Genomic DNA, 127,598 nt, shown 5'->3' with positions numbered 1-127,598 from the left:
TTTTATTTTGGTAATTGACTGAGGTTCATGTGTAATAAATGTGTAAAAAAAAAGGTATAATAAACAATTGCACATGTATATCTTCTGAAAATATACACTAGACATCAACACTTACCATACAATCCTCAACAGTGGTGACAATAATTATCCATACTATAGTGCATGCTGGGATTTTTTTCAAATTATGATACCCAGCATGCACTGCAGCATGAAACTTTTTGTTTATTGTCACCATTGTTGAGATTTGTATGCTGATTTTAGCTGTATGTGAGTTTGGTAAAAACAGCAGAATAATATCTTGTATGCTCTTAACAGTTTTAAAATCCCACACGATAAATAATGGATGTAGTTTGACAGGGTAGACCAGGCAAACCCCTCAAATGTATTAATGACAAAACACTGATTAGTGATTTTACATTCAATAAGTTCAGGTTCCAATGATGTGCTATCATAGTCTGATTTTACTGCGTTTAAAACATTATATATGTTATTGCAGAATAAAATCTATCTTAGTCACTAATCGGATTAATCTGTTACTCTGACAGGTCAACAGCCCAACTAAAGCAAACACTGATCTCTATAATGGTGGCATTATATTTTTACCAATAAAATATCAACATTTAAACCTCTGTTAATTCTCAAAAATAACTTCTGTAGAAGCATGGCAGAAATCAAATCAATCTGGTTAGTAATCAGTGAAGCTGGTAATGCTGTTTGTGGAGTTTGTAGACATCGAAGGCTGTGGCTGAAGTCAGTTTTAGCAGATGCTTTTATCCAAAGCGACTTACAAATGCGAAACAATAGAAGCAATTAAACTAGCAGTAGGACAACAGTATGTAAGTGCTATGACCCTTCACAGTACAATCCAACGCATTAAAAAAAAAAATAGATAAGAAAGTGTTAGTAGTACTGGCTCAAGTGCTGCCGAAAAAGATACGTCTTCAGCAGTTTCTTAAAGATGGCTACAGACTCAGCAGCTCTGGCTGAGTTAGGCAGATCATTCCACCAGCAGGGAACAGTCATGGTGAACATAGGCGTCGATTTCGGGGGGGACGGGGGGACGCGTACCCACCAGATTTCGTCATGAGTCATTTTGTACCCACCACTTTTTAGGGTTGCTAGTAGGGCTGTAACGATACACCAAACCCACGATTCGGTTCGTATCACAATGGTTGACCCACGACTCAGTTCGTATCACGATTTTTGACCCACGATTCAGTTCGTATCACGATTTTTTGGGGGATTTAAAAATAAAATAAAAAGAAAATCGGTGCTGATGCAGTGGTGACCCGTTCATGTAACATATAGCCTAGGCTAGGCCTAATGGTGCGTTCACACCGGACGCGAATAGCGCGTCAGGCGCGAGTGATTTCAATGTTAAGTCAATGCAAAGACGCGTTACACGCGTTTTACGCGCGTAACGCGTCTTTGCATTGACTTAACATTGGAATCACTCGCGCCTGACGCGCTATTCGCGTCCGGTGTGAACGCACCATAAGGGTGGCGCTGCCAATAAAGCACCTAAAAGCTGCCACAAAGAACTGTTTTCTGTGTTTTCTGTGTCGCTGCAAAGATGAAGTTGACGATGAACGCGGCAGAGAGAAATGCACATTTCATACGGATTACATAGTTTTCTTTCGTTTTGAATTGTTATGTTTAAAAAGTATGATTTAAAGCGTTCTTTAGATAATATATATATATTTCTCAGGTCTATGAGGCAAGTAGGCTGTGCTGAGTTTCGGTTCATTTATGAGACGAGCTCCAGTTCATGCGCAGGCGCCTCCGTGTTGTCGTGATATCTAGGCTATTATCAATCTGCTTTACTTATTATTTATTAAATCCAGGCAATTGGTTGATGAAACATTGATTAAAATTAAGATACAATTAATACAAAACGAAATTCACTTTAAAGAAAGGCTTTGTGCTTTCTGATTGAGGTCTGTGAAAGTTTTAAAGCATAGGCTATTTTAGTGCCGATTTCAGAGCGGTCACGTCCGTAACGTTGTTTTTTCCTCATAAATGCGAACTAAATAAAATTATTAATAAAATTAATATTTAATGTTCTGTGGAGCTCATTTTATTTTTTTTCTCACGTTTATATTAATTTCTGCTTAAATAATGAGTGTATGGAGGAATATAGCCTATTCCGCGCTCAAGCGCATGCATAAATCTTGTCGCAAAGCACCGGCAAAAGCAGGCTAATGATAATATGTCTGAAAAATAATGAGGCATTTTTATTGTTTATTAATAAAATATATATTTCTAAATCAGTGTCGGCTCCAAACATATCTATATACATCTCCACTGTAAAGTGGATGCGCCTTTAGATAGAAATGCACCTTTCATACGGATTAGGCCTACAGCCTAATCAGCCGGTTTTTGCTTTCGATTCAAATTTTTTCGTTTAAAAGTGGATATTTCGAGCTTTATATAGAAATATTCATCACGTTTTTGAGGCTATACACTGCATTTCAGTTCATTATTGAGACGCGCTCTAGTTCACGCCATGGAGATAATTAGGCTATAGCGCGCCCTGTTTGTTTTATTTTATTTTACAAAAGCACAACGTTTTCTTGTAATTGTGAGTTTACCCAAATAAAAGTAGGCTACTTGCGACTGATGCGTTATTCCTTTTGGACCTCAAAAAAGATTGAGTAGGCTATTTAAAGTTGTTTCCTCTGTTGATAGGAAAATGCAAGTGTTCGCGCCGACGCCTGCCATGCAGTGCGCGCACACTCCGCTCACACACTTTGGATATGCACCTAATATCCATATAGGCTAATAGCGAACATTTATCTAGGTTAAAGTTAGAGCGAGCTGCCATGCCAGATGGATAAGTCCTTTTCATGTTTAACAAATCAAATCATGCATTTTCTACCTACCGCGAGTAGCTAAGCGCTGCACCAGTTTGAAAAAGGTAAAAGCAGTAGCGAGGGGCCCCACTGATGTTGCTGCGTCTTTATATTAATATTTCTGATTGTTTAAATGATCAGCCCTCGGGGGGCCCCTTAAAATGCGGGGTCCCAGGCAATTGCCGCCTCTGCCAGACGGAATGCCATACTAGGTTTTTGTGAAACGCCGCCACTGCTAGTAGCTTGCAGAGCTTACATTAGTAAGCTTCAGGACATCGTCTTTCAAAACATGACCTAAGCGAAAGATTAAAAAAAAAATGAATGCGTCATTGTACCCAGCACTTCTGAAAATGCACTTCCGAATGCGTCTCTGTCCCCAGCACATTTCAAACCAAACTGACGCCCATGATGGTGAAAGTCCGAGAGAGAGATTTCGTGCCTCTTTGAGATGGCACCACCAGACGCCGCTCACTTGCAGAGCACAAGTTTCTGGATGGCACATAAGTCTGAAGTAATGAGTTCAGGTACAGGGGAGCAGTGCCAGTGGTTGTTCTGTAGGCAAACGTCAGTGACTTGAATTTGATGCGAGCGGCAACCAGTGCAATTTTCAGTGTGCTCTCTTTGGCTCGTTGAAGACCACTCTAGCTGCAGCATTCTGGATCAGTTGCAGAGGTTTGACAGTGCAAGCTGGGAGACAGCCAGGAGAGCATTACGATAGTCCAGTCTGGATAGAACAAGCGCCTGAACAAGGAGTTGTGTAGCATGCTCTGATAGGAAGGGCCTGATTCTTCTGATGTTGCACAAGGCAAATCTGCATGACCGGGCGGTGCTAGCGATGTGGTCTGTGAAATTCAATTGGTTATCAATTACAACTAAAAGGTTCCTGGCTGATCTTGATGGAGTTATGGATGACGAGCCTAACTGGATGGTGAAGTTGTGATTAAGTGCTGGGTTAGCCGGGATAACAAGTAGCTCTGTCTTCGCAAGGTTGAGTTGAAGGTGGTGGTCCTTCATCCAGCCAGAAATGTCTGTCAGGCAGGCTGAGATGCGAGCGGCTACCGTCGGATCATCCGGTTGGAATGAGAGGTAGAGTTGTGTGTCATCAGCGTAGCAGTGGTAGGAAAAGCCATGTTTCTGAATCACAGATCCTAGTGATGTCATGTAGATTGAGAAGAGAAGTGGTCAAAGCACTGAGCCCTGAGGCACACCAGTGGCTAGATGTTGGGTCTTAGACACCTCACCCCTCCACGACACCCTAAAGGACCTACCCGAGAGATAAGACTTGAACCACTGGTGTGCAGTTCCCGAGATCCCCTTCATCTTTAGGATTGACAGGAGGATCTGGTGGTTAACCCTCTAGGCGCCACGGTCGAGTTTACTCGACAAGATGCGGCACTGAATAAAACGGCCGATTTTGTCAAATAGGGTGTCAAATTTCCTTCGACCTCCCATCCACTAGTTGGCAGACATGTTATACTTCATCCCCGACTCAAAAAAATGTCATGCTTTAATAAAAATCTTCGAGCAACAGCGCATTGAATCAGCACGAACAAAAGCGGAGCTAGTGTGCGAGTGAGCCATTTTATCAGAGCAATATTGTCAACGTCAGCGAGTATTTGCATTAGATTATTATTATATAATTGCATCAATAAAGCTTACCCACAATGAAGCAGAGGTGGTGTGACACGGGGCAACTAAACAGGTCTTGTCTACTTGTGTTTGTGTGTCATATGAATAATATATATATGTAATATATATATATATATATATATATATATATATATATATATACATATACATAATCAGAGTGCCTACTGTATGTAGTAAATGGAAAATCTCTACAGCAAAAGGCCAACCACTACATGCATTCGGTTTGTTTCTACCATTTATTAGTAATGATTACACAGTTTGTTTACTACTTACTATTTACCTGAGCATTCAGTATTGTGCAATATAGCATACAGAAGGTGAGGGACATTTTGGGGGAAAGAAGTGCTGCATTTTATCATTCAAACTTGTGACTTTCATGAAAATTCTATAATCCAAGATGGCCACCACCATATGACGTCATACTATGCAAATTAGATGGGAAAATGTAATCCCTACATAAACTTTGGGTCATCCTTAATATTTCTCTAATTTACAGAAAGTCTCTATCTTTTATCACTTTTAAGATATAGCCTTTTGAAATTAAGATGTCAAAATCGAACGTTTTAGGAAAAAACCTCTGGCGCCTAAAGGGTTAACTGTGTCAAAGGCAGCAGACAGATCCAGCAGGATGAGAACTGAGGACTTGGAAGTTCTGTCTTCGCAAGGTTTAGTTGAAGGTGGTGGTCCTTCATCCAGCCAGAAATGTCTGTCAGGCAGGCTGAGATGCGAGCGGCTACCGTCGGATCATCAGGTTGGAATGAGAGGTAGAGTTGTGTGTCATCAGCGTAGCAGTGGTAGGAAAAGCCATGTTTCTGAATCACAGATCCTAGTGATGTCATGTAGATTGAGAAGAGAAGTGGACCAAGCACAGAGCCCTGAGGCACACCAGTGGCTAGATGCTGGGTCTTAGACACCTCACCCCTCCACGACACCCTAAAGGACCTAACCGAGAGATAAGACTTGAACCACTGGAGTGCAGTTCCCGAGATCCCCTTCATCTTTAGGATTGACAGGAGGATCTGGTGGTTAACTTTGTCAAAGGCAGCAGACAGATCCAGCAGGATGAGAACTGAGGACTTGGAAGCTGCTCTTGCCAGTCTCAGGGCTTCAATTACTGAGAGCAGAGCAGTCTCAGTTGAGTGTCCGCTTTTGAAGCCAGACTGATTGTTGTCCAAGAGGTTGTTCTGCGTAAGAAAGGAGGAGATCTGGTTGAAAACAACTCGTTCAAGTGTTTTTGCGACGAATGGAAGAAGGGATACCGGTCTGTAATTCTCTAGATGTGCTGGATTTAGAGTGGGTTTCTTAGGCAGTGGGGTTACCCGAGCCTGCTTGAATGCTGTGGGAAATGTACCAGTGTGAAGAGATGCATTTATGATGTGTGCGAGTGTGGGTATAACAGAGGAAGAAATAGCTTGAAGTAGGTTAGTGGGAATAGGATCAAGCGGACAGGTAGTAGGGCGATTGGAAAGGAGGAGTTTGGAGACTTCTGTCTCTGAAAGCAAGGAGAAAGAGGGTAGAATGTGTGTGTTAGCTGGTAAAATGTGTGTGTTCATTTTTGGATTAGTAAATCGGCCGCTGATGGTGGTAGTTTTATTTATGAAGAATGTGGCAAAATCATCAGCTGTTTGGGTTGATGGAGGAGGAGGGTTAAGAAGGGAGGAGAAGGTTTTGAAAAGCATGCGAGAGTCAGAAGAATTGTTAATTTTGTTGTGATAGTAAGTCATTTTAGCAGTAGATATGTTAGCGGAGAAGGAAGAGAGGAGGGATTGATAAAGACCAAGGTCAGTATGATCTTTGGATTTGCGCCACTTCCTCTCTGCACCCCTGAGTTTAGCACGATGTTCACGGAGAACATCAGATAACCAGGGGGCAGAGGGAGTGGCGCGGGCTGGCCTGGAGGAAAGGGGGCAGAAGTTGTCCAAGCAGGATGTTCGAGTGGAGAAAAGAGTATCAGTTGCACTGTTAGTATCTAGTGCTGAGAGCTGGTCTGGTGGAGGAAGTGTCGATGAGACCAAAGAAGATAGACGAGAGGGTGAGAGTGAGCGTAGGTTACGCCGAAAGGTGACCTGCGGAGGAGGGCGTGTTGTGTTCTGAGGCAGATTGAGGTTGAGAGTGAGGAGGAAGTGATCTGAGGTGTGCAGTGGAGTGACAAGAGTATGGTCAGTGGAGCAGTAGCGTGTGTAAATAAGGTCCAGTTTGTTACCCGATTTGTGAGTAGCCGCAGTTGATACTCGTTTGAGATCGAATGAGGCAAGCAGAGTGTGGAAATCAGCAGCTTGAGGTTTTTCAAGGTGGATAGTGAAAACTCCAAGAACTATGAGAGGAGTGCCATCCTCTGGGAAGGAAGAGAATAGCACATCGAGCTCTTCTAAGAAACTGCCAAGCTGACCTGGGGGACGATATACAACTGCACAATGGATTTTAATAGGACTAGTGATGGTAATAGAATGTGATTCAAATGAGTTGTTGTTACACGGAGGTAGTAAATGATTAAATTTCCAATCGTTTGAGATGAGCAGACCGTTACCTCCACTCCCTCCAGTCAGACGAGGGGTGTGTGAGAAAGTGAAGTTAGTGGAGAGCGCAGCTGGTGTGGCTGTGTCCTCTGGTCTGATCCAGGTCTCAGTCATGGCCAGAAGGCTGAGACCTAAATGACTAGAAATAGATGTAATGAAATCAGCTTTGTTAACTGCAGACTGGCAATTCCAGAGACCAATAGGAAAAGAGAAGATAGTACTAGAAGACATGGGAAGGGTACGCAGGTTGTTAGGATTGTGCCGCCTCCGACGTGTGACATTGGATTTACGAATGTTAGTAATAGTAGGGATTATAAAACACATGGTGTAAGAGCTCACAAACAGAAAGATCAGTTGACAGTTGAGTAGAAAACAAAATGACAATAAGATAAAACAGAGATAGAGATTACTACTCAAGTGCCTTGTCGGTGGCCTTGCTCGGTGGAGTCGCACAGGTAGAGTCGTTGGTCTTTACACTCTTCGGTCTTCACAAGATGAGGGCTTCACGCGACCGCTGCCGCGGAGCACTAACCTATTTATACACGCCTAACACCTGATTGTTGAATACAGCAGGCCACTCCCCGCAGCGAAACTCAAGTCACAACACAAACAAAGGCCACGTGCGCTCGCGTTTTGCCCGAGTAAAACACAGTAAACAACACAAAGTTTCCTAGCAACAAAGAACCGCGCTAAAATCGACTGAGAAAAGTAAACACTCACACACTGTAGTTCTCTCTTGCTGTTTGAATGCTTCTTTCCATCATTGATTCAGGTGTTCATCACTAATGCTCAATCATCTCTTAATTAATCACTTAATTATCTCATTAACTTTAATACTTTTAACACTCTGTAGAATGGGACAATATGTACTCTAAGCAATGTTGATTTAACATTGGGGATTTTGTTGTGTACCTGTAACGTTGTATTAATCATGAATACCTTGATTAGCTTGTTCAGGTGTGTTTGATTAGGGTTGGAGCTAAACTCTGCAGGAAAGTGGATCTTGCCGTCCAGAGTTGAGGACCCCTGTACTACACAGAGCCGTAGTTAACTGACAAGCTGAGCCATATCGCATTAATTATCGCAGGCGATACGTCCGCGATATTTCTCAGCTTGTCAGTTAACTACGGCTCTGTGTAGTAAATGCCACTACATCTGAAATCAGGTGATGGCGATTTACTACTAATCAAGCAACCGGCTTTACTGAAGAGATGCGCCTAACAATGTCATGCGATATATCGCCCAGCCCTATGTTAAAGTATTGAAATATGAGTGTTAAATTAACACTTAAAGGGCACCTATTATGACATTTAAAATGTTCCTAATGTTGTTTAGGGAGTCCCCAACAACAGTTTTACATGCATGCAATGACAAAAAACACTTTTGTTGTCGTATAATATGCATTTATTTTTATCTGATTTGCTCACCGACTCCCAAATGATTCGTTCAACGACTCGCTTTTCCAAACCCCTCCTTTGCGCGACGCTAATCTGCGTTGATTGGTCAGATGACCCAGCAGTGTTTACATAGATAATACTTATTGTTTAACACAGAGTACAATGATGCTTTTATCAATTAAATTGTGTTATAATAATTATTATAGTCCACTGCTTTGTAGTTTGTAGTAAAAAACTAAAAATAAGATAAAGAATGTAATGTTATGTTAGCGAGCATAGCCCAGAGTTCATATTGTAAAAGCACAATCAGTCTTTGTTTGCGTTAGCCCGATGCATAAACATAACGTTTTTACAAAAATAAAAAAAATAAAATGTAGTTACGTTACTACGAGGTATTACTCTATTCTTTAAGACAACTCCGAAAACAACGACAAACACTTCACATAGGCTATCTCAATACAATTGCCATTGAAGACCTAGAAGCTAAACGGTGCTTACACAACAAACAAAATAATTATTAAGCATGCTACATAAAACATAAAAGCAACAATTATTAATAACACTTACAGGTTGTGATACGGAGGAGGAAGCTGATGCAAATACACTTGGAATTGAACCTTCCTTCAATATCAGCCGGCTCGCGAATCCAAGTTTGAGTGCATTTAAGTTGGTAAAGCAATCGTCTTGAAAATGGCGCGAGCAAAGCACAAGGCTCGGACTATACTTCTGTGGTATAGTTGTATATATGAATTGTAGCCACTTAGTCTTCAAATGCTCCTCCTTGGGCAGATGAAAAAAAGTTAGCTTTTTTTTTCTCGTCGCCATGATATTTTCCCTGACCTTGGAGCGCAATAAGTGGGCGTATCGTATTCAAATAACTTGACAAGTTGACGTCATCTAGTCAGAGAAAAAGCTTCGGTCTTCTAACGATTCATAAAAATGACTCAGAGTCGACTCTTACTTTTGAAAGACAATAACTTTATATACGGTGCACTTTCATATTTCAAACTTTGCAGGATGTTTTTGTTCACTTAGATCTATGTTACACACTACATGAAAGGTAAATTTCAAAATTCCATAATAGGTGCCCTTTAAGAGTGTTAAAGATAATGAGCTAATTAAGTGATTGAGTGATGATTGATCATTATTGAAGACACCTGATGTGAACAAGCAGAATCACTGACTGCTTCTAACTCAGTGACTGTAAGTGGGTTAGGAATAGGATTTCAAGTGATTTTGAAAAAAATGGACAAAAAAGAGAATCACATCCCACCTTTAAGATAAATCAAAATAATCAAAGTAAATTCAATTTTTATTTCTTCAGCAGGCAGAAACCAAGCACTGTGGAACATCAGAAGTCACTACAGAGGAACACCTTCAACAGGAAGTGTTGACTAAAAAAATGAATCTATTTCACAGACTTCATCTTGAAGGCAGACATCACAATAAACTGAGAGCTACAGATGTTCTTCGGTTAACATATGTACATTCATTACAGTCCCAAGAGTCTTGTGCTGAAGAGGAGCTGGTTCAGACTTTCATACAAAAACTACTGATGATGAACTACAAAGCAAGATACATTAAATCTAAAGAGACCAATGAGGAAAGTCACAATGAACAAGGCAGCTATGATTCATTAAGACAAGAGGAAGATTCTGATTATTTTTTTTTTAATGTAAGGTCAGGGGATAATGAAGAAAAAAGTAAATCTGAGCAAATTCACCCGATGGATGTTCAGATGGCTGTGTTTCATTGTGCTGATGGTTTCCTGAAGCAGCTGATGGTCACTAAACTGTCCCAGTGTCAGTACGCTCTGCCTCTGCTTGTTCCTGATCCATTCACACAACAAATTGAGTTTCCTCTCTGGACATTTAGACAAATCAACAAGAGCTGGAAGATGAGAAACCCCAACAATGAGATCATCAGTCAAACCCATCCGGTCTACAAGGCACAAACTCCAATGGTGTCTTTCTTCAGGTTGGGCTCTGTGTCTTCATCCAAGTCTCAGCTGATAAACAGTCTGATCAATGAGAAACACAACACGTTCTTCCACAAGAACTGCCCAGGCAGCAGCAGAACCAGAGTCCTGATGGATGGAGTGGTGGAGATCGCCTGGTTCTGCCCCTCTGGATCATATGATGATAAATACACAGACTGTGTTGCGTTCTGTAATCTACACGGTGATGCAGGAGACCATGAGAAACAGCTGCAGATCCTCACTGAAATGGCCTCAGTCAATGTTGTTCTTCTACCACGACTTCAGAGGAATGACAAAAACATGATAAAACTTCAACCACTCCACAAGGACTCAAAGCCACTCATTTGTCTTTTTACAGAGGATGATTCTGCTGTAACTGTGATGAAGAAAAAATATAGGATTGGTCTGAAAGGCAGAAATCAGTCAGAAGTATCTGAAAAGCTCAGAAAAGCTATAAATGAGTGTCTCTCAGAATCCTCTTCCACTTTCAGACTTGAAGATGTGTCCAAAAAATCAGACATCAGAGTAGATGAGGAAGATGATGAAGACTGCAGGAGAGGAAGAGAAGCAGCACAGCAGATGATGAGTTTACTGGAGAAGAAAGATCTGACAGAAATCAAGGAATCATTTCTGCCTCATCAGGGGAAACTGTGGCGTCAGTGGAGTCAGAAGAACAAAGAGCTACATCGACCACGAGCAAATGAGACAGAAACTGACATCAGTAAAAAACAAACAGAGATGAAGAAAATCCGTGAACAGCAGCATGAATCAGACATCAGTGAGTTTATGAAGTTCTTCATTAAAGAAATGAACACAGATACTGGATATAAGATGTATTTCATTAAATGGCTCGGAATCATCCTGGATGAATATATCTCAGCTGACCTTTTTGATCTACATCACAAATGTAATGAAAAATGGTCAGCAGTCTTAAAAATGAAAGAGAACTATGATGAAACAGAAAAACTGACATCTGAACAAACTGACCTTGAGAGAATATCTGAGAAACTTCAAGCTGCAACCTTTGGTTTGGAGCACATCATGAGGGAGATATGTCAGATCTATGAATCATGTTCATCTGTGGAGAAGAACAAGAAAGACCTGCAGTTTGACTTCTCTTCTCTCCCGAGTCTTGCAGCAGATATGATGATCTCTGGATTTCCACTGGAGCTGATGGATGGAGATGCTGCTCATGTTCCTCTGGTCTGGATCTCTGCTGTTCTAGATAAACTCCTCAAGAAACTGGGAGACCAGAGAGTCTTTGTGCTGTCAGTTTTAGGGATTCAGAGCTCTGGGAAATCAACCATGCTGAATGCCATGTTTGGACTCCAGTTTCCCGTCAGTGCTGGCAGGTGCACCAGAGGAGCTTTCATGCAGCTGGTCAAAGTCTCAGACGAGATGAAAACACAGATAAACTTTGACTATATTCTAGTTGTTGATACTGAGGGTCTTCGTGCTCTGGAACTGACTGGAAGATTCACAAGACATCATGACAATGAATTGGCCACATTTGTTATTGGTCTTGCTAATTTAACCTTGATCAATATCTTTGGTGAAAACCCATCTGAGCTGCAGGACATTCTTCAGATTGTTGTTCAGGCCTTCCTGAGGATGAAGAAGGTCAAACTGAATCCCAGCTGTGTGTTTGTGCATCAAAACGTCTCTGACGTCACAGCTGGAGAGAAAAACATGGAGGGAAGAAGACGACTGCTGGAGAAACTGGATGAGACGACAAAACTTGCTGCAGAAGACGAAGTCTATGATGCAGAACATTTCAGTGATGTCATTGACTTTGATGTTCAGAATGATGTGAAGTATTTTGCTCAGCTCTGGGAGGGAAACCCACCGATGGCACCACCAAACCCAAAGTACTGTGAGAATATTCAAGAACTAAAGAAAACTATTATGTCTCATGCCTCAAAATCACATGGAATAAAGCAAATAGACTTAAAAGATCGTATTAAAGATCTTTGGGAGGCTTTGCTGAAGGAACGATTCGTCTTCAGCTTCAGAAATTCTCTGGAGATTTCAACCTACAGGAAACTGGAGACTGAATACAGCAAGTGGTCCTGGAGGCTTCACAGTGCCATGATGGAAACTGAGAACAAACTACTCATCCAAATAGAAAATGAAGCAATTCATGAGGTTGAGGAAATTTATCTTAAAAGAGAACTGAAGAAGACAAGTGAAGAAGTGGAGAAATCAATGTCAGAATTCTTTGAGAAAGACACAGATGCAGAAATACTGATTCAGTGGAAAAAATCATTTGACATCAAAATCAAAGAGATTCAGGAAAACATTGTGAGAGAAACAAAAACTAAATTAAATGAGATTCTTAAGCAGCGAGACCTGAAGAAAAAGATTGATGCCCAGAGGACACATCATGAAAACACACTCTATGAAAAGAGCAAAGAACTTCCCTTAAAACTCAAAGACAAAGCAAATGATGAAGAAACACGTAAGAATGAGTTTAAATTGTTTTGGGAACAGAGTGTGAATACGATTGTCTCAGACACTCCTCCAATCAAAGACATTGACATAATGAGAGATGTGAGAGAGATCCTCAGTGACGTCTATGAAAGTGCTCCTGTAGGCCACATTAAAGAAAACAGTGAATACACCAAGATTTTCACTGTGTTAAGTTATTGGGACTATGTTACTTTCAAAAATTCAACAAAAAAAGGGGTTAAAGAGGTTGCAAAGGGTGCTTACAGAAAAGTAAAAAAAAAAATTAAATACAATCGAACTCTGTCTACAGAGAAGGAAATTAAAATAAGATCATTAGTCACAGATGTTGCTCTGCAGACAGACAAAATGATTCAGTCATTTAACATTTCAAAGATGGGCTACAACATCAGCTGCATTCAACAACTCACAGCTTACATCAAGAAGAGAGTAACAGAACATCAGGAAGGAGTAAAATATGAGTTCAAGAAAGAATTCTTTATTGATTTGGTTCTTTCCATCTGTAATAAAACAAACAAGATGATCACTGACCAACACAAATTGTTTAAGGAAGCCAATGATCCTGCAATATATGTTGAGAAGAAGAGAGAAGAGTACTATAGTATTTTCCAGAATTACTGTCATATAACAACATCAAGTGCCATTTTTGGAGAGATCATCTGTCAGAAACTTAAACAGCCCATTGAACAGAGTGTCTACAAGAAGACTGCCAGACATCTGACATATGAAATTATGAGAAACTGTGAATCACTGAATGGAAACAGATCAAATATGGAGAAACACATTCTGAAAACACTGGCAGAAGAGGAGGATTTTGTCAAATACATGGATTACATTAATTATCCCAGCTATCACTTCAAGAGTTTCATCAGAGATGAAGTCAGTCGGTACATCACTGATAAGTTCAGTGTCACTGTTTACAAGATGAAGAAGAACATTACACACCTGCAGCAGAAGATCATGAAGGCAGCACATAAATCTACTGTTCAAGTGAACAAAGGAGATGCTGGTTTGTGGTTGCAGAGTTTCACACAGCAGCTCTCAAATGAGCTGATCTTCTCTGAAAAAGATCTCAGTGGAGTGAAACATGATGATGTTGATGATTTCAAACTCCTCGAAGATGTGATAAGAAAAGAGCTTCCTGCTATAATTTCTGACATCATCAGTAGATTCAACACAAAGACATTTCCAGTAAATCTGGACAGTAAGTTCAGGCCAGATGAGCTTCTGATTGAACACTTCTCTCAGTGCTGTTGGGCTCAGTGTCCGTTCTGTGGAGTCACCTGTACCCACACCACAAAAAACCATGATGGAGATCACAGTGCTCCTTTCCATCGTAGTATTGGTCTGAATGAAATATATTACCATAATACATCTAACTTGTCTATTCATACCTGCACATCAGTAGTAGCAAACAGCACTCTATATTTTCATCCCAATGATTCAGATGACACAGTCCTGTATAGAGATTACAGAAGAGCAGGAGATTGTGCAGACTGGTGCATCACCCCTGATCTCTCTGAACTGCCCTACTGGAAGTGGTTTGTGTGCAGATTCCAGAAAGATCTGGAAAAACACTACAATAAAACATTTGAGGGGGAAGGAGAGATTCCAAATGAATGGAGAAAATACTCAAAACAAGAAGTTATTGAGAGTTTGGATATGTAAATTGAACAAGTAAAATAAGTTTCTTATGGTTTTTTGACTCACAGAACACTTTGAAAAGAGTATCTGTTCGTCGCTTCAGTGAGTCTGAAATCATATAAACCTCAGTTCACAGAATACCTACAGTATAAAAGTATATTCCTCACATCAGTAAACGAAGCGATCTCTACTTAAATGCTCTGTTTTTTCAGTATCCTCTTATTTTTGTTAGATTTCATGTTATTTTAGATTTAGGTTAGTATTTTATGTACCAAAGTTAATTGTTAATACGTTTTTTTTTTTTTTTTAATTAGGAGGAACACTACAGTCAATGAAGTCAAGGGTACTTCGGGCTCGTCTCAAAGATTATGTGAACTTGTGATTTAAGTTTATTTAAAGATGTTTAACACTAGGGCACTTTTTAATGCAGCTATCACAATATAGTGGCAATGGAGGGGTGTGTGAAGGTTTCAAACTAAATATACAATATAATGTGTATCTTTAACTAAAATATGTCGTATATATCAATATGTCGTCATTTATATTTTAGATAGATTTGGAGTGATTAAAATGGTTTACTAATTGCTTAAAAGTTAATTTGTTAAACCAGCTTAACATGTATAAAAACACAAATATGATATCCAATACTTTCAGTGCTACCCAATAAACTCCTCCAAATGTGTAACTTTGTGTTTGCTAACTTTCTATGGGATTAAAATTTGTGCAAATTTTAAATCTGTATGCATGCATGAGTTTGTGATTAAGTACAAGAAGAAAACAAAAATAAACTTAATGTAATCATTTGAATTTAGTTATCTCTTTGTGCGTGTGGCTTTTTTTTGGAGGGGGGAGGGGGGAGGGGGGGGGGAGGGGGGAGGGGGGGGGTAATAAATCTCAAAACGAAATTGGACCAATAAGTTGGGAGTATTAAGTGAGTATTGTCTGATACAATAAAGTCACTCGTCCAAATTATCTTGCTTCAAATTAAGGGTCACATCACAGGGAGGGATTCATTTATAGATTAACAGTTGTATAATACACTCCCGACGAGCTGAGTGGCGCCTTGCATGGCTGACACCGCCGTCGGTGTATGAATGTATGAATGAATGGGTGAATGAGAGGCAAATTGTAAAGCGCTTTGGTGGCCATGGGTCTATGAAAGCGCTATATAAATGCAGTCCATTTACCATTTACCATTTACATCTGTGATGAAACCATACACCCATTTCGAATGGATGAAGTCTTGGCCTGGGAGAGAGGTCATCAGGTGGTCCTCAAACTTCACTGGGTGTTTCGACCCTTAACCACAACACCCTCCATTTGGCCCGTGGATCCAACTTCTCCCGTCATCAGCCACGCCGTCCACCCCTTGTCCTGGCAGTCTTGGACAAGTTGCTGGTATTTGGCTTTTTTCCTCTCTGCAGCTTCCTCACAGCCCTCCTCCCATGGCACCTTGAACTCCAGCAGAATGATCTTCCCTCCCTTTGGAGACCACATGATGATGTCAGGCCTTAGAGTTGTGGACAATACCGCCTCGGGGAAGTGAAGTTTCATCCCAAGATCAACCTCCATTTCCCATCCCTGGGCTGACTGCAGGAGATTCTGCCTGGCTTGGCTGTGGATGACAGGTCTTTGGCCCTCTTTCACAAAGGCGATGGTGCTCAGCAGTGGTCTTGCTTTGGCTGGTTGTTTCTTCCTCCTTTCTTGGTCAAGGATGTCTGCGAGCACTGCCAACACCTTGTCATGGCACCATCTGTATCTCCCCTGTGTAAATGCGGTCTTACACCCTGACAGAATGTGCGCCATTGTTCCTTTCCCACCACACAACCTGTACAGTGGGGGATCCCTCATCCCCCACCTGTGCAAATTGACTGGGGTTGGTATGGTGTTGTACACTGTTTGGAGTAGAAAGGATCAAGCCCTGCCCGCTCGAGGTGCGCCGCTTCCCGCTCGCGCTGTTCTGTACCCAGTCAACACGGTGATCTCACAGTGATCTCATCATGTGGTCACAACGTGAGCAATGTGAGTTCACAGTGAGCTAAAAGTGTAACCTCACAGCGCACTCACTGTGTGCTCATGGCCGCAATATGAGCTCATCCCAGCTAGAAATGTTATTGTTCTATGAATGTTTTGAGAGCATTATATTATGTTATGGTTTCTGTAGCTAATTTTATTTTTGTTACCAGAATGTTCTCCTAAAAAGTAGGATAACAGTCTCTAAAAACATTTTAAAAATGTTTAGTGATTACATTGATAGAACATTATCCCCTAACATTATTATAAGGGTTTAGCGGGAAGTTTCCCAGCAGACACAGGACTGATCCTCTTAAAAGAGGTTTAGATGTCGAAGTTGGTTTGAAAGTAGTTGTTTGGTTTGGTCACCATTATGGAGGTCAGTGTTTGCTTTAGTTGGGCTCTTTGGCCTTGACTATTTGATGTTAGATTTTCTCTGGCTGTTGTGTTTGTTATAGAAAGAGAAAATTTGAAGTATATACACAGCAAAAGCTCCGGTGTTCACAGCAAACACTCCAGTGTTAAATTAACACTCCTGGGAGTTTAAATGAGTCCACACTCAAGAGTGTAAAGTGTTAAAATATGAGTGTTAAATGAACACTCAAGAGTGTTAAAGTTAATGAGATAATTAAGTTAATAATTGAGTGATGATTGAGCATTATTGAAGACACCTGATGTTAACAAGCAGAATCACTGAAGGAGAAAATCACAAATTGTAAGCCACCATTATGGAGATCAGTGTTTGCTTTAGTTGGGCTCTTGACCCTTATATTATTAACTTTAGATTTCGTGTGCCTGCTGTTATTATAACAGATGAACAAAGAAAAAAGTGATCTATTGGTTATGTTATGACAATCATAATTTGACCTTGATCACTGAACTCTTATTTCTGATTTAGATTTAAGTTGTTTATTACAGTATAACTGTGATTCTACAAAAATATCCAGAATTTTTGATAAATAAATACGGAATAATTTATTTTAAAGTTGTTTTGAAAAAAAAAATCTTCCTTTTAGGCACACACAGACATGAAGATTCAGTCTATGCATCTCAACAATGGTGATGAGCAAAATATTCAATTAGGAAAAGGAAATTACTTCGACAAATCAGATCATAATTTGTTAATTCCGCAATGCATGATGGGAGCATTAATGAGTTGATTGGTGGCAGCCACTGCAACATGCTTTATTATTGTCACCATTGTTGAGATTCACAGGCTGATTATTGATGTCTGTGTTTCTAAATAAAGTATTTAAAAGTCTCTTGATCAGAACAATGTTTAATAAATATTTTGGATTATATTAAAATACTGAAAATCATATGCTTTAGAATCAGAGAGCTGCTGTTTTAACAAGTCAAGCCAAACTATCTAAATAGGTTTCGTTTATTTCAGATCACAATATGATTATGCCAAAACATAACCGACACCATCAGATCACAATTTCTCTTTGTCCGTCTGACTGTTAATAATCAGTGACAGCAGACAAGCAAAATCTAAAGTTAATAATATAAGGGTCAAGAGCCCAACTAAAGCAAACACTGATCTCCATAATGGTGACTTACAATTTGAGATTTTCTCAAATTTTCTTTTCTTTTTTTTTGTAATAAGTGAAGCTAGTAATGCTATTTGTGGAGTTGTTTAATAAAGTTGGATCCTGACATCAGAAACATGTTTAGACGTCAACCCAATTTTAATTTTCAACCAAAATTTGACATCTGAGTGATGTTGGAGTCCACGTCCAATAACATTTTTAGCTGGGATGAGCTCATATTGTGACCATAATATGAGCACACAGTGAGTGCACAGTGCGGTTACACTTTTAACTCACTGTGACCTCACATTGTGATCATATGGAGAGATCACTGTGAGATCAAAGTGTTGACTGGGTAGTGTACTAAAAGTTTATTAATTCTGAACGTGTCTGAATTCTGAATTAATTCTGAATGTTGCGTCTCGCGTGTCCATTTATATTGCTCCAAATGCGACACTGCACTCCCTTGTGAAGTCGATTGGATGAACGGTTCTCAAAACCTTTTTTTTTTTTTTTTGGAAACCAAAAAACCTCCAAACAACAGCCCCTCTTTTTGGCACAAGTTCTTCTGTGTCATGTTCTACTAGTTCTACAGTATCCATCTTCCCTGTAACGTAACACCAGAGCACTGCTGTGCTTACCCTCACCACGACTCGCAACATTGTAAAGGGTCCGTCTGAAACAGTGCCGCGCAGCGTAACGTTCGTTCCGAACGTTGTGTAATTAAATACATCGGTATGGCGGTATATTAAAAATGTATATCGTAACGAAAATATACACCGGTTTTCGGTATGAACTGGTATACCGCCCACCACTACCCATGGCCTTATTTGTCCAAGTTCATATTTGTTGCAATTTTTCACTTTTAACAAACAGTCTGAGATATTTGATAGTGTTGTGTGTAATAAAACAATACTCTTTGAAATCATAATTGTATTGCATTGTTTTAAACACTAAATATTTTACTTGAAACATTCCTCAGACACTTATTCAGTTATTTATAATATATGTTGTTCAAAAAAATCAAAAGTAGTTTCAATGTAGCTAGCTACTTTTTGATAGTAATTTGTAGTGTAGCTAACTACTTTTCCAAAAGGGTAGCTTGACTGTAGTTTAACTACTTTAACTTACAAGTAGCTTGTAGCTTGTCAAACTACAGTTTCAGAGTAGCTTCCCCAACACTGCTTAAAAGTTCAGATATATAAATAGGGGCTAATCCGTGAAGAGCTTTGAATACGTAAGTTAAGACCTTAAGTGCCTCCACTTACTTAAAGATTATATTAATGGTGCATTTGTCTGAAATTTACATGACCCTGATAGCGCTGAAACACAATCATTTTTCTCTCTGCATGTTTTCTCATTTCTCTTTAAATGTTTTTTTCTCTTCAAAAACTTTTCTCTCTTAGATTTGTTACCTCTTTTTATTATTTTTTTAAAAAAATAAAAATTTCTCTAAAAAAATAAAAAAAGACAGACATTATCCTATTTGGCTCTAAACCTCAAACGGACAAATACAGTGCTTTCTTGGGCAATTTTCATTTAAAAAATCACTCTTCCCAGCAGGCACAGGATATAGACTCCAACATCGGTCAGACGTTGGATTTTGGTTGAAAATGAAAGTTGGGTTTATGTCTAAATCCAATGTTTGTTTGACGTCAAGCTCCAACGTTGGACAGTTGTTGAATTTTGGTTGGAATAAACCAAACCAAAAGGTGAAATGCATGGCCGTACACTTATTACCAGCTTCACTTAAAAGTAACCAGATTTACTTTATTTAATTTCCGTTTTAATGAAATCATTATTTTGTATTTTAAAGTCACCATGATGGTGGTTTGTGTTTGCTTTGGTTGTGGTCTTGACCCTTGATTATGATATAAAACATTTTGTGCTATAACTGTGTATCTATAAAGCATAATTGTTGTAGCTGAAGAAGCCATGAGATCAGGTGATATTGGCTGTTTCTTGATGATGATGGCGACGATGATGTTGATATCATCATGTAATTGCCTGAATCCCTGATCTTTTTAAGTGTCTGATGCTTTGATTATATAGGACTTGTGGTTTTAATTTTGGTTTATTCATAATATAATTTATTTGATTCAACAGCATATCTAGCAGTGTTGTTTATCAAATAATACACTTGCTTTTTAAAAACTTTTTCGTGCACAAAAACTTTAAAAACTATGGCATTACATAGACATCAAGAAACAGTGTATGAATCTCAACAATGGTGAAAATCAAACAAAATATCCTGATAATCAGATCAACTCTGAGCATAAAACAAGCTACAAAAAAATCCAGCTGCATAATTTATCAATGCCGCAATGCATGCTGGGAGATATGGATGAGTTTTGATTGGTGGTACTCAGTATGCACTGCAGCATGAAGCATTTCATTGATTGTCACCATTGTCGAGAGTCATACACTGAATATTGATGGCTAAGTAATAATGTAAAGGAAAAAGATTAATGTACTAAATGTTTTAAAAATCCTTTATATTATTTGATCAACAATATTGTTCTCATGCTGCAAATTCAGATGGCTTCTATAGTAAAAAAAAAAAACAGTAATAGCACAAGTCCAATTAAATTAAACATTTTACACAAATTCAGTGATTCAGACAATTACAAGTTGATGACTTCATCATTATCAATTAACATCACTTGATTTTATTTCCTCTAAGCTTTTTTGCCACAACAAATGTACTGTATAAACACAATTTGAGCAGCCCAAGAAAGTTTAATATAAAAAAGTCAAGGATCAAGAGTCCAACTAAAGCAAACGCTAACCACCATCATGGTGACTTTAAAATACAACTATTGATTTCATTAAAACGGGAATTAAATAAAGTAAATCTGGTTAGTAATAAGTGAAGCTGGTAATGCTGTTTGAGTTGTTGACTCCTCCTCTGCTGAGATCTTCAGAGATTTAATGTGGTGCCATGCATGTCACATTTTTTTGCGGTGCTTATTTCAACCACAATTCAACATCTGTCTGACGTTGGAGCTTGACGTCAAACAAACGTTGGGTTTAGACGTCAACCCGACTTTCATTTTCAACCAAAATATGACGTCTGACTGACGTTGGATTAGTTGGAGTCCAACGTCTTCCTGACGTCACATTGACGTCCTGGGTTTGCTGGGCGAGGAGTGTTTTATGAATAACAAAGATAAAATATTGGAGGGAAATTAATGATTCTGTATATGGTGATGATAGGAAGATGAGTGGGATTCAGAGATACAGTAGAATAGCAGTTCTAAGAAATAAAAATAAATGAGCAGTTACAGATGGGGAAAAGCAGAAGTATTAGCAGAAACTATATGTTAGAGAAAACCCTAAAATCTTAAGAGGGGATGTGAATAGAGGCAGAGTTTACAATGTATGAAATGAAGAGAGCACTATCGAGGGTGAGAAAGACTTCTTCAGGAAAAGTGTTAGTTGTGTTAGGATGATAAAAAAATTATCATCATTAAAGATAATAATAAGATTAGGGAAAGATAAAACCCATTCAAGCAGGTATAGGCTGTTGTGGCCGAGTGGGATGTCGAAGAAAGGTCATGTTTTAAAGTTTTACTGAAGTAACCCTGATAGCAATAGACTCCGGGGCGGATCCGCAAAACGGGTCCGGAACGGAGTCCACTTGCACACCGCAACGGATCCGGAACAGATAAGGATTGTGGATCCAGACCAGATCCGCGGCAGACCCTACCCGTATCCGCTCTGGACCCGTTAATGAAGCACCGCGGATCCGTTCTGGACCCGTTTGATGAAGCAGCGGATGCACCGCGGATCCGATCTGGACCCGTTTATTTAGCGGGTCATTTGGTCTGGTGTCAGTCTAGAGATGGTGATAAGAAAGGCTCAAATTAATAAACATGTAGTAGTCTGGGTGTTTTTCAATATAGAGAAGGCTTATGATATGTTGTGGCTTATGATATTGTACACAGATTACCTTTACGGAAAAGGGGAAGAAATTAAATATGATGTAGTGAAAAGCCTGCAGGGGGCAGTAAATAAGGTCAAAAACTGTAAATGAGTGGGGGTTTCGGTTCTCAATTGCAAAAAGGCAGGTACTTTGTTTCACAAAATGGAGGAAAAAAAACAAAGAATGAGTATAAAAATGGCAGATAATCTGACCTTTTTTTGTTTTTGTTTTAAATGAGTTTAAAAGAGCTTTTAAGTGATAAACAATATTTGCTTCTATAATAATTTATCTGCTATACTTCTACTAGTGTTACTCAGTAAAACCTTAAAACTGTTATAACTCAGTAGCAGCAGCTGACTGAACGAATGCAGGCCAGAGGCTGTAGGTTTTACATATTCAGATATTTTTTTATTTCTTTAAAATTCATATTTTACCTGAATCATGCCCGACTCTCCCACTGTCTTATTTGTTTTTCAAATGATGCATGTGTCATAATTGAGTACATCCTCCACCACTGTGGAATTACAGCAGGTTCAAAGAGAACTGGTGAAAACGGTGCGACGGTATGAAGACCATCGAAGGACAAGTAGAAGAGAGAGGCAACTGGGGCAGTAAAGCAGAGTTTATTTTAACTGTGGCAGGAAATGTGGTCGGACTGGGGAACGTGTGGAGGTTTCCTTACCTCTGCTACAAGTACGGAGGAGGTATGAGGCAGCAATAGTGTATTTCATTCAATTATTTTGAATGTATTGAACAGCACACTGTCTTAGCACTCTGTTTGTGATATTTTAATAATGTTTTATTGTACTGGTGTGTTCTCAGGTGCGTTCCTGATACCCTACCTGGTGTTTGTGGCTGCTTGTGGGCTTCCTCTGTTCCTGCTAGACACAGCAATGGGACAGTTCACACAGGAGGGAGGCATTACGTGTTGGCGTCGTCTGTGTCCTCTGGCTGAGGGTGAGAGTCATAATGCAGCAAAACTGCTTCCTGAAGAGACCGTACAACTTTTAACAACATATGATTTTACTTTATGTCAGGCATCGGCTACGCGGGACAGCTCATTCAGGTGTACAGCTGCATGCATTACATCATCATTCTGGCCTGGGCGCTTTTCTACCTCATCTTCTCTTTCAGATCCCAACTTCCATGGGCCAGTTGTGACAACAAGTGGAACACAGGTGATAATAAATTAAGCAAACAAAACTCATCTGAATAATATGCTGTAATAAGAAGGGTTTTTTTCTCTCTGTCGTAGATGAATGTGTAAATCTTGCTGCAAAGAATCTGACCCTCAAATGGAAAACACAGATTAATTCAACCTCTGCAGCGACTGAGTTCTGGGAGTATAAACACATTATATGACAGTTTTTACTAATAACTACATACAAGTGTTCTTATGTGCACAGAAAACAGTTTTATAGAAATAAGCTAAATAAATTAAATAAATAAAGTAATTTATTACGATAAAAAAGCATATTTATCTTTCTGGCTCCATGTGTCGTGTCACATCATGCAGACGCAGAGTGCTTGCTCTCTCTGGGGGTATTGAGGAGGTCGGTAAGATCAACTGGGAGCTTCTTCTGTGTCTCATTGCAATGTGGATCGTTTCTTATTTCTGCATCTGGAAAGGAGTCAAATCGACAGGCAAGGGAAGTATGGGACTTATGGTGTCTGTTATTGCCCGGAGGTCAAGAAATTAGTTTCAGTTGTGTGCCTGAACGAAAAAAAAAACTCTCATTGGTAATAAAAATGTTTGGGGTTTTTTTTGGCCTCAAATTAATACGAGCTTTTCTGTGTATTGTGTCTGCAGGTGGTGTATTTTACCGCCACGTTTCCTTACGTGATGTTGCTGGTCTTGCTGATTCGTGGTTTGACTCTTCCCGGAGCTCTGCAGGGGGTCGTGTTTTACCTGTACCCTCAACCGGCCCTTCTTGCGGACTCACAGGTTACCCCTTTTCATATTAACACAAACTTATTTTTATTTTTAAAAATAAAAAGTATGATTATTTGCCGTAACTAGTAACACATACTGTAATAAAATTTTCAAAAAATGAAACAATTATTATTTTGAAATTGGAGTGTGTGTGTGTAGGTTTGGATGGAGGCCGGAGCTCAGATTGTTTTCTCCTACAGTTTGTCTGTTGGCACTCTCACTGTATTGGGCAGTTACAATAAATACAACAATAACTGCTACAGGTGAGTGTTGCTGCTTTTAATAAAAAGACAGTACCATAGAGCAGACAAATAAATGAGTGAACAATTAGGAATGAACTACGAATAAAAAATGGGTTATTAGTTGTGTTGTGTACTATGATGGATGTTCTTGTTGCTTGTGATGCTCAGCCAGCAGATGCCAGACAATACATGAGTTTTATATTATCTGTCTATCAGGGACTCCTTTTGGCTTTGCCTTCTGAACAGTGGCACCAGTTTGGTCGCTGGTTTTGCTGTGTTCTCAGTCCTGGGCTTCATGGCCCACAAACAGGGCGTCCCCATTGATGAGGTGGCAGAATCAGGTACTGAAAAAAATCAGTTGAAACTAAGGTGAAAGATTATAAAGTGATGAATTAGTTATGATTGAGCATTATTGAAGACACCTGATGATAACAAGCAGAATCACTGAAGGAGAAAATTAATGTAAAATGGTCACCATTATGTAGATCAGTGTTTAGTTTAGTTGGGCTCTTGACCACTACTTTAATATTTTTAGATTTTATTTGGCTGCTGTAATTCAGTTATAACAGCCAGATGAACAAAGAGAAAATGTGATCTGATGGTGTCGGTTATGTATTAACATAATCAATAGTTGGCCTGAAGCACGGAACTCACTGAGAGCATCATTTCTGAGTTCAGTTTATCTTATGGATTATAGCAGCACTATCCTTGTCAAGTATTCTTTTTTAAACTTTTCAATTAAATCCAAATGATCAAATTAATAAAAAATCTTTTATTAAGGGTATAATGAAAATATTTCAGGTAGGCACACACAGAGATCAAGAATTAGTGTATGACTCTCAACAATGGTGACAAACAGATCACCTCTGAACATAAGCTCATTATTTATTCATGCAGCAATGCATGATGGGAGCCATGAATGAGATTTGATTGGTGGCACCCAGAATGCACTGCAAAATGCTTTATAATTGTCACCATTGTTGAGATTCACAGGCTGATTCTTGTTGTCTATGTAAAAAAAAAAAAAAAAAAAAAAAAAAGGTTTTGATGTGATTAAGTTTTAAGAAATTGTTTGGATTACACTGTAAAAGTAAAAAATATTATGAGTTCCAATGACAGTGCAGTGCTATAATCAATAAAGTAAAAGTAACTCAGTAAATGGGCTCTATATGAGTTCAGTGATTCAGGTCAAATGATTGCGAAATATTGATAATGTTAAAAAACAACCATCATCCTCTTTGTTCATCTGGCTGTTATAACTCACGTACAGCAGACAAACAAAATATAAAGTTAATGATTCAGGGGTCAAGAGCACAACTAAAACACACACTGATCTCCATAATGGTGACATACCAATCACGATTTTCTCCTTCAGTGATTCTGCTTGTTAACATCAGGGGCCTGTTTCAATAAGGAGGTTCAACCAACTCTGAGTTAAAACTTGAACTCTGAGTTGACTTACCCTGAGATGGGAAACTCTGAGTTTTCGGTTACAGATCAGCTGAAATTAGTTAGTTCAATCAGCTCTAAGTTGACTGACTCAGAGTTAAGCGCGTGCACCACAGCTATAGAAAGCCATTATCAATGGAGCGCAGATACTATGAGTAACCATGGCAACAGCGCCAGACAAAGAGAGGAATTACTGTTATATTACTGTTATACAGTGTTGGGTGTAATTAATTACCAAGTAATCTAAATATTGTAATTTAATTAAAGGGATTACTCTTAATTCTACTGTAATTTAAAATAAAATATGATGTAATTACATTAAATGCTGCATAGACTATTGCATATACACAATTCTGTGTAAAACTATAGTGGATTTAACATACAGTTTTAAAAGGTATATTTTTAATGTAACCTTCTCCCTCTACACACTTTGGTCAATTCAAGAATAATTCGTGCAATTGTATTGTTAATTTGAAAGCATTAAAAGTGCAATTTCTTGTCTCTCCTTGTGTTTTTCAAGTGGTTGAGGTTGATATGGGATTTAGTAATTAATAATAAGTAGATCAATACTTTCTAAAGATAGTAATTACATTAATCTAATTACACTGTTGAAGATGTCATTTGCAGCTAGTAATTAATTACTATTTTAGAGTAACTGTTATAATATCAGGTGAAACTGGAAGAACAGTTATTCAACCTAATTTTAATTTTCATATAGGCTATGTGCAATCCTGCAGGCATTAAAAGAATGTGGCAGCAGTTGAAAATAAAAAATATAAAAACATAATTAAATCAGGTAAGGCTTGAGAATATCATGGGTGTAGGCTACCTGACTTTATAAACATTTGACATATTAAATAACTAAATAGCATCCAGTGTCTAGCAGTGCAGCAGCATTTTTGGCTGAGGGAATTCCTTCATCAGAATCAGTCACTCCCGGAGATCCAAGGGCCTTCATAAAATGTAAGACGTCTACATATGTGTTATTTTTTATATAGGGTATTTTAAATATTTCCATTTATTTGACTTTGGGTTGGGTTTTTGCAACGCATTCTCATCCTAGGGCGTCATATACTGACACTTTTGACAAATCGTCTACATCCAACGCACATGGCACCCTTTAGCGTCAATATGACACGCACAGAGATTTGTTCGGTTATGGTTGGGTTTAGGTCTGGGGTAGGGTTAGGGTTAGACCGCTAGGAGGCGCCTTCTGGACCATTTCTATCTGCGTCTCATATTGACGCTAAAGGGTGCCATGTGCGTTGGATGTAGACGATTTTCAAAAGCGTCAGTATATGTCGTTGGTCCCAAAAGATTCTGATGGTAATATCTGTCTTTTGGAGCCTCCTGTCCCAACACAACCCCAGGCAGTTGTAAGTGCCTACTCAATACACCAGAAATTATGACAAATAGTAGGCCTATTATAAAGTGCACTCGACCAAATGCTCATCTTCACCGGACGATGGGGATGAAACAGTTTCTGCTGCCATAGAGAGGCCTACAGAGGTAATGTTAATATTATGTGTCTAGAGATCAGACAATCTACACATTCACATTTGTATGTGGAGTAGCCTATAGAATCTAAGTTTATATCTAAGTATATAGACTTCATCTTATTAATAAAAAATTTAAAAACAGCAGTAAAAACAGCAATAAATAAATGTACAGAATGAATAAATTAAGTGTTAAAACACTGCTTCCTCTTTAAAAAAGAGGAGGAGGCCGCAAGAAACTCTGGGTTTACCGAAGAAAACCTGCTCCCGACCAGGTTAGGTTCACAGAGTAAGTTACCATGGTAACTGACTCTGAGTATAAGTTACCTCTCTTTCAGAAACGGGCTTGACTTACTCTGCTTTCTCAGGTTTGATTTACCTCCCATTCTGAAACGGAAAACCCAGAGTTTCCCTCATTTCAGGGTTAACATACTCCGAGTTTTCGCTTAACCTCCTTTCTGAAACAGGTCCCAGGTGTCTTCAATAATGCTCAATCATAACTCAATTAATCACTTAATTATCTCATTAACTTTAACACTGCTTCAGTGTTCATTTAACACTCTCTGAGTGTGGACTCATATAAACACTGAGCAGTGTTAAGTTAACACTGGGGATTTTGCTGTGTATATTAAAGGTCCTGTTCTTCGTGATCCCAGTTTTTTTTACTTTAGCTAGTGTGTAATGTTGCTGTTAGGGCATAAATAATACCTGTAAAATTATAAAGCTCAAAGTTCAATGCCAAGCGAGATATTTATTTAAAGGAACACTCTGACTTTTTGGGACATTAGCCTCCTTATCCCCCAGAGTTAGATAAGTCCATATAAACCTTTTTCATCTCCGTGCATGCTATAAGTCTGTTTGACGCACCCACCGCTAGCCTAGCTTAGCACAAAGACTGGATGTAAATGGTTGCAGCTAGCATACTAATTTAGAGTTTGGGTAACAGAGTCAGCAATTTATAAATAGTAAAAGCGTTGTCTTTAACAGAAGTCCCCTTTCAAAGCCTACAGCTGTCACATTGTTAATGTGTTTTGTTCTGTGTTGTGATCTTGTTTCCCCCTGTCTTTGTGATTTTTGGTTTAGTCCTGTTAGTTTTTCCCTGTCTGTTTAATTAGAAATTCCCGACACCTGTGTCTTGTTAATTTTCCCATTAACCCCAGTTCTTTTAAGCCCTGTGTTTTCCCTCAGTGTTTGTTGGTCGTCGTCGTTGTAAGGTAGTGTGTTTTGAAGTCCTTGAGTGTTTTCCGTTGTTCCTGAGAGTTCATTTAATTAATAAACTAACTGCATTCAAGTACCCGTGTCCTCGTCTTCGGCATCCTGCACCAAACCTGACAGAACGACCAACCTCAATAAATAACCGAAGATGAGCCAGAGGAGATGTCACCGGAAGAAAACTGTGATACCAGTTAACACACCTATCCTTTTTCAAGGTGAGCTCTCACTCGAGGATTATGCGGGGCGGTATATGGATCTCTACAGTGACATGACGTTGGAAGAGGAAGAGTTGAGGTAGAGTTTCTGGGGTGGATTGAAGGACCCGCTTGCCCAGCTGATTCTGGTGGGAGATCTCAATCTGTCATTTCTGGAGTTCGTTGATCACACGCTATGGGTGTGTGGATCGAACTACGTGGTAGAGGATCTTCCCCTTCAACCTATTTCAAGTCCGGTATGTCCTGAGCCCATTGTCAACCTGACAGAGCCAGAGCCCATCGTCAATCTGTCCGAACCCATAGTCTGCCCATCCGAAGCTGAGCCCGTCACCTGTCCGACAGTGACTGAACACACAGCACGCGAGTACATCCAAGACGACACTGCGCTGATGGTGATGTCTGCAGCGATTCTGTGTGTGTGGGCTACACACGCATCAGTTCTGGTCAATGAGTCCAGCCCCATGTTACCAGAAACGCTGATCCCGTCCAGTTCCGAGTCCCATAATGTGCTGATCTTAACCCGCCCAGAGCCCGCTGATCCTGCGCCAGAGCCCGCTGATCCTGCGGCAGAGCCCGCTGATCCTGCACCAGAGCCCGTCAAGCCGGTCCCGTCCACGTCTGCCGATCCAGAGATGGTTCACGTCGCGGCCGCCCCTGAGCCGATGTCTGTTCCCGTTCCTGAGCCGGTGTACTGTTCCCGTTCCTGGGCCGGTGTCTGTTCCCGTTCCTGAGCCGGTGTCTGTTCCCGTTCCTGAGCCGGTGTCTGTTCCCGTTCCTGAGCCGGTGTCTGTTCCCGTTCCTGAGCCGGTGTCTGTTCCCGTTCCTGAGCCGGTGTCTGTTCCCGTTCCTGAGCCCGTTCCTGAGCCGGTGTCTGTTCCCGTTCCTGAGCCGGTGTCTGTTCCTGAGCACCAAGAACCAATCTTTGTGCCTGTCAAGTTTCCCATTTAAAAATTTTTTTGGGGGGGAGAGGGGGGGGGGGGGGGGGAGGATTGCAGTATACTTGCTAGGGGGACCGCGGTTTGGTTCTGTCACATTGTTAATGTGTTTTGTTCTCTGTTGTGATCTTGTTTCCCCCTGTCTTTGTGATTTTTGGTTTAGTCCTGTTAGTTTTTCCCTGTCTGTTTAATTAGAAATTCCCGAAACCTGTGTCTTGTTAATTTTCCCATTAACCCCAGTTCTTTTAAGCCCTGTGTTTTCCCTCAGTGTTTGTTGGTCGTCGTCGTTGTAAGGTAGTGTGTTTTGAAGTCCTTGAGTGTTTTCCGTTGTTCCTGAGAGTTCATTTAATTAATAAACTAACTGCATTCAAGTACCCGTGTCCTCGTCTTCGGCATCCTGCACCAAACCTGACAGAACGACCAACCTCAATAAATAACCGAAGATGAGCCAGAGGAGATGTCACCGGAAGAAAACTGTGATACCAGTTAACACACCTATCCTTTTTCAAGGTGAGCTCTCACTCGAGGATTATGCGGGGCGGTATATGGATCTCTACAGTGACATGACGTTGGAAGAGGAAGAGTTGAGGTAGAGTTTCTGGGGTGGATTGAAGGACCCGCTTGCCCAGCTGATTCTGGTGGGAGATCTCAATCTGTCATTTCTGGAGTTCGTTGATCACACGCTATGGGTGTGTGGATCGAACTACGTGGTAGAGGATCTTCCCCTTCAACCTATTTCAAGTCCGGTATGTCCTGAGCCCATTGTCAACCTGACAGAGCCAGAGCCCATCGTCAATCTGTCCGAACCCATAGTCTGCCCATCCGAAGCTGAGCCCGTCACCTGTCCGACAGTGACTGAACACACAGCACGCGAGTACATCCAAGACGACACTGCGCTGATGGTGATGTCTGCAGCGATTCTGTGTGTGTGGGCTACACACGCATCAGTTCTGGTCAATGAGTCCAGCCCCATGTTACCAGAAACGCTGATCCCGTCCAGTTCCGAGTCCCATAATGTGCTGATCTTAACCCGCCCAGAGCCCGCTGATCCTGCGCCAGAGCCCGCTGATCCTGCGCCAGAGCCCGCTGATCCTGCACCAGAGCCCGTCAAGCCGGTCCCGTCCACGTCTGCCGATCCAGAGATGGTTCACGTCGCGGCCGCCCCTGAGCCGATGTCTGTTCCCGTTCCTGAGCCGGTGTACTGTTCCCGTTCCTGGGCCGGTGTCTGTTCCCGTTCCTGAGCCGGTGTCTGTTCCCGTTCCTGAGCCGGTGTCTGTTCCCGTTCCTGAGCCGGTGTCTGTTCCCGTTCCTGAGCCCGTTCCTGAGCCGGTGTCTGTTCCCGTTCCTGAGCCGGTGTCTGTTCCTGAGCACCAAGAACCAATCTTTGTGCCTGTCAAGTTTCCCATTTAAAAATTTTTTTGGGGGGGAGAGGGGGGGGGGGAGGATTGCAGTATACTTGCTAGGGGGACCGCGGTTTGGTTCTCTCACATTGTTAATGTGTTTTGTTCTCTGTTGTGATCTTGTTTCCCCCTGTCTTTGTGATTTTTGGTTTAGTCCTGTTAGTTTTTCCCTGTCTGTTTAATTAGAAATTCCCGAAACCTGTGTCTTGTTAATTTTCCCATTAACCCCAGTTCTTTTAAGCCCTGTGTTTTCCCTCAGTGTTTGTTGGTCGTCGTCGTTGTAAGGTAGTGTGTTTTGAAGTCCTTGAGTGTTTTCCTTTGTTCCTGAGAGGTCATTTAATTAATAAACTAACTGCATTCAAGTACCCATGTCCTCGTCTTCGGCATCCTGCACCAAACCTGACAGCAGCGAACGGCCGGTTTGGACTACATCCCTCTAGTTCCTGCTTTAATGACGTCACTAGAACAGTTTTTTGACTAACCTCCGCACACAGGAATACACAAAAAAGGGCGCGTGGTCTTGTTGCGCTCCTACAGAGAAGAGGAAGAATTGCGTTTGTAGAGTGTTTGTCGCCATGTCGTCGAGACGCTGTTATTTTCATCCCGGAGTCAAATCACCTTTGTTTGGCCATTTTTACAATAACACTGAGCGCATGCATCTCTCTGTTATGGTAAGAGGCGTGACCTTTCCGTGCAACGTGCGCTAAGCTGCTGTCGAATCACAACACAGGAACCGCTGACACAATCAGAACTCGTTACGTATTTCTGAAGGAGGGACTTCATAGAACAAGGAAGTCATCAGCTTGTTTTTAGGACAGTGAAAACAGCGGTATACAGATAAGTACATTTTGAGAAAAATACTGTGTTTTTTTACACGCGAAAACATGAACACATGTTATATTGCACACTGTAAACACAATCAAAGCTTCAAAAACACAGAAAAAACGGGACCTTTAAAGCAATGCTCAACATCAGATCTGTCTCTCTTTCAGGTCCAGGACTAGCGTTCATCGCTTTTCCACAGGCAGTAGCCATGATGCCTTTCCCTCAGCTGTGGGCTGTTTGTTTCTTCATCATGATTATATTGCTGGGGCTGGATACACAAGTGAGCATAAACTCACATATACACATACGTCGCAATACTTTCAACTGAAGAAACTGGAAACGAACAAATCCATTTAAAACACATCTAAATAATATACATGTCTAAATGTAGGCAAATTTCTCAGAATTTTAATGCTAACAAATCGCAGGGTTAGCCTTAAGAGTGTAAAGTGTTAAAATATGAGTGTTAAATTAACACTCAAGAGTGTTAAAGTTAATTAGATAATTATCTGATTAATTGAGTTATGATTGTACATTATTGAAGACACCTGATGTTAACAAGCAGAATCACTGAAGGAGAAAATCTAATTTTTGGTTTCACTTTATTTGGATGGTCCCTTTAACACATTCTGTTGTCTATAAGTATCATTGCCCCTTCATGTCTACTAACTATCATTAGAGTGTTAGTAGAGCATTAGTAGACTGGTAGGGTTAGGGTTAGAATAAGTTGGCATGTAGTTGCAAAGTTACTTATAGTCAGTAGAGTGTCTGTTGGAGGAGCATCACAATAAAGAGTTTGCTCTTTATTATAATACTCTAATGAGAGTTAGTTGGCATGTAGTTGCACAGTTAACAGAATGTTCAAAAGGGACCATCAAAATAAAGTGTTACCTATTTTTTTAAGTCACCATTATGGAGATTAGTGTTTGTTTTGGTTGGCCAGTTGACCCTTACATATTTAACATTAGACTTTGTTTTAATGTTGTAACTGAGTTATAATAGACAGATGAACAAAAAGAAAAGGTGATCAGGTGTTGGTGGTCATGTCTTAAAATAATCACCTGAATCACTGAATTTATTTAGAGCCTAATCCCTGATTTAAATTAATATTATTGATTATAGCATCACAGTGAATTTACATCATAAAATTCAGTGATGATATACATTAATCTAAAGGATTTCTTATAAATGGTTCTGATAAATAAGTTAAAAAAAATTATTTTAGGCATACACAGACATCAAGAATCAGTGTATGAATCTCAACAATGGTGACAAAAAGAATATTCAATTAGGAAAAGGAAATTACTAAGACAATTCAGATCATAATTTATTCATACAGCAATGCATGATGGGAGCCATGAATGAGTTTTGATTGGTTGTACCCAGAATGCACATGCTTTATTATTGTCACCATTGTTGAGATGCACAAGCTGATTATTGATGTCAAGTGTGCTTAAATAAATAATAAGGGTCAGTCTTTTTTTTTAATCAAAACAACTATTTGTTAGAATATTTTTGATTATATAGAACACGCTGAAAACCATATGCTATAGAATCAGAGAGCTGCTGTAATCAGCAATGTTAACACAAGTTTAGTGACTCAGATCAAATTATGATTATTTTTAATCCAACATCACCTGATCACGTTATCTCTTTGTTTATCTAGCTGTCATAACTCACACAGTAGCCAAACAAAATCTAAAGTTAATAGATTAAGGGTCAAGAGCCCAACTAAAGCAAACACTGACCTCCATAATGGCGACTTAAAAATGAGATTTTCTCCTTTGGTGATTCTGCTTGTTAACATCAGGTGTCTTCAATAATGCTCATGTATCACTTAATTATCTCATTAACTGTAACACTCTTCAGTATTAATTTAACACTCATATTTTAACACTTTACACTCTTGAGGCTGGAACCAAATACACTCACAGGAGAGTGAATTTAACTCTGGAGTTTTTGCTGTGTACCTTTTAAAACAAAGTTCATCAAGAACACTGGACATTTTCACATTCCCGGAACCAACACTGAACATTTGGAGAACGTTCTTATATCAAAAGTCTGTTAGCTGGGATGCATTTCTTTCTTCTGAAAGTGTTCACAGTGTGTGTGCTTTTGTTGTGTTTCCCTTTGAAGTTTGTTGCAGTGGAAGCTGTCGTTACATCAGTAATCGATCTGTTCCCGGCGGTGCTGCGCAGAGTGGGACGCAGAGAAATCTTCCTCCTGCTCTTCTGTCTCGTTTGCTTCGTCGGGCAGCTCTTCATGGTCACGGAGGTCAGAAAAAAGTGTATTTGTGTGTGTGAGAGAGTAAACATATAAAGGTCAAAGATAACAGTTGTGACTCAACTTTCCAAGTGAAAGATTTTATGAATATGGTTCTTATATGAATATGGATTTGCAAATGACAAATTTAGTTTGTTTGAAATCATGGCAGATCCTATGCATACTATACGACAGGTGTTTTTGTGTAGGGCACACCTGTGTTTTCCTCAGTCCTATTTAACTGCGTTGGGTCTTGCGTCTGCAGGGGGGGATGTATGTATTCCAGTTGTTTGACTACTATGCCTGCAATGGAGCCAATCTTCTGTTTCTGTCTGCGTTTGAGTCTCTGGCCATGGGTTGGATCTTTGGTGAGTCACACACACACACACACACACACACACATACACTACAAAAATTTACCTTAACATAAAAAGCCAACAGAATACAATGGCAGTATTGGAAAGCTTATAATTTTTCTCTCTAACCACAGGAGCTGAGAGAATGTTTGACATCATTGAAGACATGACAAACTCACGACCCAACTACATATTCATGCTGTGCTGGAAATACTTGACTCCTCTCGCGTCCCTGGTTAGTGTCTCTGCACTTCTTCATCTGTTTGGGCTTCACTGATGATTTATTGTTCAGAACAGTCAATCTGTTTTTTTTTTATTCAGACCTGAGGCATTTCATTTCCATAACCACTTAAATTAACCTCAGTTCTTACTGTCTTTTTTTCTTTCCAATCATTTTCCCTAAACTTCTCTTCCTCTTCTGTTTATTCTCAGGCGACTTTTGTGTGTTCTGTGGTGGAGTACCGGCCCCTGACGTTTAACCGTTGGTATGTGTACCCAGACTGGGCATATGCACTTGGTTGGCTCCTAGCTCTGTCCTCCATTCTGCTAGTGCCTGGATGGGCGATGGGACGAATGTTTGCTGGGAAAGGAAGCTTGAAACAGGTGAGGATGAAAGTGCCACTGAGATGTCATCAAAACAGGGATGAAAATGTTTAGCACATCTACACAACTAACCAATTCGATCTATAAACTAAACACTTACCAAAGTGTTGTTTCTCTGTGTTTGTGTGTCTTGACAGCGTTGGCTTCACCTGTGTAATCCAGACACAAACCTTCCTCTCAGCAGTAAGCGACGAGCTGAAATGAAGGAAACTGCTTTCACCACAGAGATGAAAGACTTAGTCAGGATGAATATAGAGGATTGTGAAAATGAACACTGAAAGAAAAAAAAACATTAAAAAAATATATTTTGTGGTCAATCTTTTCATAACTACAGCCATGAATCTCCATAAAAACTGTTTAAACAGGACCCCATTTGTTCATGTCTAGCAACAGGGAGTATCTGTTCAATACCCCGGGCTGAGCGAGATGACTTGATTTTCCTCTTATGACAAATTGCTTGTGATATTCCTCATTTGTAAATTGCTTTAGGATAAAACTGCAAATGAATAAATGTAAATGTTTATCATTCACCGTGGGAATCCTTTTATTATCCCCATGGCAAGCATAAGGTTTACCTTATTCTATGTTTCTAGATCATTATTATATCATAGCACAACTGCCATCATTGCAAACATCTCAGACCTTGTCAGACCATCCACTCCCGAATCAGTGACCTGATTATTTTCTATTTAGTCTCTAAATAATTTAAAAATGTCTAATTAATCAGAACCTTTAAAAGCCAGTAGATGGTGATATAATTTGGAGCTTGTTTCCAATTAAAAAAATTGTCCTGTAAAATACAGGCAAAAAAAGTCTTGTTAATTGTACAGTTCTTTACCGTAATCTACTTTACAGTATGTTACAGTAAAAGTTACAGTATGTTGCAGTTGTTGCCATGCACTAAATTTAATCACAAGTTAACTAAATTAATTTGAGCAGATTGAACAGAAGGTGTCTTGCAGTTTCAGCAGAAGGGTTTGTGCTCGCTCACAAAAACGTCTTCCTATCAAAAGACCAAAAATCTATGTCAGTGTCTCTGCCTTCTGCAACTAGTCAGGTAAAGTCGTCATCCATCCACCCGAGAATGAGAGAGAGAATGTTTACTGTCATGTGTTTAATGTTCAAAGTCAGACATGTTATAGCTGGTTGTCCCTTAAGCGAAAGCAGATGCCATCACAAGTTTCACATTAGAAAAAAAAGTGTGGCCTTGATTAAGAAAGTCCCTTTGTCTCCCAAAAGGAACTGTTCCTGGCTATGAAATAATTCCTGATTCTGTATAGGGTCCATTTATTTTTAAGGGACTAGTATCTGCAACAGGAAGGCCTAAGGATCAGAGGCTGATTTGCATTCTGATGGATACTGGGGCAACCCAGTCGCTTTTGCTTGCAGATGTGTTACCTTTACAGTAATAGATCGAACCTCTTGTGGGGTTAGTGTTTTATATTGATATGGGATTTTTTGTACAACCAATGAATTGTTTCACAACTTGTCTTTCCCAGTTGTGCCATTACGCACAGGCACAGAAATTAGAACGTTGACCTGTCTGATTCTTTTTTTTAGGCCCAATGTTGATGAAGGATCTGGCCCATGACAATTCAAAAGTGTCCTCCTCTTCTGTCTCCGGTTTGAAGAGTTAGCCCGTTTCCTAAAAATTGTCACCAAAGCTTGACCCTCTTCAATTTTGGGTTTCCCATGATCAGTTGATTGCAGCTCAACAATACTACCTTCTATTACCTTGAGAATAAGGTACTAATGAGCAGGTGGACCCATCCTGGTGCCGCAGATTTAGACTGCCCCCTATCAAGTGGTATTTCCTTCAGTTTTACAAAAACAAGTGTTGTGTTTGGCTCATGTCAGTTTATGGTCTGGACATCTAAGTTTCACAAAAACCTATAACAGCATTTTGAAACACTTTTTTGACCAGGTTTGAAATCCGATGTGGCATGGTATTGTAAAACCTGTCATACATGCCAATAGGCTGGTAATCATATAACACCGATCGTATCATCACTACATTGATTACCTATAAAGTTCTGTATTAATTATAAAGTATTGTTACTGACTTATAAAGCCCTAAACGGCTTAGCTCCAGTCTATTTAACGGATCTTCTATCGCCCTATAATCCATCGCGCTCTTTAAGATCACTAAATTCGAGGCTTTTGGTTATACCTAGGATATCTAAGTCCACCAAAGGAGGGAGAGCATTTTCACATTTAGCTCCAAAACTCTGGAATAGCCTTCCTGATACTGTTCGTTGCTCAGACTCGCTCTCCCAGTTCAAAACTAGACTAAAGACGCATCTCTTTAACCAGGCATTCATAAAAAATGTTTTAATCTTACAGTTAAATCCGGCCTCTAGTTCATAACCTCCAGAGGAGAAGTGGCCCCCGACTGAGCCTGGGTTCTCCCAAGTTTTTTTTTTCTCCATTAGGTCACCTGATGGGGTTTTAGGTCACCATTAAGTCACCTGATGGAGTTTTAGGTCACCATTAGGTCACCTGATGGAGTTATAGGTCACCATTAGGTCACCTGATAGAGTTTTTTCGTTTCCTTGCCACTGTTGCCTTTGGCTTGCTCAGTTGGGGATATTCAATTGAATTAATCAATGAATAATTCTATTGATTAGCATTCAAACATGGACGTTTTATTATTATTTTAATTTAATACTGTGAAGCTGCTTTGATACAATCTGTATTGTGAAAAGCGCTATACCAGGGGTGCCCAATCCTGCTCCTGGCGATCGACTGTCCTGCACAGTTCATCTCCAACCCTAATCAAACACACCTGAAGCAACCAATTAAGGTCTTCAGAGCACGTCAGGATCACTTGAAAATTAAAGGCAAGTGTGTTTGATTAGGGTTGGAGATGAACTGTGCAGGACAGTCGATCGCCAGGAGCAGGATTGGGCACCCCTGCGCTATACAAATATTCTTGACTTGACTTGACTCCAGCTCCCCTCTATCCAATCCCTGTTGTGGGAGAGCCCTTTTATGGTTGATTGTGTCAGCCCTTTGCCTTGGACTAAATCAGATAAACAGTTTCTACAAAGAGTGATGCGGAGATGAACTGTGCAGGACAGTCGATCGGCAGGAGCAGGATTGGGCACCACTGATGTACAGGGTGTAGTTTCAGGTGTGACATGCTTAATGTATTTTACTAACAAACTTTGCAAATTTATGTCTGCAGACATTCTTTACAACTTAAAAGTACTTAGTCTGCTCAGTTATACAGTAACTTTAAGCACAAGTCAACCTGCCATACCAAACAAGACCACAGAGAGACACCAAAGTATTGCATATAGCTACTATACGGATCCATTCAGAATTATTAAACACCAAAATACAAATGACAAATAAAAACATTCTGAATGTGTGGAAACGCAGTGATCCGCAGGCGGATCGATGTCATCAGTGAACATTTCCTCTGTCAGAACAAGCAATCATGTCTACGTTTGGAGCATCTGATGCCCATAAACACCACTGATCCTCACAAACGTCTCCAAAACAAGCTTTTCTCTGAGCATCCGTTATAAAACACACACACACTGGTTTTCTTTATCCAACTGAGAGATGTAGTTTGCGTATCTCATGTTCATGAAGCGTTTGGGGTGTTTTGAGCCGCCGTTCAGTATGTATTTCACACAGCGCAATGATAAATGCTTGGGCTGCTCCAAAACATCACAATACGTACGAGAGGTGGTGCTTTGTTAATTATTTTATTTAACGTATTAATAATAAAATGTATGAATTATATTAATACCATTGTTCCGAATATAAGATGCTGAATATAAGACGACCCACTTGCCTGTCAGTGTCTTTGAAGTGGACGCTTTTAGGAATGTGGTAAGCTTTTCTTTGACTGGTTGCACCTTTCCGACTGTCTTTTAGGGCTAGCCATTTTCTAACATTACACTCTGACAGACCCTATTTCTTAATGAGAGTTGTTTGATGACTCCTATGTGTTTATCAGTCCTGAGGGAAACACTCGTTTTACACGTATTTGGCGCTCCTATTGTTGCAGGTGTATATTCAGTGAAGTATGTCACTAAACTGGATTTACTAAGGGGATATTGTAAGGTTTCTTTAACACCTAGAGCCTCCGGTATCTCAGCATTTGTAACACCTGATTCATTTTTACAGTACTCTATAATGACGTTTGGGATGCAAAATGCTCCTGCTATGTTCCAGCGGCTAGTAAATGTGGTCCCAGCCGATTTGCTAAATTGTAATGCCTATCTTTATGATTTGGCAATTTACTCTCCTGATTAGTTACATCATGTTAATACTCTTAGGTAAGTATTTACTTGTATTACAGGAGCTACTCTGACTAATGTGGCCTTAACAATATTCTGTGTAGTTATTTAGTACCTATATACATTTATTTTAGATTGGCAAGTTAACCCTCTGAGCCCGAAGATCGCACTGATGTGCTCTCTTGGATTTTTTCCTCACAACCCCGTGAACAACATAAAATACTCGGTAACACTTTACAATAAGGTTCATTTATTAAACATCAATTAATGTATTAACTAACATGAACTAACAATGAGCAATACATTTGTTACAGTATTTATTAATATGTGTTAATGTTAGTTAATATGAATAAAGCTGTTCATTGTTTGTTCATGTTAGTTCACAGTGCATTAACTCATGTTAACAAGATTTTAATAAAGTATTAGTAAATGTTGAAATGAACATTAACAAAGATGAATAAATGCTGTATAAGTGCAGTTCATTATTAGTTAATGTTATCTAATGAAGTTAACTAATGTTAACTAATGAACCTTATTGTAAAGTGTTACCAAATACTCTGTAATTTCAGGCCAAACATACAAGTCATTATACATATTTATAAACTGTAAAGGGTCTACTTTTATTTGTGCACACTCACAATAACAACAAATCTTTGTGTTTTTGTAAAATAAAGAAAATGAACAGGGTGTGCGTTCAGCTGTTGCGGTCTCCACGAGAATCTTTCTGAAAGATGTCTAAATAATGAACAGAAACTCAGTCAAACACTTATCACACAAACATGAAACGTATGTCTGAAAAAGCTTGAAATGTCTACTTTTAAATAAAATAAAATCACATTTAAAACAAATATTCTCCTGCAATGTAATATGTATGAAACTAAAGAGCTGTACAGTTTCTCCTGGCTCAGCTAATTATCGTTAATGTGACACACCCACGCACAGAGCGCGCTATTCATAAGATAATGTGTTGAGGTGATTATGCGAAATGGTAAACAGATACCATAAAAAGCTTTATCATCATGTTGAGGTGAGGAAGCTCTTCAGCTCGTCCTGGATAGTGACAAAGAGATCACATTTTCCTCAGAAGAAGAGCGGGGCGTTTGCATTTTGAATAGCGATTTGATCCAGCTGTGGATACAATTTTGGATGAGTACGTTTTTATTTATATTCGTTGGACTATTTCCAGACTTCTATTTGGATATATTTTTAAAAAGCAATTTATTCCTGTGATGTACATCATAGCTCCAGTCTTCAGCTTCACATGATCCTTCAGAAATAATTGTAATATGCTCATTTGATGTTAAAGAAACATTTCTTATTATTATGAATGTTGAAAACCGATTCTTTGATGAATATAAAGTTCAAAAGAACAGCATTTATCTGAAAAATAAATCTATTGTAACATTATTCACTACCGTTCAAAAGTTTGGGCTCAGTAAGAGTTTAGTTTTATGTTGTTGTTTTAAAAAAAAAGGTCTCGTAGCTCTCACGGAGGAGCGGAAGTATAAAAGGAGGAGCGACGACAGTGGAGATCGAGAGAGGAACAGGCCTGGACTTATGTTGTGTTTTGTTTATTTTTGGTATTAAAGTGTTAACTTACGCCGGTTCCCGCCTCATTCTTCCCAAAACATTTAACCTCGTTACAGTGACATTAAAGAAGACATTTATAATGTTACAAAATCTTTCTATTTCAGATAGAATTTTTTTAACAACTGTTTTCAACATTGATAATAATCAGAAATGTTTATTGAGCAGCAAATCATATTAGAATGATTTCTGAAGGATCATGTGACACAGTAGACTAAAAGTAGCTAAAAAAAAAAAAAAAGTTAGAACGGTAGTGTAGGTCTAAAGTTTTTAAGTAAAGTCTTTGTGTAAAGAAAATGTTTAGTCAGATTACTTCTTTTAACTTAAACTTGATTTTGTGTACAAGCTAAAACAATACATTCAATTATTAAGTCTCCTCACATTCATTCTCTATAGTTTCCTCGGTCACATTCCTCATTCAGGGGAGGGTCTCTTCAGGTGTGAATCACAGCATTATTCATGATGCCCTCCCCGCATACAGCCATTCTGACATTTAGTGTCTTAGAAAAGTTAAATGACTATATTGTTTTTTTTAAGGAGTGATCAGGATGGTTTTCACATTGTTTTGAAGAAAGAATTATAGGCAACAAGATCCGGTTTTGAAAAGCCTTTATAAGTACCGGTATTTATTTTCAAAACCACGCTTAAACATTGTTTTCTCAAAACTACAAACGTTTATGTACATGTGTTGCTCACATATTACTGTAGCCCTGTTTGTGCTGAATACAGTGTAATCAGACTTTAGCCATTAATATGTTTTTAAGCAACTGAAAAAAGCACAAATGTCAGAGCATGTCAAAACTTCTTCAGGACCCCAAAATACCCATATGGGCCAAGACTGAGAGAGCTAAATGGAGCTACATGGAAAAATATCCAAACAAGCCATTTTGAAATTTTGCTGTTTTCATGAATACAAAGGTTGGGTGACCCTCCCCCTAGACTAAAAAAAGCTGAATGACCCTCCCCTCAACAAAGAATAAAAAGATATGACCCCCCTATTTTCCTCTTGTGGTCCATTCCATACATACCGAACTAAGTGTGAAGGATACATACAGACTTTTCCAGTGTGATCCAGGTAGATAAGAAATGATATCAAAGAGCAAATTGGAATATAAGGAAAAACATATTTTAATAAACAAAAGTAAATTTAGTACAACAATTACAAGTCTGGTAAGAATAACAATGTAAAAACAAGATTAAAAATGTATGAATAAAAGGTTCAGAAACTTGAAAATGAAGTAAACACATGAATCCAAGTACTAATTTTAAAATATGACTAAGTCCAACTAAATATACTATGTATTGTATCTAAGTGATGAAATGTTTAGTACAGTAAAATAAGTAAGGTAAGGACGTGAGGTATGCAGAATGCATATACCATTTTGCCTACGTGACTATAAGATTCTGGGAAGTACCTTCCACAGTTGCAAAATGTTTAAGATATTTTAAGACTTATTTACAACTCTTTTGAGGCCAAAAAGCTTTCTTGTAGACATTCGAGAGCAAAGTGCACCCTCAGGTCAGGTCACATTCTTGCTAATCACACAGGAACCCCCAGTGAGCTATTGTGGTTTCAACACCACTTGAGATGTTCATTTAACAGATACTTGTATATGGAATTGAATATTGTCTTTAATCCTTTTCTAGCGTTTTTGATGAAGATGTAGATGAGCTCAAGAGTCTCCCTGATGAATGTAATAGAAGCCCACTAACTGTGATCTGAGGAGAATCTTAAAGGAGATGTAAGAGTCTCAATCTTTATCTGAGCCATTAGATGTATTTAAACTCTCAATGGCGTCCTGTTTAGAGTATTTTCTCCATTCATCTGGTATCTCACCACTCTCCTCAAATGTTTTATTGTAGCATTTTTCCAGATCTTTCTGGAATCTGCACACATACCACTTCCAGTAGGGCAGATCAGAGAGGTCAGGGGTGATGCTCCACTTTGCATAAACTCCTCCTGCTGTCCTGTAATCTCTACAAGGGAACCTTCCATCTGGTGTATAAAAATACTGATCACTTGCTACTAAATTTGTACAAATATCAGCACAGAGAGTCTTTGTTGAAATGCAATATGTGCCATTAATTCCTCTCAATCTGTGGAAAGCAACACTGTGATCTCCATGATGGTTTTCTATGATGTTGGTGCAGACGGCTTTACAGAACGGACACTGGACCCAACAGCACTGACAGAAGTGATCAATCAGAAGCTCATCTGGTCTAAACTTATAGTCCAGATTTGCTGGAAAAGTCTTTCTGTTCAATCTCCTGCTTATGTCAGACATTATTGCAGGAAGTTCTTTTCTTAACACATTTTCTAGGAGTTTAAAATCATCAACATCATGTTTGACTCCACTGAGGTCTTTTTCAGAGAAGATCAGGTCATCTGAGAGATGCTGTGTGAAACTCTTCACCCATAAACCAACATCTCCTCTGTTCACTTGAACATGTTCAGTAGATTCATGTGCTGCTTTTATTATCTTCTGCTGCAGGAGTTTAATGTTCTCCTTCATATTGGGAAAAACACTGACATTGAATTTATCAGTGATGTACCGACTGACTTCATCTCTGATGAAACTCTTGAAGTGATCTCTGGGTTTAAAAATGTAGTGCATGTATTTGTCAAAATCCTCCTCTTCTGCCAGTGTCTTCAGGATGTGTTTCTCCAGTTTTGATCTGTTTCCATTCAGTGATTCACAGTTTTTCATGATCTCATCTGTCAGATCTCTGGCAGTCTTCTTGTAGACACTCTGCTCAATGGGCTCTTTAAGTTTCTGACAGATGATCTCTCCAAAAATTGCAGCTGATGTTGCTCCATGACAGTATTTCTGGAAAATACTGTAGTATTGTTCTCTCTTCTTAACACATATTGTTTCCCTGAACAGTGTGTGTTGGTCAATGATCATCTTAATTGCTCTCTTACAGATGGTATAAACCAAATCCATGAAGAATTCATTCTTGAACTCATATTTCTCTGATCCTTCCTGATGTTCTGTTACTCTCTTATTGATGTAATCTGTAAGTAGTTGAATGCAGCTGATGTTGTAGCCCATCTTTGAAATGTTAAAGGACTCAATCATTCTGTCTGTCTGCTGAGCAACATCTGTGATTAAGGATCTTACATGGGTTTCATCCTCTTTAGAGAGACTGTGACTAAATGTCTCTTTAGTTGACCTGTCGGCATTTGTGAAAGATCCTGTAGATCCACTGGTTTTCTTTAACTGTATATAATCTGCATAACTGGTCACACAGAAAATATCCTTCCTCTTCCCTACAGGAGCACTTCCATAGAAATCACTGAGGATCTCTCTTACATCTGTCTTTATGTCAATATCTTTGATATGTCTGATTATCTTCTTCACAGACTGTTTCCAGAACAAATCAAACTTTTTCTTCAGTGTTTGTTCATCATTTGTTTTGTCTTTGAGTTTTAAGGCAAGTTCTTTGCTCTTTTCATAAAGAGTGTGTTCATGATATGTCCTCTGAGCATCAATCTTTTTCTTCAGGTCTCGCTGCTGAAGAATCTCATTTAATTTTCTTGTTGTTTCTCTAACAATGTTTTCCTGAACATCTTTGATTTTGATTTCAAATGATGGTTTCCACTGAATCAGTATATTAGCATCTGTGTCTTTCTCAAAGAATTCTGACATTGATTTCTCCACTTCCTCACTTGTCTTCTTCAGTTCCTCATAAATTGCTTCGTTTTCTATTTTGTTGTGAAGTTTGTTCTCAATTTCCATCATGGCACTGCGAAGCCTCCAGGACCACTTGCTGTATTTGGTCTCCAGTTTTCTATAGGCTGAAATCTCCAGAGAATTTCTGAAGCTGAAGACAAATCGTTCATTCAGTAAAGCATCCCAGAGATCTTTAATACGATCTTTTAGGTCTATCAGCATCATTCCATGTGACTTTGAGGCATGACACATAATAGTTTTCTTTAGTTCTTGAATATTCTCACAGTAGTTTGGGTTTGGTGGTGCCATCGGTGGGCTGCCCTCCCAGAGCTGAGCAAAATACTTCACATCATTCTGAACATCAAAGTCAATGACATCACTGAAACTTTCTGCATCACAGACTTCCTCTTCTGCAGCAAGTTTTGTCATCTCATCTAGTTTCTCCTGCAGTCGTCTCCTTCCCTGCATGTTTTTCTCTTCAGCTGTGACGTCTGAGACGTTCTGATGCACAAACACACAACTGGGATTCAGTTTGACCTTCTTCATCCTCAGGAAGGCCTGAACAACAATCTGAAGAATGTCCTGCATCTCAGATGAGTATTCTCCAAAGATGTTGATCAAGGTCAGGTTTGCAAGACCAGCAACAAATGTGGCCAATTCATTGTCTTGATCTCTTGTTGATCTTCCAGCCAGTTCTAGAGCATGAAGACCCTCAGTATCAACAACCAGAATATAGTCAAAGTTCATCTGTGTTTTCATCTCGTCTGAGACTTTGACCAGCTGCATGAAAGCTCCTCTGGTGCACCTGCCAGCACTGACGGCAAACTGGAGTCCAAACATGGCATTCAGCATGGTGGATTTCCCAGAGCTCTGAAGCCCTAAAACTGACAGAACAAAGACTCTCTGGTCTTCTAGTTTCTGGATGAGTTTATCTAGAACAGCAGAGATCCAGATCACAGGAACATGAGCAGCATCTCCATCCATCAGCTCCAGTGGAAATCCAGAGACCATCATCTCTGCTGCAAGACTTGGGAGAGAAGAGAAGTGAACCTGCAGATCTTTCTTGTTCTTCTTCACAGATGAACATGATTCATAGATCTGACCGATCTCCCTCATGATGTGCTCCAAACCAAAGGCTGTGGCTTGAAGTTTCTCAGATATTCTCTCAAGGTCAGTTTGTTCAGCTTTGATCTGCTCAGAAAGATCAGCTGATGTATGTTCATCCAGCATGATTCCAAGCCATTTGATGAAAAATATATTCTCATGTTGAGTATGTGAGTTCATTTGTTTTATAAAGATTTTTATAAACTCACTAATGTCAGATTCATGCTGCTGTTGACGGATTTCCTTCATTTCTGTTTTTTTACTACTTATTTCCATTTTTGCCTCCTCTCCTTGAGGTCGATGTAGTTCTTTGTTCTTCTGACTCCACTGATGCCACAGTTTCCCCTGATGAGGCAGAAATGAGTCTTTGATTTCGGTCAGATCTTTCTTCTCCAGTAAACTCATCATCTGCTGTGCTGCTTCTCTTCCTCTCCTGCATTCCTCATCATCTTCCTCATCTACTCTGACGTCTGAGTGTTTGGACAAATCTTCAAGTCTGAAAGTGGAAGATGATTCTGAGAGACAATCATTTATAGTTCTTCTGAGTTCTTCAGATACTTCTGACTGATTTCTGTCTATCAAAATGATTTTGAAATTCCCTTTCTTCATCTCAATTACAGTAGAATCATCCTCAGTAACAAGACAAATGATTGGCTTTCTGTTCCTGTACAGGTTTTGGATTATTGTTACATTTTTGTCATTGTTTTGAAGTTGTGGTAGAAGAACAACATTGACTGAGGCCATTTCAGTGAGGATCTGCAGCTGTTTCTCATGATCTCCTGCATCACCGTGTAGATTACAGAACGCAACACAGTCCGTGAATTTATCCGTGTTTTTCCCAGAGGGGCAGAACCAGGCGATCTCCACCACTCCGTCCATCAGGACTCTGGTCCTGCTGCTGCCTGGGCAGTTCCTGTGGAAGAACGTGTTGTGTTTCTCATTGATCAGACTGTTCATCAGCTGAGACTTGGATGAAGACACAGAGCCAAACCTGAAGAAAGACACCATTGGAGTTTGTGCCTTGTAGACCGGATGGGTTTGACTGATGATTTCGTTGTTGGTGTTTCTCATCTTCCAGCTCTTGTTGATTTGTCTAAATGTCCAGAGAGGAAACTCAATCTGTTGTGTGTCTGGATCAAGAACAAGCAGAGGCAGAGCGTACTGACACTGGGAGAGTTTAGTGACCATCAGCTGCCTCAGGAAAGCATCAGCACAATGAAACACGGCCATCTGAACATCCATCGGGTGAATGTGCTCAGACTGGCTTGTTCCTTTGTTAGACAAAGATATGTTATGAAAAACATGACTCTTGTCTTCAGATGAGTTATTGTTTATTTGTTGAGTGTGATCTTCCTCATTGGTCTCATTAGTGTTTATGTATCTTGCTCTGTAGTTCATCATCAGTAGTTTTTGTATGAATGTCTGAATCAGCTCCTCTTCAGCACAAGACTCTTGCGACTGTAATGAATGTGCAGATGTTAACTGAAGAACATCTGCAGCTCTCAGCTTATTGTGACACTTGCCTTCAAGAAGAAGTTTGTGAATCCATTTTCCATCCAGAGTATACATTTTTTGTGTGTCTTCCTGTTGTAGGTGTTGATCTGCTCTTACTTCTGCTGTTCCAACGTTCTTCCTTTCTCCCTTATTAATAGAGAATAATACAATCATTTAAAACCATGATCAATTATTATTATTAATATTATTATTATTACTAGGGGTGTGCCAGAAGCCGATATACCTTATTCGGAAAGGCACGGATAATGACTTCAAAGCGAATAGCGGATAAAGAATAATTCTGCTGAATGATTTTAGTCTGACAGAGTCACTCCTCGTGTTTACAGTATAACAGGCGAGCCAGGGGAAATCACGATATTATATATAAACCTCTAAAATCACTAGTGAATGAGTAAACGCTATGAATGAAATGAGCGCAGATCAAACCCGCATTGCTGTTGCCTCTCTGTCCGCCTGTCTCTCAGAAATCAGAGCTTGGAAAGAGTAAATCAACTACGTCAACTAAAAAAATACTACATTATACACATGTTCTACTATTTATATGTATATTTAAATTAGTTAAACCTTGTACGATATGATATTCTTTCAACTTCCATGTTCTCTAATCAGCAATTTATAGAGTCAGACTCCTCTTATTTGCAGTTCTCTTTTTTAACATTTATTATTACTGTTTTAATTAGAACTTTTTAATCACAAAAGGGGATTGACCTCTGGGGCCTATACCATCCCACATAGCAACATTTTGTCGGCCCAGATCCGGCCCACATCTGGCACTTGTGGAATGCGGATCTGGCCCACATGCAGCGTGGAATGACGGCCCGTGGGTGGCCCACTCCTGTTTGCCAGATCTGGGCCACAAGCAGGCCATAGCAATGCCACATGTCAGCCAAGAGCAAAGAAATAAACCAGAACTGGACCTTATCTGAGCCACAAAATCTGTGTATATTAAATATAAAGTAATTTCAGCCTTAGTAAAGCCTGTTAACAAGCAGAATCACTGAAGGAAAGAAGAGAACAGAAAAAGAGACGAGCAGAAACACAAGAACTAAAACTGACTTCAGTCACAGCCTTAGATGAAATCCACTGAAGAGAAAAGAAGACATTAAATCTGTGAAGATCTCAGAAGAGGAGGATTAAACAACTCCACAAACAGCATTACCAGCTTCACTTATTACTAACCAGACTGACTTTATTTCTGTCAGACGTCTACAGAAGTTTTTATTGTGAATTAACAGAGGTTTAACTCTGTTTCATTTAAAGTCACCATAACAGTGATTAGTGTTTCCATTAGTTGGGCTCTTAACTCTTATTATGTCTCTATAGCTGCTATGACAGTGTGTCAAACACATTTTCAGCAGCAAAGAAAGCCAATGTGAATCAGGTCAGGTGATGATGGTGATCTGTTGATGGTTTTATAATCATCATGAAATAGACTGATTCACAGATCTCTTTTGAATATACCAGTTGTGTTGTTCCATTAGTGTTTGCACATCACAAACCCTGTGTTACTGCAGCATGAGGTCTGGCAATATTACAACAATCAGTTAGAAGATTTTAACAAACACGATCACAAAAAACTAGCCTGCAATGACACACACAGACATCAACAATCAGTGTATGAATCTCATCAATGGTGACAATCAACAATATGTAGATAAACAGATCATTTCAGAACAGCACTGAAAATCTACTAAGTCACAACAAAAACAACAGCAACAAAATAAAAGCAAATATTTAGAATTAAACAAAATAATAGGACAATTCAGCTGCATAATTTATTCATGTTGCAATGCATGCTGGGAGTTTTGTTCAATGCTAGTACCCAGCATGCATTGCAGCAAGGTACTTTTGATTGTCACCATTGTTGATATTCATACGCTGATTATTGATGTCTGTGTGTGTTATGATCGATCAGATTTTTGTCCTCGTGTTTGTTAAAATCTTCAAACTGATTGTTGTAATATTCCCAGATTTCATGCGGCAGAAACACAGGGTTTGAGTATATGATTGGTATATAACCATCAACAGATCACCATCATCATCTGATCTCATTTCACTTTAGCTATCTTTACTGCTGCAAATGTGTTTAATAAACACACTGTCACAACAGCCAAAATGGTCAAGAAATATTTTAAGAGTTAAGAGCCCAACTAATGGAAACACTAATCACCGTTACGGTAACTTCAAATTAAACAGAGTTAACCCTCTTTTAATTCTCAATAAAACTTTTGTAGACGTCTGACAGAAATAAAGTCAGTCTGGTTAGTAATAAGTAAAGCTGGTAATGCTGTTTGTGGAGTTTTTTAATCCTCCTCTGCTGAGATCTTCACAGGTTTAATGTCTTCTTTTCTCTTCAGTGGATTTCTTCTAAGGCTGTGACTGAAGTCAGTTTTAGTTCTTGTGTTTCTGCTTGTCTCTTTTTCTGTTCTCTTCTTTCCTTCAGTGATTCTACTTGTTAACAGGCTTTATTAAGGCTGAAATTACTTCATATTTAATACAGGTTTTGTGGCTCAGATAAGCTCCATTTCTGGTTTATTTATTTGCTCTTGGCTGACATGTGGCATTGCTATGGCCTGCTTGTGGCCCAGATCTGGCAAACAGGAGTGGGCCACCCAAGGGCCGTCATTCCACGCCGCATGTGGGCCAGATCATCTTTCCACGTGTGCCAGATTTGGGCCGGATCTGGGCCGACACAATGTTGCTATGTGGGATGAAGCCGGTTTAGGTGGCTAGCCAGGTATGTTTCAGTTTAGTTTCCGCCAACCCTGGGTTTTAGGCACCATGAAAACGGTTTGGCTTTTAGCAATGTTCATCTTACACCATAGTAACTTACGCTCCACGGCTAACCTGGTAAAAGATAGAGTCACTCCACCTTTTTCTACTCCAAATTAAGGGTCACTATACAGCGAATGATTTTTAAAGACAAAATCGTCTGGCTTTTAGTAATGCTTATTTAGAATAATGAATTTGTATGATATAGATATTTTTAATGTAATTATTATACCCTTAATCGATCACACATGTAAAGGATTGCCTATGCGAGACTGTCGGTTAGAAGATATTTAAATAAATGTAATAATCATAATAAAAACAAAATTATTTGATCAGTTATACAATATTTGTTTAGTGATAACTATGAAGAAAACAGAGGCTGTAAATCCATTGGCATAACAGTCTTCTCAAGTAATTGTACAAACTTCCAGGTAAAGCCCAATTACGGTTTTATCCAAATACAGATACAAATAATTTTGAGATTGTTACAGATACAGTAACAATTTTACAATTTTCTGTGCATTCAATCAAAACACTTTCAGTGTAACTGTAGTTCATCAAAATATTACTTTCTGTTTCCCTTAATGGGATATTATACTAGATAAATGTAATGACAAACAATGAAGAACATGAAAGGGATCTCTCCAGGTTTCTCTGAACACTCACCTGAACTGAATCATCTGTTTCAGCACAGATTTTCTTCATCTCCTCCTCATCCTCTCTTTCATATTCCTCTCTCTCCTCTCTGTTTTCACCTGGTAATTTTAATTTTAGTGGAAAGCATAAGCTATAATGCACATATTTACAGCATTTATATTCACAGATACGTTAAGTTTATGGTAAAAAAAAAGTGCTTAAATAATAAGTCAGAAAAATATTACCCACTCTTAATTTCTTGGTCCCTTATACTTTGCTGAAAGACACATTTGATTCTTATTAACAACTGAATAAATGATTATATTGGCAATAAAGGGAAAAGTTATATATAAATTACAAGTCACTCTCATAAAGATACATTTATTTCTATTCAATCACTTAATAAAAATATGTTTTTCTTTAGCTGATATTTGATAAATGATACTCATACCTCTGTGACGACACTAATCACGGCACTGTCTATGGTGTAGTTGAGTTTCCCCACTGCTGCACATTTGATTTCATACTCAGTTCCTGGTCTCAGATCAGTCAGAGTAACTGTGTCTTGATCCTTCAGCACAGGTTCAGATGTCCAGACTGTGTCCTGCTTCGGTTTATACAGTAATCTGAGCTCCTCTGTAGCAGGACATGAAGGAGAAACCTTCAGAACCAGAGTGTCACCTTTGACCTTTTTAGTGATTGGACAGACTGGTTGAGATGGAGGAGTAAAGCAAACAGCTTCATCATATCCATGTTTATACAGGAGAATGCAGGAACCAGGATTATTCTCCGTTTCCTTTGAGGAGACTATAAATTTAGTGGATGGACTGGCATGTGACATCATTAGCTCCTTAAACATTATTAAATGTTCTCTCATCTTCTCCCTGATGGTTCCAGTGAGCCACGTCAAAGCGTGAGGAGACGTTTCTGGATTCTTCCACACTGTTTGAGTTTTCAGATAATTTTCTTGTTCAGAAAGCTGCTTGTCTGGCTGCTCAAGAGAACTAAACATGTAGCAAACCACATTCTCCACCTTAATATCTGACAAAACTGTGTCTAAGCTCATTTTCACTTCAGCTCCACAGTCCAATAATTGTTGAAGAAACTCCCCAACTGTATTTAATTCTTTCTCTTTATATTTTATCCACTCCATAAGATCCTGTGTGTTAAATGGAGACTTCTCGTGAGCTTGTAGAAGATCGGTCAAAGCACACGTTTCTTCTTCACAGGCTTGAACTGACCGGATCAGCGAATTAATTGTCTTATCGAAAACTTGTCTGTAGATTTGGCAGTAACGTCTCATATCTTCAATCTTTTTGTGACATGCACTAAATGTAGTTATCCTAGTGTCTTGCAAAAGTTCACTGCACTTGTTTTCGGTAAAAGTCAGATTTTCAATGACAGAATCTGTTGCCATGATTAGCTTCTTCTCTATGACCCTTAGATGGATGACATCACTGTCTCTGGTGTAGTTGAGTTTCCCCACCGCTGCACACTTGATGTCATACTCAGTTTCTTCTCTCAGATCAGTCAGAGTAACTGTGTCTTGATCCTTCAGCACAGGTTCAGATCTCCAGACTGTGTCCTGCTTCGGTTTATACAGTAATCTGAGCTCCACTGTAGCAGGACATGATGGGGGAACCTTTAAAATAACAGTGTTTTCTTTGACCTCTTCAGTGACTGGACAGGCTGGTTTGGATGGAGGAATAAAGCAAATAGCTTCATTACATCCATTTTCATACAGGAGAATGCAAGAACCTGGATTATTCTCCATTTCATTTGAGGAAACAATAAACTTGGCTGGTTCACGGTCTTTTGAATCAATCAAATTCTTAAATATATTTAAGTTGCTCCTCATGACCTGTAGGATCTCAGTAGTTAGCCAAGACTTTTGCTTTGAATCAGGGCTTTTCTCATCAGTTCCTCCTTGTGTTGAAGGACTTAGATATACCTTTTGTTTAAGGAGCACATCTGAACAGTCCAGTGAGGTGAATGTGTAGCTGACCAGATTTCCAACTTCCAGATCCATCAAGATGGTATCTAGGTTGACTTCTACCTGTGCACCAGCATTCTTCAGCTGTCTGAGGACTGTGTTGATGATATTAGACTCTTTCTCTCTTACTTTCAGCCATTCTGCAAGGTCATGTCTTCTGAATGGAGATTCATTGTGTTCTTGAAGAAGATCATTCAGTGTGGTTTCCTTAATCACATTACCACGGATGTTTGGCAGCAGAGATCCAAGTGTCTTCACAAGTTTCAACTTGTACTTGTAGCAGTTGTGCTTCATGTGCAGAATTTTATCATGAAATGCAGCAAAAGTCAGAGCAGGCGAGTCTTTCAGAAGGTCACTGCATTTCATCTCTGTTGTATTTAAACTCTCAATCACTGATTCAATCTCCATTGTTAGATCCATGCTGATGTCTTTATGAAGTTTTGAAGCTCTTGAGTGAAGTTTGTCCAGAGGATAAAGCCAAACTCTCAGTGGAACCGCCAGCTCTTGGTTTTCTTTCAGCAGTTTTGGAAGATCAGCAAAAACCTTCAACGCATCTTCAAAAGAGGTCGGGTTAGACGGTAGCTGGAAGTCGCCATAAAATGTACAAGTGAATTTTTTGACTGCAGTTTTCTGATTGTGATTTACACTTAGATCAATGTTTGCATCTACTGAAACGATGCCTTGTAGTTTCTCAAGAGCCACTTTTACTTCTCCTTTTACTGTTTTTTTGTCCTCATCTGAGGAAACCTCTCTATCAAACACAAAGCAGGCATCTGCTCCATACAGTACTGCTGTCACCACATGTGTAGCTGTATCATCATCCTTAGCATTATTTCCAGAAGGCAAATGATTCATGGTCAGTTCTTCAAACCTGCTGGTTGAATGATAATGTAGCGTCAGTCTCTGCTGTTTGAAAGACATCTTGGTGTCTTTGAGATATTTTGCTGCTCCACTAACATGGATGAGATCGCCTAAAAGACTCAGTTTAAGTCCACCGTCAATATTTAGTATTTTAGATTTGTCCTGAATGGAGTCTGAAGCTGTAACATTGAACCTTGTATTAATTTGGGAATGAGCGGTAATATTCTGCTGCAGCTGCTCTTTACTCCAAAGTCTGACCCCTGCAACAGGAAAAATGTGTTTTAACTCAACAGTGAATTTATTATAAATTACATTTTGTATAAAAAATATAGAGAGACAAATTCTGAAGTTGGTTGATTCAGTTTAAGACAATGAAAGATGGGAAAATGTTTGTTTGCTTCGGTTTATGGGGTATTTGACTAGAATATACAATATAAAGAAATTTTCAGCAAAACAAACATATTCATGGTTATTTCTAGCCTTGTTGAGTTGACTTGTAAAACATTGGCATTAGAAAGAACAAATAAAGTGTCTTGAGGATCAAATATTGTAGACTCTGTATATAAAGAAGGCCCAAATGAAGAGGGATGCAACACAGGAACTTTCTTGACAGACACTTAAGACAAAAGCAGTGGGCCACCAAGTCCTGACCCTGACTCCAACCAGTGGGGATGAGAGAGAGCCAGACTTAGAAAGTATCTGGGAATCAGCTCCAAGGAGAAGACAGCCTGAAGGGACCACTGGGTGGCATAGGCAGGACCAGGTAGGAGGCAGTGACAGGGACAGACCACCCTGACAACCAGACAGAAAACAGGCCAATCACGAGTTAAGGGCTCAGGTACTGGGCAGAAGCCCAAGACAACCGGTGAGCAGAGGAACCTCAGGCGGGGCAGGACTGGAAAGAGCACTATAACACACAAGGCATACAGCACAACAGGACAGTATAAGACAAGGCACCACAAGTTGAGAACAAAGGCACAAGACAACAAGGTGAGTCAGAGCACAGTAAATGATTAAACCAATGACTAGAAAAACTGGTCAGAAGAAATAACTAAAGCAAATAACTAAAGTAGAACACTAGACCAAAAAACTCAAGTAATTAGCTAAAGCAGACGACTAAAGAAAATAATAGTAGAATAGAAAAGAGGCTAGAAAAAGTAACACTAGTTACATAGGTAACGTCTTGGTTACATATGTAACCCTTGTTCCCTAAAGGAGGGAATGGAGACGTCAAGTCGGAACATTCTGATGAATTGAGATCTCGCCTGAGAGCCCAGTCGTCTAGTGTAAACATAACAAGCCAATGCACATTGGCATGCAAGATTTGTATCACACAGCACGGGTATAAATCTGGAAGATATGGAAACAAATTTTTTTGGGGGAGCGTCACGTTCAACTTCACAACGGAACACACCGACGAATGGGGATCCCGTTTCCGCGACCTTCATGAAGACGTGAGGTCACAAGGACAGCCAGAAGGGGAGGACTTTGTACTGATATGCCCGCCCTTCGAACGCAAGGCGTAGGAACAGTCTGTGTCGAGAGAGAATCGAGAGTGCCCAACAGTGGGGCAGAGAGGTGGAATGCAGGGACCCAACTCGGATTGCAAAGCGGCCCGAAGTGGGGTCTGAATGTGTGTTGCAACACTTATCTGGTTCCACGGTTGGGCAGAGGGTGCGTGAGGAGGCTTCCTTGCGTCCTCAAAACACACGCTGCTGCTTCCTGCTGGCGTCAGAAGAGGGGGCTGAGGATGGCAAGGCATCGCGTCCTCCTGCGCGGGAAGAGCAGCTCCTTTTATATCCGGGTCGCTCGTCTAAGGGGTGGTGTTCCACCGACCATTTGAAAGATTAGCGGGGGCTCGACGTCACGGCTGAGCTGGCCGCTTCCGGAATTCACAGAACCACAGTTACCTACGTAATTTGCATTCTGTTTCATTCCTCCTGGCCACCAGAGGTAGTGCTGAAGCATTAGTGAATGACTCCTACCAACACAGTCATGAACAATGCCACTGACTTGCTAAATAGTCAAGGTTGCTCCGGAAGAACTGGTGAACTGACAGCATAAGGGGTAGCAACAATGACCTTGTAGAAGCATGCAACAACACATGTATTACTCCTTAACAGACAACGCATGTAATTCGCTAAAAAGCTTAGCAGAAGTGATGGCCAACAAAAAAAGCAGTTTTCAAAGATACCTACTTAAAGTCAGCTGTCTTGCAAACAATCAACAAAACATAGTCACATACAAAGGCCTTAACTGTCTCACACCCTTTTAAAAACTACCAACAAGTGTATGAGAACCAAGAGAAGAACCATTAATTGATACATGATACACAGAAATGGCCACAACATATGGTACAGAAGTCATTCCGATGTAAGTAATTGATTGCACTGGAATCAGGCAATTATTTGCCTCATTTTCCACGAGACCCAGTTTCCGCACATGCTCCAAAAGCAGCCTGGTGTTGTGGACATCTTGCTGTCTCTTGGGGGCAGACAGCAGCTAGTCATCCAAACAAGGCAGGATTCGCATCCCTCTGGACCATAGCAGATAAAGAGCTACAGTCAATGCACCTTGTGAAGAAAACCAGAGACAGTGGGACCAGAGACAGACTGAATGGTAGGACCTTGAATTGGTAGCGCTCTTCCTTGAAACTGAATCTAAGAAACTGAGAAACCATCTGAGGATGACCATCTTAGAAACCATCCGAAAAGGACAGAGTTAGTCCTGACTAAACCAAATCAATAATACACTCAAAAAAATAAATTGTTGAATGAACATGATTTAATCGTATCACCCATTATGCATCTAAGCAAGATTTGAATAATTTATTTGAACACAATATTGGTTTGTAAATTGAACATGATTGTAATATGTCAATGTAACTTCTTTGCAACTAATTGAATCAACATGTTTGCATTGTGTTAGACTAATCAAATGTATTCTCATTCACTCAAAGCACAGGAAAGCAGAATCACCAAAGGAGAAAATCAAATATTTAAGTCACCATTATGGAGATCAGTGTGTGTTTTAGTTGGGCTCTTCACCCTTAAATTATTAACTTTAAGTATTGTTTGGCTGCTGTACATGAGTTATAACAGCCAGATGAACAAATAGGAACGGTGATCTGATGGTGTTGGTTGTGTATTAACATAACCATTATTTCACAATTATTTAACCTGAATCACTGAACTCATATAGAGTCCAATTTATGAGTTAGGTTTATTTTATTAATTTTAGCTGCATAATATGTTTAGCCTTTTCAATGAAATTAAACGATCAAATCAATTAAAATAAAAAATATATACACACATTTCTTTTTTAGGCACACACAGACATCAAGGTTTAACATATGAATCTCAGCAATGGTGAGAAACAGATCACCTCTGATCATAAGCTCATTATTTATTCATGCAGCAATGCATGATGGGAGCTATGAATGAGTTTTGATTGGTGCAACACAGGATGCACTGCAATATGCTTTATAAATGTCACCATTGTTGAGATTCATACACTGATTCTTGATGTCTGTGTGTGCCTAAAAAGAAATGTGTACATATATATATATATATTTTTATTGATTGTTTTAATTTCATTGAAAAGGCTAAACCTATTATGCAGCTAAAATTTATAAATTAAACCTAACTCATAAATTGGACTCTATATGAATTCAGTGATTCAGGTTAAATGATTGTGAAATAATGGTTATGTTAATACACATTCAACACCATCAGATCACCGTTCCTATTTGTTCATCTGGCTGTTATAACTTATGTACAGTAGCCAAACAAAACTTAGTTAATAATTTAAGGGTGAAGAGCCCAACTAAAACACACACTGATCTCCATAATGGTGACTTAAAAATTTGATTTTCTCCTTTGGTGATTCTGCTTTCCTGTGCTTTGAGTGAATGAGAATACATTTGATTAGTCTAACACAATACAAACATGTTGATTCAATTAGTTGCAAAGAAGTTGCATTGACATATTACAATCATGTTCATTTTACAAACCAATATTGTGTTCAAATAAAATATTCAAATCTTGCTTAGATGCATAATGGGTGATACGATTAAATCATGTTCATTCAACAATTTATTTTTTTGAGTGTAGAACCTCCAGCTGCTGAAAAAAATAGTATGAGCCTCCTGGGGGAACATCCACATCATCAAAATTATCTTGAATAAAAGAATCAGAAGCACTTGTAGAGAGCACATCAAATTCAGCATGATGTACACTGTAAAAAAGAAAACATAGATTATATTTATATTTAATTAATTAAAATGAAGCAACAGATTACAAGCAATATTATTAATTAAATTTAACAAATTAAAATTGAGTAATAATTAAATTAATTCCTTAAATGTTAACCATTTAAAATGAGTAAAATTTACAAAATATATGTTATTGCCAACATTGAAGACACCTGATGTTAACAAGCAGAATCACTGAAGGAGAAAACCATAATTAAAGTCACCATTATGGAGATGAGTGTGTGTTTTAGTTGGGCTCTTCACCCTTAAATTATTAACTTTAAGTTTTTGTTTGGCTGCTGTACATGAGTTATAACAGCCAGATGAACAAACAGTGAACTTATGGTGTTGGTTGTGTTTTAACATAATCATTATTACACAATCATTTGACCTGAATCATTGAACTCAAATGGAGTCCAGTTTATGAGTTACGTTAACTTTATTAACTATAGAAGTACTGGTCTTGTACACCATAATATTTTTAACTTTTACAATGTAATCCGAATAATTTCTAAAAATATTCTCTTATACAAAAACAAAACAAACAAACAGACATCATGAATCAGCCTGTGCATCTCAACAATGGTGACATTTATAAAGCATGTTGCAGTGCATTCTAGGTTGCACCAATCAAAACTCATTCATGGCTCCCATCATGCATTGCTGCATGAATAAATAATGAGCTTATGATCAGAGGTTGTCACCATTGCTGAGATTCATACGCTAAATCATGATGTCTGTGTGTGCCTAAAAAAAAACACACATATATTTTTTATTATTATTGATTTCATCATTTGGATTTCATTGAAAAAGCTAATCATATTATGCAGCTAGAATTAATAAAATAAATCTAACTCATAAATTGGACTCTACATGAGATCAGTGATTCAAGTCAATGATTGTGAAATTGTGAAACACAACCAACACCATCAGATCAACGTTTTTATTTGTTCTTCTGGGTGTTATAACTCATGTACAGCAGCCAAACAAAACTTAAAGTTATTAATTTAAGGGTCAAGAGCCCAACTAAAACACACACTCATCTCCATAATGGTGACTTTAATTATGGTTTTCTCCTTCAGTGATTCTGCTTGTTAACATCAGGTGTCTTCAATGTTAGCAATAACATATATTTTGTAAATTTTACTCATTTTAAATGGTTAACATTTAAGGAATTAATTTGATTAATTATTACTCAATTCTAATTTGTTAAATTTAATTAATAATATTGCTTGTAATCTGTTGCCTCATTTTAATTAATTAAATATAAATAAAATCTATGTTTTATTTTTTACAGTGTATAGGTTAAAAAGAGGAACTAAAAGGCGTTTCCTCAATTATCTTACTTGAACCCTCTTTGTCATGTTATAGTTTCAGACATGGCAGGCTCCACAATCTTCACTGCAACAGCCTATCACGGCCTTACTAAAAATAAAGTTAGGCTAAGTATGTGACGTAGCCTATGTCTGTGTAGCCGCTCAACAGTTACCGCGCATTTTTGAAAGCTGGATGATTTTTCGCCGGCTTACTCGCTTCAGTACGTCATGGATATCCGTAAGTGGTTGAAAAGCCCACCAACAGTCTCCTCTGCCAAATTGGATACGACACCGACGCCTCCTGATGTTGTAGTTGGAGAAGGAGACCCTGGACGACAGTCTGAGCCTGATGCTAGTAGCTGATGAGGAAGTTCTGCTTGGAGAAACGCCGTCCCCCGCTGTACTGACAGGAGGGACTGGAGATAGCGCTGCCTCCACTCAAAGTACCGGTAGGTTGAAAGTCTCTGTGCGTGTGTGTGTGTGTGTGTGTGTCTCATGTCAATGCATATCCCTCTGTTGACTGCTTTAAAATGCAATGTTTGAGAGATGCTTCTGGTGTTACATCTAATATGTTGTATAGTCAAGTGTTTTATGGATATTCATAACATTGCTTCTATGTAATGTGGTGTAGGCTACAGGCTACCAGGTCATATTGCTGTTGGTTATGTTTAACGTGATGATTACATGCTGCGCGAATAGAGTATACAATTATTAGTGCTCAAACACTGCCTCTGGTGGTCAGGAGGAATGAAACAGAACTAGCGTACATGACTTGAGCCAAGATCACAAAGCCATGTGATCAAGCACAAAACAAACATTGAAACATGAAACAAGGACAATTCAGACAAGTGTGCTAGGGCAAAACTCTAACATAGACTATGTAGGCTACCTCTAGTGCAGGTCTGGTTTAGTCTCTTATATGTTAATATTAGTTATCAGATTGAATATATATATAGGTACCTGGTATTAATTCGTCCTTTCTGCAGTCATACAGCATACCAAGCTGGAAGGGTCTCCCAAGAGCTGCTGTTTCAATCACATTAACTCCCACTGAATCCATACTAAAGACAAAACACAGAGCAGAAACAGATCATGAGGGTACAGTTACTGTAACATCACTAATTAACTCCCACATATTAAAATATGTTGATATAAAAGGATAAAGTTAAAGTGTCTTCGATGTACAGTCTTAGAAAGTATGCCATTTAATGCAGCACTGACATTAAAAATATTCTGATTTAAATATCAGTCGCTGGAGAGAGATTGTTTTTTTTCCCTATGTATAGAAATAAAGAAAAAGATGAATGGTAATGTTATTTTATGAGCATTAATCTGAAAAAATACATATTTTTGTTTTAATCTTTGTGTTTAAACAAGCATTGGAAAATATAGAGTACTTAATAGCTGTTATTGTGAGACCTAAATCTGCTACTTCACCACTTTAATTTCTCTACCATCTTTTTCTGACTAATTTTCTTTCTGGAGTTCACAGTTCCTGCTTTACCCATTATTAAGACCTTGTCGTCATGTTTACACTACATCATCATGTTTATAATGAATTATAACCTGCAAACCAGGTAGAAACATTATCATATTAAGAGAAACAAGTTCCAGTGTGAGACATAAATGTACAGCAACCATTCTTCATTTATTTTATTGTTAGAAACCCTTTCATGTTTGTAACGGTGTAGCATTTATTTTTAGCATGATGCGTCACTCACTTTCTCTGTTCCTCAAAGCTCCTTCTTCATTTTTATCTTAAGGAGTTGGAATTGTGTGTTTTTTCTTCATAGGACTCATAAAAGTAAGACCATGTTTAAATGTTTCTTAAACACTTTGAAATTAATTTGAAGAGATTTCCTTCCGTGCCGAGATGCGATTGTCTTTCAAAAGCTGGTCAGATTCACACTTTCAGTTTCAGTTAAGCTCCTCCCACTCAAGAGGAAACTTACAGACCACAAACCGTAACATCTACTATAAAGGATGAGGAGTGACATTACAAAATGAAAGAATCTATGTAGTCATTCAATTGTTTTAAAAATGTATTCATGTGTAAAAATTATTAAAATTAAATAAAAAATGTAAATGCTCCCTCGCCCAATTTCTTAATCTAATTGCCAAGTCATTGAACACTTGACGCCAAAGCAACCACTGAACACAAATCAAATAAACAATGACCAGTTCATTAGTAGCTTTGAAAAAAGTGATCTATTAGTGTTTATTGCTGATATGGCACTGCTATTGTTCAAAAATCATCAGGTTAGCAGGACTGAAGCAGTGTGTATTTATTCTGGGTACATTTAAAACCACAAAAAAACATTTCCAAAGAAAAAAAATCTCATCAAAATGACAAAATAAACCCTTTACAACCTGAAACCATATGAGCCTGTTACAATACAAAAAAAGCATAGAATATATTTTCTGTCTGGAAGCAAATAGAACATTCATTGCTGATGCCACAGTTTATAACCGAAACAACTGCATTCTCTGCAATAGCTCCATTAAGAATTCTTGATTGTAAGTCTTCCACTTTCTTTGGAAAAAGTGACTTGTATAATGCTCTCCATTGTGGTTTAACATTCTCCCCTAGATGGAGGACAGGACGCCAAGGAGTATCAACTCCTTTATGCCACCGGCCCTTATTGCCTCAGATTGTGAAGCACAGCGCAGCAAGCAACAACCTCAGGCACAAGTCATGGCTCACCTCTTGCCATGAAGAAAATAGAGCACCAGCTTGTTTTCAGCATGTTAAAGGCTCGCTCTACTACGCTTCTCTCACGGGAGTGTTTGCTGTTGAGACGAGTCTCACAGGTTCTGTACAGACTGTGTGAGATGATGAGAGAGACAGTGCACTCGGGCAAAGATGGCCTCATGTCCCTTACCCATCCATGATCGGATACCAGTCTGACTGCAGCACTGAGGGACATGATGGACGGCAGAGACAGGAGAAGGTGGGAACGCTGGTCAGCTGATTCATCAGAATAAAGCTGAAGAATGAGAGCCGCTGTCTTGAGATGGCAGTAGTGTGGGGTTCACCTGTAAATATGTGATTGTTAGAACAATAAGTATGAATAAAGCTTTGTTTCATGTGTTGTTGACTTGTATACATTTATTTATTGTGATGGTTACTTTTTTTAATCTTTTACTAATTTATTAATGTTTCTTATGTCAGTAAATAAAATGTAATTAATTTAATTAAATAATGCATTAATTTATTGCTTGACTGAAAATCGAGATGTGTTCACTGCATTTATCTAGTGTGTATTCATGCATAGCAATGTCATATGACCAAACAAATTACATTTAGCTTGTTTTACTAAAATATATCATTTTCAGTATGAAAAAAAAAAAGTAATATTAAGTATTGGTCAGCATTTATCATTATTATTGTGCATAAGTGTTGGGGTGGGCTAGCAATGCAATTCATTTTGGGGTAATCTTAATTTTTAAGGGGTGATGCTTACATTTTTCCCAGAATAAAATCAACAGTTTTCTCCAAAGGCGAGATCTTCGTGTAGCTGTCCATCTCCTGTACTTTGTACAGACACTACAAACGATGAGTAAAACCGTTCTAGGTAGGGCTGTCGCGTTACTGATGTTATGAGGTGTTAGTGAACCTGTCACTCATATAATTTTGTTATTGCAGAACTTATAGTCAATGGCGCCACCCCACTGGCCAGTATACATTTTAGTAGCATCAGTTATGCATTTCATCCCTAATGCACAGCCAGGCAGGAAGGCAAGCCGCTCCGCACACAGTAGCCCACCCCTCCGTCCCTCCATGCCGCTGTTGCGCGCTCAGACAGCAACAGCTCAGCGCATGCCCGTCGGTCAACAATTTCAAAAGAAGTTAAGAAAGAAGACGAAGAAGACTACCGGTAAGTAAATAAGTCAAAAATATTCTTTAGTAAAAGAAGACGGGGAATTATGTGTCGTGACATGTGCTTTTTAAGTGCCAAATGGTTACAGTATACTGTTACAGCAGCTTTTTGATGCGTCTTTGACACGTTTTGACAAGAGTAACCTAGCTAACGTCGTTAGCTGGTGCATGTATATGTTATGTAAATTTTCAGACAATGAAGAGAAAGTCCACAGACATCTCTTCTTATTTTAAGAATAAAAGTACAGAAGGAGGAGTGAAAGAGATGGCAGGGGAGCAACAGAGGCTTAGTATTAGTGAGGAGGATGGAGGAGAGGAACAGACAGAGCAGCATGACAAGGATACACAGCCAGCATTAGTGACAGAACACAATGACGAGGAAAAACAGACAGCAGCAGCCCAGGGACAGTCAGCACCATTGGTCACAGAAGTGTGGCAGGACACGGCAAAAGCAGGTGTTAGACGTGTTCCTGGACCAACAGGTGAAGTTATAATCACGTGGCTCTAATAATGAAATTGATGGCTAGCCTAGATAGTAACATTATCTGGAGAAATGTATGTTTTGTTTAGTGTGTTTCCATTAAATTACAAATCATGACAATCACTTAAAGCTTTTTGATTCATGTTTATTAGTACACTGTTAGACCTTACCGGGTTTTTTTTACAGTAAAATACTGGCAACACTGTTGCCAGTAATTTACTGTTAATTGTACAGTTCTTTACTGTAATCTACAGTATTTTACTGTAATATACAGTTTGTTACTGTAAAATGCACTAAATTAAAACTCGAGTTAAAACTAATTTCACTTGCAGAAACCGACTGCCTTAAATTGACCAACTGTCATTTAAATGTATTAACTAAAACGTGTAATGCATTAATAATGTCAGAAAAGAGTTAAGAACTTTCATTAAAAACCACTAAAAAACTTAAGTACAAAAGAAGATTTCCACTTGACCAGCAATGACACAGTCACCGCCTGTTAAATAAAGCAACATGCAGCGTATCATCAATGTTTATAGATCTTCTGCTGGACTGAACCACAGGCTCTACTCTTCAGCACAATGGTGACCCAAAAAACTACATTTTACAGTAAACTACTGGCAACAGTGTTGCCAGTATAAACCTGTTTTATAACTTACAGTTTATTACTGTTTAAATACTCTTCGTGGGTGTGTCTTTTTATCTTACACTGTTAACCCTTTCAACCCCACAGGAAAATCCACACTACAAAGAGTAAAAAGTAACATTGACGCAGTGTTGTGTGAGATAATTAATGGAATATGTAAGTGATTGTTGAGCATTCGTGATGTACACAAGCAGGATCACTGAAGGAAAGAAGAACACAAGAACAGAAAATAGAGAAACACAAGAACTACAACTGACTTCCAGCCATAACACATTATTACACGTATTATTAACCAGTTTGACTTTATTTCTGTCAAACATCTACAGAAGTATTTATTGAGATGTTTAATTGAAAATGTTTGATTTGAAGTTACCATTATAGAGATCAGTGTTTGCTTTAGTTAGGTTGCTGATGCCAACACATTAGTTATTCTCTTGCTGTTTGAGCTGAGTTTTTGCAAGTCACACTTGTGCACACGCAGTTTGTGAATGATTGCGGTTATATTCACTATCATGACATAATCAAGATATAGCCATTCACTAAGGAGTTAATTCTCACTCATTGAGAGTTTAACTAAAAAAGTGTTAGGTTACCACCACTGTAAAACAAAAGCAACAATGACTAATTTATTTTTAACACATGCATAACCAAAAAGAAAACAGCTACGCAGTCTTGTAGAAACACAGAGATATCACAAATTAGAACATGCATCTCAACAATGGTGGGAATATATATATTTTTTTAAGTATTATGCATGCAGCAGAGCATGCTGGGAGTTTTATACTATCCTGGTACCCAGCATGCATTGTGATATTAAACTTTTGATCGTCACCATTGTTGAGATTCATACGCTGATTGTTGATGTTTGTATGTGCCATAGTCAAGCAGGAGTTAATACAATTTTAATGCACTATATGATTTCAAAATTCTTCAGTTGACCTGATTAAAGAAATATTACTGGATTTAATGTTGTAGATGAGCAGATATATGATATTATCCATCCATCTTCTTCCGCTTATCCGGGGCCGGGTCGCGGGGGCAGCAGTCTAAGCAGAGATGCCCAGACTTCCCTCTCCCTAGCCACTTCCTCCAGCTCTTCCGGGGGGACACCGAGGCGTTCCCAGGCCAGCCGGGAGACATAGTCTCTCCAGCGTGTCCTAGGTCTTCCCCGGGGTCTCCTCCCGGTGGGACGCGCCCGGAACACCTTCCCGGGAAGGCGTCCAGGAGGCATCCGGAACAGATGCCCGAGCCACCTCAGCTGACCCCTCTCGATGTGGAGGAGCAGCGGCTCTACTCTGAGCTCCTCCCGAGTGGCCGAGCTCCTCACCCTATCTCTAAGGGATCGCCCAGCCACCCTGCGGAGAAAGCTCATTTCGGCCGCCTGTATCCGGGATCTTGTCCTTTCGGTCATGACCCAAAGCTCATGACCATAGGTGAGAGTAGGAACGTAGATTGACCGGTAAATCGAGAGCTTCGCCTTGCGGCTCAGCTCTTTCTTCACCACGACAGACCGGTACATCGACCGCATTACTGCAGAAGCTGCACCGATCCGTCTGTCAATCTCCCGTTCCATCCTTCCCTCACTCGTGAACAAAACCCCAAGATACTTGAACTCCTCCACTTGAGGCAGGAACTCTCCACCAACCTGAAGTAGGCAAGCCACCTTTTTCCGACTGAGGACCATGGCCTCGGATTTGGAGGTGCTGATTCTCATCCCAGCCGCTTCACACTCGGCTGCAAACCCTCCCAGTGCATGCTGAAGTTCCTGGTCTGAAGGGGCCAACACGACAACATCATCTGCAAAGAGCAGAGACGAAATCGTGTTGTTCCCAAAGCAGACACCCTCCGGCCCCTGGCTGCGCCTAGAAATTCTGTCCATAAAAATTATGAACAGAACCGGCGACAAAGGGCAGCCCTGCCGGAGTCCAACATGCACCGGGAAGAAGTCTGACTTACTGCCGGCAATGCGAACCAAGCTCCTGCTTCGGTCGTATAGAGACCGGACAGCCCTTAGCAAAGGACCCCGGACCCCATACTCCCGGAGCACCCTCCACAGGCCGCCACGAGGGACACAGTCGAATGCCTTCTCCAAATCCACAAAGCACATGTGGATTGGTTGGGCAAACTCCCATGAACCCTCCAGCACCCTGTAGAGGGTATAGAGCTGGTCCAGTGTTCCACGGCCCGGACGAAAACCGCACTGTTCCTCCTTAATCCGAGGTTCTACTATCGGCCTTATTCTCCTCTCCAGTACCCTGGCATAGACTTTCCCAGGGAGGCTGAGAAGTGTGATCCCCCTGTAGTTGGAACACACCCTCCGGTCCCCTTTCTTAAAAAGAGGGACCACCACCCCAGTCTGCCATCCCAGAGGCACTGTTCCCGACTGCCACGCGATGCTGCAGAGGCGTGTCAGCCAAGACAGCCCCGCAACATCCAGAGACTTGAGGTACTCAGGGCGGATCTCATCCACCCCCGGTGCCTTGCCACCGAGGAGTTTTTTGACTACCTCGGTGACTTCAGCTATATGATATTAAATCCATAAATTCAAAGCTTACATAAAAAAAGAGCAAAAATTCATGAATGTTTATGACATCATCACAAATCCAATAACACCTGATCAACTTCCTCTTGACTTTTTCTTGCTGTAGTAAATGAGCTTTATAAACTCACTGTTACAACAGCCAGAGAGAGATGAATGGACAAAGTTTTTTAATCAAGGTACAAGAGACCAAATAAAGCAAATACTGATCTCCATCATGGTGACAACTAATTTTATTATTAACTAAATCCCTGTTCATTCTCAACAATAACTTGAAATAAATCATGTTAAACTGGTTTCACACTCAGTGTGGCTGGAAGTCAGTTGTAGTTCTTGTGTTTCTCTTTCTGTTCTTGTTTCTCTGTCCTTCATTGATTCTGCTTATCAGGTGTTCATCAGTGTCTCAATTCACTCACTTCTTTTCATTCAAGTGGACTATATTAGTGAACTAATGTAGGGAATAGTGAATGAGGGTATAGGGTGTGATTGGGAACACAGCCTCTGAGTATCGACTTTGAGTGCTGTTAATTCACAGTATATTCCTGTAGGTATATTCCTGTATATAACTGTTTTAATGGAAAATTGTATACCGTAAAACTTCAAATAATAGACGAGTCCCAAATAGACGCCTGTCTCTTTTACACGCCTGGTGTGGCTACAGGTTTGGATAAATAAAGGCCGGTCTCAAATAGAGGCCGGGTCTTTTTTTAGTTTCGGGTTGTTTAATCTTCTAAAACCCGTCAGATCGTCTGTTTAAGCCAGTTATATGGTGTAGATTGGGCACGCAAGAGAGCCCTGCGCATTTGGGCGGGAGCTGTTAGCGCAAGCAAGGCAGGAGGTATCGCTCACCGGACGAGATGCGCCGCGTCTATATATCGCACACCGGACGAGAAGCGCCGCGCGCGTCTATGACAACTCGAGTTATCACACACCGGACGAGAAGCACCGTGCCGCGTCTGTGACGACTCGAGTTATCGCACACCGGACGAGAATCACCACGCCGCGTCTGTGACAACTCAAGTTATCACACACCGGACGAGAAGCACCGGCCGCGTTTGTGACAACTCGCGTTATCGCACACCGGACGAGAAGCGCGCTCGTGCGGCGTTTATGACAACTCGAGTTATCGGACGCGCACTTTGTCAGTTTATGGCCAGCAATATTGTTATGTTTAAGGACATTATGGAATTAAGATCATGTCTATGTTATGATTGTACTGTACAATTAAATACAGTACAATCTGTATTTACAATCGTTGCTTAGTCTGCAATGCAGTCTGAATTCACTTTATCTCTGAGCGTCCGTAAACTGAATTAGGGCTGCAACAAACGATTATTTTGATAATCGATTAATCTAACGATTATTAGAACGATTAATCGACTAATCACCGATTATTCCGCCGACTAATCAGTACGCTTGGAACGATTATTCAGCTTTTTCAATTACTTAAAAAAACTGAGTTATACATATTCTAACTAAAATATTAAAAAAGAAATCACTTCAGCTTTTGAAATGTTTGTTTTAATGAACTTAATGAGCCAACTAAACAGGTCATTCCTCTTACATTTTTCAGATTTTTGTCCAACTTAAACCACACACAAATGCTCTCTAAGCATTTTTTTTAATATTCTGTTCTCTTTCAATAGAAAAACAAAGAAACATAAATGAACCAGCTGCATTACAGAAAAAAAAATATTTGAATGTAAACATCTCTTGGCAGTAAGTAACAATGAAAGGACTGCACTGGCCTTTTTTTGGATCTTTAAATAAGTGCTGAATTAAAATGAAGAAAGGTCAGCATATCCACATGCTCACGTGACAAACTTGCTCTTTTTTGTGAGCAAATGTTTCCTGCTGCAGAGAAGATCCGTTCTGAGGGAGTGGATGTGGCAGGAATGCAAAGAAAAGATCTTGCCAGCTTTGATAGGTTAGGGTAGCGTCCCTCATTTTCCTTCCACCAACCTAAAGGATCTTCTTGTTTGGCTATTTGCGATTCTGAGAAGTACATTTGTACTTCCTTTCTCACCATCTGAATCTTTTGTTCCTCATGCGACTCCTCCTCTTCACTGAGGCTGTCGGTGTCAGACTGGAGGAGGTTTTCTAGCACTGACTCTTCATCTCTCCTAGGAACAGTGACACTGTGACACTGAAGCTGCCCTTCTTCTGTAGATTTCCAGAACTCTTTTCCTGCTTTAATAGCAAGGACTTCAACAGTGCTTTTAACCTCTACCCTCTGTTCAGCAGGCATAAACTTGAGTTTTCTAAATCTTGGATCTAGGGCTGCTGACAGAAGAACGGTGTTATCTTTCTCCTTGGAGAAAGTGCTGATATCCCCCCACCTCTCTGTTAACTCTTTAGAAGCTTTGGCTAAAAAAGCTTTTCCAGGAGTAGTTTCAAAGATCAGGGATTGTTGCACAGACCTCTGTAGGCCTTTTGCAAGCTGAGGAAGGCATGACAATGTTGTGTACTCTTGGCCACTAAGAAATTCAGTGGCACATTGAAAAGGCTGTAGGCCCTGGGTCAGCTCCTCAAGCAATGACCACTGATCAGGCTTCAAATCAAAGTAATGTTTGCCCCTTGGTGTCACTTCAGGATCCGAAAGCGTGGCAGTAACGGGCCAGCGCTGCTCCAGCAGTCGCTCCACCATAAAGTAGGTGCTATTCCACCGGGTTGTGACATCTTGTATCAGCTTATGCTCTGGTGTGTTCATCTGTTGCTGCTTTTCTTTCAGTTTAGTATTGGCCAGTTCACTTCTCCTAAAATGTTCCACCAAGGATCTTGCAGCTCCCAAAGCTTTGCTGATGCTGGTCTCTTTAAGGGAATTGTTCACAACAAGCTGAAGTGTGTGTCCAGTACAGCGGACGGAGACCCACTTATGTTTCTCTGCCAGCAATTTCAGTGCAGCCACAACATTTGATCCATTGTCATGAACAACTGCTTTAATGTTGTCTACGGAAATGTTGAATTTTGTGACAACCTCTTCAAGCCATGTGGCTATGTTGACACCAGTATGTCGTTCCTCAAGAGGCATGGTTGCAAGAGTGAGACTCGTCATTTTCCAGTCTTCAGTTATAAAGTGGCATGTGACACCTAGGTATGCTTCTGTTGCGAGGCTAGTCCAGATGTCAGTGGTCAGTGCAATGAAGCTTCTTCCTTCCTGAATAGTTTCCTTAACCTTTAAAAAAAAACATCAGATTATTTTAGTTGAACATTTTACTTTTTAATTTTAACTCAGCATCATTAACTGTTTAGTCATCATCATCTTTACTTGGTGTTTAGTTTCAGAGGACTAAGGTAACGGTTTCATCTGTAAACATTAATGTATAACTAATATGAACAGTACATTTGAATTTATTCATTTTTGTTAACGTAAATGAAAATACAGCTGTTCATTTTTTTTTTATGTTCAGTGTATTTATGTTAATAAATGTTTTAGTAAATGAAGTTAACATTAGATGCCTAAATGATGTAGAAGTACAGTTCATTATTAGTTCATGTTCATTAACCAACATTAACTATTGAACCTTATTTTGTGTTATCATAGATTGTTCCTGAAACATGTATTTGCAATTTTGCATTAGGTGTATATTTACTTTTTGACAGGTTTTTTCATATTTTTGCTCCATTAATCTTGTAAAGTAGGTTCTTGATGGAATGATATATCCAGGATTGAATGTAGAAACCATTTCACGAAAGCCTTCTCCATCCACCAGGGAAAGAGGTCTCATGTCTTTAACAATCATGTTTAGAATGGACTCTGTAAGAGCAGTGGCTTGCTGAGGAGTACAAGAATTCCTCCTCAGAAAAAAGTCATCAATTGGCCCACTGCTTTTCTTAGAACTAAAACAGAAAAAGGACATTTAGTTCAGGACACAATTCACAAAGAATGGTAAAATATGAATCTGCAAACAATTATTATAAGTATAGAATAATTAAATTTGAGCTGACATACATTTTCATTCACCATTTAATTAACAGTATGAAAAAGTAGCTGACATGATATTCTTCCTATCATCTCCTTTTCTAAGTCTTCATAAATATAGAACAAAATACAGGCAAGTGATAAGACTATAAAAACTACCGGTAATAGTGTTACAATAATAAAAACAGCCCTGACTCCTAAGCTCGATCAAGCTTTATTCTATGCTAAATAAATCATCACATTACTGTAATTATATTATTATTGTTGATATTATTACTAGTAGTATTGCATTCTCTAATAAAGAGATGTACAATTAAGTTAGTTAACGTTAGTTAGCTCCAGCTGGAAAACACTCACCTCTCACCAGCTTCTCTTGTGCCGGGGTGTTTCCTCTTTAAATGCTCCAACATGCAGGTTGTGCTCCCGTGAAAGGCAAGTTCTGCCTTGCATATATTGCACACAACCGCATTTTTGGTTGGAAGTTTTATGAAACTTTCCCAAACCTTGCTAACTCGGATTCTTTTGCACTCCGTCATATGTAGCTACGGTCTATGCATATTTCGCGCTGTTTTCTTCTACCGCAATAGTATAAAAGGGCTGCTTTACACTCTAGCGCTAGAGCGTCGTAGCGGTCAAATCGCGATATTGCAGGCCCTTACATTAGGTCACGTGAGATCAAACGACTACTCGACAACAAAGATATTTGTCGACATTTTTTTTTTGTCGACGTTGTCGACAACGTCGACTAATCGTTTCAGCCCTAAACTGAATTGAGAATATCATCTGAAAATCCGATAGGAGCAGCAATTTTCATTCAACCAGCTGATTTCTGTAAATGAATGTAAAGCTAAATGTATATTGCAGCGCAGGGTGAAGTCTCAACACTAAATTAAAGGCCTGTCTCATATAGACGCCTGTCTCCAATACAAGCCGGTGCAGTTCGGCGATTTGGGAAGATAAAAGCCCGGGCTATTATTTGAAGTTTTACGGTAATATTGTAAGAATTTGGGCTTTTTCTACAGTAAGGGCTAACAGTGTAGTTGAGTTTTATTAGTCTGAATAGAAATGCCTATAGGCCATTATTACAGCTATGATTGATAATTACGAGAGGCGCTTATTATTATTATTTTAATATCAGAATAACTGATTTTGCCTCTTGTTTCATTATAGATATCTCCCAGTCAAGAGCAGAGCAGCCACATCTGAAAATCTTCCCTCGTACCTATCAAGGGGACAGAAGACGATGCTTCTCTAAAGACTGGTACAACACACATAAATAGGGCTGTAAACGATTAATCGCGATTAATCGAATCCAAAATAAAGGTTTGTTTACATAATATATGTGTGTGTACTTTATATAATTATTTTGTATATATAAATACACACACATGCATGTATATATTTAAGAAATTTTTTTTATTTATAGGCTATATAAAATAGTTCTATTTATATATAATATAAATCATATAAAAATATATATGCAGTATATAAATGCAAATATTTCTCAAATATATACATGCATGTGTATTTATACAAAATAATTATATATAATACACACACATATATTATGCAAACACAAACTTTTATTTTGGATTCTTTTACAGCCCTAAACATAAATGGCTGGAATACTCTCAGAGTAAAGACTCTGCCAACTGTTATGCCTGCCGGCACTTCAGTCTCCCCTCCTCAGGTGATTCAGTATTTACATCTTCCACTTCCAGCATCCACTTCCTCCGCTGCTCCTCTTCCTGAATATCAACTCACTCCGCTCACACACCACAGCTTTTCCTCCTCCTCTCCTCTGTCTCCCTCTGACACCTCCAAACTCCTCTCAAACATGAAATTCTCAAACTGCCAGCTTGACCCGATCCCTTCTCCTCTCTTCAAAACCTGTCAAGAAACCCTCATTCCTCTCATCACCATCATCATCAACACTTCCCTTACGCCTGGATCTGTTCCATCCCCGCTAAAACTTGCATCCATCACACCCCTCCTGAAAAAACCTGGCCTCAACCCTGACAATCTAGATAACTTCAGACCCATCTCCAATCTCCCGTTACTTTCAAAAATTCTGGAACGCGCCGTCAACACACAACTCCATCAATATCTCCACTCTTCTCAACTCTTCGAAACATTTCAGTCCGGATTCCGTCCACACCACAGTACAGAAACAGCCCTTCTTAAAGTCACAAATGATCTCCTCATTGCTGCTGACTCTGGTTTCATATCCATCCTCCTCCTCCTCGACCTCTCCGCTGCATTTGACACTATAGACCATACTGTCCTCCTCCATCGTCTTAAATCTTTTGGCATCTCTGGTACAGCACTTCTCTGGCTCAAATCTTACCCCTCTGACCGTCACCATTTTGTCTCTGTTAACAACTGCAACTCCCACACCTCCCCTGTCACCCATGGCGTCCCCCAAGGTTCCGTGCTCGGCCCCCTCCTCTTCACCATCTACATGCTTCCCCTCGGTCAGATCATCCGCAACCATGGACTCCATTTTCACTGCTACACCGATGATACCCAAATCTACTTGTCCACCAAATCCATCTCCCCGGCTATTCTCTCCACCATCACCGATTGCATTTCCGACATTAAAACCTGGATGGACAATAACCTTGGACAGATGCACACCTTTACCTGTGTGTACCAGACGCGATGCGATAAGATCCAGCGACAAATAATTAGTCTGTCCACTCTAGCCGCGACGCGACTTTGAGATGCGTACAAATCAATCAAAACCCAGATCCAATCAGAACAGCGTGTGGACGGGCTCTCGCGTCAAGTGCACAGCACCAGAGAGTAATCTTGACGGCAATCGCAAGAAAATGGACAATTTTCATGGACAAATAGCTACATAATCAAATTCACAAATATTACACCATTTAAACAGTATTCAAATACATAGGCTACTGAATTACTTAAACCATCTTTGTCAAATAATACATTTGTTTCTTCAGTTTGAACGTTCTTGTTTACATTGTTTAATTTCAAGATCTGAGGTGAATTATCCATTGTTGCTTTTACAGCTACAAAGCTGGGAGCACTAAATTAAATTAAAAGTCACATTACACGCTTTTAACATTAAATAAAGCACATAAACAGTGGCTGAGATTATCATTGCCACACGTTGTGTTTGTTATTCCAGCGCGACGTCGCAGAAAAATAGAAACAGTTTCTAAAATAGAATCGTCGCGTGTCGCCGTCACGGCTGGTTAGGACATAAACTCTGATTAACATGGAAAAGATAGGGTAAGTGTACCTATTAAGCCCATGTACCCTTTAAGCCCACTTTCAACTTTGAACTCTAATATAAAAAAGAGAAAATCATATTTTTTGCTGCTCCTTATTTTTAACCAATCCAGTGATTTGTAACTTACCTGACATTTTTTATTGCATGTTAAACACATTTGGCAATGTTAAGTTAGCCCCACTCATGTGCATGTGGTCTCAGGGGACCTCAAACAAAGACACCCAAAAACTTTGGTGTTTCTGGACCCTTCAGAAATCAACACATTTCTGCAATTTTCAGCCATTCTTTTGGTAACTACATTGATATGATGTCAAATAAGAGATAAATGTATTGTTTTTTGTGTATGAACAAATAATAATTCATAATTTTATATAATTTTCCTTTAAATGGAAAGATGAATTTTATTAGTTTGCACTCAAAGCTAATCTCAATGTCAAACCATTAGCCTTACTGGAAGATAGACTGCTGAAGAATTAAGCATGTGAACTACAAACACTACATATTTTGTGATTTATTTTACATTAATTTACAAATAAATACATCATAAATTGTTTTATTGGGAAGATTATTTTCATAAATTAACTTTTTTTAAAGATGGGCTTAAATGGTACAGCGCCAAAAAACGCATGCAAACTAGAGTCAACACAAGCTAACCGTGAATGAAAAAAACATAACATTTCTCAATGTGGGCACAATGGAAATTACTATGATGCTTTGTCCACAGTATATTTAAGCTCCTTGCATGTCTGTGTAAACATATATTATATTTTTTAAAGGAAAACTGTCTTTTTTTCACCTTTACTGACTGTGGAACCATTTAAGCCCACCTTATGTGTTTCAATGAGGAATCCCTCAAATTACAAAGTTGAATCAACTTTGTGTGAGAAATTGTTTAATGACCTATTAATTGGATACTTCATGTGGAATTTTGACTTCATGTGGAACCAAGCCGACTCAAGGCTCCATACTTAGGACATGGGAGGACCACTAGTGGACCCCCCCCTAACCCCTGAGTCTGGCTTCCTTCCCAGGATACACTCGGTTAAAGTTCCAGCTTTGACCAGGCATAACTCCAGAATCAAGCCAACTTAAGACTCCATACTCCCCGGGGGGCCCACTAGAATACCCCCTGAAAGCCAAGAGTATGGATCCGCAACTCGGCTAGGTTCCTGAGATGCTCCAGAGTCAAGCCGACTGAAGGCTCCAGACCACCGGCCTGGACCCCCAGCCACTAACACCTACCAATCACACCCAGGGCTCTAATCAAACATTAGCAAAATTATTTTTTTTAATGCTTCCCTGTCACTGAATAAATATATCAATGTTTTACTTATTTTAAAAAAATAAAAAAAATTATATTGTATAAATCAATCATGATGTGGGCTTATTTGGAACACATGCGGGCTTAAATGGTGCCAAAGTACCAATTAAGCCCATGCCAGACTTCTGACTTTATTAATAAAATATCTTAATTTTATATTCTAAAATGTACATCAACTAATAAATACATTTTCAAATGTGAGATTAATCTTGCATTTTAACAAATAATTTTTCTTATAAACCATGTCAATATCTATGAAAAAAACCTAGACTTAGATTTTGGTGGGCTTAATGGGTACGCTTACCCTACCTTTTATCGCGTGTAGTTAGGGCACGGTGTAATGACTAGTTCGCGCGCCTACAATGAAGTGCGCGCCAAACACGGGTTCAAACCTCACCCCGTCCAGCACGGGAGATATAACAAATGTTGATCGTGTGCCAGGTGCCCACTATAAAGTACGCACCACTCCACATAAAAACTGTTCCCACAGTATCAGTTATTCCTCTCGCTCTGACGAGAGACGTGATAAAGGTTGCACCCTCTGTAAAGTGCGCGCCCCTACACACGAGCGCTGTTCACAGCGCTGAAATGCGCTCGTGCAAAAACAAACATCCCCGCCCCCACACGCACGTCAAATACACAGGAATGATAATCGGCCTGTTCACATCGGCCCCATTTTGACATCGGAACGATACCGATGTGTAAAACAATGACCATATCGGCCGATATTATATCGGCGGCCGATATATCGTGCACCACTAGGATCGAGCCTTCGCTATCACCGCCCCCACCCTCTGGAACTCACTCCCTACATCCATTAGAAACTCCGACTCACTGCCAAACTTCAAATCAGTACTCAAAACCCACCTGTTCAAACTAGCTTTTCCCTAAACCCCTTGTTGTTTTGTTTTGTTTTGTTTTATTCCCCATGTGAAGCGTCTTTGAGTGTCCAAAAAAGCGCTATACAAGTTTGATGTATTATTATTATTATTATTATTATTATTACTACATCTGAAGAGGGGTTCAAACATTGGAAAAAGGCAACCTTCAAAGATGGGGGACTTTTAGGTCATGCCAAATCTGAAGCACATACTAATGCAATGTTAGCATGGGCAGAGTATGAAAAATCCACTGCAAGCACATCCTCTCTCTCAGCCTCCTTAAATGCGGAATACAATAAATTAGTGAAGGAAAATAGAGAGTACATTAAAGTTGTTGGAGAAACCCTGCTTCTCACAGCTACGCAGAACATAGCACAGAGAGCACATAAAGAATCAGAAGGTGAGAATAAAGGAAACTTTCTCGCTATTATGGAACTGCTAGCCAAACACAATCCCACAGTCAAAAGAAAAATGACAAATCAAAGAAATGCAACATATCTTGGGCATGACACACAAAATGAAATAATTCATTGTCTAGCTGAAATGGTCCGCACTTCAGTAACTAGTGAAGTTTCCCAAAGTGAGGCTTTCAGCATTTTGGTTGATGAGACTAAAGACCTAAGCAAAAAAAAGAGTAGATGTCCTTTGTAATAAGATACTATTACAATGGGTCAGTATGTGAGAGCTTCCTTGCCTTTGAGGCAGCACAGCGCCTTGATGCTGCAGCACTTCCACAGAAAATAATTAATGCAATGTGCATTGTTTAAATTTAGTATTAGTTGACAGTGTGAAATGCATCCCTGAAGCTAATCGCTTCTTTTCTCTTTTGCAGAAACTGTATGTTTTTGTGTCAGGGTCAAATCAGCACCAATGATGGCTTGAGGTACAGAGGGAGATGTTTCAGGGGGCCCCAAGAGAGTTACAAAGACTGATAGAGACACGGTGGGCATGTAGGTATAATGCTTGCAAGACAGTGAGAGACAGACTGTCAGCCCTCATACGTCTACTAAAATAAATATCAGAAGAGCAAAATGGTGACAGAGCTGTAGAGGCAAAGGTTTATTAGCCCAAATAGATCTCAAGTTTGTTAGCCTCCTTGTAACATTCACCAGTGTTCTTGGTGAGATAAAATATCTGTCAGATATTTTACAGTCCCCATAACTTGATTTGGGCACAGCTGTCACACTTGTTGACTCTCTGGTTGACACATTGGAGAGTTACAGAGAGGGCTCTCTCTTTAATGACATCTGGGACAATACTTTAACTCTTACTGAGCAATGCAACATCAGTGCCACTGTAGATTCTAAAAATTATGCTTCCCCCATAATTGTTGAATCACGGAAGCTACACCTGATATCTTGCCAAGAGATTTATTATTTGGACATGTGTCATGTGTCAGACAGAGAGAAACACAGGCATATAAGAATAAAGCTACATGAGAGAAGGTCTTCATTCTAGATTTCTCTATTCCCCATTATCTATCTTCTCACCCCATCATGCTAGATGTAAATGGTTTCTGGGTTTCTCCTCCCTTACCCCATAATCTCTATGTTTCCTCCTTCCTCTCACCCCCTCATCATACCTTAATGCTTCTCTGAAGTGGTACAGTAAGATCTAGCTTATATACATCACAGACAGACTTACAACTTCCATGTAAGGTAACAAAACGTTGCTTTGAGCCTCTTAAAATTGGAACGTATATGTCATTTGTACACGTCATCCTTGTTGTTTACTTTGGTGATATACTTGCTTCAGTGGACACATTCCTTTCCCTGCAAAGAACATGTTACATAGTACACATACCTCCAAGCAAAATATAGCCCTACCAGCTCTCTGCTCAGTACACATGTACAAACATAGTCTGACTTCACAAAATACATTAAGAAAATTAATAAAGAAAAATAATACTAAAAAATAACATTAAACAGTCAATTTTCAGTCTTCAGCCACACCTTCAGGCCGTCAGGTCAGACCAAGCTCTTTGCTTGAAGGGCATTACTTGTTCACTCCAATAGTTCAAAGACAAGAGAGCACAGAGAAAGAGTCATTTCGGACAGGTTCATTCATTCCAGTTATTGATGCGCTTCTCTCTGAGGTAAAGAGAAGATTTTCTAAAGAAAATTGTGTGATAATGAAAGAGATACAGGCCTTGAATCCGTGCAGTGCCATATTTTGTGAGAAAGATGTAGTGTTTCCAGTTGCCTCACAATACAACTGCAGTAGGATCTACAATATGAGATCCCCCAGCTTAAAGGACAAGTTCGGTATTTTACACTTAAAGCCCTGTTTACAGATCGTATCTGATGAAATAGAACGGTTAAGATTAAAATTTGGACACATGCTCCTGTCCCGAGAATTTTAGTTTTATTTAGCTAACCCCCCCCCCCACCCCCACAATGGTTGTCTATGTGCACTGGCAGATTCCTTCCTAAAACACATTAAACTTTCGTTTACAAAGACGTGAAACTCACCGAGTGGTCAGGGGTGTTCACTGATACGGTCCCAAAAAAAAACCGCGGAAAAAGATGCATTCCAACAGGTTTTATCGTAGTGTTTGTCCAACTCCATTGACTTGTATTGAAAGTGCTGTGTGAGGGACGTTATTCCTCCGCCGCTTCTTCTTCTGCTTCTTCTGTGTATTAAATGAAATGCCAGCGGTTTGCTTGCAATCGGCAAAGGTGCATTATCGCCACCAACTGGTGTCTATTATTCAAGCTCTCAACAGAAGAATCTGGGTGTGACGCGTTTGGCAAAATAGGTCCACAAACGCTAAATAAAACTAAAATTCTCGGGACAGCAGCATGTGTCCAAATTTTAATCTTAACCGTTCTATTTCATCAGATACGATCTGTAAACAGGGCTTTAAGTGTAAAATACCGAACTTGTCCTTTAAGCGCATTCTTGAGAGGAAGCAAAGTAGTGGTCAGGAAACGCCAAAGGTATTAATAGAGCTCACTGTCTTTCTGGAACCATTTAAGGAGGTCTTCCACCAAATGTTTAAACTATGCAAAATTGCAGTTTTACTACCCGTGAGCACTTCATCCTGTGAGCGCAGTTTTTCTAAGCTAAGGTTAATTAAAACTGCCTTGAGAAATACCATGACTGATGAGCATTTAAGCAATTTGGGTGTGCTGAGTGTAGAACCAAGAAGGGCTAGGGCCATAAATCTTGATGACTTTGTGGATGGGTTTGCCAAAAAAACATAGTAACAGGCGAATAAAGCTATTCTGAAGCCTGGTAATCAGAATCAGAGACTATTGATCCCTGTTGGGAAGTTCTTTTTGTAACAGTAATAATTATTTTTGTTTTACATTAAGCAAAGATATAAATGTTTCTTACACATCAGGGCTCCAGACTAACTTTTTTCACTAGGAGCACAGTGGCCCCCAACTGAAAATTTTAGGGGCACAACAAGAAAATTTAGGAGCACACAACGTAAATCAACATACTAACCAAATATTCACATTTCTACTAATTTCCAGTGTATTACTAATACATACTTTGATAATAGATGCAGAAATTACAATGCCTTTGCGCTCTGATTTAACGTTACAGCCTCTTGTCTTCTAAAAGCAACCGGCAGTTGATTTATTAACATGTCACGGCATACTCTATGCTTGAGGCTAAGATTGTGTTTAATAATAATAATAATTCATTACATTTATATAGCGCTTTTCTGGAAACTCAAAGCGCTTTACATAGAAGGGGGGAATCTCCTCAACCACCACCAATGTGCGGCATTCACCTGGATGATGCGACGGCAGCCATATTGCGCCAGAACGCCCACCACACACCAGCTTACTGGTGGAGAGGAGACAGTGATGAAGCCAATCAGTATATATAGGAGGATGATTAGGAGGCCATGATGGACAGAGGCCACTGGGCAAATTTGGCCAGGATGCCGGGGTTACACCCCTACTCTTTCGAAAGACATCCTGGGATTTTTAATGACCACAGAGAGTCAGGACCTCGGTTTAACGTCTCATCCGAAGGATGGATTGTGTTAGTATTGTGTTTAAACTGTGAAGTGCCTGCACTGTCGGCAAACTTCGTGTTCCCCGCAGTTATGGGGTAGTGACTGCAACATTCGCAGTTTATGGAATTCGTCTCCTTACAGTACTACCTCAACCATTCTTCCCGAAAATGGTAGGTTCGGCCTTTTTCGCCACTAAAACCTCTCACTCTGAATCATCATCCGACTGTGACGCGGTACTAGGGCTGCAACGTTTCAAATAGCTCACGGTTCAGTTTGTATCACGGTTTGATTCGGTATGTGTTCAGGGAAAAAAAGACTACTGTCAAAAAAATTAAGAAAATAAGAAGAAATAATCTAACCAAGCAAAAGCACAAATAAATACAATAGAGCAAAGATAGCCTACTAATAATATAAACTATGCTTTTCAGGTCTAACATTAGTTATCAGGTACAGAAATTGAATAAAATAATCAAATGTAAAATAACATTGCATATTTGAATGTATAAATTAAAGATTAATCATTAAAGTTACAAAAGCTATTCAATTCAGAGCTTAAGGCATAACAGATACTAAATCTGCTAGGATACTCATCAAGACGGCCATGTTTTGTGTGAATTTGTTTATTCAAGTGCAAATGAAAGTTTGCACTTTCGACTTGAAAGATAACTCAATATTTGCGCGCTGTCTGAGATGAGTAGCCTACGAATACACGCACACACACACGCGCGCGCACACAAACCTAGACGTGAGTTCTCTTTCACGTCTTGCTCTTGAATGTTTACATTTGGCAAAACATAAATGAGTTTAGTTTAAACACCGATGGTAACGTCTGCAGTTCAGGTCTCGCTTGCGCTCGTGCGCTATCGACAACTCCCGGGTGATGACGGCGTAAATGACAGGTCATGTTCGAGCATTTGGCACTTGCATTGAACAATGTTTACAGAGAGTAATCGTTTTGATTATCGCTGTTGTAATGTATTATTTGGTAAACCAGCAAGTGAATTTAACTGGCACAGTAGCCGCAGGTCGGAAGAACGAGTCAATAGTTCGCTTGCTCGTTGCTCAGACGCACATAGCAGGCTATGATATTTGTCTCCGTCTCCTTCCCACAGACGCGCGCTCGATTATCTCTAGGGCCCTCCCCCTCCACACATTAGCCACTTACAGTGGCCGTTCCCTATTCTTCTCGCACTCATTGGCCTGCCACACATTTCGGATTCATTGATAAGCCCCTTCCACGTTTAACGTGTAAAAAATTACTGGTCGCACATGTGCGACTGGATGTAAAATTCGGTCGCACACTCTCAAATTATGGTCGCAAAATGCGACCATTTGGTCGCAGTCTGGAGCCCTGCACATACTGTATAGCCTGGTAATCAGAATCAGACTATTGATCCCTGTTTTGGAAAGTCCTGTTACATAAAGAAAAGATGTGATTTTTTTCTGTCCTTGCTTTTATTTGTATTTGCCAGTATCTGCTTTTCCCCAGCAACTGTTTTGTTTGCAATAAATGTACACCTTATGCCAAATATAATTGCAAAATAAAACAGAATTGTTGTGCAACTCAAAATGTTAACTGTACTGTTGTACAGTTGTCAATGTGTAAGTATATCAGTAAGAGTTTCCTTAAGTCTTTCTGATAGTTTTCTACAGGCCGGTTTACTACAACAGTATAATAAAATTCTGAAATTATGGTTTATAGTTTTGGTGTGCCACCCCAAGATTTTAAGTGGCCCCATCTGGCCACCCCTATGAAAAATTTCTGGAGGCGCCACTGCTTATAGTTACATAAAGATCAGGGAAAAATACCATGGTTGTATCTTTCAACAATGAACAATCATAATGAAAAAAACCCAGAACACATAAATAGCATTGGTTGGCTTACATCACAATATAAGATTATATACACTGGAAAAAAGCACAATGACGAGGTTAAATATCTTTGAATAATTCATCATAATACATAAAGAAAATGCATTTTTTGTTTGATATTTATAAGCCTGAGGGATAAAACGAGGGTTAAATTCAACAAGAAAAAGTGGAAAACAATGGAGATTTAAGTGACTTTTGCTTGTGGGTGAACATTCTTGCTTATAAAATGAAGAAATTTAACAACATATTCAAGAGATGACGATTTGTAGGGGTGTGCATTGGCACTGCCCTCACAATTCGATTCGATTACGATTCACCAGGTAACGATTCGATTCAATTCGATTCTACGATGCATTGCGATGCATCAAAATTCTACTGCACACAACAAGGCAAATTTTTCATCAGTCATGAGGCAATACAAGCAGTCATATATTGAACAACAGATTTTATTGGCTGCTATATGTGTGTCTTATCACTACCATGATCACTGCTGTATCTTTGACATAAATGTCATTAAACAAAATAAAATTGAATGGTACAGGGTATTGTATATGGCATTTTCAAACCTGAAAAAGAAAACATAAATCACTGCTTTCTAGGGCTGTAATCTCCCAATCGATTAGTTGATTGTTGGTCGATACGTTCTGGCTTGACCAAAATTCTGATTGGTCGATTTTTTGCCGCGTTCATTTCATCAGTTTTGCCGCGTTCATTTCATTCGTTTTGCCGCGTTCATTTCATTCGTTTTGCGCGTTCACTTCATCAGTTTTGCGCGTTCATTTCATCAGTTTTGCCGCATTCATTTCATTCATTTTGCGCGTTCATTTCATCAGGTGGAAAGCACTAATTGCTAATGGGGGTGTTTTCAGAGCACCCCTGTTTCACAGGTAACAGTCTGTCTTCAGAACACCCCCCTTGTTTTCACTTCTTTTGGATTATCCCAACCCACTGGAGAAGAGAGACAGTCAGATTGAAGAAAGTAGGCTACTATAAGGTTTGCTGAATATTATTTATTTAATTGAGAGACCGTTTAATTCATAGTCAGTCCTCTTCTACCATGTCAACAAAGACATCGGCAGCATTTTTTTTTTAGAAGACGGGAACATATTATTGGAGCCCAATGCGCGCACTCGCGCAGTGCCACTGTTTGTATTAGTTTTGAGCCTATGCTTTATTTTTCAGTTATTCACTTTATTTCGTTTTTGCTCTTGATCTGGTTTGTTTAATAAATATCATTTTTTTATTAAAATGGACGTGCCTTTTGTGTTTAAGAGTAAAGCTTTAAGTTAATAAGTCTATTCGTGTCTCAGCCGCGAAGCTGCGCTCCTGTGTTCAGCCTCGTCTTGTTAAGTTTCCCATTAACTTCGTAGAATCGAAATGTGCCCAGATGTCCGCTTTTCCAAGCTTTGGGTGCGTTTTTAATTACCCGTCTATCGCGGTCATCTCCCTCCGCCTCAGCCGTCTTGATTGTTGTTGTTATGCCCACGGAAGTAATTAAACTTCACAACTTTATTGTCCAACTCAAGGCCAGAAAATAAACAGTGACATAATCGATTATGGCACTTTGCCGCATCGATGCTGAATCGTGCATATCCCGCATTGCGATGCATCGCCGAATCGATTATTGTTGACACCACTAACGATTTGGGGGTTTTGCAAGAAATTTGCGACATTTGCAAGAATGTTTCAGGAAATTCATACTTTAAATGACATCCTATAAACATGGAATGGAAACAGGAAATGTGAAACAGGAAATGTTTGCGTTCTTTGAATGTTACAAATCAAGGGGAATGTTGAAATTTAAGTTGAAAGAATGTTTCAGGAACATACCATCCTTAAAAAAAAACAAAAAAACATTCGACTAACATTAAGAAAATTGGACATTTTCACATTCCCATAACTAGGGCTGGGCGATATGGCCTAAAAAAAAAAATCCCCGATTTTTTTCATAAAAAATCAGATTTAAATCGATTTTTTCCCCCCCTATTTAAAATCAATCTGCAGGGCCCGGTTTTTCAAAAGTAATCCACTAGGATTTTGGATAACGGATTGGATCAAATCTTGAAAATGGGTTTTTCAAAAGAAAAAACGGATTACATAATCGGATTAGATCACGTAATCCAATCTTGGTTTTGATCCGGATCAAACCTTTAGTTTGGGTTTTTCAGAACTTTTTTGTATGATTTGGATCACTTTGATCCAAAAAATCTGGATTAAACTGATCCCATCAGAAGGGTGGATTCAGCGTGGATTTCATGCCCAAAATGTAATGAAAACTTAAAAAATGTATCAAATAATACTATATTTGGATCATGCAGTATCTTACAAGATATCCTATTTATTCATAAGGTTTTAATTTTATTTGTTCATCCGTCAGGCTACAGTGATTAGGTAGGCTTTAACGTATTCAGCCTTTCAGTATAGGCCTACAGCAAAGTAGAAAGAGTTTGGCCTCATAAAATAATCCCCCAAACAGCTGTCAAAATTGACCAAAAACAATACATTTTATTGTCACTAATTGATATATATATTCATCACAATCGAAAATATTTTTGTTTTTAGAATATTTGTTAGTGATGCATGCAATGATTACAGAATAACCCAAAAAAATGCAAAGAATGGCAATCACTGATTTTTGAAATCCAAAACAAATCCAAATCAGAAATAGTGTCTAACTATTGCATCCCTTGTTGCACGTCCTGTTTGCTGGTTGGTTAGGGTCTCCAAGGGGCTCAGGTGCATCATTGTCAGCACAGAGAGGGGCATTGCGCTTAGTAGCGATGTTGTGCAGGACAATACAGGCAAGGGTTATGTTGCATGCTTTCTGTGGTTCCGCTCTCAGGTAGTTAACTTAAGAACTCCATTAAGTCTTTTTTTTTTATTCAATACATCTATATTTGAAACTTGTTATAAATATCCTCAATGTACAGTGTTTGTGTTGTAGGTCTCAGATGAGCGGACTGCTGGAAGAGGATGGAGTGGGGTTTTCTTTTTTTCTTTCTTTTTTTTTGTGTGTTTTCATTTCAATTAAAAATAAACTTATATTGACCCCACATTCTACTTGTTGCTCTTTACATATCTATAGTTCTACATTGTGATTTCCTATCCTGTTTGAGCACTGGTTATCCAGATTTGGTGATCCTGAAAAGTTCCTATCCGTATCAGATTGATCCAATCCGATGTTGCTTTAAAAAACTGGCTCAAAAGTAAACTGGATTACGTGATCACGGATCGCAAAAAAAAGGATTACTTAATCCGGATAAATTTTATCCGGATTCAACCTTTTGAAAAACCGGGCCCAGATGACAAATAAATTGTTCAAAACAAGTTTTAGCTTTATTTAATTATATAAAGTGCAATCAGAAACAAACAACAAGCCAAGATGGCAGGCCCTTTGTAAACGGTAAAAATGTAACATAACATAACCTAACCTAACATAACATAAAATGGGTGTAAATGTAAAAAAATAATAATAATTGGCATCAGTTGGTGACTAAACAGAATTTTATTAAGTTTAGTGACAACACAATATTTACATGGTACACTGACTGTATGCTACTGTTTTTATTAGGCTATTGCTTGACACAAATTTCACAATTTCAATTCTTGTGATTTGATTCTGATCTTGATTCAATATCGATTCCTTTGGATAAATATTATACTAGGTACAGTAGATACATTAATGTGTTGTTAATTTTTCTCTCCCAAAAAAAAGGCACCTACTGTAAACATACAGAGCCCTGTCAGCTGGTATTATTATTAAAGGTTAAAAATAACATCTCAAATTTATTTTAATGCGTTTTTTATAATGACAACGTTATAATATTTTAATGATAGGCTATAGGTAAACATAATAAAAATGTAATATAGTTATCATATTTAGCAAAATACTCCTCTCTACAGACAATTGTTTAAGTCCAACTAATGTGCTATGGTCATTAAACGGCTTTCCTGAGGTAAACGTTACCCGACTGTTCTCCAGCTGTTTATGGACCTCTGTCCGCGGTTGAAAAACACTTGATCGATCGTTTTTATTACATTTCGGTAAGTTGAACTGTATCTTTCAAATTACCTATTGATCATTCGTGTTTATTTATGTTAACTAAGTTAGTAGTAACAGATGATCGGTTCACGTGCTGCTTGAACTGAGATCTGTCTGCGATCTGTCACGTCACATTTACAAGCACCAAAACGGTGTTTATTGTTTGAATTTTGTAATTAAATTGACAGAATCTGAGAGCTGAGAATTTGTTTTATATCAATAGTACCGTAAACCTTCTCTGTCTGTGTCAGTGTCCTCTTGCTTCGTGATTTTCTCTGCGTGAGAAAATGGATGTGTGGCGTGAGAGCGAGTGAAAAGTGACAAATGCGTGAGTCTCACGATGAATGTGTGAGAGTTGGCAGATCTGCAGATTCAGTTTGTAAATGTTTTTGGCGGGTGTGCTTGTGCAGCTGCGGTCTTGTTCATTTGCAATGTTGTTTGTGTAGCTCTCTGGCAAACGCGCTGAGCCCGTTCGGAACTACGGAAGCCCAGAGGGGAGCGTCGGCGGATATTATAGAGAAAAACGATTTTCATTCAAACACATCGATGTACACTACACATTCGAGTTAATCGATAAAATCGATTTATCGCCCAGCCCTACCCATAACCAACTTAGAACTTTTTAAGAACAATTTTTTAGCTGGGTTTCTATAAGTATATATTTTCAGCAAACTTGAGAAGTTGTCTGTCTGACTGGATGAGACAGATAAAACAGATGGTTTATTTCCCTAAAAAAGGAATAAGGAAATACTTTTCTAAAGAACTAGTTCAACATTTAACTCCAGTTAAACCAACTTTTCAAAATGTACGTATCCTCTCAATCATTCTGTTCATTTCAATAATTAAAACAATTATTACATTTAGTCTGTGATTTATGATAATAAAGACAGAAATAGCAGAAATGAAACATTCACATCTTTAGTACTACCTGTGCAACAAAAAAAATTGACCTCAGCTTAAATCAGCTCAAAGACTTCCCCACAAAAGTCAATAACCTTTAAACTCTTTCACTTTCTTACTGCCACAACAGGTGATGTTAAGAATGCAAAACATTTTCCACATAACATCGTGTGTATATAAACGCAGTTTATAGAGTAGTTTACAGATGCAGCTCATGACTGAATTGATACAGAGATGGGGGACGACAGTACTCAGGTTTGATTTGACTACTTCAAAACTAAAAATATTACTCTTACTGTATATATATATATATATATACGGTGTGTGTGTGTGTGTGTGTGTGTGTGTGTGTGTGTGTGTCTGTTCTCTTCTTTCCTTCAGTGATTCTGCTTGTTAACAGGCTTATTAATGCTGAAATAACTCCATATTTAATATACACAAACTTTGTGGCTCAGATAAGGTCCTGTTCTGGTTTATTTATTTGCTCTTGGCTGACATGTGGCATTGCTATGGTCTGCTTGTGGCCCAGATCTGGCAAACAGGAGTGGTCCGCCCAAGTGCCATCATTCTACTCTGCATGTGGGCCAGATCCGCATTCCACAAGTGCCAGATGTGGGCCGAAACAATGTTGCTATCTGGGAGGCAGCCAATGCAGTGTTGACAGAACAGGGCTAATATGGTCATACTTCCTGGTTCTGGTAAGAAGTCGAGCTGCTGCGTTTTGAACTAGCTTTAGTTTGTTTGTTAAGCGTACAGGGCAACCACCCAGTAGAGCATTACAATAATCTAGCCTTGAGGTCATGAACGCATTAACTAATTCTTACACAAAACATGTCTTACAAATTTTAATTCAATATATTGTTTTATCTGAATGAGTATGCAGGATGATTTTCACATAGTTTTGATGAAAATATTCTAGGCTACGTGATACAATTTTCAAAAGTCTTGTGAAGAAATAATCAGTATGGGTTTCATGACCTTATTTCAGTGACAATTTATTTATTTATTTCACAAACCACGCATAAACGTTATTAATCTCAAAAATACAAACTTTTACATACATGCTGCTATATTATTGTAACAGAGTTTGTTCTGAATACAGTGTAATAAGACTTTATCAATGAAAATGTCACAAGTAACAGAAATAAGCACAAATGTCTAAACATGTCAGAACACCTCCAGGACCCAGAAAACACCTCATACCCCAGGGTTAAAACCACATTTGGAAGTGGTCAGATCGTATGCGAAAAAATATCGCATCTCATGCGAAATTCCGATCTGTGTCAGTGAGTAAAAGATTGGATTTGTTGTGCCAGTGTAAACCAGCCTAGGAGACTCAGGAGTGAAGCTGCTCTCTGTTGGACTGGAGAAACTGGAGAATTTGAGGTTACATATGATTTTAACATACAGTTAATGTGTTTGATATCTGAAGCTAAAGCTGATTTCATTCATCTTCACACTTATCACATTACAGCAGTGGCAAGGCTACATAAGGTCTGGGTGGCACTGACCCACTCAGATTGACGGCTGCTCCACCCAGTCAATTGAGACACAAAATAAGCTATTTGTCGGAAAAGAAAAAAAAAAGAAAAAAAAACCACATGAATTACAATAATAATTGCTCAAATGCATGAATTTAGCGGATGTCGATGTTTAGAGGTGATGAGGGCGTTTACAGGTCTGAGTGGACGATTTGCATGCCAAATGCTGGAGCACGCGTGGGTGTGGTCACATTTAGGGCTGCAACTAACGATTATTTTAATAATCGATTAATCTGTCGATTATTTTTTCGATTAATCGGATAATTTTTTTTACAAAAAAGCATTCATTCCCAACCCTTTATTCAAAAAGAGAACTGACAGTGCAAATTCACAGTGCAAAAAAATCTTCAGAAAGTGCACAAACAGGTCGCTCCTTATAGGATGCACCGATACCATTTTTTCAGAACCGATCCGATACCAAAAATCCTGAGTATCGACCGATACCGATACCAGGGCAGTTTTTTTTTTAAATCAAGTAGAATTTCTAGAACTATGTTTGTTGAACTGATAATCACTATTTTGTGTGTTAAACACAATCTACTTAATACAGACAACTTCATTAAAAAAAAAAAGACCATAAATGCTATTATAAACTAGAATAGTGGATAATTAAGCATACAATTTAGTCTAGAAAAATCACAAGTGCACAATAATTGTATTAAATCTGAACATGAAAAAACATTTAGTGAGGAACAAATATTAGAATAAGTGTAACACTAAATTTGGTAAAACGTTACACATTGCTCTTTGTATTGTTGTAAAATACATTCATGAAAAACAAGATAACAAAAATCAAAAAGATAAATTATTTTATAGCCTACTATAAAATTGAGACATGTTTTAAATGTATAGCACATCGGTTTAATGAGGCAGCAACATGATGGATAGTACAGAACTAGAAAGGCTATTAATAATAGTTCATTGCGTCGCTGTATTATGATATGAAAGGCTCCAATACACTGCGGCACACAGCGCTTATGCGCATCGCGAGCGCAGAATGATGCGCTTGAAGCAACACGAGTCACAGCGCGCAGCGCTTCGAGTCCGCATTGAAAAGTTCAAATCACAAAGGAAAGGCATATTGATGCGTAGTGTATTATACACAGTATCTATCTATCTATGCAATAGTTTATTGAGCATTTTCTTTTAACAGTTTTAAATGTCAGTTACTGTGCGCGTGAAGAACAGTTAGTGCTCTGACTCTACCAGTGTTGAGAGAAACCCGGTAGAAAGTAACATGATGCAGCAATAAAGTCCAGCAAGATAAAGTTGTTTAATGCAAAACCATAGACCTTTATCTACAGATCAAGTATAATTATAGTAACATTGAATCATCTTGGAGAGAGTTTTTCATCGTGTTGACTCGTAACCGAGCGCGACGCGCTGTTTGATGCTGGATGGAGAATGACTGACAGCCGCAGCGGAGGGAAAAGTGATCTTGATTTAATGACTTAAATATTAATTTCTATCTCACATTATACTATATAATGGCTTCCGAACACTTATGATATAGTGCAGGACAACTTTATGATGCTTTATAATGTTTTTGTCCCTTTTGTGGGGCTTAACAATAGCACAGAATATACGCACCATTTTTTTTTACATCTCCGTGTCGCGCGACACAACGAATCGATAATGAAATTCGTTGCCAACTATTTTAATAATCGATTTTTATCGATTTTATCGATTAGTTGTTGCAGCCCTAGTCACATTAGAGATAATTAGCACTCGTTTGAGAAACTGTACCTCTCGTTGCTTTCATACAGATTACTTAAACAGAGAATATTTTTTTTCAATATGAATTACATCATTTAATAACAAAGACTCCAAGCTTTGTAAAGACATCACTCTCACGTGTGTGTAGCAAGTATTCACTGAGTTACAGTTCATGTTTTTCCCCTTTCCTTCAGTGATTTGTTCTTGTTCATTTTTATGTTATTGGAATGTTACAAATAAAAGTTCCTAGAATGTTGAGTTTTTTAAAATAATTAAGTTGAAAGAATGTTTCAGGAACATTATACTGACCTTAAAATAAATGTTCCACTAACATCAAGAAAACTGGACAGTTTAACATTTCCATAACAAAAACAGAATGTTTGGAAAACATTCTTGGAACAAAAAAAGTGTTAGTTGGGAAGGCAGATAACACACAAACAGTTGAACACTTCAACCATAAATGAATCCACAAGCACTACTCGTAGAACAAAATCATGGTGTGATGGACAGATTCAAGAGAAATACACTAAATGCCTATCGACTGTAAAATGTAAAGTTCAGACTTAAGTGATTTTATTATTTTTTGTTTAAGACAAAAACAATGATAAAAATAAATTAAATGTTTATTTCTTCAACAGGGAGAAAACAACCACTGTGGAACATCAGAAGTCACTACAGATGAACACCTACAACAGGAAGGCAGACATCACAATAAACTGAGAGCTGCAGATGTTCTTCGGTTAACATCTGTACATTCATTAAAGTCCCAAGAGTCTTGTACTGAAGAGAAGCTGAATCAGACTTTCATTCAAAGACTACTGATGATGAACTACAGAGCAAGATACATTAAAACTAAAGAAATCAATGACGAAAGTCACAATGAACAAGGCAGCTATGATTTATTTAGACAAGAGGCAGATTCTGATGACTTTTTTTTAAATTTAGGGTCAGTGCCTAATGAAGGTATAAGTAAATCTGAGCGAATCCACCCGATGATAAGTTTCCTGAAGCAGCTGATGGTCACTAAACTCTCCCAGTGTCAGTACGCTCTGCCTCCGCTTGTTACTGATCCAGACACACAACAGATTGAGTTTCCTCTCTGGACATTTAGACAAATCAACAACAGCTGGAAGATGAGAAACACCAACAATAAGATCATCAGTCAAACCCAGCCGGTCTACAAGGCAGAAACTCCAATGGTGTCTTTCTTCAGGTTTGACTCTGTGTCTTCTTCCAAGTCTCCGCTGATAAACAGTCTGATCAATGAGAAACACAACACGTTCTTCCACAGGAACTGCCCAGGCAGCAGCAGAACCAGAGTCCTGATGGATGGAGTTGTGGAGATTTTTCTGGATCAGATGATGATAAATTCACGGAGTGTGTTGCATTCTGTAATCTACATGGTGATGAAGGATATCATGAGAAACAGCTGCAGATCCTCACTGAAATGGCCTCAGTCAATGTTGTTCTTCTACCACGCCTTCAGAAGAATGACAAAAACATGATACAACTTTACCAACTCTACAATGACTCAAAGCCACTCATTTGTCTTTTTACAGAGGATGATTCTGCTGTAACTGTAATGAAGAAAAAATATAGGATTGGTCTGAAAGTCAACGTCTGACAGTCAGACTTATCTGAAGAACTCAGAAGAGCTATGAATGATTGTCTCTCAGAATCATCTTCCACTTTCAGACTTGAAGATTTTTCCAAACACTCAGTAGTGATGCACCGAAATGAAAATTCTGGGCCGAAACCGATACCGGAAAATTAGGATATACTGGGCCGAAAACCGATACCGAAAATTTAGGATGCACTTGGCCGAAAACCGAAACTGAAGCCGAAAATGGCTTCTTTTAAAAACTTTAATATATATTTATTTATATTGCTTAATTTTTTAAGGATCTGAAAAAAAAATAGCACAAACCAATAGAAAAATCATAATCATTAACAGCAATTTGGCTATAAAATTACATTGTTTTGGTATTTGTTGAGCTTGTGTGTAAGAGAAGTTCAAGCATTTTAAATGTAATGCTTGAACTTTTACACACAAGCTCAACCAATACCAAAACAATGTAATTTTACAGCCAAATTTACAAATGCTTTCACACTGTATGTCAGAACACAACAGATAACATCATGTTCTAAACATAACTTATATAGGCTAAAGTCAAAGTGAACAGCTGTTCATATTGTGAATTGAAACAAATATATTCCCTGTATTTTATTCCATTGCTAATGAGAAACAGCTTATGGAAGTTATGCAAATATATAAATCACAGCTGATTCCCATCTAGGAAGCACACTCAGGTGTTGAGTTTCTTTCAATCGTATGACCATATGTTAATAAAGAGGACTCTTTGGGCTGATCTTGTGTGCTCCTACTGTAGCCACATTCAAATCCAGACTCAAAACATGTTTAGCTTTGCATTTACTGAATGAGCCACTGTGCGTCCAACTGTTTGCACTGAATTTTATTTTATTTTTTATTCTAAACTGTTTTAATTATTCTTATTTCTTTTGATTATTTTAATTTCTTCTATGTAAAGCACTTTGAATTACCACTGTGTATGAAATGTGCTATATAAATAAACCTGCCTTGCCTAGGCCTACAGTAAATTGACAGAATTTTTATTTGTGGCCTTTAATAACATTAAATTACCTTTTGCATAGATCAAAATCAGTGCTTTACAGTCAGATTTGGATTTATATACATTTATTCAATAGTAGGCTATATCCAATGCAGTATACTCAATAATATCTAGTAATATTATTATACATTTTTTGTCCTGTTTTATTATTAATTTAATTACTCTAGTTTAAGGCCCGGATGGGCTTGAATTTTAGCCCCAGTCCAGCCTTGAGGTCAGGTGTGTTTTATCTTTAAACTGTATGCGTTACATTTGTTGCAAGAGAACAAACTGAACACTTCACGTCAACATATTTCTATTCATAGTTTTCACATGACTGGCGCAGAGACCTGGAGGGCAAAACAGTCACATGACTGCAGCACAGGCCTGTCAATCGGTTTCAAGCCACACAGATCACCTCTCAAGAGAAGAAAAAATATATATTTTAACAGACTTTGTTTTGCCCTCCAGGTTGGAAATATATGAATGCTTCTTTTTTTATTACTTCTTTCTATATTCTTTCTTTATTGCCAACAGGAAAGCAGAACATTTTTCAAATAGAGTCACTTTCACATTACATAAAACTGGTTTCTGCCTGTCTTGTCTGACAACAGCAGGCAAAAATGTAAGCTAGTTTCTAATAACTGACAAAGAAAACAGCAGCTGACCATAAAAATAACAACAACGTATTTATACAGATGGAGTAAAATCATTCTTAATTAGTAATTACTTTACATTAAACCTGAAAACAGCATGGAAAGTATCATAAAGGGAAACCTTTATATTTTTTGTATGAGACACTTGATCTAAATCCCATATTAAAAGCTTTAGTATCCTCTACAAATTAATTTTTAATCCAAGTAAAAAGCAAAAGTCAATTTTCTAAATGTGTTTTAAGTTGTAAATGATCACAGAGTAACTATAGAGTCGATTCTCATGTCAATATCAGCACACTGTCCTCTGGCGGTGAGACTTTAAAACTGCAGCTGCAGATTTTACAGTAGTTCTTATTTTATTCAAATCTGGGAAGTTTATGTTGGTCAGACATAGCTTGCTCAGCTAACTCGTGCTTTCTTTTGAGAGCTGTGCTGCCACTCCCCTATCTGTGGTCCTAAATCTGAAGCGGGACATCCTGCGACAGGAATAGCACAAACATAAAGTCCACACACAGACTACACAACATAGCCTAACAAACACACACACACACACACACAGCCTCTGCATGTGCATTTTATTGTCTATGATTGAACTCTATTACTGCATAAAGAAGACATATAAAGGGTGCACCATCAACTGTACCCATTTTACCACCTTGCATATAGCACAAAAAATGCCATGTTATCCTCATAATAATTAAGTTTAATTCCTTTCCGTAGTATGTGCTTAAATGTGACTTTATACTGTTATCATTCATAATAACACTGTACAACTAAACCGCATGTGACGTAATAGTACACAACCCAATCTCTTTGTATTTTTATTGTGTAAAGTGCCTTGAGAAGCTGCTTTAAAGCGCTATATAAATTAAAGTTTATTATTATTATTAACCCAGGTACAGTTGATATTGTGTCTAAACCGTCCCCCGCTGACCTACTAGCACATTTACCGGTATCTAGAAGATTGTCTTCTTAAGGACGCAGAAAGTGGATGATGGGTGAGCCTCTAAAAGTGTGTGTGGGCCAGAATAATTTGCATCACTCCATGTTTTTCAACTGGCTTAATTTGGAAGAAAGAAATTGACGGACTGGTCCCTGCAAAGCACCTTTTTTTGTCCACAAAGCTTATTTTATTTAATTTTGATCATATTTTTTCTATTTTTTAATGCAATTATGAATTTTTTTTCACCTTTAAATTACTAGATTTGATCAATAAATAATAAATAGTTATTTAAGCTAATATTTCAATATTTCAGCTCAAAATATCTTATATTGGGTGTCTTGTCTGACCTCTTGTGAAAAAAATAATAATATAACATGATATTTCATGACTCTTGCCACTAGATGGCCTTATATCTCTATATGGACCAGATGTGCTGTTCCTCAATCTACGGTAAAAATACATTCGTTGTTGGGCTTTAGCACAAACAGCATCAGTGTGTGAATCAAAACATAGCTTACTGTCAATATTTGTGCCAATGTACTTGTATTCTTGTACTATCTCAATGGGTTGGCCATCAATGATAGTAAGGGGAAAAAGTGGGCTCTGTTTCCTAAAATCAATAATTAGTTCTTTCGTTTTGGACACATTCATTTCTAAGAAGATTAGAACATTTCTACATTTTCTCCTCCAATGTAGGAGAAAGGTTATGCTCAAACAGCGGGAAACTCAACACTGTCTATTCTTGCAGTGTGTGTGTGCATGGCAAAAAAAATATTCAGATTTGAAGCTTGTGACATATAAACGCCCACATCAACCCGATCACGTGTTTACCGTTCATTTAAACTAAAATAGGCCATTTATCAATCAGAATGGTTAGATACACACTGGGCTAATGTAGAAAAAAAAATAACTTAAGGTCATTAAATATATTCCGGGAATCCTGCATTTTTGTCATTAAGAGAAATCATCTTGTCTCAGTTACAAATTTGACTGGTAAGAATTTTTTTTTCCGTCCTTTTGTATTGAATTGCATATTGTATGTTCAGTGATGACAGATTGATAAACTATTGGTAAACAATGTATTTATGACTGGATGTAACTTTCTACTTTGCGGTAAAATTGTCTCTTTTTCTGACACTGATATAGAGATACAAGGCCATCTAGTGGCAAGAGTCATGAAATATCATGTTATATTATTTTTCCACGCAAGAGGTCGGCAGAGACACCCAATCTAAGATATTTGATCTGAATTAAATGGGGTTATGCATAAAATTGTGAGTTATTTTGAATTTAAGTTGAAAGAATGTGAGGAATGTGCTTAAATTGCTATATAGTTATTTATTGATCAAATCTATTTGTTTAAAAGTAAATAAAAAATAAAAATAAAATCTCCCCCCAAAAAATGCATTAAAAAAATAGAAAAAGGATAAACAAAGGTTGCTTTACTTTTTTAAACTCCGCTAGGTGTCCCTAGTGTCGCAGAAACTACATACTTCACCTTTAAACACTAAAGCCACAGCTCTAATTGCACGTGACCGGCCGCCATGTTAAAAAATGAAAACAAAAACAAAGCAAGAGATCCAACCCGAGTCCTGTGGCCCGTACCATGACAGCAGTTGAACAAACTCAGGGTTGAGTTGACAAAACCAAACCAATCAGGCTTTGTTGGTACCACAACACTGATTATCAACTTTCTCTCTCAACTCAGGCTTTGATCCTGAGTTTAGGTATGACATCAGCAGTGACCAGCCAATCACATGCTGAGAAACAGTGAAACTGCAATTCACTTCTCTCTTCTGCAGAATATTAGGAGATTTACAAATATTAAGAATTTAAACAAATGTACACAGCAAGAAGAAAAAAGCGGTCTACGAAAAGAATAGAAAAGAAAAATTATTGCTATATCAGTGCATGTAAAAGTTGTGAAGTTAGTTTATAGTTGATATAGAGAGAATTGAACATTTAAGCTCACATGTAGTCATTTTTATAACTTTGTCTATTGATTCTAAACCTTATTTATTTATGTAGCTGTTTGATTAGCACGAAAACAGCATCTAGGCTACGGTATGTCATATTTCGGCACAACAGGCCATGATAATAACCTTATCGCGAAGAGAAATCACAATGTCTCAGTCCAGTATCGACAACCTGTCACATATGCATGTGGCTTAAGCACATTTAAAAAAAATCGCTCACAAATATTAAATGTATCTTGCATAGCCACGGCGGGCCTGACTGAAACCCCATATCTTACCTTGGGTGTCTGCTCTAAACATGTCGGAGTCGGCTGGGTTTTGACTTTAAGATGTTGAAAATATTGTCATAATAATCCTATCTGTTAGTTCTCTTTTCTTTCTTAAATGAGTCATTGATTAGCTTGATTAGCCATGCGCCGCTGAAAGACGGATATTGGCGCGAGGAAGAACGTTACTGGAGTGACGTAGCCTACCTGAAGAGACGAATTAGCATATTCTTATTAATATTAGGAAAGTTCTAATGCATGACAAAACAAATCACATTTAAATTGATTACACATTTACACATTCCATTTGTTTACGGAATTGTTAAAAGCTAAAAATGTGTATTATAAATAAATAAATAAATATGTAGGCCTACTTCCATATAGGCCCGCAAGTTAAGATGTTCAACTGCACACCTAAAGTGTCCCAAATGTTCTCAGTCTTCCCTTCCTATGCTATTTCTGCACCAATTCTCCATTCTGAACTGAAAATATCACGTGATTGATGTGAATCGAAATCATGGCTATTTTTTTCCTTCTGAACTATCACTTAATGCTATAATATCAATAGTCATGTTATTTTCATAACATTTAAAAGTAGAATTTGTAAAAAGTTTTTTTTTTTTATGTAGGCCTATTCTTATGTTAGGCTACTACATACTTGCATTGCAAATGGACAGTTCAATGCTCAGTGGTTTAACCTTATTTGTTTGTTGAGCGAACTAGATCAATGTCACATGATTAATTTGCATACACGGGGATGGGGCGTGTCTGACGCACGCAGGTCGTCACGTTTGTTTTTTACAAATGCGACACAAAGTTTGCTGTTATCAGCCGACATTCTGCTTTCTTGTCTGACTTTATTCAGTGTTGGACCTCAAAATGTCTCTTATGAGTGACTTTACTCCGAATGAGATCCAACAGGTTTTCAAAACTTACCTGGAGAATCCCCTCTTGTCCATCTATAATGACAGTGGTAAGAATTCACTTCTTTTCTGATACTTAACTTATGCATTTTCTACTTTTCACCTGTTGAATATGTTGTACAGTATCTTATAGAATTGTGTGAATATCATGCAGGCATAAACGCAAAGAGATCAATCGTGTTAAAAAGTATGAAAGTGCATCACAAGATTAATCAGAGTTCGAGGTGAGTTTTATTAATGACACATGTAACGTTACAGTCATTATATGAAACAAAAAAACCTGAGTACCAGAATCCCTATAGGATCAAATTAAAATACATCTCTGATTACAGGTACAAATAAATGTGGATTACAAATCTATCTATATAAAAAAAAATGGATTTGAAAAGCTGTATCATGAGAATAAAGATGTGAAGGTGAACTAACATTGTTCATGGGTTAGTGTTTATTATCTGGTGAGGTTTCTCAGGAACCCTTCAAATAAAAAGTCTTGTTTTCTTCTTTATTCAATCCTCTGTGTGGGAACAAGAAGCTGAATTCCTCCAAAATGGTAGATTTGTGAAATTATTTGAGTAAAAATACTTCCGGTACTGTTGTATAAAGTATACGTGCCCTTATCAATCCTCAGCAATTTACACATGAAGTAAGAGTCATGTGCACCACGTTCATGTCAGTGGAAACCGGTTGATCTAGCTGTGAGGTAATTTGTATTAAAGACATGCAATGTTCTCTCTGAAATCGAGCAGATTCACGCAGCAGGATGGATGTTTGATCATAATTGTCATTGATGCATGGATCTGACATTCATTGTGTTTGGTGTGAAAGCTTGTGCTCTTTCTAATCTGTCATTACACGTCCTCTCGTTCCAGTGCGGTTCAGGAGCAACAGAACACAATGTTCCCTTCTAACCCCGTGTGTACTTCACATGCATGCTCTGCTATTCTCTGCACAGATTACCTTGTTTAAACTCAATATGTAATTTTAACTAATGTTAATACCAGTTGGATCAAATATAGTGTTAAATACTGAGGTGACCTTGAGTATACCAACCAAAACACCACAGCACTTTTTAGTAATGGTTCACTCAAAAATTTAAATGTTGTAATTATTTACATCACATCTGTGTGTCTATCTAAACACATATGACTATTTCTTCTGTGAAACACAAAAGGGTAATATTCTGAGAATATCTTATGAAGTTAGTGGGGGACTGGAGCTCCAAAAGGGCATCATAAAAATAGTACATATGACTCGTGCAAATATGTTCCCAGTGATGTGGGCTAAAGTTGATTTGTGGAATGCAAGGGCCAGTTTTTCCCGTTCAGTCCTTGGTATTCGGAGCATAGGGTTCATAGGGAACAGCCCTGAAACCAAACGCGACGGTAAACACCTTTGTGGTGATTATAAATACACGCCATGTCTTGCAGAGCCTGTACTCCGCACGTGCGGAAGCCCCGCCCAACTCAGCGCGTGCGCGTGCTGGCATCACGTGTGGAGGCACGAGCTCACCGTGCGGAAAAATACAACTGCACGAGTACATATACACACACACACACACACACTGTAGTGAAGATGTTTTAAAGTAGCCTACCAAGAAGTTCACTCTAAAGTCGCATGGATATATAATGCTTACCGTTCACTTGTGAAAACATAAGTAAGTAGTTTAATAGGCTAGAATGTGCCTTTTTGATGCATGTTGCTGGGTCATGATGATCTTGAGTCTATTTTGCCGGTGTCTCGTGTTCAGGGTCGTTATAAGGACATTCTTCGTTTGTTTTCGGAACAAAGAGACGAGCGTTCACATTGTTTCGCTTATTGTTGTGGAGCTGCTTGCGGATGAACAGGTGACCAATCAGAGAGCTTATCTGTTTAAATATTAATTTTTCGTTGGCCAGACAACCAATCAACGCTTCGAGCGGGGCGTTCCTCATGAATATGTAATTGCTTAGCCCAATACGCTACGATCGAGTGGATCTCTACGGTGTTGTTTTGGCAGTTTCTCAAACAGGAACAGGAGGTTTAACGAATATAAGCGACATCGCCGAAGCTTGTTTATTTTTCCACGAAAAGATTGAACTAATCATGCCCGGACAGGCGTCGGTAACGGTGGCCCCCGGTTCTCAGAAATCGTTTGTTTTAAAGAAGATCATGAATATTCCGCCTCCAAATATACTGGCGGATCAAGACGACGGTAAGAACCATAAAACATGGCAATATGTAAATAAAACAGGCTACAGATCGTTGTGTTCATCGTGTGTGTTTGTAGTCGTGCACTTGGCTTCACCTCCACAGCTGCCGCGTTCATTGGTTCCTCAAAAGAACAGAAAGTTCCCTCAGAAAAAGTGCTGGTTTATTGACGGTATAAGATGGAAATACCGCGGTTTTTACTATAATAATATCACATTCATGTTTATACTTGATCGTTTTTACAAGTTGCTTCAAATATAAAGGTGTACATGTCAATAAAACCATATAATTTTATATGACGCCCAATTGAATAAACTGCATGATACTTTTTGTTAGTGTTAAGACATTGGGAATAACTGAGGTGCTAAAAACCATTCAAACTCAATCATTATTATAATTTGCCACAGTATTACAATGTTGCTGCCATGGCAATACTGTAGTTGTTTTGACATGTTCTGTGTAATAATACCATGGTATTTATTTGAGGAATCTTAGTGTAATATCAAAACACCATGGTACAAGAATTTTAGCATAATTACTGTATATATGTATATCAAGTTGCCATGGTATTGTCATCTGATACCATCAAAGTAACATGATATTTACCATCAGTGTTCCCACGGTCATGGAAACCCTGGACATCAAATGTTCAAAAGGTGTGGGAACAATGTACTCGACAGGGAACGATTGCCAGATTAATTTGTGTTCAAAGAATATTAGTGTCGGGTAAATTAATAAATGTACATGTAAAGAAATGGAAAAAAAAGGCACATATGCGCCCATAAAACTTAAATAAATTGCAACGTTTTGACCAATGAAGGTCTTTGTCAGGTCTTCATTTTTAAATCAAGATGTAAACCATTATATTAGCAATGGTAATTTTACTAAAAAGTACTTGTGTTTTCACTCAGGGTCTGTAGATTTGTCGGTTATATTCCTAAATGCTGGCGTCAAAGAATATTTTAGTTATTGATCATGTTTTTGTTAACATAATTTACGTATTATCATATTGTGGTTTTACATTCATTTGTCCTTTATGGACATTATTGATAATATTCTTATCGCACATGATAATAACCCGCATCAGATGTGAGTCTGTTTAACTCGTAACTCCCATCTCGATTTAGTGTCAAATGGTTTGTGTTGTTGATTTGACTCAAATCCTTATGTCATTTTAATCTAGTGTATCTTTCTTTTATTTATTTTTTATTAATGGAAGAAAACCTACAGTGTAATCTCATTGAAATTTCTACAACATTGACTTTCTCCTTTAATAGGCTACTTGCCTAGACTTTAGTTTCTCTCTCCCAGATATCGAGCAAAACAATAGGGTTAATATAGTGCTTGTTTAATAAATGTTACGTCCTTCCAGAAATCATTTTAGAATTTTTAATCATATGTGAACTTAAAACATCTTATGTCATTTTAATCTAGTGTATTTTTGTAAGCTCATTGAAGCTGGCATTGAAATGTCTACAACATACGACTTCTCTTCTGCGATATTTGCCTAAACTGTGGTTCCTCTCTCGCAGACATCGAGAAGGAGAAGCAGGGTTCGGCTGGCGATGGGACGTCGGGGGGCAGTGATGTTTTGGAAGGCGTCTCCGCCTCGCTCACGCCCACCATCTGGGACAAGACCATCCCGTACGACGGCGAGACCTTCCACCTGGAGTACATGGACCTGGACGAGTTCCTGCTGGAGAACGGGATCCCCGTCACGCTGGAGGAGGAGCTGAGCAGGAGCCTGGAGGCCGAGCGGCGCGCCAGCGGAGACGCGCAGGAGGACGCCCCGCAGACGTCGCCAAACACACAGATACCTGAGGAGGAGCGGGACGGGGGAGACGAGGAGCCCGAGGAGGATTCGCTCTCTGCGAGTGATGTGGAGGAACAAGAAGTGAGCGATGATGAGACAACAACAGGTGAGGTGACAAAACAAACGCGTTTTATTGGTTTTGTACTGGTTGCACAATATTATGATAAAATAGCTAGTTATTTCTTTAGAAACATGCTAACTCCTCTTAGGCCGTGTGTCCACCAAAGCGTTTTTAGCCAGCTGAAAACGCCGAGCTATGTGCGCTTGAGAGCGTTTGGGAAGCGCAGTTTTTTTTTTTTTTTTTTTTTTTTGAGACGCTTCGTTGCTATGATACAGAATATCCGTTGGTCGGTGTGGTATTAGTCCCGCCCCTCCTCCACTGTGATTGGACGGTTGGGTAAAAAGTGACAGTGATGAGCGCTTTGGTGGACACACGGCCTTAAACCGCTTTAGTTATGTCCCATCAACAGCTTTAATGTGGCTACCTTTTATTAGCTTAGCTTAAAGTGCAGTTAACTAGTGTTTCAGAAGAGGATCTTCATCAGGGTCATTGAGCTTGAGATGTCGTTAGCGTGAACATGCTGTCGGCTCACAGGTGTTTTCTCAGACGCCCTGACAGAATCGCTCTGCTTCCCCCCGCCAGACTCCAGAGCCGAGCCGGAGCGCGTGACGCCGACCCCGATGGACCCCGAGGAGATCGAGGTGAACATCTCCTTCCAGCCGGACCCCACAGACCTGGTCCTGTCCAGCGTTCCCGGAGGAGAGCTCTTCAACCCGCGCAAACACCGCTTCTCCGAGGACGAGCTCAAGCCGCAGCCCATGATCAAGAAGGCCAAGAAAGTGTTCGTTGCCGAGGATGCCAAGGTGAGGCTGGAAACTCTCTGAGAACGAGAAACTCAGTCAGTCTGAACGTGTTTATGAACACCTGGATCTATGAAAAATAATTACAAATCTGATGCTTAGAAGTTAAAATGCTGGTATTTAGCAATCATGCTAGCGTGCTATTTGGTTCTCTTCGCTGCTGATTTCATTATATAAATGGAAAATTCATACTAACTGTTCAGTGGATTAACTTGAAATGCCTGTCGATAACTTCTGATTGATCCATCATCGACTTACACCGTATCCTTACTACACGCGACGCGCGATAAAAGGTTTTTGTCCTAACCAGCCGCGACACGCGATGACTCTATTTTAGAAACGGTTTCTATTTTTCTGCGACGTCGCGCTGGAACAACAAACACAAAATGTGGGAATGATAATCTCAGGTGCTGTTTATGTGCTTTCTTTTATGTTAAAAGCGTGTCATGTGACTTTGAATATCATTTAGTGCTCCAGCTTTGTAGCTGTAAAAGCAACAATGGATAATTCACCTCAGATCTTGAAATTAAACAAATGGAAACAAGAACGTTCAAACTGAAGAAACAAATGTAGTATTTGACAAAGATTGTTTAAGTAATTCAGTAGCCTATGTATTTGAATACTGTTTAAATGGTGTAATATTTGTGAATTTAATTATATACTTCTACATTTTCTTGCGTGTGCCGTCAGGATTAATCTCTGGTGTCGTGCACTCGCCGCGAGACTCCGCCCATGCGCTGTTCTGATTTGTTTTGATAGATTTTGACGCGTCTGGTTAGGACACAGTGTAATATGAAGTATTTAGAGATATCTGTTCAATACATTTCAATTTAAACAACATAGGCTAATAAATAAAAAAGATAAAGATGCCAAAGATAAATATCAAAGATATTTCACTTTTACAAAATAAGAAATATCACTTTTACAAAGATCTTTTATCTTTGGCGCCAAAGACGCCAAAGATAAAAGATGCCCAAGATAAATGTCAACAGAGATAAAGGTGAATTACTCTTCGCAATCCGTTTCGCTTCTGTTATCTACTTTTATATTTGTAACACTGTTATTTTAGAATTATCAATATACCATTCTAGTTTTTTATTAATATTTTTTATTCGGTTTTTATTTTATTTTCAATTTAATTTTAATATCTGACATTTCCAGGTAAAACTGGACATAAACTGTAGGGCTGGACTTGATCTCGATCCGTCATGTATTGACTGGATGAAGTAAAATGGGTGTTTGGTACCAGAGCTTGCTAAAAGTGAATTATTCCCAAAAAGACCATGAACTTGAATCACTAGACTTAATTTTGTGGTTATGTTGTCTTTATTTATCACAATAATGAGCTGCTTTTTCAAATTCTACTTGAGTTTACTTCAAAAGACTCACAATTACTTTTATTAATATAGATGTATATAAGATCAGACTAAAACAAAAATATAAATAATATATATCATTAATGAATATTCATACATTTTAAATATATTTTAGTGAAGAACTACACCATCCATGATCCTGCAGAGAAATATCTCTACTTTTATATTTGTATCACTGTTATTTTAGAATTATTAATATACCATTCTAGTTTTTTATTAATATTTTGAATTTGGTTTTATTTTTTATTTTCCACTTCATTTTAATTAGTCTTTTTTTGTGTGTGTTTTTAAATATGCTTATATTGTAAATATAGTATATATGTCAATGTTATTAATTGTATATATTATAATATATATTTTATAAATATATTTTGAATATATTTTGGTGAAGAACTACACTATCCATGATCATGCAGAGGATCAATAGTATCATTAATATAGTCCTATAATTTTTGTTAATATATTGAATTTTATATATATATATATTGTCCCCTGTCATTTTACTTTTAATTAAATATTTAGTAATTTTGTTGTTTTTAAATGTCTATATATTTTTTTTATAACAGATTTTTTAGTTAGTTTGTTATTTTAGTACTTTAAGTTAAACTAAACAGAAAATTATTTTTATATATATATTTTTGAGTTTAGTTCAGTAAACACTTTTTTTCCATTTTAGTTTGTAAACGGATATTATCCGTGTAATAACTCTCTTTGTTTTGCAGTGAACCTAAATTACCTTGTTTCATACTCACAGTAAACAACTTTAAATCAATATTTTTTAATTATTACATTTTTGCAATATTTAAGGGGATTACATTTCTCGTTAAGTTCACAGCAATCGTCGTTTTGACCGATTTTCAAATACTGTTTTGCTTAAAATAAAACTTTGTAATGTTGTGATTCACCTCGTAAAGTTCTGATTGATTTGGTTCATAGATTGTAACAGTTTTAACAAAGACTTAAAAAAAAAACTTTAGTAAAAATGAAATACTAAGTAGGAGGATTATTTCACATTTAAAATATTATCAGCTGATGCGTTCTTATAATACACGAGACACAGATTATGAAGAGAATCATTTACAGCATGTGTTGTTAGTATTTATAAAACGGTTAGTTACAGTCCTTGATTCTGATTGGTCAATAGCTGTGTTTTATTCACGATAAACCGCTTCACTCAACAGTTCTATGTATCACTACATAACACCCCTAGCAACCACGCTTAGCAACGTAAACACATGTTCTCATTGATATTGTTCATTGAAGCTTATAGAGTAGAGTATTGTGAGTAAGCGAGTGTACCTGCATTTACAGTGATGTAGCATCTTCTTCAGGTCAGTCATATATTCATAATAAACAATCCGTTTGAATGTCCGCTGCGATATCTTGTCCTTTTAACAGTTAACGGTTTTCCCGTGCCCTGACGCACTAATCATTGGTCAGTTGCGTCTTACTTCTCACTGTTCACAACAAGTTTGTCCTTTCAATGTAAAAGTCTTCTCTACTGACTGACTCGCTCATAAAGACAGTCTTTGCCGCCAGCTATTGGTGAAATAATGTATGTAACTTCTGCTGCTGTTCACAGTCAGGGACTATTTTTTCCAGCGGAAGGAAGGCTTTTAGTGATTTTACTTCATGAAAGTTGCATTAATACATATTTTTTCGGCTTTAATATTTGTATTGTGAGGTAACCGTTTTATAAAAGCAATAAGGTACTGGAGGCTAGCGCTGTATCGTGAATAAGTCACGACTGATTTCACTTCGCATCATACCGAACAACGCCCTTCAGCCGTGACTTATTCACCGCACAGTCTTGAGTACCTCATTGCTTACATATAGTGAGTGACATGTGAAGTTAACAGTGAAACCTGTTTCCCGCAGGACGACAAATACTGGTGTCGGAGGAAGAAGAACAACGTGGCGGCGAAGCGTTCTCGCGACGCCCGGCGCCTGAAGGAGAACCAGATCGCGGTGCGCGCCTCGTTCCTGGAGCGGGAGAACGCAGCGATGCGTCGCGAGGTGGCCGAGCTGCGGAAAGACTGCGGCCGCTGCCAGAAGATCATGTCCCTGTACGAGGACAAGTACGGTGCGCTGTGAGGGACACACTCACCCGGACACTCATCACTCACTCCGTGGCCGACGCCAGCGTTCAATAGTGTTTTAGACCAGATCTAACAGAGAAAAGGGCACCATGTAAGATACCACAGCATGACCTTTGACCCCTCATACCTCATCCACGACCCTCAGCGTGGCCCGAGTTTAGAGCTAATTCAGTGTGGAGACGAGATGAAGACGCCAACGTGGGGAAAGGTTTCCATAAGGCGTAAAAAACGAGAGTCTGAGAGCGTGTGGTCCGAGTAGCCGCGACCTCGCGCTAGTTTTGAGTGCGTTCTCTCCCCTTGTTTGCACTCGACACATTATTTATGTTGGTGTACAGGAGGTTTGTTGAAGAAAACACAATATGAAGCTTCTTTTATTCCAGAGTCGAGTGCAGATCGACGACGAAGGGAGTCTGTAAATAAATACGCTTGAGTCTGAGTGTCGTTGCTCTTCCAGGCGGATCTCGGGACGTTTTTTTTAGCTGCGTTTTTCCCAAACGCGACTCGGGACACAGTTGGGCTTTAACTGTGAGCGAGGAATCAAACTGGATCTGTTTTGTTTTCAGGGTTTAATCCAGGGCAATAATACGTGACGCATCTTTACCTCAGATTAGATGTTTCTAACAAGTGGATGTTTTTATCGGTTTTAACTTTAAATGTTGGTGTTTTGTTTTTCGTTTGCTGTCGTTGCGTCCGTTATAAAACACAAGCAATGTTTTTGGGGTCTTTTTATTCTAATTAATAATGCATTCAATATTGCATTTTTAATGCATTAATAATAATAACAATGCATTTTTAGATCAATTCTTGCATTTGTGAACCGTTGTGAAGTTATTTTGACATGTACACCGTGCAGTGAGTCGCTGATATTAGTCTCACTAGTTCTTCGCTGGTTTTTCAAAGGGACGTTTTTTGGTAAAAAATGGCAAAAAGTCATAATGTGCTTCCTGTGTTTTATGGATTTTGATAGATTATTAGTTATCTATGTGGTTTGTTTTATAATAATTAAAATGTATAATATAATAATGATCAACATAAAAAGTCATGATCACAAAGTGTGCTTTCAACTTTTTTTTGTTGAAGAGGATGAAAACATAATTTTTATTTTCATATATATATATATATACACATGTAAATGCATTTTAAAAGCTGATGTAATCAGGATTGTGTTTCTGTAAAACGGGTTACAAGCACTTACAGGCAAAAATATCGTATAATAACGAGTCGTTGGTGCATGCTGATGTCATAGTGATGTCACAGTGGGCGTGTCCTTCTCTTCCATATAAACTTGCATATTTTGGTGTTTTTGTTGTTTTAAATGCTCTTTTTTTTTTACTCCTGTTTGATTTCATTTCATTCTTCAAACCAAACAATACAAAACTTTCTCCTGTCAGTCACTGTGTTTTTAATGAAGTTTGAATTTCTAGGCCGATTATTTTATTGATTTAAACTGAAATTGTAACGTTTGTTTTCATTTAAATCTGTTACATAAACTCCAGACTGTGTCAGACTCTGAAGCTCAAATGTAGCAAACTCGTTTTTGTCGGTAATAAAACCATTTAACTTGCATTTTTTTAAAATATATGTGTGTTTTTTTAAACAGTGATGTGTTGTTTTTATAAAAAAAAAAGACACTTTCCTCGTGTTATGCAGTATGTTTTATGACTGTATCTTGTATCATGCATATTAATAAAGGAAGATATAAATGATCTAACCTTGTTGATGTCATGATGGATGTGCGCTGTGATTGGCTGTTGCTGGTGACGTCACGTGCGCTAGACATTGCAGTGGCGACAGTGATGAATGAATGACCTTGCGCGTGCACGCGAGCATCTGTGCACAGTAATGTTTTCATTTAGCGCGATTTTCAATGCTGCGATGCTTTTCCATTATTATTCAATGTAAACACGCGCTAGACGGACACGTTGAATCGTTGCGCTCACGCGCGCATGGCGTGGCGTTCTAAAGAACGCGGAGCTCAAGTTTTAAGAAGTTCGGCTTTTAAAAAACGCGTTTTTCGTTCAATTTACCCGCGTTTGCGGTTATTAATAGAGCGCGTGAACCGGTCCTAATTCTAGACAAATATACCTGGTTTTGTTTGTAGATGGTTTGCACGTCTATCCTCTGGAAGTGGTGCGTGTGTGTGTGTGTGTGTGTGTGTGTGTGTTTTCCTCCTCCATGCGTCGGATTCATTCATTATTATTCTCAGCGTGATTGCGTAACAATCAGCCGAACACCGGAGCGTCGTTACATAACATCTGCTTCAGAGACACAATGATCTGAATGTGTCTAACTCTGAAGAGAGAATGAAGTCACCTCTATCTTCGAGGCGAGCACATGTATTCTCTTATTTAAACATGAAGATAAAGTCTCAGGATTTTATTACATTTAGCTACATTTATTCATTTAGCAGACGCTTTTATCCAAAGCGACTTACAAATGAGAAACAATAGAAGCAATTAAAGTTTAAAGTTTAAATTGTATTTGACTAATCGCAGTGTTTTTATGGTCAGACATTCTCAGGTTAGTTATGGTTTAGTTCATGTGCTGCTGAGAGACACTAAACATCACAATTTGATTGGTAGGCTAATAAATGAACACAAATGTAAGTATGGCATGTAATGAAACACCCGCACGCCTCATTCAATCTATTAATGTTCATTTAAACATTTACATTTGATTTAAAAAAAAAAGTTAGTACTAATATTAGTTAATGCACTGTGAAGTAACATGAACAATTATATTTTACTATCTTATTTAACACAAACAAAGATTAATAAATGCTTTTATAAAAAAATACATAGGCTATATTGTTCATCATTAATGTTATGATCACTTCCATATCTTACCTCACTCTAAATAATGCTGGGTTGTTTCAACCCAATTTTGGGTGACATATGGACAAACCCAACCGTTTGGTTACATTTTTAACCCAAAGTTTGTGTTTGTCCATATTTGACCCAAAATTGGGTTGAAACAACCCAGCACTCCAGCATGTTTGACATCATTTGATTCCTTACCTGAGTTTATTTACTGACATCCTGATGTTTTTTTTTATATATATATACTAGCAAAGGAACCCATACGGACAGGATTTTTTTCTCATACCTTTTTTTTTTTCATTTTTATCAACACAAAATCTCATTGAAAAATGATCTTCCAGGGTCCAGGAGCTCATAAAGTTTCATCTGGATCAGAATTATCTAGATTTGGAAATCCCATGTTTTACTATCCAGGATCAGGTAATCCAACTTACTTTTGTGCTGTTTTTTTCTAAGCACAATAGGATTGGATCCGGATACACACTGATTGCCAGCTCAATGTAATCTGCTGTACAGCAACAGGCGGAGGAGTCGATGCGAGACACTTTAAGAGCTTTATATGAAGAGTAAGAGAACAATCAAACACCTTCCATTTTCAATGTCCTTTAAATAATCAGACCCCGAAAAGACAGACGTAAAGAAAAGCCACACACACAAACTTCTAGTTGGTCAATCACTACATTGAAAACATTTAGACAGATTTAAACAGCCATGAAAAAAAGTGCAAATGGAGATTATATTTAAACTTGCTATATTTCCAATTGAAGTTTAATAAAAAATAAAAATTGAACGGTATTGGAAAAGAACATTGCAACGACCCCATGTAAACAGTTCTGTGTCTTGATTGGCTGTGGTTGGGGGGTCAGAGGTCATGACCCTGAGCTTTATCATCAACATGTGTTCAAACAGCTGGTCTGGAATACAGCCTGTGCACAAGACCGAGGTTATCATAATAACATTGAAATGTTTTCATTCTGCACTTAGTGTTGAAAAACAAACAATGACCTGCCGAGAAAAGATGGATATACATCAGAAAGCCAGTCAAAAATTATACTTGTCCAGCCCAATCTTATCGATTCATAAACTCTTCATCAAAATGAATCATTACCCTTTTCTGTAGCAAGCCAATTCAATTCAAATTAATTAATCAAATTAAAAGAAACCCAGAGCTGGAGGTGTTTTGTAGACCTGAAAACTTTTATTGATATTTTCTGAGTTCAGTTTTGTTTTGCGTTACATTGCGATACTATCAGAAAATTCTCAAATTGCATATTTATTAGGATTGTTTGCCGATTAGAATAGACTAACAAAATTATAAATGTTTGTATTTGTGTACATTTAGGGGTCAATAATATTGATAATGTAAGAAAAAAACCTACACTGATCAAAGGAGGAACCACTAGCTGAACGTTTTGGGCTTGAGGTTTATAAAGTATACAGGCATGCTATGGAATAATGAATTTACTTCATGAAGTTAAAACATTACGAAAATCAAACCCTTCAAGAGCTTCAACATCCTTCAATAAACAGGAGAAAATGACAAACAGAAAAAAAACGTCTTTGATTGAATGACTTCTACAGAAAGTACGTTCAGCACTTTGTTAAACATTTTATTAGTCATTTCATCTTGCATATATTCATATTCATATAGTTATTTCTGAAAAAATAACTTCAGCACGTAAGAAACTAAACAAAAGATCTCAAACATAAGAAATATATACATATTTATGTCTTCATGGTATATATCTCTTAATTTGCTTTATAAATGCCATAGAGAACTCTTTTGAAAAAACACGAAAAAATATAGAAAAATTGTAAATAAATTACAAACAAATGTAAAAATACAACCAGTCATAGCATTTATAGAGAAATCTAAACCCCACCCACCCCAAATGAAATCAATGGAACGATTGAAATATTCACGAAGCTGACGTTCACATTTCAACGTCAGCGAGGGACGTCACAACAGGGTCAGGACGTACATACAGTCTCACCCAAAACCCTTCCTTTTTAATACAATCTTTAAACTACATTACCAAGCTATAGTTCAGACATAATTGGCATTAAAGGGCAAGTAAAAGGACCTTTAGCATCTAGCATATAGAGTTTATTGTGAGGCCTTACGGGAGTTTCCAAAGGCCCGATGCGTAAAGTGCAACGCGGCAGGACGGGACGGAACGCTGAGGGGGAAGTGATGTCATAAACGGAACCCGTCATAAGGCTCCAACCTTCAAGAAGATTCTAGAACGCAAGCCTCAATCCCAGCACAATAAAACACTTAACAAAACACAGCCACTGCAGTGGATATGAGGTAACATTCAGAGTCCTGGAGCTGAGAAAACAAAGTGCAATTATCACGGGAGCATCTCTCCCAAACCACGATTTACGACCTCTGGAACGCATAAACAATGCATTTAATTCAACATGCTGGAAAGGTAATCTGAGGGTCTCTGACCAATGACTTTTAATCTCGTGCCCCACCCCTTCAAAGACATTTAGCGGTTTATCAAAACCTCCTCTGCTCCTACCTTCTGACCGAGAACCTACGTGTAAGAGCGAAACCAATCAGACCCGGACAATCCTTAAATCATTCTGCCTGTTCTTCTTCTGTGGCTGAACTTACGAGATCTTGAGAGAATGCGAAAATGTACGACATCAATCCACAATCTGACTCTTGACGGCACTAGAAAAGGGTTCAAACACTGGCTGGTTTCATCAGGATTTGGCTTAATGCGTTCAAACTGAAAAGGAGAATCCTAAAGTTAAACCAATGTACAGAATGTGCAAGTCATGAGCACAAGACCCACATCGGTTCAGAGAACAAGTCATACAATTACCATAAATCCTCAATTATGACCACTGAGGTGCGACCGAACCGTTAACGTGGCTGATATCTCCAGAGTCATATTTCTGAACATGCCAGAAATCCCTTTTTAGCATCTAGAATCTTCCATAAGAATATTCGCTTTTTTTCCCCCCATAATCAAATTTTAAAAGTATCAATCAAAGCATAAATCATCAGATTATGTAGACAAACAATTAGGACACCATAATCAAGTGACTTATTACTGAAAAACAACAAAAGCAATAACACCTGTGTAACAGGAGGCTGGTTACTCCAACTAATTAAAAATAAAAAAACATCATGAAACAAGAAACACATGATTGGTAAAGTAACAATCACAAGCAATACTCAGTTAGTAGTCATAACACTCTTGATTCGTCATGGTGGTAAGTAACAATGATCCATGAAGGAGGGGGAAAAAGGAAAGTCTTTCAGCATTGGGATCTCTTCAGCTCTGAGACTTTAGTTGGCCAACACCACGGGTTGAAAGGCCTGGCCGGAGTACTGCAGGTTGTATCCGAGTCCTTCCACGAATGGAGGCTTATCCATAAAGGAAATTCCACTGTTGGCCCCAATGATTCCCACAGCCTGGCCTGGTGGGGGGCTGGAGAACGGGTCGAAGGAAGCGTGTGGGTGCGGACCCTGGAACGGGGTGATTGGCGCAACTTCTGCATCGAAGTAAAGGGGCCTCTGGGAAATGGGAAACACAAACTCTTTGGCATTAGGAGACAGTTGGCTTGGGATGGGTCCAGCCAGAGAGTGCATGGAAAGGGAAAGGGGTTTGTGGTTGACCAGCCCTGGTGGGGAGATGGAGTTGGGAGAGCGGGTAATCATCCTCTGCTGGGGAGCTACAACGACAACGCCTGGACTAGAGGAAACTCCAGGGTTCCCGCACTTCTTCATCTTTGTGGAGCCAAATTTGGTGGCGGCGAAGCTGGCTGTGGTGAAGGTGATTGGCTGAGGTGTTGGCCTGGAGCTGGACGGAGGGTAGATGAGGCTGCCACTTGGCGGAGACGGGGTGGATGTGTTGGAGGAATGAGCGCTGGGATTGGTGGGAGTGCTGGGAGTGGCGTAACCGAACAACCCTGGGCAAGATGAGGTAGAAAGTGGAGTCGGCGAACTGGAGAGCGACGGTAGCATGACCGGCGACACCTGGCCTCCGATGGGAACGAACACCTGAGCCTCTGGGTTAAAGCCCAGATTCTTGACTTCCTCGAACTCCAGGTCTCCACTGAGCATGACGTCAGATCTTTCGGCCTCGCATCCTACACCTGCCGGATCTTCCATGTAGAGGACTTTAATTGCACCCTTTTCCCCAATCTGGTAGGACACTTCGTAAGGGTCGATCCAAATGCTGAGCTCGGGGGGAACGTTGGCTCGGACCTCCTCTGTGTCCAGACCACTTCTTCTGGCTGCCAGCTCCACCACGGGGTCCCTGGGAGCCCCCAGATGGAGGCACCGGAAGGCAGAGCCACGTAAAGGAACCTCGGGGTACCAGTGACCTTCGAAACGGGACACCAGGATACGCTCCAACTCCTCGCCAAACAGATCAGCCCTGCGGCGCGGGAGCTTGTTGTACAAATATGACACGATGAAGTTCAATGCAACCTTCACCTCCAGATGCATGATGAATTTTAGTTCTTGGGAGTTCTTTTGGTGATACAGGGACCTACGGCCGTCTTAACATCTCTTGCGAATATTAAGGTGAAAGTCTTTAATCTGAGCCTTAAATGTCAATTTAAAAGCAAGAGCCTCTGATATATGGATTGTTACTTAGAAATTGCTTAAAAGTGATTGTCAGAGATCAGTTGATTTTTAAAACTCCAGAATTGGCGCTGAAGTCCAGAGACTGAGCAGCAGCTCTCCGAGATCCAGTTTCTTCAAAGCCTCTGGAAAGACAAAGACAGACTGGTTAAACAACTATAAATACACAATTCATTGACTGTCAGTGTGCATGCGTGTTTGTTTCAACAGATGCTGAGGCCAAGGTACCAATCCGTGATTATCCTTATGAAATCCCTCATCTGTCCCGTTGGCTAAAGCACTTAGGATTACATGTGCTAAGAGAGGAACATTTCAACACCAAATGCACTTGGTACACTTACACTAGCTCAAGTGTAGCTGTAATTCCCTTTTAACAGTAAAAGGACATTTAAAATGCATATAGTGAAAAAGCAATTTTGAACATGCCAGAAAGAAAATAACACAAGGTTTATGGCGTATAATTTACCTGCATTTGAAATTGAGATGGGAGAAAGCATGCCATTGTTTTAAAATGAGACCAACAATTCATCTAATGACAACACACTACTTTCTGTAAAAGATTATAATTTGAATAACTAAATATCAAATTTATTCACTTGAATACTCCCAAGTCTGAGAGGAAACCTAGAATGTGCTGATAAAATGGGGCTGCTGAAGGAACGTTTAAAAAAAAAAACTACACCTCCCAGCATGCACCACACCACAGCTTTTGGCGTCATCATCACGCGTGTGAATGTTGATGTGACGCCTCCGCATTTTCAAAACACAGATAATCTCCGTTAAAACCAGAACATTAAATGCACTGTAATAGTTAGATTTATAACAGAGTCGGATCCGCGGTGAGTTTCAACATATACGAGGACGGTCACTGCCGGTAAATGTGATGAAATGCATATGATTATTCATAACAGAGACGCGTTTCACGGCCACTCATACAGAGACAGGCCAATAAATCATAAATACCATCACTATTATTTCATCGCATGGACATCAATGCATTTAAAACGCGTTATAGACATATGGAAACAGAGGATAAATCTGATTTGACAATTTCCTTGTGCAATTATATTATTCACCGCGCATTAATAATGATAGCATTGTAAAGTTTGCAAATCAAATATCATATTTGCTCTATGCATTCTCGGCGGTTATTTAATTAATGTGTTGATATACATAATTGATATGATAACTAAACGATCGCGTAACTATTAAAATAATAAAAAAATCATGTCGGGCATTCAATGTCACTCAATGTCAACGTTTGATCACATGCCATAACATAAACAACTGCATTTGTGCGTCTGACTGAAGGGATTTATTCCTTTATTCACATTGTTTACACTCCCGCCATCAGATAGCCTACAAAACACATCCAGCAGATGCACATTATCTGCCTAAACTAAATAACAGAAGCTTCAACTCACAACCAAAAGTTTCATTAATCTTTAGACTTTACTCCGTTTAACTTATATTAACTTATTATATTATAATTAGTAGGGAGGGATCAAAACACAATGATAATGTGACATGACAACAGAAACACTAAAACAGCACATACTGTTCTGATGGTGTGTGTGTGTGTGTGTGTGTGTGTGTGTGTGTGTGTGTGTGTGTGTGTGTGTGTGTGTGTGTGTGTGTGTGTGTGTGTGTGTGTGTGTGTGTGTGTTGGGGGTTCCCTTAAAGAAAGTGTTTTCCAACACATGCAACATGAAAACTGAATTATCTAACTCCAAGTTAGACCACAGGGGTTCAATTCAAATCTGCAAATCCTGGGCACCCCGAGTTTTCCACACACACACACACACAAAACTATAACAGAACAACATGTTCCCTGAAGTTCCTCCTGACAGTCAGACATGCAATGAGCTTATACACAGCAGCTCTGTTAAACACTCACAGCAGACAGATAAATAATCAGCTTTTGCAAACCTTCGGCCTGTTCCAGTCCTCTCAGCACACCACTAAAGCCAAGGACATCTGTGCAAACACACGTTTTATCAGCAATTTAAATGCCAACACAATACAGCTGCACGCAAATGCCTCACATATTAGGCCTATCAATTAGTATCATATTATTGCATCTTTAGATTTGTTTCCTCTCAAGTCTAAAATGGACGACAACTCATCACTCATTCAAAAGAAAAACAAAGATTCGCTATGAACGTGTCCGTGCAACACGAAGTCCATCACAAATACATTCTGCTGTTATTCTTGATAATTATAAATCAGGTACTTACTGATTCAAAGCTTGTGTTTCTATCCTGCGCTTATGATTCGCATTAATTACATAAGTATCAATAATCATGCGTTGAAGAAATCCGTCACAGAGAACCACTGCGTTTGTTCCGTTTGACTGAAACGCACTTTTATTGATATTTTATTTAATTTTATGTTTATTCATGGCGTGACGTCTCCCCACTCCCGCACGCGCCCGTGTAAACTTCACTGTTTTGCAGCCTCGTGCATTTATATCGCAGCGCACGCGCTCGCCCCGCCCACTGCGGTGACGTATTTTCAGCTGGAACTACTTACTGATTAGATCTGCGCGCAATAATAAAAACAATAATAATATCCTGCAAGATGTAACAATAACGTTTAATGACACTGTTTTAGAACTCTATTAATCTGACTCTAATAAAAGTATAAAGTTATGCTTATACATTTAATGTAGTCTATCTACTTGTCAAATTGTATTTGCAAAGATAAGTCCCCATCATCAAACCAATGTTTAATGTTTCGAAAGATTAAAAAAAGTATTTCAAAACCATTTCATCTTAAGTAAATAATAGAAAGCAAGAGCGTTTTCAAATGGCAATGCCTTTAATTTTTATACTCCTGATTGATGTATAAATTAATTTCTTACCCCCGTTTTCTTTTCTTTTTTTCCTCGTATCTTTATTATTTTTCGTTTTCTGTCGTTGCAAATTATTTAAAAAATATATTGTATTCTGTTGACAATGGTTTTATTGTCATAATATAGATCTGTGCACAACCCACGAGGATTGATAAGCGATCATAAGTTTAATAAAATGCTCTAAAGTCATGAAAATTTAAAAAAATATATAAATTATACTCGTTTTACAGACGAATGAAGCAATGTTTACTTTTAATAAAGCATGTTTTTACTAGGCCTATTTTATTATCTATAATTTAAAGACATGTCGATTTGACACTTTTATTTGTCTCAGAGATATTCCTGTTTCAACAACCACCGGTTTATGTTTATTTTACTTCGTCTCTAATTAATTTGGCGAAGTAATGTTTCTATCTGTGAGGCTGTGCTGCGGAAGGCTAAAAATAAAAGATGTCATAGCAACAATGTAGCTATTGGCTGGGGAACGCGAGGAGCGGCCGGCCATTGGTCGAGAGCAGCGTCCACTCAGCAGGGGGCGTGGTGACGTTTGCTTCAGCGTGAGCAACGTGCATTATGGGAATTGGAGTTTCCAAAGAACATAACATAGCAATATAGGCTAAATGCTATTGCAAGTGATTATATTAACTTTAAAAGGGCCTATGAAAATTAAATATGACTTGACGTCATCCTAAAAACTCAAACACAAATAATGAAGTGCATAATAAATGTATCGGTAACACTTTACAATAAGGTTAATTAGTTAACATTATAATTCATGTATAGGCTATAACAGTAGGCTACAGTATTTATTAATATTTGTTCATTAGTTTCTTCATGTGAGTTCACAGTGCATTAATGTTTACAAATACAACTTTTGATTTTAATAACGTATTAGTAAATGTTGAAATTAATATTAACTAAGATTAATAAATGCTGAAGAAGTATAGTTCCTTCTTAGTTCATGTTAACTAGTTAATTAACCTTGAGTGTTACCAAATGATCTTGTTATGTTTGTTCACTAAATATTGAAACTCAACATGTCTCATAATTCGTACTATACAGCAGTGTAAAGAATTATTTCAGTCATAATGTGAACATGCTTACTAAAATATCCTATCTGTTGTAAAACTGACATTTTAATTGCTGGTGCTGCACTGAACAACGCGTCTAAACATTTACACAGTCTCTGATATGTTTATATACATTTAGTCTGTCAGAAACATATTAAGTAAGTTAACTGTGTTAATAAACATGTTTTCCAGCAGTGCTAATGCAATATATACTGCGTGGTTGATGAATCTCGGGTCTTTTAGAGGCAGAAGGTTTCGTTAAGAGCTGCACACACACTGAAGCGATCGTTTAAAAGACTGCAGATATGTAAACATATGAATCAGCCAAAAGAAGAGTCAAAGGAGGGCATTTAAAGGGACAGTGCGTTAAAAAAATTAAAGTGGGCTATATTTACTCTCCCTCAAGTTGTTCCGATCAAACCTGTATGGATTTCTTTCTTCTGCTGAACACAAAAGAAGATATTTTGAAGAATGTTGGTAATCTAACAGTTGTGGGACACCATTGACTTCCATAGTATTTTTTTTTTTAATCCATACAATGGAAGTTAATGGGGACCAGAAACTGTTTGGTTACCAACATTCTTCAAAATATCTTTTTTTTTTTGGGCGAGTAAATGATTTTCAGTTTTGGGTGAACTATCCCTTTAAATACAATGCCTTTTAAAATCAGCCACAATGCCTTAAAAATCAACTATAAGACATTTATGGCATATGATTTTAATATCTGACAAATCTTAGAGATAAAATCACCATCTATAAAACATTAAAAAATCAACATTTACAGGCATAAAGACAATTAGCCTAACAAAGTTACAATACGTGAAATTCTGAAATTAACTGTGATATTTTATAATAGTATTACAACATATGAGAGTTTTAAATGCAATTTAAATAATTTAAATAGCCTACTATGTATCAACATATTTTTATAAAGTAAAAAGAGGGTTTTTTTATTTTTATTGAACACAAAAATATACAGAATGACAATACATGTCAGGGAGCAAGAAAGTAATCTACCATTTTAAAAGATTCACAGTTTTCACAGCTTTCTTAAATATTTAGCCAAGAACAAAAGAAGAGTGGATAAAAAAATAATAACCAAGAATAACATTTTATAGGCCTAATAAAAAGAGAGTACTCTAGTTTTTTTTGTGTGTGTTTTTTCAGAAGGTTGTCGCGTGACGTCAGTGCCGTAAAGCGCCAGCCGCTGTCGTGATTCGGCACATGTGTAGCTGTTGTCATGCTGTGTGCTCAAATCATGAGTGATTATAGATTATTAATGGAGTAAATGTATAAACTGGAGCAGCTGGATAACATCTGTCTGCACACACACACACGGGCTGCCGGAGCTTCGGGAGGACTGAGAGGTAATATGACAGAAAAAGCACAGCAGAATATCTCGTACAGAGAGTGACAGAGTAGCTCATCGCCAGCCACTACTCCTCGCGGGTCCACGGTTCGGGTCTGGTTGTGGTTGTGGTTGAGGATGTTCGTGCTGGTGGAGATGGTGGACACGGTCCGGATTCCTCCGTGGAGTTTCCATCGGCAGCTGAACGACGCGATCGCCGAAGAGCTCAACAAGAAACTCGCCAACAAGGTGAAGAGAGACACTCATCACACACATTACTGAGTCATGCTTCAAAACAAACGCTTCCAGTGTTGGGGAGAGTTACTTTTGAAGGTAATGGATCACAATATTGCGTTATACACTCACTGATAAAGTAACTAATTCCGGTGAGGAAAGTATAATGCGTTACGTTACTTTCACGTTACTTTTTCTAGCTGCTTGTTTGTTTTTCAAATGAAGGTCAGCAGCAAATACATTGGTTAATAAAGTGAGATCGAAGAGATTAAATACACAAAGTACATTATTTAATATAATTCTTGCAAATTTGCGTAATTTTCATTTTTATTTCAATTTGACTTTGCATTTTACTTATTTGATAAATATTTTTAAAAGTATTTTAAAACCATTTCATCTTTAGCCTAGTAAATAAGAAAGCAAACGCGTTTCAATTTGCAATGCCTTTAATTTGTACCTGAGCCTAGTTGATGTATACATTCATTTCTTACCCTCTTGTTCTTTTCTGGATCTTTCTTATTGCAAAGAAATCTTTCTTATGTTGATTTTTATGACGTTGGCAAATTTATTAACTTTTTTTCTTGTATTCTGTTGACAATGATTAATACAACCCATGCACAACTCGGATTAAAAAGCGGTCATAATTTTTATAAAATGCTCTAAAGTCATGAAAGTAAAAAAAAAAAATATATATATATATATAATATATATATATATATATATTAGGGCTGTCAAAAGATTAATCGTGATTAATCGCATACAAAATAATAGTTTGTGTTTACATGATATATGTGTGTGTGCTGTGTATAATTATTTATATATATAAAAACAAACACAATCGTGTATATATTTAAGAAAAATTGGTTATATTTATATATAAAATATTTATATATAATGTAAATTAAATAAATATATATACAGTATATAAATGCAATTTTTCCTTAAATATATACATGAATGTGTGTGTATTTATACATAATAATTGTTGGAGAGGAAAGTTGACTGCTAGGCTCTAGTTCTACTTGTTAGCAGTATACACCCCTGGGTGTCGGTCAGAACACAAAGAATGAGGAGACTGGTGCTTCTTTCCAAAGTGTATTGAATATTAGTCTAAAATAACAAAAATATATTACATTAGTAAAGTAGAAATGTGTACATTCACAGATGAATCAGTCACTTATTCATTCAGAATACTAAACTATTCAGTATCACCTCTAAATAACCGTTAAATCTCAAAATATGCAGAGGATGGGCAACTGAAAACAATATAACTATTGTATTATCACAAGAAATTACTTTGGCATTAATATGTATTATTAATGATTCCAGATGCATCAACAAACTATCTTAATTTCCCAAATTAGCATAATCAAAAGGAAATAATACTGGATAATCCTTCTGCAGAATAATTAGCTAACCTATTATAGACATATACAACGTAAACTGTCACATTTGACTATATTTAGCAGAAATCGCGTTACATGTCTTGTTTATCTGTCAAACGATCGCACATGAATCGGTACATGTCCGGGCGTGCACATTTAAGTACACAAAGCTCAATAATACACTAAAAACACGGTTAAAACATCAAGAAATCAGAGTAAACTTACTTTATGGTCATTTACTAATACTTTAACACCCAAACGCCAACAAACATCCGAATAACAGGCAAGAAGAAACTTCTAGGTGCGCAGCTGCCGTTCTCTCAGTAATCTATATTGACGCAACAGGCAGCAAAAACCATAACAATAATGCCTCCTACTGGAAGCATCGGGTATCGCACTCTAAAATAACTATCAAAATAAAAGTCCCACAATAAAAGTCTTCATTCTCCGGGAGCCTTTTATACAGCCGCCCCCAAAGGTGCTAGGCAACTTTGCTCCAACTAAAAGGCGACTCAACTTAAGGCGAGTTTGCAGGACAGTCATCTGGCAGAGCTGGGAGGATCACCAGACGTGCTACTGGTCGAGTGTATACATGCCCCTTTATTTCTACATCAGCAGACCTGACATGTCCATCCGGACTGTGATGTGTCTTGATGACATGTCCAACAGGCCAGAGGGCCCTAGGCATCTGTGGATCTACAACCATGACAACCGTTTTCTCAGTTAAGTCTGGGGGAGAGGACTGCCACTTTTGCCGGGTCTGGAGACTTGGAAGGTAGTTTCGGGTGAACCGGGACCAGAAGTTATCTGATAGGACTTGTGAATGCCTCCAATGTCTGCGACTCAACAATTCGGACTCTGGGTAGATCACCTGTGGCAAGGAACCATCTAGCCGCCCCATGAGCAAACCATTTGGTGTCACTGGGTCAATGTCTGCCACATCAGAGGACACATACCCTAAAGGTTTTGAATTCAGAATAGCTTCCACCTCTAGAAGGACTGTCAGCAGGACTTCTTCAGGAACTGATTGAGCTCCCACGGTAGTATAAAGGGCTGACTTTACCGATCGTACTTCTCTCTCCCACACTCCTCCGAAATGTGGGGCTGCTGGAGGATTGAAGTGAAATTGGATCCTTTGACGAGCAAGCTGTTTCTTTAAGTCAGGAGCCATTTCAGAAAAAGCGTCTCTGAGCTCTCTTTCACCCCCTTTGAAGTTTGTTCCCTGGTCTGACCACAGTTCCGCAGGTGTTCCCCGCCGTGCAACAAACCGCCTGAGGGCCATCAGGAAGGAATCAGCATTCATGGTACTGAGGAGGTCCAAGTGCACCGCTCTAGTGGTTAGACACTTGAAGATTATCCCCCAGCGTTTCTCTGTGCGTCTCCCAATCTTAATAAGCATTGGCCCAAAGCAGTCTACTCCACAAGAGTAAAAAGCAGGTTTGTGAAGACGGAGACGGGCAGAAGGCAAGTCTGCCATCTTTGGAAAAGTCGGCTTTGCCCTCCAATGCTGACAGTCTAGACACACATGCTGGTGCCGACGAATGGCTTCACGTCCACGGATGATCCAATAGTAACGCCGGATTTCGGCGAACACTCGCTCAGGCCCTGGATGATGCAGCTTGCAATCATAATGTTTAATCAGTAGCCGGGTAACTGGGTGATGAGCGTCCAACACAATGGGGTGTAAGGCAGATTCTTCAATGGACTCCGCTCTCCTCAATCGACCACCCACTCGGATTAAACCACTGATTATGTCCAGTTCAGGAGCTAAGGTAAGAAGGCGACTGTCTGAGAAAAAACTGGTTTCCCAGTAGGGCTGAACCCGAATATTCGAATAATCGAATATTCGTTCGGTGGGTTGGTATTCGATTTTAAAATTTGACATTCGAATATTCGTTTTTTTTTTTTTTTTTGCACACCTGGGATCCCCCGCGAAACGGTTCTCATTCACACTTGAATAAGGCCGGCGACACACTGGCTGCGTGGCATGTCCGTTTTTATTTCGGCACCCATTAACAGGTTGGAGTTTGCACACTACCTGCTGATACAAGAGTCTCAGGAAAACACGTGCATGGTAGAAAAAGAACCAAGGCCTAAGATGTTAATATGTCATTTTGACGAATACATATTAATAAATGTAATTTTGATGTTTGAAAGTGATAGGTTTTGACATAAATGCAAATATAAACTATAAATATTTAAAATATTATCGATTATACTGGCCAGACCGATCTACTGCGCAAGCGAGTAGAGCGGACCTCAGCAGAAAGTATAAATACAAGTAGTCTGCGTCCGAGCTGTGCGCAGCTGTCGTGTACGCGTCCAAACTGAGTATAACATTGGCTTAAGTGTTCCAGCAACGGGAGTGTTCTAGAGCAGAACAGCGGAGTGTGTGTGGAAGTGCATGATGAGCTTGTGTTTTGGGTTTAGCTGTGTTGTTTTGACATTGTGGAAAATAATAGAAACAAAATTTATTAGACTTTGTACCCGTTATTATCAATCTAAATTAATCTCGTTTTTAATTTAACTTAATTTCGTTTTTCTTTATTTAAATTTCGTTTTTCTTTATTTAAATTTCGTTTTTTCTTTATTTAAATTTCGTTTTTCTTTATGTAAATTTAATTTTTTCTTAGTTTAAATTTCGTTTTTTCTTTATTTAAATTTCGTTTTTTCTTTATTTAAATTTCGTTTTTCTTTATTTAAATTTCGTTTTTCTTTATTTAAATTTCGTTATTTAAATTTCGTTTTTCTTTATTTAAATTTCGTTTTTTCTTTATTTAAATTTCGTTTTTCTTTATGTAGCCTAAATTTAATTTTTTCTTAGTTTAAATTTCGTTTTTTCTTTATTTAAATTTCGTTTTTCTTTATTTAAATTTCGTTTTTCTTTATTTAAATTTCGTTTTTCTTTATTTAAATTTCGTTTTTTCTTTATTTAAATTTCGTTTTTCTTTATTTAAATTTCGTTTTTCTTTATTTAAATTTTGTTTTTTCTTTATTTAAATTTTGTTTTTTCTTTATTTAAATTTAGTTTTTTCTTTATTTAAATTTCGTTTTTTCTTTATTTTAATTTCGTTTTTCTTTATTTAAATTTAGTTTTTCTTTATTTAAATTGTTTTTTCTTTATTTAAATTTTGTTTTTTCTTTATTTAAATTTCGTTTTTCTTTTTTTAAATTTAGTTTCTTTATTTAAATTTAGTTTTTCTTTATTTAAATTATTAGACTACCTTAAAAGTATTGCTTAATTTAACAGACCTGTGTGTGTGCGTTTTATATCACTATAGTGCAGTGTCCGCGTTCTCGGAGCATAAGCCCAGCCGCGTTGAGGCGCGCCGCTTCCCGCTCGCGCTGTTCTGTCGTTTATTAAAAGTTTATTAATTCTGAACGTGTCGCGTCTCACGTGTCTATCTTTATTGCACCAAATCGACACTGCACTCCCTTGTGAAGTCGATTGGATGAACGGTTCTCGAAATAATCAAAATGCAAACAGAGACACATAGAGATTCCTGCTTTTATTAGAGAGAAGATTATGTTCAGCACCCTCTCTCCGAAGCTTCGAATATTCGATGTTCATTACTACCGAAGCTTCGAAGCTTAAAAAATGGTATTCGGACCAGCCCTATTTCCCAGTAACCAAACGCTGATAATCATTGGGGAAAGACTCCTGCTGAACTCGCTTGAGAATAAGGATCTCGGCTTGACGATAATCTTCTGCATCTGGAAAGGATTCAGAAGTAGGGTTTACCAGAATTTCCTTAGCAGTGGCATCCATGAGTTCCTGCCAAGTATTGTGGCTCCAGACATCTGGGATGATTGATTGGGGTGGCACTGCAGTGGCGCCGCAGAAGACAGACTTTCGTAGCTCTGTGTGGTCATCTTTCAGGTCTGTTCTAGGTAGCACTGGCCAGGTAGCTGGATCCTGGAGTAGGAAGGGAGGACCTTGAGACCATCTGTTTATCTCTGTCTCCCTGGTTACTTCCTGGACAGCTCCTGTCTGTATGAGCTTCTCCATCTCTGCACTATAGGTCTTTGCTTTCACTAGATCCTTTAACAAACGCTTCTCGATACTGCGCAGATTTGGCATGACTGACTCCTTAGGGGCATGCAACCGAGGCATATCCTTCTGTCGTAGCAATGGCGTCGCCAGTCGAAGAATTCCATTCACTTCTGTGCGGATGGTCTTGGTTTCAAGTAACTTTAAGGCCTCCTGGTCTTGTTTGGATCTAGTCACCTCTTTCTCATCCCTGTGTGGAACAGCTTCTATTTGCCAGAGTCTTTGGACATTCTTAAAGAGCTCATCTTGTGGTGGAAGGACAGAGGTCAGTAGGCATTGTTGGGAGGATGCAGGCCGCCCCATCAACGATGCGGGGCCCTGGAGGGTCCATCCCAGGCGTGTGTGGACAGCAGCAGGTCCACCTGGAGAACCTAATCTTATAGGCTCGATTGGTGTGATGAGATGTGGCTGATCTGACCCAATCAGAAGTAGAGGCTGAGCATCTTTCACCGGCAGGATGGGAAGACCGCGCAAGTGTTTATACTTCCTCTGCAGTTGATCCATGGGATAAGACTGCCGTGACAGATTGAGGCGATCCGCAGTGAAGGCATATTCAATCTTGTAACATGTTTGAGGCTTATGGGATGCGGATACTTGAAATGATATAGATGACCCATTAAGAACTTCAATGTCTTGTCGCACGGTGTGCAATGGGAGATCTTCAGGTGTACCCTGTATGCCTAGGGCTTTGGCAGCAGTTGGGAGCAGAATGGTTCTCTCAGAGCCGTCATCCAGCAGCGCAAAGGTATCTAAAGTACGGTCTTCATAATGAATATGTACAGGTACTACCTTGAGCATGACACGGGTCCCAACAACAGGTTTGTCCAGGTAAAATCTGTCTGGAGAGGAACTGGTGAGGCAACTCTTCTCAGCACTGACTGTATCCTCTTGGGAGGGTCTAACATTTACATTGTGTAGAGGGCGAAGGTGTTTACCTTGACACAGGTTACAGGGCTTCTTCAGGTCACACTGAGCAGCATGATGAGTCCTGGCACAGCGCCAACAACGATTATTACCTCGAATCCAGTCTTTGGCCTGGTCAGTGGTAAGTTTAGCAAATGGCTTGCATTGACTCAAATAATGCTCTGTACTATCACAGAAGGGACAGAACCGTTTCACTTCGACTGACTTGGTCGGTGGAGTCATACCCGTCTGAGGGGACAGGGAAGTTACATTTTGAGCCACTCCAACCCCATGAAGAATGGCTACAGTCCTTTTACTCTGTATAGGTCGAGAAGTCTGTCGGTCCTGAACTCCTCGTGAGGAAATCTCTACATCAAAGTCATGACACCAGGCTTCATAACGGAGCCAGTCTGAGAGATTATGTAAAGTAGGTACGGTTCCAGGTTGCCGAAACATGTGACGGCGGAACTCAGCTCGCTGTTCAGAAGGAAGTTTGCTCAAAAGACGTGCGACATGTGACCCACAATTCAGTTCAATTGCGCCTTCAGGTCCTAAAGTCTTCAACAAACCCACCAATGACTGTACCTGAAGAGCAAACTTCTGGAATGCAACTGTATCCCCACGCTTTACATCAGGGGCTTCCAGGACACTGGCAATTTTCCTCAAAGCTAGTTGGTGGGGCTGACCAAACTTCTCATGGAGGGCCACCATAGTGTCAGTAAACGGGGTAGGCGAGTTCAAAAAAGCATCGGCAATCAGCTGAGCTTCATCCAACTTTAAGTGGTCCACTAGTATTTGATATTTAAAGAGTTCAGTTCCATCTCGAGGAAGCAGATTCTCCAAAGCGATTCGAAGTCTGGCAAACTCGCTTGGATCTGGTCGGCTGAACTTGGGGATAGTAGGGGTAGGCCCTCTATACACATACTCTGAAGGGTGTGTTAAATATGGCAGTTTCGACTCTACCTTGACCACAGGCGCTGGATACCTCGACGGAGCTGGTATGGACCCAAGTCGGGAAGAAGAAACTGGAATTTGGGCACTTAAAGGTTTCCTATACAAGGTCTGTGCAGCTGAGGATAATAACATTCTGAGGTCTTCAGGTGTTGGAGGTGGTGGTAGCACATCTGGATATTGAAAGCAATACTGAGAATTGCGGTATGCAGGGTGAGCCTGGGAGACCGTTGAATACTTTGGTACCTCTGGTTGGTATGTAGCTTTGTCAGGTTTCGTTAACTTTAAAGCCTCCATACCTCTGCTCAGTTCTGGCTCGGGCCAGGGTGGAAGCTCAGGCCACTCTTCATCATCAGCTGATGTCCGGCCTACGCGACAGGAAAGACTGGATGGCAGTTGGGGTTCTGGTTGCACTGGAGGACGATCATGGCTTTTAGCTGTGCTGAGGTCTGCTTTAAGGGTTTGGGCTACTTTGACCAGTTCTTTGAACTCAGTACGAACTTCTTTCAACTCCATCAGGTCAGAACGGAAGGCTTGGTGAGATTGCAGCAGCTGTACATTTTCTCTGCGAATGGCTTGGAGCTCGTTATAGAATTCAGGCTCGGTGTAGCGATTCTGCGGGACTGATGTGAATGACTGAGGCAGGTTTTCGCTGCGCTCTGCATAACTGAAGCTTGGTGGTCTGAACTGAGGGCCTGTGCGAGGAGCAGCATCATCATAGAGGTAGTCAGGATGGTCCCATGATGACTGGAGAGGTGTCATGTGGGCAGGTACCTCCCAGGGTGATGAAATAGCATGTTCACTTACAGGTCTGCCCCCTACATACTGCACTTCAAAGTCTTGGAGTCGAACTGGTGGATGTGTTCGGCGTTTTGGTCTGGTTGCTCCAACAATCTCCTCATCGGACTCCATGATACCAGGAATGAACACTACATCCGGCTCGAAGGACCAATTTGTTGGAGAGGAAAGTTGACTGCTAGGCTCTAGTTCTACTTGTTAGCAGTATACACCCCTGGGTGTCGGTCAGAACACAAAGAATGAGGAGACTGGTGCTTCTTTCCAAAGTGTATTGAATATTAGTCTAAAATAACAAAAACATATTACATTAGTAAAGTAGAAATGTGTACATTCACAGATGAATCAGTCACTTCTTCATTCAGAATACTAAACTATTCAGTATCACCTCTAAATAACCGTTAAAGCTCAAAATATGCAGAGGATGGGCAACTGAAAACAATATAACTATTGTATTATCACAAGAAATTACTTTGGCATTAATATGTATTATTAATGATTCCAGATGCATCAACAAACTATCTTAATTTCCCAAATTAGCATAATCAAAAGGAAATAATACTGGATAATCCTTCTGCAGAATAATTAGCTAACCTATTATAGACATATACAACGTAAACTGTCACATTTGACTATATTTAGCAGAAATCGCGTTACATGTCTTGTTTATCTGTCAAACGATCGCACATGAATCGGTACATGTCCGGGCGTGCACATTTAAATGCACAAAGCTCAATAATACACTGAAACACGGTTAAAACATCAAGAAATCAGAGTAAACTTACTTTATGGTCATTTACTAATACTTTAACACCCAAACGCCAACAAACATCCGAATAACAGGCAAGAAGAAACTTCTAGGTGCGCAGCTGCCGTTCTCTCAGTAATCTATATTGACGCAACAGGCAGCAAAAACCATAACAATAATGCCTCCTACTGGAAGCATCGGGTATCGCACTCTAAAATAACTATCAAAATAAAAGTCCCACAATAAAAGTCTTCATTCTCC

At 38.8% G+C, this 127,598-nt stretch overlaps 6 protein-coding genes across 11 annotated transcripts in view; 4 read left to right on the top strand and 2 right to left on the bottom strand.

Moving 5' to 3' along the window:
* Window positions 1–9,817: 9,817 nt before the first annotated feature.
* LOC306999996 (interferon-induced very large GTPase 1-like) lies at window positions 9,818–14,527 on the top strand (the record flags this gene model as incomplete). The annotated part of the gene is made up of 1 exon (XM_079615178.1): window positions 9,818–14,527. One exon carries the CDS (start codon window positions 9,818–9,820, stop codon window positions 14,525–14,527), a length of 4,710 nt encoding a protein of 1,569 aa, XP_079471304.1.
* A 7,918-nt stretch (window positions 14,528–22,445) lies between these two features.
* Window positions 22,446–35,710, top strand: LOC307000358 (sodium- and chloride-dependent GABA transporter 2-like). The gene is made up of 14 exons (XM_079615909.1): window positions 22,446–22,677; window positions 22,796–22,930; window positions 23,011–23,151; window positions 23,229–23,316; window positions 23,490–23,623; window positions 23,785–23,918; window positions 24,066–24,169; window positions 24,365–24,489; window positions 31,851–31,963; window positions 33,820–33,957; window positions 34,211–34,313; window positions 34,436–34,536; window positions 34,734–34,904; window positions 35,042–35,710. Exons 1-14 carry the CDS (start codon window positions 22,539–22,541, stop codon window positions 35,180–35,182), a joined length of 1,767 nt encoding a protein of 588 aa, XP_079472035.1. The 5' UTR covers window positions 22,446–22,538; the 3' UTR covers window positions 35,183–35,710.
* Window positions 35,711–41,856: 6,146 nt separating this feature from the next.
* LOC306999939 (interferon-induced very large GTPase 1-like) lies at window positions 41,857–60,780 on the bottom strand. 2 transcript variants are annotated; one of them, XM_079615064.1, is made up of 6 exons: window positions 60,589–60,780; window positions 59,828–59,928; window positions 50,897–53,559; window positions 50,695–50,722; window positions 50,476–50,564; window positions 41,857–47,163 (listed from the first exon to the last, which is right to left on the bottom strand). In XM_079615064.1, the coding sequence occupies exons 2-6, from the start codon at window positions 59,925–59,927 to the stop codon at window positions 42,496–42,498; spliced, it is 7,548 nt and encodes a 2,515-aa protein (XP_079471190.1). In that variant the 5' UTR covers window position 59,928; window positions 60,589–60,780; the 3' UTR covers window positions 41,857–42,495. The 2 variants fall into 2 exon arrangements, with proteins under 2 accessions (XP_079471190.1, XP_079471191.1); XM_079615065.1 differs by lacking the exons at window positions 59,828–59,928; window positions 60,589–60,780 and adding an exon at window positions 54,714–54,807.
* Window positions 60,781–97,064: 36,284 nt separating this feature from the next.
* Window positions 97,065–107,276, top strand: tefb (TEF transcription factor, PAR bZIP family member b). Of its 4 annotated transcripts, none has more exons than XM_079616936.1 (4): window positions 97,065–97,284; window positions 100,954–101,340; window positions 101,878–102,098; window positions 105,350–107,276. In XM_079616936.1, the coding sequence occupies exons 1-4, from the start codon at window positions 97,191–97,193 to the stop codon at window positions 105,563–105,565; spliced, it is 918 nt and encodes a 305-aa protein (XP_079473062.1). In that variant the 5' UTR covers window positions 97,065–97,190; the 3' UTR covers window positions 105,566–107,276. The 4 variants fall into 4 exon arrangements, with proteins under 4 accessions (XP_079473062.1, XP_079473060.1, XP_079473059.1 ...); XM_079616934.1 differs by having other exon boundaries at window positions 97,099–97,284; window positions 101,830–102,098; XM_079616933.1 differs by lacking the exon at window positions 97,065–97,284 and adding an exon at window positions 99,199–99,425 and having other exon boundaries at window positions 101,830–102,098.
* Window positions 107,277–109,974: 2,698 nt separating this feature from the next.
* Window positions 109,975–115,486, bottom strand: tob2 (transducer of ERBB2, 2). Of its 2 annotated transcripts, XM_079616735.1 has the most exons (3): window positions 115,236–115,442; window positions 114,928–114,975; window positions 109,975–113,123 (listed from the first exon to the last, which is right to left on the bottom strand). In XM_079616735.1, exon 3 carries the CDS (start codon window positions 112,858–112,860, stop codon window positions 111,697–111,699), a length of 1,164 nt encoding a protein of 387 aa, XP_079472861.1. In that variant the 5' UTR covers window positions 112,861–113,123; window positions 114,928–114,975; window positions 115,236–115,442; the 3' UTR covers window positions 109,975–111,696. The 2 variants fall into 2 exon arrangements, with proteins under 2 accessions (XP_079472861.1, XP_079472860.1); XM_079616734.1 differs by lacking the exon at window positions 114,928–114,975 and having other exon boundaries at window positions 115,236–115,486.
* A 2,587-nt stretch (window positions 115,487–118,073) lies between these two features.
* The window catches only part of polr3h (polymerase (RNA) III (DNA directed) polypeptide H), a 14,725-nt gene continuing 5,200 nt past the window's right edge, over window positions 118,074–127,598 (top strand). Inside the window, exon 1 of the mRNA XM_079617147.1 lies at window positions 118,074–118,519. Within this exon, the coding sequence (XP_079473273.1) occupies window positions 118,409–118,519 (111 nt within the window). The 5' untranslated portion in view covers window positions 118,074–118,408. The remainder of the gene's footprint in view (window positions 118,520–127,598) is intronic.

Source organism: Phoxinus phoxinus (assembly GCF_949152265.1).
Source record: "Phoxinus phoxinus genome assembly, chromosome: 1".
NCBI classification, from domain to species: Eukaryota; Metazoa; Chordata; class Actinopteri; order Cypriniformes; family Leuciscidae; genus Phoxinus; species Phoxinus phoxinus.
This window is presented reverse-complemented; position numbering and strand designations above follow the sequence as displayed.

Excerpts from the sequence above, each read along its gene's own strand:
- tob2 (XM_079616734.1), bottom strand. The coding sequence starts at position 112,860 with ATGCATCTGGAGGTGAAGGTTGCATTGAACTTCATCGTGTCATATTTG.
- LOC307000358 (XM_079615909.1), top strand. The coding sequence starts at position 22,539 with ATGAAGACCATCGAAGGACAAGTAGAAGAGAGAGGCAACTGGGGCAGT. Across the intron at positions 33,958-34,210 it reads AGCTCTTCATGGTCACGGAG|GGGGGGATGTATGTATTCCA; the intron begins GTCAGAAAAAAG and ends TTGCGTCTGCAG. Across the intron at positions 34,905-35,041 it reads GGAAAGGAAGCTTGAAACAG|CGTTGGCTTCACCTGTGTAA; the intron begins GTGAGGATGAAA and ends GTGTCTTGACAG.
- tefb (XM_079616933.1), top strand. The coding sequence starts at position 99,317 with ATGCCCGGACAGGCGTCGGTAACGGTGGCCCCCGGTTCTCAGAAATCG. Across the intron at positions 99,426-100,953 it reads ACTGGCGGATCAAGACGACG|ACATCGAGAAGGAGAAGCAG; the intron begins GTAAGAACCATA and ends CCTCTCTCGCAG. Across the intron at positions 101,341-101,829 it reads CGATGATGAGACAACAACAG|GTGTTTTCTCAGACGCCCTG; the intron begins GTGAGGTGACAA and ends GTCGGCTCACAG.
- LOC306999939 (XM_079615064.1), bottom strand. The coding sequence starts at position 59,927 with ATGGATTCAGTGGGAGTTAATGTGATTGAAACAGCAGCTCTTGGGAGA. Across the intron at positions 53,560-59,827 it reads AAAGGACGAATTAATACCAG|GGGTCAGACTTTGGAGTAAA; the intron begins GTACCTATATAT and ends TTCCTGTTGCAG. Across the intron at positions 47,164-50,475 it reads AAACAGATGATTCAGTTCAG|GGAGAAAGGAAGAACGTTGG; the intron begins GTGAGTGTTCAG and ends TCTATTAATAAG.